This window comes from Heptranchias perlo, chromosome 37 (assembly GCF_035084215.1).
Source record: "Heptranchias perlo isolate sHepPer1 chromosome 37, sHepPer1.hap1, whole genome shotgun sequence".
Classification (NCBI taxonomy): Eukaryota; Metazoa; Chordata; class Chondrichthyes; order Hexanchiformes; family Hexanchidae; genus Heptranchias; species Heptranchias perlo.
Genome location: NC_090361.1, coordinates 6,005,016 through 6,149,194, shown reverse-complemented (window position 1 = coordinate 6,149,194; position 144,179 = coordinate 6,005,016). Strand labels below are relative to the sequence as shown.

Below are 144,179 nucleotides of genomic sequence, written 5' to 3'. Positions count from 1 at the left end.
AAATTCCTCCTCATCTCAGTCTTAAATGACCGACCCCTCATCCTGCGAATATGTCCCCTAGTTCTAGACTCTCCAGCCAGGGGAAACAACCTCTCAGCATCTACCCTGTCAAGCCCCCTCATAAGCTTATATGTTTCAATGAGATCGTCTCTCATCCTTCTAAACTCCAGAGAGTATAGGCCTAGTCTACTCAATCTCTCCTCACAGGACAAACCTCTCATCCCAGGAATCAATCTAGTGAACCTTTGTTGCACTGCCTCTAAGGCAAGTATATCCTTCCTTGGATAAGGAAATCAAAAGATAAATTAGATGAATCACTAGCTAATCTGTGGGGTTTTTTGGTAGTATTGGTTGATTTGATGATGGTAAGTTGGCAGGAATTGGCTTATTTGTATTACCTTTTTATGCAGTTGAATTGATGCCTACATCTAATTTAACCAGTTTTAGGAACATTAGGAATAGGAGTAGGCCATTCAGCCCCTCAAGCCTATCTGCCATTCAATTAGATCATGGCTGATCTGCACCTCAACTCCATTTTCCCGCCTTTGCTCCATATCCCTTGACTTAGCAAGAGGCTGATATTCACCTCCTTTTATGTATTTTTAGTTAAAACACCATGAAAATCTATAGTCTGGCATTTCAGCACCGCCAACAGCAACCAGCCCATTTAAGCACCTTGGACAGCTCAAAGGCCAGCCTCCACCCAACACCATGGACAGCTCTAAGTGTACTCATCACTGAAGGCCAAGGACAGCTCCATCTGTAGTCCCCAATCAACACCATGGACAGCTCCAAGTGCATTCTCCACCCAACACCATAAAACACCTCAGACAGATCCATCTGCAGTCCCGACGCAACACCATGGACAACTCCAAGTTCAGTCTCCCTTCTAATATCATGGACAGCTCCAAGTTCAGTCTCCCTTGCAACACCATGGACAGCTCCAAGTGCAATCCCCGCCCAACACCATGGACAGCTCCAAGTTCAGTCTCCCTTCCAACACCATGAACACCTCTATCTGAAGTCCCTACCAGCCAGGCAACCTCCCCAGATTAACTTGTGGCCCCTGTTTACAGATCTTCGATTGTGAGAGGTGAGCGACTGTGAGAAACGGAACCTCAATTTAATGGCTCATTCAAAGGATGCAGCCTCTGATACTGCAGCAGTCCCTCAGCACTGCTCTGATTCCGTGCTGAAGCCCTTGGAGTGGAGCTTGAACCCACAACCTGACTCAGAAGTGAGTGCTACCATGTGAAATGCTTTGGGACATTTCTGAGAGATGTGAAAACGTGCAAGTCTTAGTCTCTTTTTTTATTCTCCTGCTCATTTTAAGTTGTGGCTGCATTATTTTCCATTGAGCTGTTCTGAGATGCTCAGGGGCACTCTCCAACAGTGTCATTACCAGAGCGGCCTAACTGAGGGATTCCCAGCTAAACATCAACACAATTTGTTGACTTACTTTCCCTTTCTAACATTCATCAGGCATTGCTGTCCTGCACTATGTCCTTGTTGTGTAGTTAAATGCTGTGACCGCCTGGTGGAGCCTTTTTACAAATTTGCAACCAGTTGTCTCCAGTGAAACAGACCAACAGCAGCTTGGTGAGGATTTACATCATTGTGTTGTGTTTCATTTACTAAAGCAGTGGTGAAGCTAACTGCTCCTGGGCTTCTGTAGATTCCGTGCCGTGACAGGTAACTGGGAGGTGAAAGTGTGCCCTTGGGGTGGGGGACCTCACCCTTGCTCTGCTCATTATGGGATGTGGACAGCCCCACCCAGCGGACTGACAGTTCAATTACGATCAGATATCATTGTGGGTACTGAGCTCTATCCTCCCTCTTCACGGGGCAGCACAGTCATGCACTACAATCACATTCCCAACTTTCTCACACTCTCGCCTTTCCTCTCCGGCTGTCCGGGTGCAGCAGCACAGGACCAGCATTCCTCGATATCTCACCCAAGGCTCAGTCTTTATGTGCAATGCTAGACACTGAGAACTGGCAGGAAATTCGTTTGTTGGGGAACATCACAGCCAAAACTAATCCCGTTCTCACCCAATGTTCACGCACAGACACACAAACCCAGACACATACACACAAACATACACACACACAGATAGATACACAAACCCACACACACACATACATATACACATAGACAGACACACAAACCCACACACACGCAGACATACACACACAGACACAAAAACCTCCAGACACACAGACATACACTGAGACACACAGAGAGACATACAGAGATGCACACAGACAGACACGCACACACACACACAGACATATACACATAGACAGACACACAAACCCACACACACACACACACAGACATATACACACACAGAAACAAAAACCTCCAGCCACAGAGACACAGAGAGAGACATATAGAGATGCACACAGACAGACACACACACACGCACACACAGACACAGAGATACACACACAGACACACACACCAGCAGTGATCACTGGAGAGTGATCAGGAGCGGGGCCCATTGACCCTCCTTAGTCTGGGAGGATTGAAACCAGTTGTAGAGCCCATAGTGTCAGTCAGGCTGAGAGTCCTTGACTCAAAAGCAGGTTCTGAAGCTGGGGCCTCCCTGCTGCAGGGCTCAGCACCACAGTAAGGAGTGCATTAACCCACCGAGGCCTTGAATCATTTTTTTTGTTGCACAAACACTCATGTCAGCGGGAGCATGGAATCCCACTCCAAAGTAATTGGAATAATTGTGTATCAGGGATTCCTCGGAGCATTTCTCCCTGTGTGTAAGTGTCTCTAGTCATTACACAGCGGTAGCAGGGCTGTCTCAGGAATAATTTATACTGCAAAGATCATCTTCCAGCATTTCTGCCAGCGTGTGGCAGCTTTCTGACATCCTGCAATGATGGCCTTAATTTTCTGTCACATTCTGCTTGAAATCGAATCCTCAGCCTTCCCCTCCCACCCCAAATCTCTGCTGTCAGTTCCAAAGGACACCGCATTTATGAAGATTCATACAAAAGCATCTTCCAGTTCTGATGAAAGGTCAGCAACCTGAAACGTTAACGGTTTCTCTCTCCGCAGATGCTGCCTGACCCGCTGAGTGTTTCCAGCATTTTCTGTTTTTATTTATGATGATTCATGTTCAGTCTATTGCCACCTCGGGCTTCTAGGCATTACTTTGAAGGTGGAAATCTGTTTAAAGGGACCTCCTTATACATTCTCAGCTCCTGTAAAACCTTACTGTGTCATTGATAGATTTTTGTTAGGCAGGAGTATTATTGGTTACAGAACCAAGGCGGGTAAATTGAGTTAAGATACAGGTCAGCCATGATGTAATTGAATGGCGGAACAAGCTCGAGGGGCTGAATGGCCTCCTCCTGTTCCTATGTCATTGTTATTGTTATTTGCTGTTGCCACTACTTTACTGTCTGCCTTTTGTGTCATTGGTTCTCATCCCTATTTCAGACAGAGCACAATGGGTTTCCCAATGGGGATTCCCCGCTGCCATTGCTTCTTGGAAGAGAAGGATCAATGGAGAGAGGCCAGGCTCGAAAGGTGCAGGGCATATGTACACTTCACACCAGAGTATACAGGCAGAGGTGCTCCTACCTGCATCTGACTGAGGAGCAGTGCCTGCGGAGGCTTTGCGATCTATGCCGCATACTATAAGGAGACTTGCATCATCTCCACCACATGCACTGCTCTGACAGTGGCTGTTAAGGTCACCTTTAACCGCTATGCTGAAGGGTTGTTCCAGGCTGCCTCCGGGGGGGGCCTTGGCAACTTGAGCAAGATCTATTCATGCCAATCTGATGAAGGAGACCTTCTCTTGCCCACCACATCTGGCCATTGTATCAACAACCCTTGCACCACAACTGGGCCATCATCTAAAGACCCTTCCCCAGGCCCACAGCTCCTGTTCATGGCACCTCACTGAAGTCACTTCCTACTCCCACCAGTAACAATGGCTGTCTGTACGTGTAACTGTAGAGCTATGCCTTATTTTAACCAAAGCCCTTATATATGTGCCGATGCCTTCTTACCACCATGCACCCCCATTGGTGCCAATGTATGATGTGGGAGCTCTTCAACCTAATCCAGTGCTTCTCCTATGTGAGGATTGTATTCTGGTGATCTTCATAAATGGGGCAGTGACATCATTGACGGGGCAGTGACATCAGAGATGGGGCAGTGACATCAGAGATGGGCCAGTGACATAATTCATGGGGCAGTGACATAATTCATGGGGCAGTGACATAATTCATGGGGCAGTGACATAATTCATGGGGCAGTGACATAATTCATGGGGCAGTGACATCAGTGATGGGACAGTGACATCAGTGATGGACCACTGACATCATTGCGCTGGTGATCATGTCATCCTGAGCAAGGAAAGTAGAATGTATTATTTATGTTAATGTCACTGCTGCTGGTGTGGGGCAATGTGCCATTAATTATTCATAACAGCTGTTCGCGTGGAGAGGAATGTGGAGCACAATGTTAGTGGATGCCGGAGGAGTACGTGAGGTAGTGTGCATGTGATACTGTCCGTCTTTTTTTATGTCTTAGGGAGTTGCTGCCTTTTTTGAAACTGTTCTAGAGGATCCAGAGCAGCTACTTTTGCACGATCTTTCGTTTCTTTCTGTTGCCTGGCCGCAGACAGACCCGATGGACTGCGAGTGATCTCACCACATTCACGGAGCAGCAGCTTCACCTCTTTGGATTTATATTGTACGCGTCTACTTACACGCGGATCGGCATTTTATTTGCACTTTTATATCCTACGATCTTCTGCTTTTCTTTTAGCCTGCATATAGTGACACCACTATTCCCGGGCAGTATGGAGATGATTGGGTAATTCCCCCATCAATCAGGCCTGGAGACCGCACTGCTGTAAGTGACTGGGATTGATTTGTATTCTGTAACTATCCTCCACTCACTGCATTTTGCCGGAGAAATAATCCTGCTTTTATCGGGAGACTCTGTTTGCTGTAGTTTCGGTCGTGAGTTCGGAGACTCTCAAGTCCTGACCCTGTCTCCAACTCATTGGCCGAGACAGTGGTGTCAATGTTCACCCTGTTCCTTTTAAGCAGGGCACAAGTCCTTCGTCCCAGTAGCTTCCTCTTGTGATTGGAGTACTTGTAATTTATCCATCTCCCCTCCTTTTTGTTTTCCACGATTCTATTAATATGCTTATGTTTCAGTTTTCAGTTTTGAAGAAGGATTTTGTCCAAACATTAACTCGCCTCTTTTCTCTATAGCCTCGGACTGAGCGACATTTTCTGTTTCTGTTTCAGCTTCCTAGTGTTTGCCGGTTTATTTGGGGGTGATATTATAAATCTACTTGTGTAGCATCATTTTTTTTTGTTTGTTCTCAGGATGTGGGCGACGCTGGCAAGGCCGGCATTTATTGCCCACCCTTAGTTGCCCTGAAAAGGTGATGGTGGTGGGCCTTCTCCTTGAACCACTGCTGTCCATGTGGTGATGGTGCTCCCACAATGATGTTAGGTAGGGAATTCCAGGAATCTGAACCTGCACTAGATAGCTATGTCAGGATGGAGGAGACATTGGAGGAGATGGTGTTCCCAGGACATTGCTGCCCATGTCCGTCTCAGTGGGAGAAGTCAGAGGGGAGGTTGATGCTGTTGGAGTAACCTTGTTGAGTTACTGCAGTGCATCCTGTAGATCGCTCATACTGCAGCCAGAGAGGAGAGGGTAGATATTGAGTCTCGTGGCAGGGGTGCCAATCAAGTGAACTGCTCTGTCCTGGATGGTGATGGACTTCCTGAGTGTTGTTGCAGCTGCACCCATCCAGGTGTGTGGTCGGTTTTCCATCATGCTGCTTTTTACACTCTGCACTGAACCAGGATTGGTCTCCGGGCTTGATGGTGATCGAGGAGTGAGGGATGTGCTGGGCCATGAGGTTACAGATTGCGATGGTTTACAATCTTCCCACTGCTGATGGCCCACAGCACCTCATGGATACCCAGTTTTGGGCTGCTAGACCTGTCCTTAGTCTGTTGCACATTACACAATGGAGGTTGTGCTTGATGTGAAGAACTGATGGTCACTTCTACCTGTGCCATCATGGACAGTTCTGCCTGCAGCAGGTAGGTTAATGAGGATGGGGTTAAGTAAGTTACTTCCTCATGTTGGTTCCCTCACTAGGCCAACTTGGTCAGTGGTGGTACTACTGAGCCAACCCTTGGTGGGGGACATTGATCTCCCTTACCCAGAGAACCTTCTGTGACCTTGCTTCCCTCAGAGCTTCCTCCACGTGATGTTCAACATGGAGGAGGACTGATTCATCAGTTGAGGGGAGGTGCAGTAGCTTGTGATCAGCAGGAGGTTTCATTAACCTTGTTTGATCTGAAGCCATGAGACTTCAAGGGGGTCCAGAATCAATGATGAGGACTTAGGACCAATTCCACCTGACTATATCATTGCACCCGCACCTCTGGGGTGTGCATCCAGTGGTGCAGGACATACCCAAGGGATGGTGATGGAGGAGTTTGTGATGCTTTCTACATAGAATTACTTGGAATGTACAGCACAGAAACAGGCCATTCAGCCCAAAAAGTCCATGCCAGCGTTCATGCTCCACTCGAGCCTCCTCCCTAACCTACTTCCCCTCACCCTATCAGCATATCCTTCTATTCCTTTCTCCCACATGTGTTTATCCAGCTTCCCATTAAATGCATCTCTGCTTTTCCCTCAACTACTCCTTGTGGCAGCGAGTTCTACATTCTAACCACTCTCTGAGTAAAGAAGTTTCTTCCAAATTCCCTCTGTATTTATTAGTGACTATCTTATATTTATGGCCTAGTTCTGGTCACCCCCGCAAGTGGAAACATCTTCTCTACGTCTACCCTATCAAACCCTTTCATGATTTTAAAGACCTCTATCAGGTCACCCCTCTGTCTAATCTTTTCTAGAGAAAAGAGCCCCAGCCTGTTCAGTCTTTCCTGATAGATGTTGGCTGATAGATATGATTTTGTGGAACAGCTCTCCCAACTTGGGCACCAGCCCCCAGATGTTGGTGAGGAGGACTTTTGCTGGGTCAACTGAGCTGAGATTCCCTTTATCTTATCCTAATACGATGTCTGGGTCGTTGTCGATAAATCAGTCTGATTTTTGTCTTCTTATTGGACTTTGTAGCCTAATTGGTTGGTAGGTCACCTCAGAATGCATTGCCAACCCAATAGTGTGGGACTGAAGTATGTGTGGGCCAGATAAGGTGGGAGTGATGGGCTCCTTTCCCTAGTGAACCAATTAGGTTTTTGCAACAGTCTGGAAGCTTTCATGGTTATTTTTTTTAACTATAACCAGTATATGGGGTATTAGTGTGAATAAGTTGTTCTTGATACTAATTTTAACTCAGGGCTCTCTTGGTTTATAATTATTTCCTCTGATTCTATTCTGGTTATCTACGAAAGATCGTCTCCACCTCCATTAATATGGTTCGTGAATCACAGGGGTGTAAAATGACACACTCTAAAAGGGCTTAAAATAGTCATCAGACACAGGCTTGTACAGTGCAGTGCATCTGGCATGAAGTGATGGCTAACAGGAAACATAATCGAAGAAACTGACAGCGACTGTCCTCTTAAAGTCAAATATTCTAACTTGGGCTGAACCGCTCTTCCCTTTCCTTATTTATGAAATGGTCTAAATCCATCTCCTCCTGGAAAAATCTGGGAATGGATGGATTCAAAGTAGGAAAATGGAAATGAGGTCAGGGTGAAATATGAATTATTGAAGGAACTATCTGGGAAAGGTGGGGGTGGGGGGTGGATTTGTTGGAGAAATTGTCAAAAGTGAGCATCTTCATTCATCTTAAGAAATCGAAAAGGGCTCCTCTGCTGGCTGCATGTGTAAATGCAGCACCACATGATGGAACTGATCTCATCCAAAACTCTGCTGCCCGCATCCTAACTTGCACCATGTCCCGTTCACCTATCACCCCTGTGCTCGCTGTGCTACTTAAAATTTAAAATTCTCATCCTTGTGTTCAAATCCCACCATGGCCTTGCCCCCTCCCTATCTCTGTAACCTCCTCCAGCCCTACAACCTCTGAGATCTCTGCGCTCCTCCAACTCTGGCCCTTTGTACACCTCCGATTTCCTTCTCTCCACCGTTGGCGGCCGTGCTTTCAGCTGCCTACGCCATAAGCTCTGGAATTCCCTCCCTAAACCTCTCCACCTCTCTCTCCTCCTCTAAGACGCTCCTTAAAATCTACCTCTTTGACCAAGCTTTTGGTCGCCTGTCCTAATATCTCCTTGTGTGGCTCAGCATCAAATTTTGTTTGATAATCGCTCCAGTGAAGCACCTTGGGACGTTTTACTACATTAAAGGCGCTATATAAATGCAAGTTGTTATTTTTATGTAGCCCAGCCAGGTGCTAGCTTCAATCCCTGGTCCGTTCTGAGCTTGCTGATCTCAGTTATGGCAGCAGCAAGGGCACTAGAATGGGCCTCAGCACCCAGGCTAGCGAGGGAAATGGGCAGCCAGGATTCCCACTGCTGGTTGCTGCCCAGTGATCCCAGCCGGAAAGTGCCAGTATATGGATGTCAGGTGGGAACAGGATCGGGCTTGGCTCCGACAGCTCCAAGATGTACGGTGTCAGCTGTGGCTCAGTGGGTAGCACAGTCGCCTCTCAGTCCTGATAGGCCTTGGGTTCAAGCCTCACTGCAGAGACTTGAGCATTAAATCTAGGCCGACACTCCCAGTGCAGTACTGAGGGAGTGCTGCACTGTCAGAGGTGCCGTCTTTCGGATGAGACGTTAAACCGAGACTCCATCTGCCCTCTCAGGTGGACGTAAAAGATCCCATGGCACTATTCGAAGAAGAGCAGGGGAGTTCTCCCCGGTGTCCTGTCCAATATTTGACCCTCAACCAACATCACTAAAACAGATTATCTAGTCATTTATCTCAATGCTGTTTGACCAAATTGGCTGCTGCATTTCCCACATTACAACAGTGACTACACTTCAAAAGTACTTCATTGGCTGCAAAGCACTGCGGGACGTCCTGAGGTTGTGAAAGGTGCTATATAAATGCAATTTTAATGATGAAACTAGTCACTGTCTGGACTCGCAGGGTGTCCATTACCTGAACCCAGCGAGGTGTCGATGTGCTCAGGGGAGGAGAGAGAGAGAGAAAAAAAATCGTAAATTACTTATAAATCCTGGAAGCAATGCCCAGCGTGCAATTGTAGAATGAACCTTTCAATCTGGACTTTGTACGCAAGGTAAAAAGGAGGCTAAAGTCTGACTCGGCTTGTGAGTGTCAGTAACAAATAGCTTGAATGAAACAATAATGAAATTCTTCATTAGCGTTGATCTGTTTCCTTGGCTTGGAGCCATTTGCTGGGAAATGATGTAGATGTATTGATTTTCATTTTCAGCTAGCAATGACTCATGGGCTTGAGCTGAGCCCTGAGTCTGACAAGAATTAACCGTCCTGCAGCCCTTTACAGATGAATATGTTTTTAAGTTGAATTTCCCCCGTCCTTCCTTGTGCTGCCAATTATCAGTCCTCCCCCCCACACTTTCCTCTCCCTCTCCCGAGGGCACCGATTCCTCGCCGGGAGGTGCCCTCCTGGGCACAGGTTGCCCTTCGATTCATCATCCTTCATGACCAAGTCTAGACAGTGAGCGTTGGCAAGCTAGTTGATCCGCTGGGCCATTGTGGCTCAGCCTGATCCTATTCTGACCCTGACGCTCACAGACGGAGCCACCAGATAGTAATCAGGAGCAGGAACGCTGGGAGATTCCCCCTGCACCCCGTCCCTGATGCAGGAATGCAGAAGCCAACTGCAGCATCTCAGTGTAGACTGGAGGTTGTTGGATCCAATCCAGCCTGTATGACTGAGCTGCTCAGGGAGTGAGGAATCTAAGGGAGATTCTTGTCCCACCTGCACTCTTAAACCTCTCACTCTCCGTTCTTGCCACTGTATTTTATCAGTATTACCATGGTCAGTGCTGCTGTGCCTTCATCTCTTCTTCATGAGCTTCAATGTGTCGTCCTACACATTCTTCCTCCTCCCTGAATCATTACTATGTTGAACATAGAAACCGGAGTGGCCCCTTGAGCCCGTTCCGCCATTCAATCAGATCATGGCTGATCGGTACCTCAACTCCATTTACCCACCTTTGACCCATATTGCTTGATACCCTCATCCACAGCATCCACAGCCTTTTGGGGGAGAGAGGTCCAGATTTCTACCACCCTCTTGAAATCAAGATTCATTGCACTTACTCCAACTCATTCTTTCCCAGAATTTTGAGACTATGAAATGCCAAGGAACATAGACACATACCAAGCACTGGGCCACCTGGGGCAAGGTCCCCTGGTCAACTGGATCACCAGAATGACAATAACATTGTATCTGAAGTATCTTGGAAAGTGTAGAAACTCAAAGTTATCATGTTCTTCAATTATCGAGTGAAAGGGAACACAAAATATTAGACTGGAGGGGCTGAATCACTGCCTGCTTGTTACAACCACTGAGGGAAGGGAAAAGTAGTCAGTCAGTAAACAGTCAGCTTTAGATAATTTGGCCCTAACCAAATTTTCACAGTGTCCCTACATACACCTTCAGCAGGCTACTCCACATTTAATCATCTTATCAATTTCTGGAATATTAAAGCTACGGCAATAGTCCTCTTGGAGTGTGCGTTCCGAGCTCAGTTCATCATTTTTTTGGGGTTTGGCCTGTTGTCCTATGATCTGCGTGAGATGCTGTTTTGTTCCTGTGGATGGTGGGATGTCCTGTACTGGGTGAAGGGGTAAGGATTTGGCCAAACCATTGGATGGCCAATGTGGGGGGCAGCAGAATGGAGTAGCACATGCCATTGGTGGGGGACATGTTGTGAGGCATGTTGTTTTCATCCTCTGCCAACTGGTAGCATTTAGTTGCTGTTTTGCCCTTTTTTTTCGTCATCTCCTCCAATGTTTAGCCCTTCCTGATTAAGTTATTGGCTGTTCTTTACCTTCCTTCTTCCTCCCCTCCCCTGAATCCCCCCCCCCCGACCCCCACTTGACCTCCTACCCATGGATGTCCAGTGTCGTTGTAGTCAGTCTGGAGCAGGCCATGTTTTACTAGGCACATTGGTGAAGAGAGTCCTTGGTTTGTCCTATTGCTTTGGGGGGTGTTGTTGCCATTTTTTTTGGGAGGCTCGGATGCAGCTTATATAATGAGGTAATTAATGCCTTATTATTTTTGCTGTTTTTCACCTTCATGGGGTGGGGACGGGGCTAATCTGATAGACATTGACTTTGCGGAACGGAGCTCCATATTCATGCTGCTGACCAGGCCATGATATCACCAGAATCCCATGGGAAGATCCTTAATTATCTCAGTTTCTGGGATGTATCAGGAGTGACATGTCTGCCTGGGGTCAAGATGGCGATTTATGCTGGGTTATGGGCTGACAGACACAGGCACCCCCTGCCACTTCACACAGGTGGCCATTGGTCTTGCATAAGCCTAGACAGTGAGTGTCAGTAGATTATTCGACTGTGGCAGGGTGTCGCAGCTGAGCCTAATCCTGCCCTCCTGTAAACTTTCCAGCGGGGGTCACCGGAAGGGGAGGGTCATCAGGAACAGGAACACGGGCTGATTTGTCTTCTCCTCCTTAGCTCAAGACTTCTTAGTACTGGCCCAACTGAGATCTGCTAACTCAACACAGATTGGGTATGGATTCTGTGGCCGACCTACTCTGTATGGCTGATTGCCCCTCAGTGGTGGCGCATTTACCCACTGATCTATTGGGGAGCAAACCAGACAGTTCTGTTGAACCCCAGTCAGAAGGGGAGCAAAATTTGAGGTACAGTCAGAATATTTTGAAACGATCTCCACCCAGTACTGATGACAGGAACAAGGAGAAATCCAAATAAACCTCAGACATTTAATGTACACATACTGATGGAGTGCTGCACTGTCAGAGGTGCCGTCTTTCGGATGAGATATTCAACTGAGGCCCCGTCTGCCCTCTCAGGTGGGTGTAAAAGATCCCATGGCACTATTCGAAGAAGAGCAGGGGAGTTCTCCCTGACGTCCTGGCCAATATTCATCCCTCAAACAACATCTAAAAACAGATTTTAAAAAATTCATTGATGGGATGTGGGCGTCGCTGGCGAGGCCGGCATTTATTGCCCATCCCTAATTGCCCTTGAGAAGGTGGTGGTGAGCCGCCTTTTTGAACTGCTGCAGTCCATGTGGTGAAGGTTCTCCCTCAGTGCTGTTAGGAAGGGAGTTCCAGGATTTTGACCCAGCGATGATGAAGAAACGGCGATATATTTCCAAGTCGGGATGGTGTGTGACTTGGAGGGGAACGTGCAGGTGGTGGTGTTCCCATGTGCCTGCTGCTCTTGTCCTTCTAGGTGGTAGAGGTTGCGAGTTTGGGAGGTGCTGTCGAAAAAGCCTTGGCGAGTTGCTGCAGTGTATCCTGTGGATGGTACACACTGCAACCACAGTGCGCCGGTGGTGAAGGGAGTGAATGTTTAGGGTGGTGGGTGGGGTGCCAATCAAGCGGGCTGCTTTGTCCTGGATGTGGTCGAGCTTCTTGAGTGTTGTTGGAGCTGCACTCATCCATGCAAGTGGAGAGTATTCCATCACACTCTTGACTTGTACCTTGTAGATGGTGGAAAGGCTTTGGGGAGTCAGGAGGTGAGTTACTCGCCGCAGAATACCCAGCCTCTGACCTGCTCTCGTAGCCACAGTATTTATATGGCTGGTCCAGTTAAGTTTCTGGTCAAAGGTGACCCCCCAGGATGTTGATGGTGGGGGATTCGGCGATGGTAATGCTGTTGAATGTCAAGGGGAGGTGGTTAGACTCTCTCTTGTTGGAGATGGTCATTGCCTGGCACTTGTCTGGCGCAAATGTTACTGGCAAATTATCTGGTCATTATCACATTGCTGTTTGTGGGATCTTGCTGTGTGCGAATTGGTTACCGTGTTTCCTACATTACAACAGTCACTACACTTCATAAGTACTTCATTGGCTGTAAAGTGCTTTGAGACGTCCTGGGGTCGTGAAAGCCGCTATATAAATGCAAGTCTTTCCTTTTTTTAGAAGGTAAGAATACTTAATACTGTGATGTCCTCATTAAAAAGGAATATTTAAGAGGTGAATATAGACAGAGAGACATAGACACATATGCAACCTTTGTAATATGTATACTACCTGATATCCCATGAGTTGGTAACCTCTGATGTGGAGCTGTGATGTTTAGTCTAGCCTGCCCCTTTATGGCTGCTGCTCAGATACTCCCTGTAGGAACGCTGTCTAAGTAGGCAAGCCCGGAGCTCAATTAAAGGCTAATTGCTGCGGGAAGTTTCGGTAAATTGCTGTCTGCGAACCTTCAGTTCCTCCCCTTTGGGAGCCACCAAGTTATCAATCAACAGGAAATGACTGACTCTCTTTCTCCATTTTTATACTTTTTTTAGAAGATTGTTTTGCATCTGTAACACAGTACAACACTTAGAAGTGTGACAGCATGTGCTAGTGGATCTCCCATGGCATTGCTCACATCAAACTAGGTGATTCATTGGGGGCGAAATTCGCCTTGGTCATCAGGACCAAACGGATGAAAGTGCATCGAAAGCCCGTTTAATACCGCGCCCAATTACCTTTAATGAAAACGCCCAAGGCCAATTTCCGCCCCATTGTTTTGTAAGGACAGGAGCTTTATACCATATAATGTGCAACGTATTATTTTGCTAAGGTGGATCTGTAGCCTTTTAAGGCAAATTGATCTAATCGTTGTTAAGTAATCACAACCTCGGGTCACTCGGAGTTCAATCATTGTTAATTGTCAAAGAACTTTGCAAAGTATAATGTGCTTGTCAGATTCAGCTCCATGAGACCCAGCAATAAATTACATTTTTTTTCTGTCTCTTTTTAAAATTGTTTTGTATCTGTAGCAAAGTGTGACAACTAGAGTGTGACATCTGGAACGTAACATCTGGAGTGTGATGTCGGACATGCACTGAAGTACAGCATTAATATATTGTATGGATGGATGTACAACGTATTGATATAAATATCTGGGATGCTCTCAAACACCTAAAAGAGGAGTCTTGGTTTCAGTATTCATTCGGATTTATTGTCTCTTTATTTCTGAGGAGCTTCAATTCGTCATCAGGGCAACCAGCTGGGTGAAATTACTGAGCCCAGCAGTACCAGGGAGATGATACAGCATCCACACAGTCAATCACTGAAACATCCTGGGTTAATAGCTGCACTCCCACTGATGCTAATTTAAGTCCCTCACACTGCTGTTCTTAGTAACTCCTCCCAGCTTGTTCTCTCAGTTATGTCATCGGCGTTTGCCGTTTAACTGAGAATATTCAAACAAACTAAAACACTTGTAAAAACATGTTAAAGTTAATCCCAATGTTCTCTCATAAATGCTGCGATTTGTGCCTTTGAGAATTTAGGTGACTTGTTGATGGATTTGACAGATGGGGTGATAGTTTAGAAAGAACAGTGACAATAGGCGTTGCCCACATTGGAGGCACCCATCAACAACGACTACAACAACTTGCATTTATATATCACCTTTAATGTAGTAAAATGTCCCAAGGCGCTTCACAGGAGCGATTATCAAACAAAATTTGACACTGAGCCACACAAGGAGATATTAGGACAGGTGACCAAAAGCTTGGTCAAAGAGGTAGGTTTGAAGGAGCATCTTAAAGGAGGAGAGAGAGGCAGAGAGATTTAGGGAGGGAATTACGGAGCTTAGGGCCTAGGCGGCTAAAGGAAATCGGGGATGCTCAAGAGGCCAGAATTAGAGGAGCGCAGAGATCTTGGAGGGTTGCAGGGTTGGAGGAGGTTGCTGAAATAGGGAGGGGTGAGGCTGTGGAGGGATTTGATCACAAGGATGAGAATTTTAAAATCGAGGCGTTGCCGGACCTGGAGCCAATATAGGTCAGAAAGCACAGGGGTGATAGGTGAATGGGACTTGGTGTGAGTTAGGATATGGACAGCAGAGTTTTGGTTCAGGCTGTTTCCAGGCAGATTCCAAGGATATCCAGCCAGAGGGCCCAGCCTTGAGGGCTGGACGACAAGGGAAAGTTCCCAAGATGTGGCTCCTCTCAAGGAGACCACACAATTGCCCTCTGCAGCCATGCTCCTGAAAGGATTGAGGAGTTGTCAGATAATGGATGGGTGTTGGTGCCACACAGTTGTTTATTACTCTCTGGACGTTCCCCATGCACGAGTGCCCATTACTATCCTCTGTAGCCTTCAATCCCTCATCTCTTCCGATATTCATTGCAAAAAGGACTGATTATCTAGCCACCATAGCGTCCATTATGTGCTTGACATTCCATTCTCATCCTCACCCCTGCTGTGCTGCAGAACATTTTACACCCATGTGTGTTTTAACCTAACTTCACCCCTGCTCCAGCTCAATTATATAATTCTACATAATGCTAGCTAGCTTATTCTATTTAATAACCTATACGTACCTATCCTTACAACAACTATAGATAATGCTGTTGGCTTCCTGAGGAAGTCTGAAGATCATTCCGACTGCAGATGATGTCATTCGGTCACTGCCTCTCTGGTGAAGTGGAGACGCTGGATACAGATCTCAGTGGACATCCCCAGGTATGATGGCTGTGGTCTGTATACTTGGTTCCTGGGTTATTGGCAAGAGTAAGAAAGAAAGAACTTGCATTTATATAGCATCTTTCACGTCTTCAGGACATCCCAAAGCGCTTTACAGCAAATCAATTTGTTTTGAAGTGTACTCACTGTTGCAATGTAGGAAACGTGGCAGCCAATTTGCACAAAGCAAGATCGAACAAACAGAAATGAGATCAATGACCAGATAATCTGTTTATTTGCAGTGTTGGGTTGAGCGATAAATATTGGCCTGGACACCAGGCGAACTCTTCTGCTTTTCTTCCAATGGTGCCGTGGGATCTTTTGCATCCATCGGAGAGGGCAGACGGGGCCTCGGTTTAACGTCTCAGTAGATAGACAGCACCTCTGACAGTGCAGCACTCCCTGAAGTGTCAGCCTAGATTATGTGCTGAAGTCTCTGGAGTGGGGCTTGAACCCACAACCGCTGACTAAGAGGCAAGAATGCTACCCACTGAGCCAAGGTTGACACTAATACATCAAAACCCCTGAGGTGCCTTTGCCCCTGAAAATGGTGTACCTTCATATACACATCCTCCTCATCCAGGTCATGCAACACTGTTGGAATCCCCAATGGGATTCCCCATCCTTCCACCTAGCTTGGCTGGAAGCAGCAGTGCAGGCAAGCATGATTTGCACAGTGCAGCAGTACAGGCAAGCATGATTTGCACAGTTTCCCCTGTCTGCCAAGGTGAACAAAAGTGGGGCTATGCAAGCGTGCAAGAGATTCAATGCAGGTAGGCAACATCACTCAGCACAAAAGTCACTTAAGTAAAACAGCAGCAAGTCAGCTTCAAGACCAGCTCCGAAGCAGCACCAAGCCATTTTCAAAATGATGAAAAACCCCTCATCCAGCCTCTGAGAATTTACCCTAACCATGTATAATAAATTGGCTACTGTACACTCACAGATTAATAAGCAGAAAATATCTATCTAATATATTAAAAATCTAACATCTGCACACACCTCCTGTGTCAACTTTTTCCATTATAAAGTCCACGTTTATAATATAAACTGCCTATGTAAACTTGTCACTGTAATTACAGCCAGTGGAGGCGCTGTAGCTATTACTTTCTTATATGCTGCACAATACAATGAGTGCATACTCTTCATAATACATATGTGTTATTATTTCTTTATTTATATTTATAGATGTGGGGTTGGGGATCCATCCTAACTGTGTCCAATCCCAACTGCACCTGACCTACAGTTCCAGCAGGGGTCGCTGGGTAATGGTCATGAACACTTTTACATTTGTAAAGGGGGTGCAGGAACAGAGAGACTTGGGGGTGTATGTACACAAATCTTTGAAGGTGGCAGGACAAGTTGAGAAGGCTGTTAAAAAGGCGTACAGGATCCTGGGCTTTATCAATAGAGGCATAGAGTACAAAAGCAAAGATGTTATGCTAAACCTTTAGAAAACACCAGTTAGGTCCCAACTGGAGTATTGTGGCCAATTCTGGGCTCTACACTTTAGGAAGGATGTCAAGGCCTTGGAGAGGGTGCAGAGGAGATTTACTAGAATGGTAGCAGGGATGTGGGACTTCAGTGATGTGGAGAGACTGGGGAAGCTGGGATTGTTCTCCCTAGAGCAGAGAAGGTTAAGGGGATATTTAATAGAGGTGTTCAAAATTATGAAGGGTTTTGATAGAGTAAATAAGGAGAAACTGTTTCCAGTGGCAGAAGGGTCGGTAAGCAGAGGACACAGATTTAAGTCAATTGGCAAAAGAAGCAGAGGCGACATGAGGGAAAAAAATTTAAGCAGCGGATTGTTATGATCTGGAATGCACTGCCTGAGAAGGTGGTGGAAGCACGTTCAATAATAACTTTCAAAAGGGAACTTGAAGAGGAAATATTTACAGGGCTATGGGGAAAGAGCAGGGGAGTGGGACTAATTAGATAGCTCTTTCAAAGAGCTAGCACAGGCACGAAGGGCCGAATGCCCCCCCTGTGCTATATCATTCTATGTAATACAGGAGAACTGAGACCAGTAGCAGCACTACTCTGGATTGAACTTTGAACCTTTATTTTTCTGAGTGGCTTAGCTTCACATCCTAAACCAGTTGAGCCCCAAGGGGCGCCTAGGCGTCTTTCTGTCTGCACTTATGATTAATGCATCTCTCCCTCCCCTATGTGTGCATGCCTGCATTTGCTATGTAGGTGCATCCCTCACACTGTGAAGTATCCCCAGTCCCCTTTTGCAGTGCTGAAATGGTTAATCTCTGTTGTTGAATCGAATTGCCTCTGAAGCAGGGGACGCTCACACACATGCTGATGACCAATGCTTAAAGACCTGGGCATATCTCAAGGTAGGCTCATCTTAACTCCGATTGGCTCCCTCAGTCGGACCAGCTGATAGGTTGTTTTTTTTGCTAGTGCCTTGCTGCATGTGTGTGGATGGAGCTGTGAGCCTTTTCTACAGAAATTCCTGAGTCATGCTTTGTCTGGGCAGTTAGGGGACGATAGTAAATTCAGGCTGATGTTTCCAACTGATTCCTGCAGCAATATATATTTAGATATGTATTGTATCTGGGGAGGTTTCTTGCTGTGTGCAAGCTGAAATGAAACAGCTCCGGTATTTTTTGTCTGCAGTGAATCACTCCCCAGCCAAAAGCTCCCGAGTGTTTGATCATCGAATCAACCCAGGACCCAGACCCTAGGGGACAAGGTATGAGACTCGCCATCTGACACTTGGTCATGCACAGATGCCAAGTGACTCTGAGACCCTCTGGTGTTGGGCTGATGACCTGGTGCTGTGGAGATCGCCTGGCCAGTTACCCATTAATGAACAGATGATCCTGCCTCCGATCCTTTGCGTTTTCTTTTGACTCCAGATTACCGAGCTTTGCTGCTCGCTGTCTGTGTTGGGCTTTTTTTTTTGAGGGGGGGGTGGGGGAGATGCTTAAAAGTTGCTGCTTGGCCGATGATGGGCACTCGATACGTTTCCTAGGACAACAGATGCAGGGCTCCCACCGACGGATTGAGAGCAGCGGACACCTGGGATGAAAGGAGACCCACCTGCCTAGTGGTCGCGATGGATGATTCTGATATTGTGAGGCGTAGGAGGGTCCAGGTGAGTAACCCAGTACAGGGCGAAACTTTTTAAATGCAAAATGAAGTCTGAAATTTAAAAAAGAAACTAATGAAAGGGTTATGATTTTACCATCATTCGAGGGACTGTAGCAATGTTCTGTGGTACAAAGAACCTTTTTAACTGCATTGAAACGTTGACTTAGAGTCATACAGCACAGAAGGAGGCCATTCGGCCCATTGACCCTGTGCCAGCTCTTTGAAAGAGCTATCCAATTAGTCCCATTCCCCTGCTCTTTCTCCATAACCCTGCAAATGTTTTCTTTTTCAGTATTTATCCAATTTCTTTTTGAAAGTTACTATTGAATCTGCTTCCACCACCCCCAGTTGTTTTGCCAATTATCTTAAATCTGTGTCCTCTGGTTACCCACCCCCCCCTGCCAGCAGAAACAGTTTCTCTCCATCTACTCTATCAAAACCCCTCATAATTTTGAACACTTGATGATTGCTTTAAGGAGCAGGCTGAATTTGGGAAAGATTCCAATTCATTAACCCCATTGCTGGCCGGGATAGGGTGAAGGGTTTCGAGTCCCAATACAGTGACCGGACCTATAGTGCTGTGTTTTTTCATTTTAGTTCTGTTTATTAATGAAAACTAATGTAAAGGCAATGTAAGACTAGACGGGATCGGAGAAACGGTAAAGACACCATGTCACCAGTTGCCTCATTGAGCCTCCCTCCGTCCCGTGCAATGATATGGCAAAGTGTCTCAGAAGAGCAGTACCATGGCAACACCGACCCTTTAAAGGTTCTGTTCTGTTCTGCAGTCACAGCAGATGCTCTCTGCAACTCCGTCTTTGGAAATCACCCAAACTAAAGACTGTGGTTCTGAGAGGTTCCTTCCATTGATGAAAGAGGTGTATTTTAAGGCTTTTGTTTCACCAATTTGCAGCCCCCCCTCCCTTCCTGTCCTCAGGCATTGACTCACACTGGACTATGATGCCTTGGGCACTGGTTGCTCTCCGTCTCACCCGTCCAGCTGAGATCATCTAACTCAGCACAGACTGGGGATGACACCTCCTCTGTGTGACTCAGTACCAACAGGGCCCTAAACAATGGATTTTACAATCGAGCGGTAACAGTGACAGGACAGTGTTACTCACAGAATGCTGAATTAAATGGCTTGTGTTTCCAATCCTTTGTAGTCTGTTTAAGAATATTTGAAACTTAAAAATAATCTTGTCCTGCAAAGAAAAGAAAGTAAGACTTGGATTTACATAACGCCTTTCATGACCTCAGGACATCCCAAAGTGCTTTACAGCCAATAAAGTATTTTTAAAGTGTATTCACTGTTGTAATGTAGGAAACACAGTAGCCACAAACAGCAATGTGATAATGGCCAGATAATCTAGTTTTAGGTGTTGGTTGAGGAATAAATATTGGCCAGGACATCTGAAATAATTACCCTGTTCTTTGTTGAAAAGTGCTATGGGGTTTTTTATGCCCGCTCGGTTTAACCTCTATTCCGAAAGACGACACCTCTGACAGTGCAGAGCTCCCTCAGTGCTGCGCTGGAGTGTTAGCCTGGATTTTGTGCTCAAGTCTCTGGAATGGGACTTGAACCTACAACCTTCTGACTCAGATGCGAGACACTGTGTGCATGTTTGTTTTGTGTATTTTTAAACCTCAAATGCCACCATTCTGCAGTCCTGTCTTCCTGACCAAGGGACTTATATCTGAAGTTAGAAAGTTGGCCTGCGATGGCATCAACCCTCAGCTGCTGTTGTTATAACCAAGGCCTCACCACAAGGTGGCAGCATTTCCAGCGAGGGGAGGATCGAACCTCAAGGCGAGGCAATGGAGTAGGAGCCCCGGTACTGGTTACCACCGGAGGGGTGTGACTGAAGGCGCCTTGCTTTGGCATACGGACCCACCGTGTCTTTGGGTGGGTCCGTATGCCAAAGTATAGTCATCAGCTTGAGAACAGAGGGCCTCACAGCCAAGCCTGATCCTGTCCGTATGGACTGACCGGGGACAATGGACCCTTTTAAAGCTACGGTATCTTGAGTTGGCTGGTAGCATGAGTATCTGCCCAAGATTGTAAAGGAGAAGCAGGATGCACAGAGTGAGTCCCATTTAGGAGCAAACTTCTACTAACTAAGCAACAATATTTCAACCTCCCTGTACTTTGAATATAGCCCCATTGACTGTTGTTTCAGCTGGTTGCCAGCCTTCCAGGATTGTCCTGGAGTCTCCAGGAACTGAAAATATTAATCTCCAGGATACTGCGGGGAGCAAACCCGGGAGAAAAATCATAGAGGCATTAAGAACAAAATTTTTTTTTTTTTACAACGCTTGCTTATTTGTTATAAAAATGTTGGAGATGGGAAAGAAAAGGCTGTTTGACTGATAGTCAAGAATCATCCAATCGGGTAATGAAGAGTCTGTTTGCTTTCCAATTGGCTGTGGGAATGCGGTGTGCCGTGAGGTTGTACATGTTGGGCAACCAATAGGGAGAGTGTGGGGGTGGGGCAGTTAGAGGGAGGAGGTCATGTGATGAAAGCTCCAGGAATACATCCAGCCAGAGTTGGCAACTCCTAGTCATGCCGTGTTAAACTGTGAATGTTACTGTATTGTCAGCCTCGGTTTGGGGTCCCGAGGCAAGACTCTGGTCTCGATTGATGGTTTTCCTATTAATAAAAGGAATGTTTCCCCAATTTTCTGCCCTCTCTCTCCTGAAGGTGTTTTGCCAGGCTCCTGATCCACTGGTCCCAGCAGCTCTCTGGTACCTTGCTGTAGTGTCTACTCTTCTGTACCTTGCTGTAGTGTGAGCATGGTGTCAGCACGTTAATTTATCACAGAGGGCATCACAGCCAAGCCTGATCCTGTCCGTATGGACTGACCGGGGACAGTGGACCCTTTTAAAGCCACGGCATCTCGAGTTGGCTGGTCTCAGTTGGGGTGGCAGTGGAGACGGTTGCTTCAACTAAGGTTCCTGCTCTTGATCACCATGTGGTGAATCACGGTAGATAATTGGATAGTTATGGACATTAGGCATAAGGAGAATCCGGCTTGGCTGTCACAACAGTCACTGTAGAGGGTTAATCATGAGCAGTGGCCACTAGGGCATGGTACCTGAGTACATGGTACCTCAGCTTTTAAACTGGACCCCAGCTCGTACAGTGGTATCCCAGCTCGTACTGTGGTATCCCAGCTCGTACAGTGGTGACCCCAGCTCGTACAGTGGTGACCCCAGCTCGTACAGTGGTGACCCCAGCTCGTACAGTGGTGACCCCAGCTCGTACAGTGGTGACCCCAGCTCGTACAGTGGTGACCCCAGCTCGTACAGTGGTGACCCCAGCTCGTACAGTGGTGACCCCAGCTCGTACAGTGGTGACCCCAGCTCGTACAGTGGTGACCCCAGCTCGTACAGTGGTGACCCCAGCTCGTACAGTGGTGACCCCAGCTCGTACAGTGGTGACCCCAGCTCGTACAGTGGTGACCCCAGCTCGTACAGTGGTGACCCCAGCTCGTACAGTGGTGACCCCAGCTCGTACAGTGGTGACCCCAGCTCGTACAGTGGTGACCCCAGCTCGTACAGTGGTGACCCCAGCTCGTACAGTGGTGACCCCAGCTCGTACAGTGGTGACCCCAGCTCGTACAGTGGTGACCCCAGCTCGTACAGTGGTGACCCCAGCTCGTACAGTGGTGACCCCAGCTCGTACAGTGGTGACCCCAGCTCGTACAGTGGTGACCCCAGCTCGTACAGTGGTGACCCCAGCTCGTACAGTGGTGACCCCAGCTCGTACAGTGGTGACCCCAGCTCGTACAGTGGTGACCCCAGCTCGTACAGTGGTGACCCCAGCTCGTACAGTGGTGACCCCAGCTCGTACAGTGGTGACCCCAGCTCGTACAGTGGTGACCCCAGCTCGTACAGTGGTGACCCCAGCTCGTACAGTGGTGACCCCAGCTCGTACAGTGGTGACCCCAGCTCGTACAGTGGTGACCCCAGCTCGTACAGTGGTGACCCCAGCTCGTACAGTGGTGACCCCAGCTCGTACAGTGGTGACCCCAGCTCGTACAGTGGTGACCCCAGCTCGTACAGTGGTGACCCCAGCTCGTACAGTGGTATCCCAGCTCGTACAGTGGTATCCCAGCTCGTACAGTGGTATCCCAGCTCGTACAGTGGTGACCCCAGCTCGTACAGTGGTGACCCCAGCTCGTACAGTGGTGACCCCAGCTCGTACAGTGGTGACCCCAGCTCGTACAGTGGTGACCCCAGCTCGTACAGTGGTGACCCCAGCTCGTACAGTGGTGACCCCAGCTCATACAGTGGTATCCCAGCTCGTACAGTGGTATCCCAGCTTTTAAATTGGACCCCAGCCTGTAGGACTGGATCCCAGTTTCAGTTGATATGCGGGAAAGATATGTAGAAAACTAGTAGAACAAGCCAAACCTCTATGCAGAAATGCTCACACGTATACACACGTTCACACGCATGTTCACACATACACACGTTAACACATATATACACACACATACACAAAGAGCCACAAGGATGGTTGATGTTGAAATTCTAAATTGTCGCACTGGTACTTTTCTGTGGTTGGGGCCGAGGGATACTGTTGAGGCAGAGCAGAGCAGGCTTTACTCTGTATCTAATCATATTGTACTTGATCTAGGAGCGCTTGCTGCTGTCACTTTGTGCCTGAAATAGGAAACTGTTCCACTTCCCAGTGCTGACGTCCCTTACCTTGCTGTGCACAAAAATTCACCCTCCAAAAAGGAATTATTGCCATTTAAGGAACTAACAAGCCCAGAAGCACTAAGTGCACAAGTGACACAGTAACATTCTTGCAGCTGGATGACCATTAACCTGACGACCTTTAACCTAACAGCCTTTAACTTGATGACCATTACTGATGCAAAATACATCATCGTGGCACAAATGATGTCGCACAGTACGTATTGCTAAGGAGCATTGGAAAACTGCCAAGTACAGCACCAATTCCACTTTAAAACCAAGGAAGAGCAATATATTTATTTAAAGAACTTTGCTCCTCAAGTTTCGGCCCAGCTGTGTGGAGTTGCTGGATTTTGCTGATGGGAGTTATTTTAAAACTGATGATGATAATGCATTACCACCAGCGATAGAGTAGGAAAATCTAGGCTGCAGAGGGAGGCACTGACAGGCCAGAAATGGTCATAAAGGAACCAGGAATCTGCGAAGTGCAGTTTTGGCAGGGAATGTCTATTGGTTCAGAATAAAAGCCTCTGAGGGCAGTGTTAGCCTACGTGTGTGGAGCTGTTATTCTGTGTTATTTCACAGCTCTGCTGCCTCCTGCAATTAATAAAATAAGGGCACATTGAAACCGACAGCAGGATCGTTTTTGCAACACACTCTGCGTGACAGGCTGACACCTTGCTCGAGTCCAATATAACGTACGCTTCAGATGTGTCTGAGCAAACTCTGGTACTCACAGGGCTGCAGTGCACTGTGTCTCTGCACATCGACATCAATATGGGCCCACGGTACAGTACAGCCTGCTGTTATGTGAAGGGTTCTTTTTTGCAAGAAAACCGGGAAAGGAGGAAATCTGAAATAAAAAAAAAACTAGAAACACAGAGTTGGGCGACTGGCTGCTGAAAGAGAAAGGTCAGTTGTCGTTTCAACCGGGACTTCGCATCCTGAAACGTGAAGCTGTATTTCTTATGTGGCAGCTGTGGCTCAGTGGGTAGCACTCCCACCTCTGAGTTAGAAGGTTGTGGGTTCATAGTCCCACGCCAGAGACTTGAGCACAAAATCTAGGCTGACACTTCAGTGCTGTACTGTTGGAGGTGCCGTCTTTCGGAGGCGATGTTAAATCCAGGCCCTGTCTCGGGTGGACATAAAAGATCCCATGGCACTATTTCGAAGAAGAACAGGGGTGTTCTCCCTGCTTTCCTGACTGATATTTATCCCTCAACCAACATCATTGAAAAACAGATTATCTAGTTATTACCACATTGCTGTTTGTGGGATCTTGCTGTGCGCAAATTGGCTGCCATGTTTCCTACTTTACAACAGTGACTACACTTCAAAAGTACTTCATTGGCTGTAAAGTGTTTTGGGACGTCCTGAGGTGGTGAAAGGCGCTATATAAATGCAAGTTCTTTCTTAGCCACTGTCCCATTCTGAGTTCAGCTAACTCAACGCCAGCCATCTTGGTTTTAGCAGCTTATTACCACACTGGAGAGCGACTGCAAAAACTTGCAACTCAACGCCTGTGCCCATAACCCTCCCCTGATTGTCCTGGAGTTTCCAGGAATTAAACACCAATCTTCTGGGCACTGCTGCGAGCAAACCAGAAGAAAAAAAATAGGAACATTAAAAGAAATTATGTTCTTTAAATTCTTCAAACACTTTTTTGTTGATTTAGTTATAAAAATATTAGGGATTGGTAAAGAGGCTGTTTGACCGATTCATCCAATCGGGTGACGAAGAATCTGCTCGCTTTCCGATTGGTGGGGGAAGGCAGCGCACCGTGGGGATGGACGTTTCGGGCGACTGATGGGGGTGGTAGGAGGAAGGAGGGTGTGATGAAACCTCCAGGAATATGTCAAACCAGAGTTGGCAACCCTACTTTGTGCTCAAGAGGAGAGCGTTGTGCCAGACGGTGAGGGAAGAAGATTTAGTCATAGTGCAAAATGCTGTCATATGTGACCAGGTCCTGGTACAAGAATCGATGAAGATGTTTAGGTGGGCCAGTCCTGAAGCATTGCCATTGACCTGGAGTGTTCATCCCTCGCACCTCCACTATTCAACTCTGGCAGCTGCCCTCCACAAACAGCGCACCCTTCCCCCGGCTTACTTGGGCAAGGTACTGGAGGGTGACCAGCACCCATACCCCAGCAAGTAGTCTCCAACTTCAGGAGAACATCTGGGACCGGGAGGGAAGTGACAGGAAAAGGAAGGGCAAAAATAGCGGCAATACATTGATTTAAAAATCAATTACATTATCACCGTGAGGCAGAGCTGCTGTAATGAAGCAGGTTATTTGGGGTGAGGGGCATATTGACAGCGATGATGTGTGACACAAGACTACCACAGTAAATCACTGAACCATTCAGCCATGTCAGGGCCCCATGTGACCCCAGCCCACTGGCACTTTCTGAAGTTGGTGCATTCAATGCCTCTTGAGAACGGGAAGTACTGCTATTCTCATCACTCTTTCACTCATTCGTTGTTTGGATTTTATTTTTGGTAAATTTTCTGTTCGGTGACAGTGCTGGGGAACGGAACAGGTTCTATTTTGGACGCCCAGCATCAAAGTATTAACTAGAACAGCACAACACTCCTTTTCAGTCACTTTTTTTCTCTCATTGATGCAGAATCTGGGGGTCTGTCGAGATGATGATGATAAACTTGAGTTATAACAGAATTCTTATTTGCCATTGATTCAGAGATTAGGTGTTGCACTAGTCTGATACCTGGTGAATTTTTATGCATGTAGCTGAGGGCATGTCAACACTAGGGAGTTATGTAGTTTACTGTTGCAGGCACCCGGTCGGTGTCAACATCAAGGACTCCCAGGTTGGGTGTAGTGTAGTTAGGTCTAAAGCTTCTGTAACGGGCCTCAACAATTGAGCATCTCTGCCATTCATTCCACTCATCAGCCATTCTCTGAATGAAATTGTCAATTTGGAGCTAATTAGTGCATAGATAGGGGCAATTTTATACTGGGAGCCCATTTCATGCCTGTGTCAGTTCTGGCTCAATAGATAGCACTCTCACCTCTGCATCAGAAGGTTGTGGGTTCAAGTCCCACTCTAGAGACTTGAGCGCATAACCTAGGCTAACACTTCAGGGCAGTACCGAGGGAGTGCTGCACTGTCGGGTGCAGTCTTCCGGATGAGATGTTAAACCGAGGACCCGTCTGCCCTCTCAAGTGGGCATAAAAGATTCCATGGTACTATTTCAAAGAAGAGCAGGGGAGTTCTCCCTGGTGCCCTGGCTAATATTTATCACTAAAACAGATTATCTGGTTGCCATCACATTGCTGTTTGTGGGACCTTACTATGTGCAAATTGGCTGCCACGTTTCGTACATGACAACAGTGACTACACTTGAAAAATACTTCATTGGCTGTAAAGTGTTTTGGAACGTCCTGAGGTCGTGAAAGGCGCTATATAAATGCAAGTTCTTGCTTTCATTAGGAATTGGATGGTGACCGCCCACCTCATTTCAAGTAGGACCCTGATAATCAGTGGGCAGAGCTAACTTCTGGGTTGAAATCTTGCTGTGTGCAATTAGTGACAAACCCTGTTACTTTAATTACACTGCTTGTTAAGTAATGGACAAAGGAGTTTCACCTGAACCCACTGACACTCTTGTCGCTAATACTGCGCAGGACGATTTCATCCCATTGGACTAGACGGAGAAATGTAATAAAATACCAGATCCTGGAAAGGCCCACACACAAAAACAATGTTTATTCTTAGCTCAAGGTTAAAAAAAGCAAATGTTTTTATTTACCTAAATTGGTAGATTTTTATTATTTTTCGAAGGATATGGTCAGGAGCTCATTAACTCTTGTCAATGTTGCTTCTTGAGACGTCCTCCCAGTTCTTCGTAAAGTGTTCAACCGAATGGGAAGTATTTCACGTATTGTCTTATAACTTTGTCATAACAGCACTTGATTGGTATTTTACAATTAATAATATTGCCACATTTTGATCCAAATATTTCATATATGCACAGATATAAATTATGCACCTAATAATTTTAGACCAGAAGATGTTCTGAAGCATGAGAACCCAGCACTGAAAATCTCTCGTGAGAGTTGCCATGGAAACCGCACATTCCATGGTAGAGAGTGTCTCCTGATTCCTGGAAGTGTTGCTCCTGATTGGTCCGGACTGATATGCCGATTATTAATTGTTTATTATCCGGAGCTGAGGGAAATTTTTCACTTCGAGAGATTCCGGTAGCTGCTTAGATGACCCAGTTGGTAAGATGCCAGCCTGAGGCTGGCTCCTCCAAAATGCAAGGTCCCAGATTTGATCCGCAGTCGATGCTGAGTTAGCTGATTCCAGCCGAGGCTTCAGAAGGAGGGCGCTGCAGTTGACCTCAGCACCCTTGGGTGAGGGGAGGGTTCCTCTCCTAATCCTCATACAGCGAGTGTGCTGGAAAGTCCATGTGCGTGAACCTCGGGTGAGAACAGGACCAGGTTTGGCGGTGATGGCTCTCCATGGTCCCATCAGCTGCCGACACTCATGGTCAAGGATTCTGGGTGCACATCAGAAAGTGCCTCAAGGGATTGAGAGTTGATTGTAATGGGGATTGAGTCTTAGCGCTGTGCTCTCGTGGATGGTCTGGGCGTTGGGCGGTATATCCAGAAATTTCTAAAATGTAAACCAGACACTACAGTGGGTCGTTGTCACGAGGGTCAGCAATGGTTCAGTGGGTAGAACGTCTCGCCTCTGAGTCAGAAGATTGTGGGTTCAAGCCCCACTCCAGAAACTTGAGCACATAATCTAAGCTGACACTCCCAGTGCAGTACTGAGGGAGTGCTGCACAGTTGGAGGTGCCGTCTTTCAGATGAGATGTTAAACCAAGGCTCTCAGGTGGAAGTAAAAGATCCCACAGCACTATTTCAAAGAAGAGCAGGGGAGTTCTGCCCAGTGTCCTGTCCAATATTTATCCCTCACCAACATCACTAAGAAAACAGATTATCTGGTCATTATCACATTGCTGTTTGTGGGACCTTGCTGTGCACAAATTGGCTGCTGTGTTTCCTACATTACAACAGTGACTACAGTTCAAAAGTACTTCACTGGCTGTGAAGTGCTTTGAACGTCCTGAGGGCGTGACAGACGCTATCTAAATGCAAGTTCTTTCTTTTAATTGAGGAAAGGTTTGTCTGTGCTGGGCCTACAGTAGAGCTGGAGGTCAGATCAATGCATCGCGGGGCAGGTTAGAAGGATTGTCTTTAATGTACTGCAGCTTTGTAGCGATGCATTAGGCAGTATTGATTGGATGTTACTCAATTGCTAAAAGACTATTGGCAGCTGGAATTTGAGATAGGATCCACGTTACAAGAGTGCCTGAGGCTGAGCAGATCGACAGTGAGAAGCCGCCTTTTGCTGCTGATCGATTTCGTATTTATCTCAAGATTTTTCTCATTGACATGTTTTCTTTCTAGAACCAGTGTCCGAATCTATAATTAGATTTACTCCTTAGGTTCCTTCAGAAGAATTTCAGGGGAGGGCTATGGGCACAGGTGTTGAATTACAAGTTTTTGCAGTCGCTCTCCAGTATGGTAATAAGCCGTTAAAATCAAGATGGTTGGCATTGTTAGCTGAACTCAGAATGGGACAGTGGTTAAGAAAGAACTTGCATTGATAGCTCCTTTCACCACCTCAGGACGTCCCAAAGCGCTTTACAGCCTCTGAAGTACTTTTGAAATGTAGTCACTGTTGTAATGTAGGAAACGCGGCAGCCAATTTGTGTGCAGCAAGATCCCACAAACAGCAAGGGGATAATGACCAGATCATCTGTTTTTAGTGATGTTGTTTGAGGGATAAATATTGGCCGGGACACCGGGGAGAACGCCCCTGCTCCTCTTCGAAATAGTGACAATGGGATCTTTTACATCCACCTGAGAAGGCAGACGGGGCCTCGCTTTAATGTCTCATCCGAAAGACGGCACTACTATTGGCATCGGTGCCCCTTGGGCAGAGAGCAGGAAGTACCAGCTTGGGTGTCCTCTCCTCGGACCTCTGTCCAGTCACTCAAGTGGATGTCAGGAAGTGGAGAAGATTGGCCTTGCCTGTGAGGCCTGCTAAAGCTCGCTGTTTAGGTGGAATTATGGCCTAGTAGGTGAGGTACCAGAGGGTCAGCCCATTGAACTGTCCCCCAGCAGGAGAGCAACAGAAAAAGGGAGTAATTTGGAAGAAAATTAAATCAATCTTTTTTTTGGGGGGAGGGGGAGGGAGAGATCCGCCCATACGATATGTATTGGCCTGTTGTTAGAGGGACGGGTTGTGGGGGGAAGGGATCCATGCCCATCAAAAATCCCCACAAGATAAGACATGGGGGTGGCAAGTCAACACAGGCACCTCCTGTGCACCTCATCATCCACCTGTCGAGCAGTCAGTGCCCGCCCATCAGGTAGAGTGCGGTGCAATGACACATGGCGGGGGGAAGGGGAGGGTTGTAGGAGGCACAGAAAAGGGAAGAGAGGGAAAGAAAAATAAATCTTTGTAGGGGGGTAAATACTCTTCCCATTTTTCTCCCCTCCTCTCCTGAAGGTGGCGACTCGTGTAGTTTCATGGGTAACAGGTCCTCCCCCATACTTTGCCATTCCTCATGTACGAACGTAGGCAATAAGTGCAGATGAGCTATTTAACTGTGTGGGCATCACTCAGTGTCCACATACTGCAATTGCCAGGGGCTTTGAAGCCAACTGTGGTGTCCCACCACTATGGTCCTGGCTTAGATGTAGGATCAGCTAACTTAGCGCAGAACAGGGAGACTACCCAAGACCTTCATGTCTACAATATAAATGTGGCTTAGTATCAGATCATGCCAACTGAAGAGACTACCATCGGAGAGCTACGTATAACTTTTGGAGCAATTGCTTGTCAACTAAGATCAGGCAAGAGATAGCAGGTAGGCTTTAATGGAGATAAACATAAGGTGGTGCATAATGGAACAGGAAGAGTGTACACAGTTAAAGGATGTCCTTTAGAAAATAGGTGGAGATGGAAAGGGATCTGGCTGTGATTATTGATCATTCGCTGAAAGTTTACAGTCAGTGTGGACCTGTTATCAATAAAGTTAATTAGATACCAGGTTACATCTGAAGGGCATTTAGCTATAAGTCGAAACAAGTCATTGTAACCTTGTATAGTTGACAGATGAGGCTGCGTGTGATGCGCAGTTTTGGGCACCCTATCTTCAAAAAGAGATTGAGAGCTCAAAAAAGAGTGAAAGGATAATTTTCCGACTAAGTCATTGGAAGAGACTGGCACAGCGAAGCTTGTTGTCATTGGAAAAAAAAACGAGGATTGAGGGCAGACATGACCCAGGTCTTAAAATGCTACGGGACATTGATGACGTAGACATCAGCAGGCTATTTGATTGTACGCATAGAACCAGAGGCCACAGGTTTAAAGATGACAATCTCCAAGCAAGTAAAGAGATTAAAGGAACCTTTTTGCCCCCAGCACAGTGGATGTGGGGCAGACTCCAGCAAAAGCAGCGGTGATTAACTGCTCCGAACCGTAAAACTCCTTTCCAGAGGAATAGAATTGAAAAGCAGAGAGGGCATGTTAAACTTGTAAAGGAGCCTGGTTAGACCACACTTGGAGTACTGTGCACAGTCCTGGTCTCCATGCTACAAATAGGATATAGAGGCACTGGAGAAGGTGCAAAAAAAGATTTACAAGGATGATACCAGAATTGAGGGGTTATAACTATCAGGAAAGACTGAACAGACTGGGCTCTTTTCTCTAGAAAATAGAAGGCTGAGGGGTGACCTAATAGAGGTCATTAAAATTATGCAGGGATTCAATAGGGTAGAGTTTGAAGATGTTTCCACTTGTGGGGGAGACCAGAACCAGGGGCCATAAATATAAGATAGTCACTAATAAATTCAGTAAGGATTTCAGGAGAAACGTCTTTACTCAGAGAGTGATAAGAATGTGGAACCTGCTACCACACGGAATAGTTGAGGACAAGTGTGCGGTGTGGGGGCGTGAATTTAACAAGGGACCATTGCTTGTAAATATGTTATGGTGGACGCGACCAGGAGAAAGATTCAGGTGGAGGTGGTTTAGGGTTGCCAACTCTGGTTGGACGTATTCCTGGAGGTTTCATCACATGACCTCTGGCCTTGAACTGAAACGCTCCGCCCCCATACCCAAGCCATTGGTCCATCCTCCAGTTGGAACGGGAACAGACTCTTTGTTACCCAATTGGATTCATCTTGACTGTTAGTGACACAGTCTCTTTTACCCCGTCTCCAATATTTTTACAACTAATAAATAAAATGTTCAAAGAAAATGCAAAAAACACACACTTTTTTGTTAATGCCCCTATGATTTTTCTCCCGTGGTTTTTTTTTGCTTGCAGCAGTCTGCAGGAGATTAGCCTTCAATTCCTGGAGACTGCAGGACAATCCTGGAAGGTTGGCAGCCCTAAGACTGTTAGAGTAATGGGCATTGTGATTAGAACATATGGCAAAAGGTGATGAAGCTTAACAGTCTGTCGCTATCCAGTACGTAATCGCAGTCTTTTACATCCCTTTTAAAATGTTTTGAGACCTCGAGTGCTGTATCTCTGTAACCGGTGATTTTGGCGATCGTTTCTGCTGTTTGTAGGTTTTTTTAAAAAAAAATTCCGCTTTTTCATTTTCCACCCACACTTTTTCTGGTTATTTAAATTCAATAAATTTCGGTTGTCTCATTTCTACAGATCCAGCCATGTGTGATAATACTCAACACAGCAAATAATAGAGGCAGCACTTTAGGGAATTACTCCTATGTAGAGGGAGCTGAGACCTGTAAGAGTGTTAGGGGGCCCGGTGGGCATGCTGTACCATGTACAGGTGCGCTGATAGTAAATCTGATGGTCTGAGTTGCTATTTATATCCATAGAGATAGCGATGTCATATTGCGAAGCTTTTGGGATGGCAGGGGTAAGGTTCTTAGAACAGCCTGAAACTCCGTTAAGGACACAGTCTGTTGCTGTTCAACCATTTGTGTTCATGAAGGGTTTTGATGGAGTAAATAAGGAGAAACTGTTTCCACTGGCAGGAGGGTCGATAACCAGAGGACACAGATTTAAGGTCATTGGCAAAAGAACTAGAGGGGAGATGAGGAGACATTTTTTTTAATGCAGCGTGTTGTTCTGATCTGGAATGCGCTGCCTGAAAGGGCGGTGGAAGCAGATTCAATCGTAACTTTGAAAAGGGAATTGGATATATTCTTGAAAAGGAAAAATTTGCTATGGGGAAAGAGCAGGGGAATGGGACTAATTGAATAGCTTTTTCAAAGAGCCGGCACAGACATGATGGGCCGAATGGCCTCCTGTGTTCTATGATTCTATGTGTACAAGGTCAGAGTGGGAGTGGGATGTGGAATTGAAGTAACAAGCGACAGGGAGCTTGGGGTTGCACTCGCAGACAGAATGAGGTGCGTTTGGTTTGCCCAATGTAGAAAGAGAGCATAAGAACGGGAGCAAGCCATTCAGCCTCTCTAGTCTGCTCCGCCATTCAGTTAGAACACGGCTGATCTGTACCTCAACTTCATTTAGCAGCCTTGGTTCCATAGCCTTCTACACCTTCACCTGACAAAAATCTATCGATCTCAGTCTTGAAAGCTCCAGCATCCCCAGCCTTTTGCGGGAGAGAAGAGTGACACCTGGAATGTTAACTTGTCTATTCTCAGATGCTGACTGACCTGCTGTTGAGTTGCCAGCATGTTCTGTTCTTGTTTTCGTATCATTTTCACATCATATTCATCATTGCCGCCTCCTTCATGTGCGAACCTTGAGCAAAACACTTTGGCTGTGACAACACAGCTTCTTTGAAGAAAAGTTACTTCCTACCTTTTTATTTTAAAAAAACATTGCATTTATATAGCACCTTTCACGACCTCAGGACGTCCCAAAGCGCTTTACAGCCAATAAAGTATTTTTGAAGTATAGTCATTGTTGTAATGTAGGAAACGTGGCAGCCAATCTGCACACAGCAAGCTCCCACAAACAGCAATGTGATTATGACCAGATAATCTGTTTTTAGTGACGTTGGTTGAGGGATAAATATTGCACAGGACACCGGGGAGAACTCCCCTGCTCTTCGAAAAATAGTGCCATGGGATCTTTTACATCCACTCGAGTGGACAGACGGGGCCTTGGTTTAACATCTCATCTGAAAAACAGCACCTCCGACAGTGCAGCGCTCCCTCGGTACTGCACTGGGAGTATCGGCCTAGATTTTGTGCTCAAATCTCCTGGATTGGGGACTTTGAACCTACAACCTTCTGACTCAGAAGCGAGAGTGCTACCAACTAAGCCACAGCTGACTTTAGGGGGAACTTGGAACACCCAAAAGGTGAGGAATAGCATAAAATAAATTTCAGGACTGCAGATAAAAATAAGTAAATATCCTGGTCTCTATATATTGAGGAAATGACGTAAGCCACACTTCTGTTTCAAAACAGCTCAAATGCATTGTACATGCTGTTCATTACACCTTCTTCCTTAGCCATGTGCTTCTTGCTCACACCCTCCCTTAACATTTCCTGTGTCGGCCGCCCATCTCACTGCATCTGTCACAAAGCACGAGATGGAACGTGCCAAAGGTGATGGAATGGATGTGTCTATCACAAAATATGGACTGGATTACGCCTAATGGCACTAACCTATTTCATCAGTTATTTAACCATAGAGGTGATTTGCTGTTAACTAATTTTGGCAAACACAGTCAGCTAGAGCTAATAGATATTAAAATCATACACACTTCTACGGGGATATGGAAACAAACTGTTAGCTCAGTAGTATGGTACATTAAACCAGTCTGCCGACCCCAGAGACAGTATATTGTCTCTGTTACAACAGTGACTACACTTCAAAAAGCACTTCATTGGCTGTAAAGCACTTTGGGAAGTCCTGAGGTCATGAAGAGCGCTCTATAAAATGCAAGTCTTTCTTTCTGTAGGAACGCGATCTTCATTGTGAACTCACAACACGGAGCATCACCACAGGTAGTGTTGGGAAATCTGCAGTGAATGCCTGGTTACATTTAACAGGCCAGTTGCACTACACAGCTTGTAATGTAACTCAACAATTGACTTCTGCCCAGCAGTTTACCTGCACCTCTAGGAAAAGAGAGCCATAATTCAGTCAAATTTATCGCTTTCTAGGAGGGTCCCAGTGGGCACCAGGTGAAGAGTGAGTGTTGAAGATGTAAGAAAGAGAAGGGCATAGTCCATTTACTCTGGGACGTGACCTTCTCTTTGGGGGCAGCAAGTTAGGATTTTGTCCGACGCAGTTATCAATCGTGTTCAGATCCAACGCTGGCTTTGCTGGGGAACACAGCTACACGTCTTTAGAAGAGTTGATTGTTGATGCGTGCTGAATGCCTGGTTTTACAGACTTGGAGATCAGAAATTATTACTCCAATATCCGACGTTCGTGGTGAATCTTAACTTTCTCCCTTTTTCTCTTAATTACAGAAAGATCTGCCTTTAACAAGGAAAGGAAGCACGTGAGTAAAAAGTTTACTGACGTTATTGACAAGGCAAAATATACAGCTGGAAACACACAGCAAAAAAGATGACTTGCATCTGTATAGCACTTTATCACATCATGTCCGAAGGTGCTTCACAGGAGCGTAATTGGACAAAAAATTGACACCGAGCCACATGAGGAGATATTAGGACAGGTGACCAAAAGCTTGGTCAAAGAGATAGGTTTTGAGGAGTACCTGAAAGGAGGAGAGAGAGCCGGAGAGGTTTAGGGAGGGAATTCCAGAGCTTAGGGTCCAGGCAGCTGAAGGCACGGCCGCCAATGGTGGAGCGAAGGAAGTGGGGGACGCACAAGAGGCCAGAATTGGATGTAGAGCATTTTCTATCAGGTGTCACTCAATAGCCATTAGGAGCTGGAGCCCTGGCTGATTCTTACGCCCCTGTAGCTCAAGCGCATTGGTGCCAATTGCAACACTCCAACTGCTGCCCCCGCTCAGATCAGCTAACCCAGTACATGCCGAGAATCAAACACGAGAGCCTGTATGGTCCAGTACTACACCAGGCCGTGCCTTTACCCCACTGGGCCTTGAGGGAGTTTGATGGTGATACCTACTTTTAAAGGGGCACTGTCTTTATGGGGAGGGAGAAGAGGGGAGTAATTTCCAACACACGACAGGGAACCTCCGTGTGACCGCGATCTTTCTGAAATGTATTGGGGGTGTCTGAGCTTCGCCTGCCACCAGAGTCCACTTGATTGACATGGGCAAGCTACGCAATGATGTGTCAGATGGCATCAGCTTATTAGATTGGCAAATCTTCCTTTATTGTTTGCCATGCACTTTTTGCAGAGAACGGTGCCACTTTAAGTCCGATATATATCAAGGACTAAGTGACACACCAAAATAAATGCACATCAATGCGATTTCATAGCATCATACAGCACAGAATGAGGCCATTCGGCCCATCATGCCTGTGCCGGCTCTTTAAAAGAACTATCCAATTAGTCCCACTCCCCTGCTCTTTCCCCATAGCCCTGCAAATTTCTTCTTTACAAGTAAACATCCAATTCATTTTTGAACAACAACAACTTGCATTTATATAGCACCTTTCAATGTAGTAAAACGTCCCAAGGCGCTTCACAGGAGCGATTATCAAACAAAATTTGACACCGAGCCACATAAGGTGATATTAGGACAGGTGACCAAAAGCTTAGTCAAAGAGGTAGGTTTTAAGGAGCATCTTAAAGGAAGTGACAGAGGTAGAGAGGTGGGAACTGAAGTTAAGGTGGAGTAAGTGAGATTTGTTTTAACTGTTACTCTGTATGTTCACACATTATCTGTAAAATATACCAGTTTAATAATTTGTATCTGGTCTCATCTTACTAACGTTAATCACTCTGCTTACTGATAGATTGGAGGAGTGCACTTGAGAGCATGTATGAAGGATACACTATCCAGTTCAGATCAAAAAGGTGTCTTATTGTTGCATCCCTCGGTTACGCTATCGTATAAATTATATATTGGGTAGTATGGGTGAACTCCGGAACATAAGAGACCCAGGGTCCACTTAGGAGAGTGAGCAGCAGCACTGGACCGAGGCAGATCCAAAATGCGTGACAGCGAGTTACAAACCGGGATCTAATTGAGGAGATTGGATGGTTTATATTTAGAGCACTGTGCATAGTTCTGGTCTCCATATTACAAATAGGATAGCGAGGCTCTGGAGAAGATGCAAAATAGGTTTACAAGGATGATACCAGAACTGAGAGGTTATAACTATCAGGAAAGCCTGAACAGGCTGGGGCTCTTTTCTCTAGAAAAGAGAAAGCTGAGGGGTGACCTAATATAAGCCTTTAACATTATGATGGGGTTTGATAGGGTAGATGTAGAGAAGATGTTCCACTTGTGGGAGAGTCCAAAATGAGCGGCCATAAATATAAGTTAGTCACTAATAAATCCAATAGGGAATTCAGGATAAACTTCTTTACCCAGAGAGTGGTTAGAATGTGGAACTCGCTACCACAAGGAGTGGTTGAGGCGAATAGCATAGATGCGTTTAAGGGGAAGCTAGATAAACACATGAGGGAGAAATGAATAGAAGGATATGCTGATAGGGTTAGATGAATTAAAGTGGGAGGAGGCTCATGTGGAGCATAAACACTGGCATGGACCCATTGGGCTGAATGGCCTGTTTCTGTGCTGTAAATTCAATGTAATATCGAATGATTGATAACCAAGAGTCAGTTACAGGCTGGAATCTAATCGAGAGATTCAAATTGTTTACATGTAGATTAATGGATAGCCGGGAGTGAGTTACAGGCCGGAATCTAACTGAGGCAAACAGATGGTTTATATATAGAATTATGGATACCTGGGAGTGAGTTACAGGCAGGAATCTAATGGAGGGGTTTGTGTGAGTTCTATATTAAAGGTGGATACATGGGATTGAGCTATCGGCTAGAATCTAACCGAGGGGCTCAAATGGTTTATAGATATAACAATGGATACTCGGGAATGGGTGACTGCCTTGTAATCTGATCGAGTGGTTCAGGTGACATCACAGACTGCAGTGTGAGTGGCCTATAGCTGGCATCTGAATTTCAGAATTAAATTACAGTTCCAAGACCACACCTGGTGTCTGTCATAGTTCACACTGATTTAATTTTACCGGAAGGGTCGTGTTCTATTCATGGCCGATTGTTATCTTGGCACCAGCTGTCAGTAGAGCCTTTGCACTCCGTATCCTTGATGCGTGCTGACATTCGCACAAGCAGATTATCAGTAGTGATGTCATTACTGCAGCATTATCCTGAGAGTAATTGATACCCAGGGGTGGAGGGAGGGAGGGAGGGAGGGAGGGGGTAACAAAGCTGTAATCTTATACAGGAGTTCGGATGCTGTCATAAAGCACAAGAATGCAACATGACAGATGTGGAGCCAGCATCTGAGATCACAGCTGTGAATTATGGCATAAATTGTGGATGCGGCCATTAGTATAATCTGGTTTTTGTCCTACTGTTTTAGCAGTGCCAGATATTGGCTGCAGAGTCACTCAACAATCAGTCCTTGTGATCCCTGCTAGTTTCTAGTGCGTTAATCTACAGCTGATTACAGTGTAGAATCTGGTAAATTTTGTAAGGCCCAACCCCTGGGTATTTTATTTAGAGGCCCGGTCTCGGCCCTCTCTATATTACTTAAAATTTTTTGTAAGGTGTGCATTCCTGTCTCCAAAGCTTACTTCCTCTTGTCATGATTTTTGGTCACATTTTTCTGTCACACACTATTATAAATTGCTATGTCAACATGTCCAATTCAATTTTGTTGTATCAATTGTCATGACATTATTGCGAGCTTGGGCCTCTAGGTGGCTCGAGAGTAAGTCTCTGAGCCTCTCTCCCACCTTTGCTGCCATCTTGTAAATAAATAAAAACTTACATTTCATCACGGCCTGTGGGCAATTTAGATTGGTATATATGTATTAAGAATGTAGTGACAGGATACAGACGCAAAGCTCTGGCTTAGCTGTCATGCTCAACGTTAGCCAAATCCTTCAGCTCTTGTCCTTCACAATTCAGATATTCGCTGCCCTTCACTCTGAATAAACACCAAACACTCACGGCACAGAGCTCGGATTAGCTACAACACTGAACCAGATCACTCGGGCTCGTTGGGAGAGTCAAGAGAAGAAAAAAAGGACTCGCATTTATATTGCGCCTTTCACAACCTCAGGCCGTCCCAAAGCACTTCACAGCCAATGAAGTACTTTTTGAAGTGTAGTCACTGCTGTAATGTAGGAAACGCGGCAGCCAATCTGCGCACAGCAAGATCCCACAAACAGCAATGAGATAATGACCAGATAATCTATTTTTGATGTTGGCTGAGGGATAACGGAGGCCAGGACTCCGGGGAGAGCTCCCCTGCTCTTTTTCGAAATAGTTCCGTGGGATCTTTTACGCCCACCTGGGAGGGCAGACACCGCCTGGGTTTGACGTCTCATTTTAAAGACGGCACCTCTGGCAGTGCAGCACTCCCTCAGTACTGCAGTGGGAGTGTCAGCCTAGATTATTTGCTCAAGTCTCTGGAGTGGGGCTGGAACCCACAACAATAATAGAAAATTAAAAATTCTGGCTTTTGTTTCAAAATCCAGATCAATGGCAGTACCGCAGATGGAGGAACGAATGTGAAGTAATGTGGTGATCTAGGCTTCTCCAACACCTGGGCTGCAAATTTATAATTGGCCTCATCTTGTGCTGCAGCAAACCCTGACGAGCTGAGCCCATAATAAATGTACAGTCAGTATTGCCTCAAGATGTAATGTTATTGATAAAAGTACATGGAATGTTGTCCTCATTATGGCCCAGGCCCCAGGAGCTGAGCATTCAGCCTGAGATAACAGTGTGCCCTGCACTGAATGTCCTAGAACTGGAACTGCTATTATATCATGTTTAATTGGTAATTCAGGATAAAGATCAGCTTCTCGGAATACAATGGAAAGAGAGCAAAAGAGAAACAGAGAGAGAGAGAGAGAGAGACATGGGGAGAGAGAGAAACAGAAACAGAGTGAGCGAGACACAGAGAGAAACACAGGGAGAATGAGACACAGAGTGAGAGTCAGAGAGCGTGTGAGGGACAGAAACAAAGAAACACAGAGAGAGTGCAAGCTTTTTCCCTCAGATTTTCTCCCCTACTCTCCAGAAAAAGAAAGAAAGAACTTGCATTTATATAGCACCTTTCACAACCTCAGGACGTCCCAAAGCACTTTACAGCCAATGAAGTACTTTTGAAGGGTAGTCACTGTTGTAATGTAGGAAACGCGGCAGCCAATTTGCAAACAGAAGGTCCCAGCTCTTGCTGGGGTACCAGTTCCACGGGGAGGGAGGGGGCGGAGAGGCCATTCTTCAGATTCCAGCTTGGACCATGAGGAGGTTTAACAGCCAGGCCCCATCTGTCCTTACCTGCTGTCCACACGCATGGACCTTCCGATCAGGATCGGACAACGAGCTGGTCATCTTCCCCTTCCTAGTCCAGGGCCACTGAGGTCAATTGTAGCCTGTACTGCTAGCCTGGCTGAGAACAGCCGACTCAGCACAGACTAGAGATTGAATCTGTGTAGACTCACCAGGGATCATTTAAGTATAGAACGAGCTGGCTTCTAAATAGACACCAGGGCCTTGATTTTCATGGAGGGGAGGTGGGGGGGGGGGTATGAACGCTCCACCTTCAGGTAAACCTCCTCTGGGATCGATGAGATCGACAGGGCCTCCACGTCCCTGGCCTTGCCTGGTTCGTCACCCGCTAACGAGCTCCCCCCCCCACCCCGGACACTGCTCCCCACCCCCCCTCCCCCCCCCCGGGCCTCAGGTTAAAATTGCAGATCGGGTCCTGATGACATCATCGGGCCCCCGCTCTCCATATTTAAAGTGGGACCCTGCGGATGTCCCACTCGCCTGCTCAAAAGACACGTCGGGAAGGCAGCGGGATCAGAGGGTGTAAGCGACTTGCCTTATTTTAACTGGCCCTCTTTCCCCCCCCCGCCACCGCCCCCGCCCGGTTTCCGCCAGTTAAAATCGGGGCCCTGAGGTTTTCTGGCTTATCACATCAAACGGATGTCGTGGAATTGCGGAATATACCCTGATCCGTTGATATTTTCAGAAGATAATGACTTCCAAAAATATTAATCAATAAACTAGGCGACCAGGATAACCGAATAGATGAATAAATAATTCATCCCAGACGACCAGACCCTGTGGCCACAATGCTCTGGGCAACATCAATGTCCTCACATATATAAATTTGGAAGCTTAAAATAAAGGTCATTTTAAATTATTGATTTGCCCCCAGCATGAAAATCGAAAAGCAGATCCATTTTAACATGAACGAGCCAGGGTCCACTTCTAGGAATCTCAGAGGTGGTTTTAAACGGAGGACATTGATTATTATAAAGGCACGGATACTGGGGGAAGGGGGGCGTGCCGGTAATCTCTTAAAGGGGCAAAGTAAATGTTAGGGAAGAATTTCAATTCTCTTCCCTCCCTCCCCACTCCACTCTCTCCTGAAAATATTGACTGATGCTGGGCAGGGGTTTACTGGTCACTCTGACCTCTATCAGTTGAACATTCTTTGGCTGCCGGTCCGGCAATGCCTCGATTTAAAAAAAAAATTCTCATCCTTGTTTTCAGATCTCTCCGTGGTCTCGCCCCCCCCTCCCTACCTCTGTTACCTCCTCCAGCCCGACAACCCTCCCAGATCTCTGCGCTCCTCAATTCTGGCCTCTTGCGAATCCCCGATTTTCATCGCTCCGCCATTGGCGGCCGTGCCTTCAGCTGCCTTGGACGTAAGCTCTGGAATTCACTCCCTAAACCTCTCTGTCTCTCTCTCTCTCCTACTTTAAGACGCTCTTCAAACCCTCTTTGACCACCTGTCCTAATATCTCTCTGTGGCTTGGTGTCAAATTTTGTTTGATGACCGCTCCTGTGAAGCGCCTTGGGACATTTTACTGTGTTAAAGGCGCTATAGAAAATACAATTTGTTATTGTTGTGAGCCTCACTAGTGAATGTTGGAAGGCTGTCCGACACTGAAGGAACATCACAGCCAAGCCTGCTCAGCCCCTCGTTTGATGGCCACATGTGCACTCTCGAGGCAGGCCACGGAATCTTACAGCACAGAAGGAGGCCAGCTCTTTGAAAGAACGATCCAATTAGTCCCACTTCCCTGCTCTTTCCCTATAGCCTTGCACATTTTTCCTTTTCAAGTATATGTCCAATTCCCTTTTGAAAGTTACCATTGAATCTGCTTCCCACCACCTTTCAGGCAATGAATTCCAGATCGTAACAACTTGGTGCGTTACAAAATTTCTCCTCATCTCTCCCCTGGTTCTTTTGCCAATTCTCTTAAATCTGTGTCCTCTGGTTACTGACCCTCCTGCCAGTGGAAAAAGTTTACTCTACCAAACCTCTCATCATTTTGAACACTTTGGTTAAATCTCCCCTTAACCTTCTCTGCTCTAAGGAGAACAATCCCAGCTTCTCCAGTCTCTCCAAATAACTGGCCCCTCATCCTATAGACATGATGTAGACAGAGCTAAGCGATCCCACAAACAACGAATCGGATCAAAGCTCTGCAGTCCTGCCACATCCAGTCGTGAATGGTGGTGGACAATTAAACAACTAACGGGAGGAGGAGGCTCCGTGAACATCCCCATCTTCAATGATGGCGGAGCCCAGCACGTGAATGCAAAAGACAAGGCTGAAGCGTTTGCAACCATCTTCAGTCAGAAGTGCCGAGTGGATGATCCATCTCGGCCTCCTCCCAATATCCCCACCATCATAGAAGCCAGTCTTCAGCCAATTCGATTCACTCCACGTGATATCGAGAAACGGCTGAGTGCACTGGATACAGCAAAGGCTATGGGCCCCGACAACATCCCAGCTGTAGTGCTGAAGACTTGCGCTCCAGAATTAGCCGTGCCTTTAGCCAAGTTGTTCCAGTACAGCTACAAAACTGGCATCTACCCGACAAAGTGGAAAATTGCCCAGGTATGTCCTGTCCACAAAGAGCAGGACAAATCCAATCCGGCCAATTACTGCCCCATCAGTCTACACTCAATCATCAGCAAAGTGATAGAAGGTGTCATCGACAGTGCTATCAAGCGGCACTTACTCACCAATAACCTGCTCAGTTTGGGTTCCGCCAGAACCACTCGGCTCCAGACTTCATTACAGCCTTGGTCCAAACATGGACGAAAGAGCTGAATTCCAGAGGTGAGGTGAGAGTGACTGCCCTTGACATCAAGGCAGCATTTGACCGAGTGTGGCATTAAGGAGCCCTAGTAAAATTGAAGTTCATGGGAGTCAGGGGAAAAACTCTCCAGTGGCTGGAGTCATACCTAGCGCAAAGGAAGATGGTAGTGGTTGTTGGAGGCCAATCATCTCAGCCCCAGGACATTGCTGCAGGAGTTTGTCAGGGCAGTGTCCTAGGCCCAACCATCTTCAGCTGCTTCATCAATGACCTTCCCTCCATCATAAGGTCAGAAATGGGGATGTTCGCTGATGTTTGCACAGTGTTCAGTTCTGTTCGCAACCCCTCAGATAATGAAGCAGTCTGTGCCTGCATGCAGCAAGACCTGGACAACATCCAGGCTTGGGCTGATAAGTGGCAAGTAACATTCGCGCCAGACAACTGCCGGGCAATGACCATCTCCAACAAGAGAGAGTCTAACCATCTCCCCTTGACATTCAACGGCATTACCATCGCCAAATCCCCCACCATCAACATCCTGGGGGTCACCATTGACCAGAAACTTAACTGGACCAGCCACATAAATACTATGGCTACAAGAGCAGGTCAGAGGCTGGGTATTCTGCGGCGAGTGACTCACCTCCTGACTCCCCAAAGCCTTTCCACCATCTACAAGGCACAAGTCAGGAGTGTGATGGAATACTCTCCACTTGCTTGGATGAGTGCAGCTCCAACAACAATCGAAGCTCGAAACCATCCAGGAGCCCACTTGATCAGCACCCCATCCACCACCCTAAACATTCACTCCCTTCACCACCGGCGCACTGTGGCTGCAGTGTGTACCATCCACAGGATGCACTGCAGTAACTCGCCAAGACTTCTTCGACAGCACCTCCCAAACCTGCGACCTCTACCACCTAGAAGGTCAAGGGCAGCAGGCACATGGGAACAACACCACCTGCACGTTCCCCTCCAAGTTACACACCATCCCGACTTGGAAATATATCGCCGTTCCTTCATCGCCACTGAGTCAAAATCCTGGAACTCCCTTCCTAACAGCACTGTGGGAGAACCTTCACCACACGGACTGCAGCGGTTCAAGAAGGCAACTCACCACCACCTTCTCGAGGGCAATTAGGGATGGGTAATAGTTGGCCTTGCCAGCGACACCCGCATCCCATGAATGAATTTTTAAAAAAAAATCCCTGGTACCATTCTAGTAACACTCCTCTGCACCTTCTTCAAGGTCTTGAGATCCTTCCTAAAGTGTAGTGCCCAGAATTGGACACAGTGCTCCAACTCAGGCCTAACCAGATGACCATCAGAAGGAGGAACCCTGGCCGATTGTTCTCCCTCCCTAGCCCAGTGTTGTTGATGCCAAATGTAGCTCCAACTGTTACTGTGGCTGACCTCAATTAACCCAACTCTGGCCTCTTGCTCATCCCCCACTTCCTTCGTCCCCACCATTGGCAGCTGTGCCTTCAGCCGTCTAGGCCCTAAGCTCTGGAATTCCCTCCCTAAACCTCTCTGCTGCTCCCTCCTCCTCTAAGAGGCTGCTTAAAACCTACTTCTTTGACCAAGCACCTGTCCTAATATCTCCTTCTTTGGCTAGGTGTCAAATTTTGTCTGATTTATGCTCCTGTGAAGCACCTTGGGACGTTTTGCTGTATTAAAGGTGCCATATAAATGCAAGTTTTTGTTGTACAGATCAGGACTGTGTGGCTTGGTGTACGGAACATTCAGGACAAGAGGGCAGGGTTGTGAAGGGTTAATTGTAAGTGCGATCAACAAGAACAACCAGTGCCAGGGTGGGTGGCTGAGGAGAGCTCTTCCCCTGTGCTTAACTTTTCCATTGGGGTGCAGAAATGCCAAATCTCTTTTCCAGGGTGGGTGGGGGACACATTTCTTACCATACACGGAGAGGGCAGTGACTGTGACACCTCAGTGATGGTGAGAGGTCGGCAGATAGTTCTGTACGTAAACATTTTAAAATCATTTCATTTTTGCATTTTTCATCTTTTTTCTCCTGCTGTGCCTTTTATTGTCTGTCTCACTTTTCCCGTGTTTCCTTTTCATTCGCTGTCTTTCTCTCTTCCCCCTCTCGGATTCCCCTTTTATTATTTTGGCATTTTTAAAGATCTTTTTCTCTTTTACTCTTTCATATATTTTGTATGTATGTCTCTGCCTCTATCTTTCAGTTTGTCTGCCTCTTTCTAAGTCTGTCTGTCTATCACTATCTCTTTCTGTCTGTTTCCCTGACTCTGTTTCTCTCTGGCTCTGGGTCTGTCTTTCTCTGACTCTAACTCATTTTAGCTTTGTCACTCTCTAGTTCTGTCTCTCTTTGTCCCTGGCCCAGGCTTCAGGGGCTGAATAGCCTGCACCTGTTCCTCTCTCTATTCCTCTGACTCCATCTCCCTCTCTCCCTTTGTCTCTCTCTGACTCTTTGTTCCTGTCTCTCTCACTGTCTGACTCTGTCACTGTGTCTCTCTGACTATCTCGCGCGCTCTCTCTCTGTCATTCTTTCTACGTTCCCATCTCCCTGTCTCTGTTTCTCTTTGTTTCTCTCTCTCTCTCTCTCTCTTTCTGACTATCTCTCTGACCACCTCTCTCAATCCATATGTCTCTCTCTGACTGCTTCTCTCTGACACTATCCCTCCCTGACCATCTCTGCCTGACTCTGCTCTCTGTCTCTCTGTCCCTGTCCCTATCTTTTTCTCTGTCTGTCTGTCCCTGACTCTCCCCCTCACTGTCTCTCTCTCTCTCTTTATCTCTTCTGACTCTCCCTCTCTGTCCTTAACCCGCGAATGCGCTCTCTCTCTCGCTCTCTCTCCCTCCTGTTTTTCTCTCTCACTCTCTGTCCCTATTTCTGTCTGTGTGTGTCTCTCTCTCTCTCTCTCCTCACTCTTTGTCTCTCTCTCTCCCTGTTCCTCTCCCGCTTTCATTTTTCTGGCTTTTCTTTCTAATCTTTTCCTCTCATCTTCTTTTATTTTGTGTTTTTTAATCACTCTGAGTCCCTGGAGACTCAGTCTGGAGTTCCCCGGCTGAAATCAGAAGGCTGAGCTGGCAGGATAAATAGCCGAACCGCTCTATGAATGGACACCAGCTTCCCCCTGAACACTTACACATGCCAAGAGGAAGCGTGTGACTGACTTATGATCTCTAATAAGCTCCGGTGCAGATTCTTGATGAAGCACAAACAGAGGAAGTCAGGTTCTTCCAATCTCGGACTGCTGGTGGCAATAGATTCACACACGCGTACAACACAAAACACACAGAGCATCCTCCCCTCGCCAGGTCGGTGGAATAATCTGCCAAACCCATCGAGGGAATTAGTACAGCTTTTTTTCTCGGTGGTTAGACGGTGCAGTAGATCGACTAACGCCACCATCACAATGCCAGCTCTGCGGGATCATGTCTGATTCCCTTTGGACAGTACTGTCTAATTTTTCTATGCCATATTTCCTTGACAGCAGCATGTTCCGACGTTCGAAAAGGTAACTGAGAGCCTGCCGCTCCGTTTAACAAAGAAAGAAAGGGAAAGATTCTTGTGTGGTTAGGAAACGAGAGAGGCTGTAGGGGCAGGGGAGGGGGTGAGGGGGAGGGGGAGGGGGGGAAACAAGCCTCTCTGTGCACACAGCATGTTTGCTTGCTTTTGGTCGGCGATGTAAATAGGGTGGGGTTGTAAAAGATGGATGTTGGGGGAATGGGCTGTGGTTAATGCACAGATGTTGAGGTAAAGGAGGGATTAAATCCCTCCCACCGTTGCTGTAAAGATGCTGGGTTGTTATAAAAGCAGCAATGCATGCAGCCATAAAGCACTCAGTGTTCTAAGTGGTTCACCTTGGCAAGACAGTAAAAGGTGCCAGAGGTCTGTGTTTTGTGCTGCAAAGAATCGAGGGATTGCGAGATCGTGGCTATAATTGTGAAGTTAAACAGCACTGCCTAGAACTGTAATCGCTGGAGGGTGTGACTGTTGTTGGGATGGAAGAAAAGCTCAGTAATAAAATGCTGAGATGGATTCTATTGTTCAAATTGGACCCCCCTTTGAGTGTTGAGTCCCTTCTGTTGTCCACAGCTTTATTGATGCTACATGCATGCAAATTCACGCACGCAAATACAAGCACACAGGCAGACATACACACATGCATGGACACATGTACATATACACGTGCAGACACACACACAGACAAATACGCATGCACACAAATACATACACAGACAAATACACAGACATATATACACGCTGACACATATACACTGACATACACACACACTGACACACACACACACAGAGAAAGACACACACATACAGACACATACATACACACAGAGACCAATAAACACACATACACACAAACATTCACACAGACATATAGACATACACATACAAACATGTGTGGACACACAAAAAAAACAACACACACACACACACACACACACCCCTCCCAGGAGGGATTGCAATCACCTCATTTCAGGCTTGTCTTTGTGTTTTTGCAATCAGTAATCTGGAGTTTATATCCCGTGATTGTGTTCCCATTGAGCACTGAATGACCTTCATGGCTGGAAACATTTCCGTTTTTCCTTTCACATAAGGTCTGATAGAATCGAGTTTTCCCTTAAATGCATAGTCCTTGACCTTTAGGAAAACTCCTTGGATTTGCCAACTAATCAGGTGTGGGGGAGGGGGAAAGTCTGTGGGGATTAAGACAGCCCAAAAAATCCCGGTTAAAATGCAGATTGTATCCGAGATTATTAATGAAAAGGCTGAAACAAACATCCTTAACTTCAGGTATTTGCTGAATCAATCCAAACACTGCCTAGAAAGGTGTTGAATGTGGAATTTATCCCATTCACAGAGAGTAAAGGGGATGAGTGACTGAGGCAGAACTGGTAAAACAAATGATTTGGCACAGCACCAATCCCGCACATTTCGAAACTTATCACATGTAAACATCTCGCTGCCTGCGTACCACCAATTTGCATCAGGCAGTGAAAATGATGGTTTCTGAACGAACCTCAGTAACAAATCACTTGGCTCAGGCACGAGGGTGGGGTAAACGACTGCCCCACAACAAATCCCATACGCATCTGATTAACACAGAACATTATTCTCCTGTCACAAGTGTGAGATCAAACAAGAGCATGTTCAATCTTATTTAATAGTAGCTTGGAATGTTAAATGTAGGACGGACTTTAATACCATCATCGTTACGAGTACGAGATACCATCACTCTTACACGTGTGAGGTGTACAAAATTATGAGGGGCACAGATAGGATGGATACTAAGGAGCTTTTTCCCTTCGTTGAGGGTTCTATAACAAGGGGACATAGTTTCAAGGTAAAAGGCGGGAGGTTTAGAGGGGATTTGAGAAAGAACTTTTTCACCCAGAGGGTGGTTGGAGTCTGGAACTCACTGCCTGAAAGGGTTGTGGAGGCAGGAACCCTCACAACATTTAAGAAGCATTTGGATGAGCACTTGAAATGCCATAGCATACAAGGCTACGGACCAAATGCTGGAATATGGGATTAGAGGAGACAGGGCTTGATGGCCGGCGCGGACACGATGGGCCGAAGGGCCTCTATCCGTGCTGTATAACTCTATGACTCTATGACCGTCCCTGTTACATGTACGATGTACTTTAAAACTGTCCCTGTTTAAAACCGTCATTGTTACATGTACGATGTACCTTAATACCTATCTTAAGTGAACCATTACTTGTCTTTCTTCAGAAGATTTTTATCTGCTATTTTGGAAATCCTGTTAGTTTAAAGTTATAAATTCCAGTCTGATGGATTTCCAACCCCTTCACCCCACTCCCTTCCCGCCATACAGAATTTTACTGCTTTCCCTCAAATTAGTTTCAGTTCCTAACAGTGAATTTTTGACATTTGTTTGACATGATCACAAACTCCATTACCTGGGGGCAGTGACTCACAGTCAGGAGAGGGAAGGTGAACAGACATTTAATTACTTCACAGCAGGTGGCAAATCTATGGAACAAACCCACGTAGATATGAAATGAAGGATGGAGAAAGAGCATTTGACGCATAAAACCCGCACACACCATTTACTGACCATCAGTGCACCGTCTCCTGGGAGAGGCAAAAAGATGCAGACAAAAACCTGAGGTCAGTTTTGAAAAATTCCTACGACAGTCAAGCAAATTTCTAGGAGAATGCCGTATCCTCTAAGTTTCACTATTCCCAGATACCCTGCAATTTACCCCCTATAACTTCAAATGCCCTTCTCTCAGGAACTTGCCCAGCTTCTGTTTGAAGGACCACACAGCTGTGGCTCATTGAGTAGCACTCTCACATCTGTGTCACAAGGTTCTGGGTTCCAGCCCCACTCTAGAGAATTGAGCATATAATCCAGGCTGACACTCCCAATGCAGTACTGAGGGAGTGCTGCACTGTCGGAGGTGCCGCCTTTCGGATGAGACATTAAACCGAGGCCCCGTCTGCCTTCAAGTGGACATAAAAGATCCCACGGCACTAATTCAAAGAAGAGCAGGGGAGTTTCTCCCTGGTATCCTGGCTAATATATATCCCTCAACCAAAACCTAAAAACAGATTATCTGGTCATTATCACATTGCTGATTCCTACATTACAACAGTGACATTTCAAAAGTACTTTGTTGGCTGTAAAGCGCTTTGGGATGTCCTGAGGTCATGAAAGGCGCTATATAAATGCAAGTCTGAATATTGAAGATGAACAGTGTCAGCAAATTCAAGAGGGCACTGAATAGTTTTTGAATAAGTGATTGAGGGGTATGGGAGACAGAGTACAGTATTACTCTGGTACCATATTAACTCTGGGAATAACCAGAGGGATTTTGATCCTCTGCATCCTGTGAAAATGGAACTACTTAGTTTGCGTTTATTGATCAAGTTATAGGGTCAGATACAGGATGGGGGGAAGGGGGAGGTATGACGACTTCGCCTCCAGGCCAGAACTGTCGGGAGGGGTATCATGGGTCAGAAGAAGCCCAGGTGGGTAAGTTTTATAACTTAATTTTAGAGGCAGGAGTGCTCCTCCGGGCCTCACGGGGAAGTCTTGGGCCTCCCTCGCCCCCCTTCACCGATCGCACCCCCAACCCCCTCACCACTTACCTGACTGCTGGGGACCATTCCCGCGGCTGCCTAGGCCCTAAGCTCACTAATGTCCTTTAGGGGAGGAAACCTGTCGCGGAGAGTTCAAGAACATAGATTTAAGCTGATTGGCGGTAGGATTAGAGGGGACATGAGGATAAACATTTTTACCCAGAGGGTGGTGGGTGTATAGAATTCGCTGCCCGAATTGGTGGTAGAGGCAGGGACCCTCAACTCTTTTAAAAAGTACCTGGACCTGCACCTAAAGTGCTGTAAGCTGCAGGGCTACAGACCGGGTGCTGGAAGGTGGTATTAGAATGGGCACCTGGTTGTTCTTCGAGCCAGTGCGGACATGATGGGCCGAATGGCCCCCTTCTGTGCTGTATCTTTTCTATGGTTCTTACCCGGTCTGGGCCTATATGTGACTCCAGTTCCACACCAACATGGCCTCTGAAGTGGCCTAGCAAGCCACTCAGTTGTATCAAACTGCTCACCTTCACCACACCGTCTGCAGCGGTTCAAGAAGAAGGCCCACCACCGCCTTCTCAAGGGGAAGCTACAAATGGGCAATAAATTTAGTCCGACTCCCACCCGAACCCAGCCAGATCCACTGCCAGGGGTCTGGCCTGACAATAACAACAACAATTTGCATTTAATATAATGCCTTTCACTCTACCCCAGAGGGCTGTCGATGCTCAGTCATAGAGTATATTCAAGGCTGAGATCGCTAGATTTTTGGAATCTATGGGAATCAAGGGATTATGGGAATCGGGTGGGAAAGTGGAGTTGAGATCGAAGATCAGCCATGATCTTATTGAATGGTGGAGCAGGCTCGAGGGGCCATATGGCCTACTCCAGCTCCTATTTCTTATGTTCTTAACGTAGTAAAACGTCCCAAGGCACTTCACAGGAGCGATTATCAAACAAAATTTGTCACCGAGCCACATAAGGCGATAATAGGACAGGTGACCAAAAGCTTAGTCAAAGAGGCAGGTTTTAAGGAGCATCTTAAAGGAGGAGAGAGAAGCGGTGAGATTTAGGGAGGGAATTCCAGAGCTTAGGGCCCAGAGCTTAGGACCTTGCCACCTCCGTTGTTTCCCTGGGTAACCCTGGACTCATGCCCCATTCCTGCCCGTCTGTTAAAATCAAGGACCTGGTATCTGTAAAAGTGACCATGAAGCTGTCTGGTTGTCATAAAAACCCATCTGGTTCACTAACGTCCTTTAGGGGAGGAAACTTGCCGTCCTTACCCGGTCTGGGCCTATATGTGACTCCAGTCCCACACCAACATGGTTGACTCTTAACTGCCCTCTGAAGTGGCCTAGCAAGTCATTCAGTTGTATCAAACTGCTCACCTTCACCACACCGTCTGCAGCGGTTCAGGAAGAAGGCCCACCACCATCTTCTCGAGGGGCAACTACGGATGGGCAATAAATGCCGGCCTTGTCAGCGACACCCAGGTCCTGAGGATGAATTTTAAAAAAAAAACATGGGTGTTGCCGTTTTTTTTTTAACAAGTCCTAGAGTTTAACCGGTTCTGACAGGATAGTAATGAAGTTAGCGTTTTCAAGGACAAATTTGAGGGAGGACGCACCAAGCCTCTGAAGCTTTCAACATAGCTGTGTCCTTCTGAGGTCAGAGCGGAACTGCTGGACTGGGCGAGCTCGTCATCCAATGCAAGTTACACAGGGATCGGCCGCTGGGGAAACTCTGCGGAAGCAGCCAATCCTAAAATGTGTTTTTTTTGAGGAGATTGCTGTTTATTTTATTTTTAATCCTCTTTCGCTGCCTCATAATCCCTTCACTGGCTGTTCTGCTTCAGTTGAAACCCTAAAGGCTTCAGACTTCTCCCAACGACTGTGTAACCTAGATATTACCGTTTCCCATATGAGCAGACAAAATACATAACACGGCACCTGTGAGATTGCTCTGTCTGCCTGCCATTTTAGCACAGATTGCAACCCCTTCATTTTTATTTTAAATGGGTTGGTGTCCCACCGAGATGGAAGATATTGGAATGTCATATGAATACGTTAAGCGTTTGTTCACTAATGCTGTGAACTTTAACTCCTGGACTTTTATCTACTGATGGATGCAGGACTAGGATTGGCCTGGAGTCTCCAGGAATCGAAGATTAGTCTCCCGGACCCCTTTTGCGAGCAAAACACCCGGGACAAAAATCACCGGGGGCGTTAAAAAAAAAAAACGAACAATTGCGTTTTCTTTGAATGCTTTCATTTATTTGTTATAAAAATATTGGCGATGGAGGGGGAAGGGGGGAAAGGGCTGTTTGACTGACAGTCAAGATTAATCCAATTGGGTAACAGAGAGTCTGTTCGATTGGTCGTGGGAAGGCAGTGCCTCCTATACATGGTTCCATGTGCAGTGGTGGTGGAAGGGGTGGTTAGTGAGTCCAGTCAAGCAGCCAATGACCACACGTACGTGAGTAATGACAGGATCCGTGGTGATGCCCCTGCAGTGGAATAGCCTGCTGCCAGTCACTGTCTAGACTCTCGTATGAAGCAGCAAGGTGGTAGCATCCATGGAACTGTAGCTCACCACCCTCAGGACAGATTTGGGGTGCGGGGGGGGGGGAATACGACAGAATTGATTTTCTGTAAAATTAGCAACAGAAGTGGTGGAAAATGTGAGAGATGTTCAGAAATTACTTCCTGTATTTTACACCTTTTGTATTCTGGGATTCGTCTGAGCAAATGTTCTGTGTCGCTTGTTTTCCGAAATGCTCTGTCAGTGTTTCCGGGGTTAACATCAGCATTCAGAGAACGCTGGGCCTGACCAAAACACGCTGTGCGTTTGTCGTCAGCTTGTCTGTGCTCAGCGCTGTTTAGCGATTTGGCTCTTGTCTCCAGAGCTTACGTTGGGTTAATGTTCGACCTCCTTTGCCTTTTTGTCACACTAGGTCAAACTAATACCATCTGTAACCCTTAGCTTCTGCCCTCCGCTGATAGACAGGAGCAGCCTGCATCTCTGTACTCTGCACGCAGTCTTGAGGCTCTGCAGTGAAACCAGGGCTGCAGGACCTGACCTGCAGTGTTTCTTGAAGTGCCTCACTGTCTGGGTAAAGTGACAAAGTGACCTTAACCCCCAGTGCAGTACTGAGGGAGTGCTGCACTGTCGGAAATGTCGTCTTTCGGATGAGACATTAAACCGAGGCCCCATCTGCCCTCTCAGGTGGAAGTGAACAATCCCATGGTACTATTTCAGAAAAGAGCAGGGGAGTTCTCCCAGATGTGCTGGCCAATATTTATCCCTCTACCAACATCACTAAAACAGATTATCTGGTCGTTATCACATCGCTGTTTGTAGGACCTTGCTGTGCGCAAATTGGTTGCCGCATTTCCCTACATTACAACAGTGACTACACTTTTTAAAAGTACTTTATTGGCTGTAAAGCACTTTGGGACGTCCTGAGGTTGGGAAAGGAGCTATATAAATGCAAGTTTGTTCTTTTTAGGAGTGCCCTCCGTGGATGGAGATTGAGGCAGGTTTTATCAGCATTGCAATGTCTACTGAAAAATCAATTTAGTGATGTTGGTTAAGTGATAAATATTGGCCAGGAGAGCTCCCCTGCTCTTCTTTGAAATGGTGTCACGGAATCTTTTACAATTACGATACAAAGCTAGGTGGGAAAGTAAGCCGTGAGGAGGAGACAAAGAGTCTGCAATGCGATGTAGACAGGTTAAGTGAGTGGGCAAGAAGGAGTATCATGTGGGGAGATGTGAGGTTATTCACTTTGGTAGGAAGAATAGAAAAGCAGAATATTTTTTAAATGGTGAGAAACTATTAAGTGTTGGTGTTCAGAGAGACTGCGGTGTCCTCGTACAAAAAACACAAAAAGTTAGCATGCAGGTACAGCAGGCAATTAGGAAAGCAATTGGCATGTTGGCCTTTATTGCAAGGGGGTTGGAGTACAGGAGTAAGGAAGTCTTACTACAGTTGTACAGGGTGTTGGTGAGACCTCACCTGGAGTACTGTGTGCAGTTTTGGTCTCCTTATCTAAGGAAGGATATATTTGCCTTATAGGTGGTGCAATGAAGGTTCACTAGATTAATTCCTGGGATGAGAGGGTTGTCCTATGAAGAGAGGTTGATTAGAATGGGCCTATACTCTCTGGAGTTTAGAAGAATGAGAGGTGATATCATTGAAACATATAAGATTATGAGGGGGCTTGGCAGGGTAGATGCTGAGAGATTGTTTCTCCTGGCTGGAGAGTCTAGGATTAGGGGGCATAATCACAGGGTCAGCCATTCAAGACTGAGATGAGGAGGAATTTCTTCACGCAGAGGGTTGTGAATCTTTGGAATTCTCTACCCCAGAGGGATGTGGATGCTGAGTCATTGAGTATATTCAAGACTGAGATTGATAGATTTTTGGCCTCTAAGGGAATCAACGGATATGGGGATTGGGCGGAAAAGTGGAGTTGAGGTCAAAGATCAGCCATGATCTGATTGAATGGTGGAGCAGCCTCGAGGGGCCGTATGGCCTACTTCTGCTCCTATTTCTTATGTTCTTATGTAACGAAATTGTATTCAGTACGAACTAATTTTGTTAAATCATTCCTGTCTGTGGCAGAAAGCCTCAAAACTATTTTGCAAATATCATTATTGATTGGCACCCCATCCACCACCTTAAATGCCCACTCCTTCCACCACTGGCCCACCGTGGCTGCAGTGTCTACTATCTACAGGATGTACTGCAGCAACTCGCCAAGGCTTCTTTGACAGCAACGCCCAAACCCACGACCTTCACCACCTAGAAAGACAAGGGCAGCAGGTACATGGGAACGCCACCATCTCCAAGTTCCCCTCCGAGTCACACACCATCCCGACTTGAACGTATATCGGCCGTTCCTTCATCGTTGCTGGTCCAAAATTCTGGAACTCCCTCCCTAACTGTGGGAGAACCTTCACCACATGGACAGCAGCGGTTCAAGAAGAAGGCCCACCACCATCTTCTCAAGGGCAACTAGGAATGGGCTGTCACTCTCGCTCTCTCTCTCGCTTACTCTCTCACACTCCCTGTCACACTCTATCTTACATTCTCTCATTGTTTACACCCAAAGTGTTCACATTCATTCTCCCTGCAGCTTTGACTCTCTTTGATTTGCTCCTTTTGCGAAGGTGCTGATTCTGCTCTTTATTTCCAGCATGTTCAGATTTACAGTTTGTTTCTAGCAGAAAATCATTCAGCATTAAACAGCTTAAATTAATATTAATATTATATCTTGCTCAAATTGTTACAGCCATTGAGGCGAGGGATGTCATTGCTAGGGAATGGGATCTGTTTCCATAGAGTTCAGAAGTCAGAGGTGAGGAGAGGCGGAGTAAAGCTCCCTTTGCTCTGCCCTGATAATGTGCCTTTACTCCAAGCACATCTGCCACCAGAGCCTCAGGCACATCTGGGCTGTGGCAGAGGGGGGGAGGGGAGGGGAGGGGAAGGGGGCATTTCCATTTCCCACGCCAACTCTGAAAGACTGGACAGGCTGGGGCTGTTTTCTCTATAAAAGAACTGAGGGGTGACCTGATAGAGGTCTTTAAAATTATGAAGGGGTTCGATAGGGTAGTCCAAAACTAGAGGCCATAAATATAAGATAGTCACTAATAAATCCAATACGGAATTCAGGAGAAACTTCTTCACCCAGAGAATGGTGAAAATGTGAAACTCACTACAAGGAATAGTTGAGGTGAACAGCATAGATGCATTTAATGGGAAGCTAGATAAACACATGAGGGTGAAAGGAATAGAAGGATATGCTGATAGGGTGAGATGATGAGGGGTGAGACTAGGCTCGTGTGGAGCATAAACAATGGCATAGACCATTAGGGCTGAATGACCTGTTTCTGTGCTGTAAATTCTATGTAATTCTACGTAAAACTCCTCCTACTCCATGTACCTGATCTGGTTCCCTGTGTTCCATACTCGGCCTGTTCACACTGCGGCCAAGTTCGGAGACCTGGGAACAGCGAGCCACGCACGCGTGCAGATCGCCCAAGGACCACGTCACGGTGCGCGCCGAGCTCTCCTCCCCCCGATGTCAGGGATCGTCTCTACAGGGCCAGTGGTATGAAAACATCCGGACCACTGCCCTCCACAAGCAGGCTGAGAGCTCGGCCCTTGACAACCAGAACATAGTGCAACCCAACGGCAAGTACCTAGGGAAGCAGTGTTCCCGGTCTCCGGAAGCAGGGCTGTAATACGTGGAATGCCTTAGTGGGATTTGTGCCAAGTTATCATAGAATCGTACAGCACAGAAGAAGCCCTGTCGGCCTATCGTGCCTGAGCCAGCTCTTTGAAAGAGCTATCCAGTTAGCCCCACTCCTCCACTTTTTCCCCATAGCCCTGCAAATGTTTCCTTTTCAAGTATTTATCCAATTCCCTTTTGAAAGTTGCTTTTGAATCTGCTTCCACCGCCCTTTCAGGCAGCGCATTCCAGATCATGACAACTTGCTGCGTAAAAAAAAATTCTCCCCATCTCCCCTCTGGTTCTTTTGCCAATTATCTTAAATCTGTGTCCTCTGGTTACTGACCCTCCTGCCAGTGAAAACAATTTCTCCTCATTTACTCTATCAAAACCCCTCATGATTTGGAACACCCCTATCAAATCTCCCCTTAACCTTCTCTGCTCTAAGGTGAAAAACCCCAGCTCCTCCAATCTCTCTACATACCTGAAGTCCCTCGTTCCTGGTACCATTCTGGTAAATCTCCTCTGTCTCTATCCCCCCCTTCCCCCCCACCACCAAGGCCTTGACTCCCTTATGCGTAGTTTTTGCACTGTAGGTCCAGGCCTATGAGGAGCCTGGCTCAACACTGTCCTCCAATTCATTTCACTCTTCCAGCCACCGGTCACAGAGATCGTCGTCCATCAGCCTGAGCAGAAGCCAGGTCCCAGTGGTGATACTGTCCCTGGCTCCCAGTCCAGCAATGCCTCGATTTAATTTTAAAAAAAATTCTCATCCTTGTTTTCAAATCCCTCCTTGGCCTCGCCCCCCTCCCTATCTCTGTAACCTCCTCCAACCCTCCGAGATCTCTGCGCTCCTCCAATTCTGGTCCCTTGCGCATCCCCGATTTCCTTCGCTCCGCTGTTGGCGGCCGTGCCTTCAACTGCCTAGGCCCTAAGCCCTGTAATTCCCTCCCTGAACCTCTCCACCTCTCTCTGCTCCTTTAAGATGCTCCTTAAAACCTACTTCTTTGACCAAGCTTTTGGTCACCTGTCCTAATATCTCCTTATGTGGCTTGGAGTCAAATTTTGTCTGCTGACGCTCATGTGAAGCGCCTTGGAATGTTTTACTATGTTAAAGGCGCTATATAAATGCAAGTTGTTGTTACCGCACAGACCCCGAAAAGCGTAACTGACTTTAATGATGATAGGTAGCTGTGCATATTTAACGAACAGGCTACTTACTATACATAGAAGATTTGCTCTCCCATGTCATTTCTAACCAGCAACCTGATTTAAAAACTGGTCCTTCGAGAAGACACTAAATGTCTCCATCTCATTTTCATGCGGCTCAGGGCAGCCATAGGACTTGATAAAGTCTCAAACGCACCAAGTCGAATATATTTGTCTTTGATTTCAACGAAAATCAAATCACCCATGGGTTGAAATCTGAGAGAACGAGATAGAGAGTGAAAGATGTGAAAGTGTGTCTGACAGTCAGATTGTGTCTGGAGGCCCTCGATATGTGGTGTCCTTTAATTTCCTGTCAGGTCCTGAACATTTTATATATATTTTTTTCACAGCACAATGATTCAATCTCTTGTTTTGGGGTGGGAAGAAAAAGATAATTACACAATGGTATTTACTGCCGTGGCTCAGTGGGTACCACACTTGTCCTCCTGAGTTAGAAGGTTGTGGGTTCAAGTCCCACTTCAGAGACTTCAGCACAAAATCTAGACTAACACTCCAATGCAGTACTGAGGGAGTGCTGCACTGTCGAAGGTGCCGTCTTTCAGATGAGACGTTAAACCGAGGCCCCATCTGCCCCCTCGGGTGGACGTAAAAGATCCCATGGCACTATTTCGAAGAAGAGCAGGGGAGTTTTCCCCGCTGTCCTGGCCAATATTTATCCCTCAGCCAACATCGCTAAACATTATTACCTCATTGCTGTTTGTGGGATCTTGCTGTGCGCAAATTGGCTGCTGTGTTTTTCTACATTACAACAGTGACTACACCTCAAAAGTTCCTCATTGGCTGTAAAGCGCTTTGGGACGTCCTGAGCTCGTGAAAAGCGCTACATAAATGCAAGTCTTTCTTTCCTTTTAAATGTAGGCGTTCTTTGGGAGGAGGAAATAGTTGGGAAGATTTTGGAATGAACATGTGAGAGAGAAGCGGAGAGAGACACGTAAAGAATTAGAGAGTGAATGAAGCAGAGAGAGACACTCAAAGAATTAGAAAATGAATGAAGCAGAGAGAGGGAGACAGAAAGAATTAGAGAGTGAATGAAGCAGGGAAAGGGAGACAGAAATAATTACAGAGTGAGAGTTGCAGAGCGAGGGGGATCGAAGGAATTAGAGAGCGTGAAGAGCAGGCAGTTACAGGAAGAGAGACACTTTTTTGTTTAACTCTTGTCTGTAGGCAGAGCCTACTCTGGTTCTTGTGAACAAGACCTCTGGGCTTCCCTGCTGGGTGAGTTAGCAAATGTATTGTGCGGTCTGATCGGGAGCCAATCAGAGCAGGAAGGCCCCAGGCTTTAATCAAAGGGCGGTGAGCCACTTGACTGATCTCAGCAGGGACAACAGTGGGATGCTACGGTTTTTCTCAGTGTCTCTCAGCTGGGGAGAGGAAAAGTCATCCCGAGATCCCGCTTCTGATTATTATGCAGTGACTCTTACTAGAAAGTGCCTGTGTACAAACATTGAATGAAGATAGAAACAAGCCCAATTGTGATGCCTTCTGTGGGTGACTGACCAGTCACCTTCCTGAAAATCACAAAGCATCGGTCTGTGCACAAACCTAACGAATTTACAGCACAGAAACAGGCCATTCGGCCCAACTGGTCAATGCCGGTGTTTATGCTCCACATGAGCCTACTCACTCCCTACTTCTTCTCACCCTATGAGCATTTCCTTCTATTCCTTTCTCCCTCATGTACATATCCAAGGAGTCTTACAACACCAGGTTATAGTCCAACAGCTTTATTTAAAATCACCAAGCTTTCGGAGGCTTCCTCCTTCACCTGACGAAGGAGGAAGCCTCCGAAAGCTTGTGATTTTAAATAAAGCTGTTGGACTATAACCTGGTGTTGTAAGACTCCTTACATTTGTCCACCCCAGTCCATCACCGGCATCTCCACATCATGTACGTGTCCAGCTTCCCCTTAAATGCATCTATTCTATTTGCCTCAACTACTCCATGTAACGAGTTCCACATTCTCACCACTCTCTGGGTAAAGAGGTTTCTCCTAAATTCCCTATTGGATTTATCAGTGACTATCTTATATTTATGGCCTCTAGTTTTGGACTCCCCCCACAATTGGAAACATCTTTTCTACGTCCACCGTATCGAACCCCTTCATAATTTTAAAGGCCTGTATTAGGCCACCCCTCAGCCTTCTCTTTACTACAGAAAAGAGCCCCAGCATGTTCAGTCTTTCTTGATAGGCATAACCTCTCAGTTCTGGTATCATCCTTGTATGTCTTTTTTGCACCTTCTCCATTGCCTCTATATCCTTCCTGGTCTGTTTGGTCCATGCCTGACCGGTTGGCCAAATTTGCTTCTGTGAAGCGTCTTGGGACATTTTTACTACGTTAAAGGCACTATATAAATGCAAGTTGTTGTTTTTTGGAGAAATAAAATGGTGCTTCTTCTGAATTGAAGATTCTAGGTGAAGGCTGCAGATTGAGAGGACAGTGCAGCACGCTGTACCTGGGGTTATTACCTACTTAAAGGCAGGGGCTATTCAGAGCATCAACTCTTTCCCCCCCCCCCGCTCGTGTGGATGGGAGCCTGATATGTATCGTGTGCAGCAATGAGGATAATTTCTGTTTAAATAGAGACTGCCATCCTTTCACTGAGTGCACTTAGCTGTAGTTTAATGGCCTCATTGTCACCTTTTCAAATGCTTAGTTGTCGTGTAAATGGCCGGGATTAGAGGGCGGCAACAATCTTGTGAATTGCTAGCACTTCACCGAGTGTTTGTAAACAGAAACTACGTTTATATTGCAGAAGTGCTTCCGCTTGTGTTTCAGCTGCTGGCCCTGTTTATAATGTGGGGTCGAATTTATGGCAACTGCCCATTAGAGTTTGCCAACTCTGGTCAAGTCCCACTCCAGAGACTTGAGCACAAAATCTAGGCTGACACTCCCAGTGCAGTACTGAGAGTCTGAGGTGCCGTCTTTCGAATGAGACGTTAATCCGAGGCCCTGTCTGCCCTTTCAGGTGGATGTAAAAGATCCCATGGCACTATTTGAAGAAGAGCAGGGGAGTTCTCCCTGGTGTTCTGGCCAATATATATCCCCCAACCAACATTACTAAAATAGATTATCAGATCATTATCACATTGCTGTTTGCGGGACCTTCCTGTGCACAAATTGGCTGCTGTATTTCCTACATTACAACAGTGACTACACTTCAAAAGTTCCTCATTGGTTTTTTTGTTTTGCTATTTGGGACGTTCTGCGGGAGTGAAAGGCACTATATAAATACAATTCATTCATTCATTCTTACTTTCTTTCTTATCTCCCGCTCTCTCTAACACAGTGTGACTCAGAGGGGAACTTGGAGGTGATGGTGTTCTCATGCACCTGCTGTTCTTGTCCTTTTAGGGTGGTGGAGGTCGCGGGTTTGGGAGGAGCTGTCGATTTAACCTTCTCTGTTCTAATGAAAAGATCCCACTGTTTTTCCTCGTAACGAAAGCCTCTCGCGACTGAAAATCTTTTGGATTTTTTCAATGTCGACAGCTCTGGAAGTGAAGCGGAAATTTCTGGCAACTTTCAAGTCTGATTAAAGCAGCAACACACTTCACAGATGAGTTAACAGCAAGACTTACATGAGGCCAGATGTTTGTTACCTTGCAAGGGGCTCTCAGAGCTTCAGAACTGAATGGATGTAGTAGGCCTCTCGCTGAGGGAGATACATGAGGTTAATGTGTTCCAGCAGTGGGTCAGGGAGTCAGCGGAGAGTGGAGCTAGATTTAGAAGGAGGATGTGGCAGAGCTGGCCATCTCGTTAACTGGATGTTTTATACTGATTGAGGCTGTGGAGTGAAGCATCATCCTGATTTACCCAACTTCTTGCCAATGAGCTGTTGATCTCATCTTAGGATGTTTCTGTGTGCTCTCAGCTCTTCTTTCGCTGCTGAAGATTGGTTCGGACGAAATAACTCGGGAACACATAAGCCAAATGTTCACAGTGACTTCCCTTACTTGAGGGCTACGATGTGTGCAAGTGGGGCCCCCCGCTGGGAGGTCCAGTCCCTTTCTCAAGCCCGAAGGTGGTCAAATTGTTCCTGCAAAAGTTTTAGTAATGCCCTCTTTACACAGGGAACCAAAGGAGGCAGCAAATGGGGTCTTTGGTTGGTGGGGGGGGAGGGGGCTGATGGTAGGACCTGCACATTCCCCACCCCAGTTGACTGGTGGGCACCAGCACTCCCAAACAGCATGGGGCATGCGAACACCCGAGATACACCAGTGGGGGTTTGGGAGCCCGCTGGCTTCATGAACAATGAGTTGGCCCCCCCGACTGACCCTGTACAATCCTGCCAGCAGCCCAGGGTAAATGCTGGGATTGCAACCCACAGATTCTTGGCCCCCTGAGTGCCTGTCTCGGGCGCAGTGTCCCATTTCCCCAGTACTAACATTCCTCACCGTAACGAGCACTAAACTTGCCTTCTCAGGGTAATTAGTGTTGGGCAATAAATGTAGCCCTGGCCACATCCCCAGAACAAATTAAAAATATACTCCCTCCAAAAGCAATAAAGGATTGGTGGGTTTTTGATTGACAGTCGGGGTGGCAAAGGGTCGCAGCTGATATTTAATGACCTGCTTTCCGAGTTAATTCTCTTTAATAAACCCGTCGAGCTCGAAGGTGTTCATGACACAGTGCTGTGATAATCATTATCCAGTAGATGTTCATTTGTCTTCTTGAAGAAAGAGAGTGACAAAGGTTATTATTTGCTGTGTGCTGGGGAGGCTTGTTTGTTCTGTTGAATGTTCTTCAGTCTCTTGAAGATGTTTAGAGATGTTCACTGAGATTCTAATTAGCTGAGTAACACTAAGGGTAGATATTACACTCTGAAGTTAGGAGAAAGGCTTACAGTTTGGTGATATATGATTAAGATGACATCTTTGTCTGGCCGAAGAAGCGTTCATAATTACTGGGTCTTTTGTCCCTATTTTGGGAGAGCGATTTCTGTGTGACTCTGGATCGGGAGCCATGTCTGGTCTGTGGATGTGCTGAGCACCCCTGTATAATACAGAGACCCAGAGTTCACACCGGAGAGCACTTCCCCAGATTTATCTTACCCGGAGGCGCCTTAACCCAGCGACAGATCTGTACACCCACATTTTTGTTGGTTACTTGGTTTTGTTGGTTCTGTTGGACGTTGGGGCTTCCAGCCAACGATGGACACATTGTAATGTAAAACTTCCCTTTAGAAGTAGCTGGACTCCCCTGCTGGAGGCTGAGATAGATAGACTTTTGTTGGGTAAGGGGTATCAAGGGATAGGGAGCTAAGGTAGGTAAATGGAGTTGGGGTACAGATCAGCCATGATCTAATTGAAAGGCAGAGCAGGCTCGAGGGGCTGAATGGCCTCCTCCTGTTCCTAGTCACCTGGCCTGGATGTGCCTATCCCTGACTGTACCCTGGCAGTAATGGTTATGGTCTTGCTGTGTTTTTTTTTTGCAGTTGTCGAACCAGCAACCGGAAAAGCCTGATTCTGACGAGCACGTCACCAACTCTTCCACGACCTCATTCGCCGCTTCCAGGTCACCTAGGTAAGGCAGGAGGCTCCGTACTGCTCGCCCTTCACCACAGAGGTGGGGGGATCCAGTGACACTGAGTGATGTGAGAAATTTCAGCCTGTAGCCACGGAATGTCCTCAAACTATCAGTGACCCTAGTTCTCATCACAGTTGCTCCCATCAGCTTGATTGTTACGTCTTCAGGAGGTCACAGCTGGCTTGTTATATACATGTCACTAATAAATCCAATAGGAAATGCAGGAGAAACTTCTTTACCCAGAGAGTGGTTAGAATGTGGAACTCGCTCCCACAGGGAGTAGCTGGGCCGAATAGCACAGCTGCATTTAAGGGGAAGTCAGATAAACACATGAGGAAGAAAGGAATAGAAGGTTATATTGATAGGGTGAGATGAGGTAGAGTGGGAGGAGGCTCGAGTGGAGCATAAACACCGGCATAGTCCAGGGGCCAAATGGCCTGTTTCTGTCCTGTAAACTCTATGTAATTGTATGTCCGACTGGACTGAAGGAGCCTTACACTGGGCTGGGATGTACAGGTTGCTTTCTCTTGCAGACTTTGAGAAGCAACTTGAGTTTAGATTTTAGAAACAGAATTTACCTGAAAATAATCTCAATTCACACAAATTTTGAGGAGCCTGGTGCAAATGCCTGTTCTGCTTTAAAGCATTTTGAAATAACACGAGGAAACATGAAAAGAGAAATGACCATTTGGCCTATTAAGTCTGGTCCTTCCATAAACCTTATTGTGAACTCTACTCCGATCATTTAATCTCATGAGGGGAAAATTCTGCATAAAATATCCTTGAAGATAATTAATCCAAATTCCAGTATTTCACCCAGCCCGACATCTCCACTACTTAGTGCTGAAACAGAACACTAGCACCAAAACAAATGCTACTCCTCTTGCTCTGCCCTCATCTGTTAAGTCAGTCTTGCTCTGCACACATTATCAGCTATGTTTGCCCAAATAATTTTACAGACAGAATAATTTTATAGAAAGAGACAAAGAAAAAGTAAAAAAAAAATTAATGTCCAACAACAATTAAAATCTGAAGGAATGAGACACCAAACTTGTAAAAGTTAATTTTGGGTGCCAGAGAGGTTGTTTGGCAGTAATTAAGATTTACCACACCGTTAAAAGGGTACTTAGACTTGAAATGACTTGACTTAACTTTTTTTTGGCGAGTTTAGTCCGTATCTATCAGGTAAGTACAGGAACTTCGCTCCGGGGAGCCAGACAGCGAGATGCCATTTTCACGCAGCTTTTGGAGGAGCATCGCATCTCAGCCAGCAGCTTCCGGATTTCCACGTTTAATGGCACATGTGCGGTCGCCAGAAGTTACTGTCCGATTTGCGCATGAGTAACGATGAGCGCTGTTAGCCTCACTGTTATTTTTACAGCAGAATCCAGCCCATTATGTCCCCATGTTCTTGATTCTCCCACCAGAGGAAATAGTTTCTCTGCATCTATCCTATCGAATCCTTTTAACATTTTAAACACCTCGATCAGATCCCCCCATCAATCTTCTATACTGAAGGGAATACAACCCAGGTTTATGCAACCTGTCCTCATAATTTAACCCTCTAAACCCTGGTACCATTCTGGTGAATCTGCGCTGCATCCCCACCAAGGCCAATGTATCCTTCCTGAGGTGTGGTGCCAAAATCTGGACGCGGTTCTCCAGATGGGGTCTGACCAAGGCTCTGTACAACTGAAGCATTAATTCCTCCCCTTTGTATTCCAGCCCCCATGAGATAAAGGCCAGCATTCCATTGGCCTTTTTGATTGCTTTTTGTACCTGTGCACTAGCTTTAAATGATTTGCGTACTTGACTCCCAAATCTCTTTGCTCCTCTACAGTTGCTAGTTTCTCACCTTTTAGAAAATACACTGATTTATCGTTCTTGGGTCCAAAGTGGGTGACTTCACACTTGCCCACGTTGGACTCCATTTGCTGTAGATTTGCCCACTCACTTAAATGTTTCTACAAATAATATAATTTTATCTACTCGTGGCTTTTGGTGAAGCAGCAGGGATAGTGGGAACCAAGAATTGGAGCCCATATAGAATCATAGAATGATACAGCACAGAAGGAGGCCATTCAGCCCATCGTGCCTGTGCCAGCTCTTTGAAAGAGCTATCCGATTAGTCCCGCTCCCCTGCTCTTTCCCCATAGCCCTGCAAATTTTTCCCCTTCAAGTATTTATCCAATTCCCTTTTGAAATTTATTATTGAATCTGCTTCCACCGCCATTTCAGGCAGTGCATTCCAGATTATAACAACTCGCTGAGTAAAAAAAAAAAATTCTCCTCATCTCCCCTCTGGTTGTTTTGCCAATTGCCTTAAATCTGTGTCCTCTGATTGCCAGTGTAATATTTCAGTACCGACCTTGGAAACTGTGCATCGAAGGCAGCCCATGATTAGGAGAGGTAATTGTTTGAAAGTCAACTGCCAAGTAATTTATTTCATTTCTTCCAACTTTCTCACCTTAATTCCTGAAGGCAGCAACTCGTGCTGTTATGGGTTAAATAGGCCCTTGGTACCTTTCCCCAGTGATCATTCTTCATGCGTAAACCTGGACAGTGAGCATCATCAGGTTACTCAGTTGTGGAGAGCATCACTGACAGACCTCATCTTGTCCTCGGCCCATGTTCATACGGGTTACCGTCAGTCAGCCCTGGTTCTGTGGTAGCCCTTCAAATCCTCCACGGCTGCCCGGACGTCTTAAAAAATGGGCCCTACGGATTTAGCAATGGCCCAGACTAGCACATGGATTGGGAGCAAGCCGTCCCACCGCTGAATTTGACAGCAATGCACCCATTTAACACCTGAAAAACGGGCGATACGCATCCCTCTTTCTGCCCCGATGTTTCGTTGTGTAGACATTCTGTCAGTGAAGTAATAAAGCAGTAACATTAAGTTTGAAGATTTACGTTCAGGGAAAGCTCCAGTTTACCTCTCCTGTGCTTTGTTCCTTTGTTCAGGCAGCAGTCCCTTGGACAGTCCGCGGACCTTCTCTCCCAATGCCCCGGCTCACTTTTCATTCGTGACCTCTCGAAGGTAAGGGTGGTTTTTACTCCCAAGGGGTGAACGTTCAATTGTTTCCCTCAGGTATGGACAAGGAGACAAGAACAACAACTCGCATTTATATAGCGCCTTTAACATAGTGAAAATGTCCCAAGGCGCTTCACAGGAACGTTATCAATCAAAATTTGACACCGAGCCACATAAGGAGATATTAGGACAGGAAAGTGGTAGGCTTTAAGGAGCGTCTTAAAGGAGGAGAGAGATGTAGAGAGGTTTCCGGCAGGAATTCCACAGCTTAGGGCCTAGGCAGCTGAAGGCACGGCCGCCAATGGTGGAGCGATGAAAATCGGGGAAGTGCAAGAATTGGAGGAGTGCAGAGATCTCAGAGGGTTGTAGGGCTGGTGAAGGTTACAGAGAGAGGGAAGGGCCAGGCCATGGAGTGATTTGAAAACAAGGATGAGAATTTTACAGTCGAGGCATTGTTGGACCAGGAGCCAATGTAGGTCAGCGAGCACATGGGATGATGGGTGAAAGGGACTTGGTGCGAGTCAGTATACGGGCAGCGGACTTTTGGATGAGCTCAAGGTTTACAGAGGGTGCAAGGTTGGAAGCCGGCCAGGAGAGCATTGGAATAGTCGAGTCTGGAGGTAACAAAGGCATGGATGACAAAACAGTTGGATTGAATGGTGACTCATGGCACTCAGTTCATTCATCATCTTCTGAAAAGTCTATAAATTTCCAAAATTAGAGGTCACAAATATAAAATAGTCACTAAGAAATCCAATAGGAAATTCAGGACAAACCTCTTTACCCAGGGAGTGGTTAGAATGTGGAACTTGCTACTACAAGGTGTAGTTGAGGCGAATAGCATAGATGCATTTAAGGGGAAGCTAAATAAACACTTGAGGGAGAAAGTAATAGAAGCCTAGAGGAGTATAGAACATGCAGGGGTGAAATTAAAAAGGAAATTAGGAAAGCTAAGAGAGGGCATGAAAAAATACTGGCAAGTAAAATTAAGAAAAACCCAAAAATGTTTTATAAATACATAAAGAGCAAGAGGATAACTAAGGAAAGAGTAGGGCCTATTAGAGACCAAAAAGGTAACCTATGGGTGGAGGCGGAAGATGTAGGTATGGTTCTTAATGAATACTTTGCTTTTGTCTTCACAAAGGAGGGCGACGATGCAGAGATTGTAGTTAAGGTGGAGGAGTGTGAAATATTGGATGGGATAAACATGGTGAGAGAGGAAGTATTACGACATTTAGCATCTTTGAAAGTAGATAAATCGCCAGGCCTGGATGAAATGTATCACAGGCTGTTAAAAGAAGCAAGGGAGGAAATAGCGGAGGCTCTGACCATCATTTTCCAATCTTCCCTGGCTACAGGCGTGGGTGACTGCTAACGTTGTACCGTTGTTTAAAAGGGGAGAAAAGGATAGACCGAGTAATTACAGGCCAGTCAGCCTAACCACGGTGGTGGGCAAATTATTGGAATCAATTCTGAGGGACAGTATAAACCATCATTTAGAAAGGCACGGATGAATCAAGAACAGTCAAAATGGATTTGTTATGGGAAGGTCGTGTCTGACTAACTTGATTGAATTTTTTGAGGAGGTAACAAGGGGGGTCGATGAGGGTAGTGCGTTTAATGTAGTCTACATGGATTTTAGCAAGGCTTTTGACATGGTCCCACATGGCAAGACTAGTCAAGAAAGTAAAAGCCCATGGGATCCAAGAGAAAGTGGCTAGTTGGATCCAAAATTGACTCAGTGGCAGGAAGCAAAGGGTAATGGTCGACGGGTGTTTTTGTGACTAGAAGAATGTTTCCAGTGGGGTTCCACAGGGCTCAGTACTAGGCCCCTTGCTTTTTGTGGTACATATTAATGATTTAGACTTAAATGTAGGGGGCATGACAAGGAGGTTTGCAGATGATACAAAAATTTTGGCCGTGTGGTTGACAGTGAGGAGGAAAGCTGTAGACTGCAGGAAGATATCAATGGACTGGCCAGGTGGGCAGAAAAGTGGCAAATGGAATTCAATCCAGAGAAGTGTGAGGTAATGCATTTGGGGAGGGCAAACAAGGCAAGGGAGTACACAATAAATGGGAGGATACTGAGAGGTGTAGAGGAAGAGAAGGACTTGGAGTGCATGTCCACAGATCCCTGAAGGTTAGCAGGACAGGTAGATAGGTGGTTAAGAAGGCATATGGGATACTTTCCTTTATTAGCCGAGGCATAGAATATAAGAGCAGGGAGGTTATGCTAGAATTGTATAAAACGCTAATTGAGCCACAGCTTGAGTACTGCGTACAGTTCTGGTCACCACATTACAGGAAAGATGTAATTGCACAAGAGAGGGTACAGAGGAGATTTACGAGGATGTTGCCAGGAGTGGAGAATTTTAGCTATGTGGAACGATTGGATAGGCTGGGGTTGTTTTCTTTGGATCAGAGTAGGCTGAGGGGTGACTTAATTGAGGTGTATAAAATTATGAGGGGCCTAGATAATGAATAGGAAGGACCTATTTCCCTTAGCAGAGGTCAATAACCAGGGGGCATAGATTTAAAGTAATTGGTAGAAGGATTAGAGGGGAGCTGAGGAAACATTTTTTCACCCAGAGGGTGGTGGGATCTGGAGTTCACTGTCTGAAAAGGTGATAGAGGCAGAAACTCTCATCACATTTTAAAAAGTACTTGGATGTGCACCTGAAGTGCCGTGACCTACAAGGCTGCGGACCAAGTGCTGGAAAGTGGGATTAGGCTGGGTAGCTCTTTTTCGACCGGCACAGACAAGATGGGCCGAATGGCCTCCTCCTGTGCTGTAAATTTTTCTATGTTTCTATGCTATGTTGATAGGGTTAGATGAAGAGGAGTGGGAGAAGACTTGTGTGGAGCATAAACACCTGCATGGACCAGTTGGGCCGAATGGCCTGTTCCTGTGCTTTGTAATTCTTTGTAATATTGGGTCATGAGGAGGGGGGGAGGGAGTCTGTCACGGATGGTTCTAGAGACTGAGAAGAAGTCCTGCAGTTGTGAACAAAGTACTTTGTCGCTCAGTCTGCTGCCTTTTAGTGGCTGGGCCAGTGAGAGAGTTCTGGTCACTAGTAACCGAGCAGAACAAATTGAGAAAATGGATAAGGTAAAATCCTGAAGGAAAAGATTGTGGAAAAGCAGGAAAAAAAATGATGACTGGGAAACCCCAAGCCTCTAAATCTAGGATTGTCCTGGGATTGTCCCACTTGCCTCGTGTCTTGAATCAGTTCACTTGTGGCTCAGGTTATGCTGTCATCAAATCCAATATTTTCCGAAAATAGGGGGGAAATGAGAAAGAGATTTGGATGGTCTCAGGATGATGCAGTTTGCCACTTTTCCACGGGCACCTCTTGCCAGTCGATGGAATAGTGTTTGAGTTTGACTGTGGTAAAGTCCATGGCATAGACCGTGTGCCCTTGCCTCTGACTGGGCAAGGAAGCAATTAGAAGCGAAAGAAATGCGGTCAAATTCCTCCTTTTGATTTTTTTTTTACTGAACAGATTGGCGTGAGTACAAATTGCCTACTGCATATTGGTACTCATGTTGTACTGCGGCACTCAGGGGTTAATGACGAACCGTCTTTTCGCAAAAATATCCGACGTGACAGAATTAATAAAATATGGAGCACCGAGTTATGTTTGTGAGCGATTGGGGAACTTAAATGTAGGACATTTGGTCTCAAGGAGCCAATTACATTAAACCTCAATATCCGACAGTTAACAGATTGATCCTGATCAGTGGAGAGGTGGCTATATCTGTACTTGTGAACACTGTACGTGTGTGTGTCGGGAGAGAGTAAGTGTGAATAGGTGATTGAAGATGTGTGTACGTGTGTTAATGTGAGGGTGGTGTAGATGAGCACTGTGGAAGTGAGACTGAACTGCAGGGTAGTGCCAGTGAGCTATATTTGGTGTTTAACGCTCAAATGATTGACAAGAAAGAAAGAACTTGCATTTATATAGCACCTTTCATGACCTCAGGACATCCCAAAGTGCTTTACAGCCAATGAAGTACTTTTAAAATGTAGTCACTGTTGTAATGTAGGAAATGCGGCAGCCAATTTGCGCACAGCAAGATCCCACAAACAGCAATGTGATAATGACCAGTTTTTGAGGTGTTGATTGAGGTGTTGTCCAGGACACCAGGGAGAACTCCCCTGCTCCTCTTCGAAATAGTGCTGTGGGATCTTTTACGTCCACCTGAGAGGGGAGACGTGGCCTCGGTTTAACGAAAGGCGGCACCTCCCTCAGTACTGACACTGGGAGCGTCGGCCGAGAATTTGTGCTCAAGTCCCTGAACCCACAACATGTGTGGATTATTTTTTTTTTGCAAAATTATAAGAGTTTGTTTTAATTTAACACTTGGCTTGAAAGGCGATTGCATTTAGCTGGCTGAGAAGTGAGTATTTCGTTAACTCCCTCTCCACGTCCGCTATAAACCGACAGGCCGTCCACATTTCCACCTCTGTGAGGGTGGGTCTCCTCACCGCAGTACGGCTGTAAGGACCTCATCAGCTCGAGTACCTTGCCCCAGCGGGTAATTCTGCATGTGCGATTCTAGAATGTGAGTGCGGACTATTCCACCAGGGGAGTTTCTCATTCAACCCTCAAATGCCATCCGCACCTGTGCATTATCCAGCAGGGGGATCTGGATAGTGATGAAACAGCAGGCACCATGGCTCGTTTCCCAACCCCACCGCCCCCTTCTCCAACCCAAGGACACTGAGGCCAAAATGTAGGGCCCCAGTTGTCAGCCTGTCTGAGATTAGTAGCTTCAGGAGAGGAGAAAAGCAGAGGGAAAGAAAATTGTCCAGCAATATTTACACAGGGAACTGTGTGGTGATTTACCTCAGAAACGCAGCCTGTATCAAGGTGCACTTGTGGGATCATCAGTATTTTTACTCGGTGCCTTTTCCACTCTAGCTTCTCAATCTGTTGTTGTTTTAACCTGTTTCTTTCCTTGCAGCCATGGTCATCGCACTGACAGGTAACTCCAGCCTGTGTTGTTGGGTGTGTTTGGCCTGATGCTGTGCTCAGGCCTGTGAATTGGTTCAAGTTGGTCGCCATCTTAGAACATGTGGTCAATTGGTTCTTTCAGTTGATGGTGTCATGTGACCAGCCTTCCCTCCGTTTTTTCTTTTGTGTGTGTGCTGCATGTTAATTTTCGATGTACTGCGTTTTCAAGATTAACGAATCGGCAACCAAACCAACACCGTATCACAAATGAAGGATGAAAGAAAATAACTTGCATTTATATAGAGCCTTTCAAGACCTCAGGACGTCCCAATTAAGTACTTTTTAATGTGTAGTCACTATTGTAATGTAGGAAACGTGGCAGCCAATTTGTGCACAGCAAGGTCCCACAAACAATGTGATAATGACCAGATAATCTGTTTTGTTGATGTTGGTTGAGGGATAAATATTGGCCAGGACAAGAGGGAGAACTCCCCTGCTCTGCTTCAAAGCCCCAAGTACCTTGGGATCTTTTACATTCATCTGAGAGGGCAGACAGGGCCTTGGTTTAACGTCTCATCCGAAAGGCGGCACCTCCGACAGTGCAGCACTCCCTCAGTACTGGCATTGGGAGCGTCAGCCTGGATTTTGTGCTCAAGTCTCTGGAGTGGGTCTTGGAACCCACAACCTTCTGACTCGGAGGCGAGAGTGCTGCCCACTGAGCCACGGCTGACACATGAATGAGGACAGTGGGCGAGAGAACAGGATCAAGCGTAGCTGCGATGCCCCCAAATGGCAACCAGTGCCAGGGGAGGGGGGGGGGGGTGAAGTACTTCAGGACCCCAAACAAAAAGCAACTTGATTTAAATTTCCCCGCCCCCCCCCCCCCCCGAAATCTAGCTGTTTCCAGACACGGGGGTATCAGATCTCTGTCGGAATTCCATGCCGTGTTTTTACAGTGGCTGGATTGTGTTGCTGATTTGCTTTTCTTCCCAACGTTTAGAGATGTAGCCCTTCCATTCCCACAAGGTTAAGAATTCCTCCACTTAACTGTGTGCAGCAACTGTGTAATGGCGTTGGTGAAGATCTCCTATTTCTAGTGAAGTCGCAAACACGTTCAAAAAAGATTTTCCGTTCCGTTAGTAATGACAAATAAGCAAACCTTTCAGCGACGCACTGAAGAGGTTGCAGACAGTGACCAGAGGAATTCTTACCCCATGATACTGACTTTGTTTTTTGGGACCGTGTCCTTTTAAATGTTGAAATTCAGCCTCTTTTTGACCAAACATTGAATTCATTTCCTTTTTCAATTAGAGAGGTTGTGACTCCGTGTCCCTCGTGAAGTTAAAAGAATAAATTAGCATAATTTAGTGCGTTAATATGTGAAAATTCTTCAATTTGAAGTCACAAGACAAAAAATAATTAAAGGGCTAATGGTCTATTATTTAAAGGGGAATACAGTTTTCCACATGTTCATGGATGCACTTTGTCACATCCCCGGAATAAACTGGAAGCCATAATCTCACTGGAGATTCTCACTGGATGTTCCCAGAGGCTTTAAAGGAACATGTCGGGTTTGAAGATTTTACTCGCCTCGAACAAAAGATTAAAAATATATCCCCCCCCCTACACTTCAGTTCGAGTGCGAAAGGAGGCTACTGCACTACCTCAGAACACAGCCAGTGACCAGCAGACCTTCAGAGTAAAAAAAACATTTAACAGCATTTCCCGAAAGTGCGGTTAAATTGGGATTAACAGATCTTCTGCTTTTAAGTTTATTGATCCTCGCAAAAAGAGGGATTCGGCCAGACTGGAAGCAGGTGATCGAATAGCTATCAATAAGGTTTAGCAGCTAAAAGGGTTAAAGGGCCCGACTGCTTTTAGGCAAAGAAGGGATCACACGTGCTGGTTTCTTAAAATGCCTCCTGTTGTGTTTCCAGGGCAGATGGACGTCGATGGTCCCTCGCCTCCCTGCCATCCTCAGGATATGGGACCAACACGCCCAGCTCTACTGTGTCGGTATGTGCTATGTCTTTCCGTTTAACTGTTGAACTTCAAAGGGAGGAACGTTCATTTAGAACCAACCGTGTTCGCTGCCATTACTATGGTGTTCTCTGTAGCCGAGGTCCTTTTATACAGGGCTTTCACTCTCAACAACAACAACAACTTGCATTTATATAGCGCCTTTAATGTCTAAAACGTCCCAACACGCTTCACAGGAGCCTTATCAGACAAAATTGACACCGAGACACATAAGGAGATATTAGGACAGCTGTCAAAGGGGTAGGTTTTTTTTAAGGATGGTCTTAAAGGAGGAGAGAGAGGTGGAGAGGCGGAGAGGTTTGGGGAGGGAATTCCGGAGCATAGGGCCTCGGTAGCTGAAGGTAGGGCCGCCAATGGTGGAGCGATGAAAATTGGGGATGCGCAAGAGGCCAGAATTGGAGGAGCCGCAGAGATCTTGGAGGGTTGTAGGGCTGGAGGAGGTTACAGAGATAGGGAGGGGGCGAGGCCATGAATGCTGGGATAGCTCAGGCTCCATGGCGTCTCTTGTCTTCTCTCAGTGTTGTTGACCGGAGGTCACTGGTTACGGTTATTGGCTTAGTACAAAGAGGAGAAGATTCAATTCTCTCTTAACTCTCAATTCGCTTTATTCACGCCGTCGATCATATACATATAGCTTATACGTCTGGTTAGATATAGACATGCAGTTTGCACCAGGTTATACAGTTTTATACCCAATCTAGGATCTAAACGCTATACGTCTGGTTAGATATAGACATGCAGTTTGCACCAGGTTATACAGTTTTATACCCAAACTAAGATCTAAACGCACACCCAATAGGTTTCTCTGACACTCCCTGAGTGGTCACAGAATATAAAGGATAATACCTGAAAAGGAGATCTGACGCTGGCCAGGCGTTCCGTTCTCTCTCTCTTTCGACATCGTCTCTACGTCCCTGACGTAGGTTCTTCCACTTCTGCGATGGTTGGTCTCCGGAGTCTTCGCTCTGGCTCCACGCCCCAGATTCTTCATTCTTATTCCGAATCTTATCTCTTCAAGCTGTGCTGTCTCTCTCTCCCATTGGTTTAGGCTTGCTCGCCTAGTCTGTGTCTTCTCCTCATTGGCTCTGTCCCAAGGACTTAGGTAGCATTACCTCATTACTCCTTTTCTAAATAAGGACTTGTGTCTTATCACATCTCCTTCGTCTTTCACAAAAACTTAGCTAATTCAAACCGGTTCCAGCCAGCTCAGGCCAGCGACTGAACTCAGGTTACTTCAGTTCAAAAGTTGCTTTTGCCTGTGTGTCAGCAGTTTGGAATAAACTCAGTAATTTCTGCAGCCCCTGGCCAACAGTGTCCAGTAGGAGTTTGTGATCTGCTGAATGCAGGAATTGGCCAGCCGGATTACCCACTTGGCTGGAAATAATATCTGGCACAGAAAGAGCTCCAGGAAAGGAGAGGAGAGAAAATATAGTAAAGTAGAGGCCCGCCTCGCCCTCAAAAAAAGGATATTTCTCAGTTTTGATTGAGAACTAGCAAATCTCCCGAGGCATTGCTCATAGCATGCTCCTTTATTAAACACAGGAGCGTTATATTGTGACGTCTGCAGTGTGACGTCTGTGTGTGTGTGTGTGTGTGTGTGTGTGTGTATACATCACATTAAAATGGTGCATCAGTACATGATGGACATTATATTGCAGATGTCACATTTCAGATGCAAGACGACCTTAAAAAGAAAAAAAAAGCCAGTTACTTAATACTGGAACTTCTGACTTGGAGCTGAAACTAACGAGCACTTTACAATTAATCCCTGACCAAACAATAACTAAACTCGAGTGACCTAAGCCCTGGTGAATCTGTGCTGCACCCCCTCCAAGGCCAATATATCCTTCCTGAGGTGCGGTGCCCAGAACTGAACACAGTTCTCCAGATGGGGTCTGACCAAGGCTCTATACAACTGAAGCATTAATTCCTCCCCTTTGTATTCCAGCCCCCTTGAGATAAAGGCCAACATTCCATTAGCCTTTTTGATTGCCATTTGTACCCGTCTACTAGCTTTAAATGATTTTTGTACTTGGACACCCAAATTTCTTTGCTCCTCCACAGTTCCTAGTTTCTCACCATTTTAGAAAATACTCTGAATGATACCAGGGCTTAGAGGGTTAATTTATGAGGCCTGGTTGCATAAACCTGGCTTTGTATTCCCTTGAGTGTAGAAGATTGAGGAGTAATCTGATCGAGGTGTTTAAAATGTTAAAAGGATTGGATAGATACAGAGAAACTATTAGTGGAGGAATCAAGAACAAGGGGGCAAAATCTCAAAATTTAGGAGGGAAATCAGGAAGCACTTTTTCCACACAAAGAGTGGTAGAAATCGGGAATTCTCTTCCCCAAGAGGCAGTAGATACTGGAGGACTATTGGAGATTTCGAGGCTGAGATCAATAGATTTTTGTTAGGTAAGGGGATCAAGGGATATAGAGAAAGACGGGTAGATGAAGTTAAGATACAGATCAGCCGTGATCTAATTGAATGGCGGAACAGGCTCAAGGGGCTGAATGGCCTCTTCCTGCTCCTATAATGGACGGGGGAGCATAGAAGTGTGAAACCCGGTGACATCATTCAGGCTTACACATGAAGGACAACCAATGAGTGAAATGCCAAAGGAGGCTTAGGGCCTGTGTAATTATATATCAGCAAGAGTTAGCACCTCGGGGGGTGGGGGGGGGAGAGGACATACGTTTTGCTAACTCTAGGTCGCTGGAGAGCGGCTTATCTCCTCTCACGCGTGTTTTTTTTTCACTTTGAAACCTTGCAGTCCTCGTGTTCGTCACAGGAAAAGCTTCACCAGCTGCCCTTCCAGCCCACGGTGGATGAGCTGCATTTCCTGTCCAAGCACTTTGGCAGCACCGAGAGTATCACGGACGATGATGGGGGCCGTCGCTCACCAGCAGTGCGTCCGCGCTCTCGGAGCCTCAGGTCAGTACCCGTGCTCTCTTCCACCATTTTGGATTCTCTGGTGGGGGGCGTCATTTTGATGATGAGTGTAAAACGGGCAATATCGATCAGTCGCCCCTCAAACGTCCCTCAGTGGAAATGAAAATCGGGAGAGACATATAAAAAAGAAACAGATCGAAAGCAGTTGCATTTATATAGCGCCTTTCATGCCCCCAGGACGTCCCAAAGCACTTTACAACCAATAAGTATTTTGAAGTGTAGTCACTGCAGCCAATTTGCACACAGCAAGCTCCCACAAACAGCGATGTGATAATGACCAAATAATCTGTTTTAGGCATTGGTTGAGGGATAAATATTGGTCAGGACACTGGGGAGAACTCTCCTGGTCTTCTTCAAAATAATGCCATGGGATCTTTTGACCTGAGAGGGCAGAAGGGGCTTAAGTCTCTGGAGTGGGACTTGATCCCATGACCTTCTGACTCAGAGGAGAGAGTGCTCCCACTGAGCCAGGGCTGACACATACAAGCCTGTTGTAAAATAGAGAAAGAGCGTGAAAGGTAGGCTCTTTAGGATAAGGCTGCAGAGATTTTGATGTTCCTGTGCTTTCCACTGTTGCATGTAGGTACATTGAATCCCAGGACAGAGACTGTAAACTGGGAACAATATGTTCAGATGCTCTGGGCCAACAGGACAAGAGGGCAGAGGTTGAGGTAGTGAATGGCCAATTTAGGATATACATCAGGAAATTTTTATTTACACAGAGGGTGATCCCTTTTAAATGATGTTCTGGTCTCTGACTCATGATAATGACCCTCTGTGTGAATTAATTCCCCCCTACTTTGTTTTTCTTGTGATAATACTGAGTCCGATGGCCCCCTTATTATTATCGAATCGCCAACCAGTGCAAACAGTCTTTCACTATTTAACCCCTCGAGGCAGTCAGATGCAGAACCTTCAGGAGGATGAAAGAAGACGCCTCTGAATTCAGTGCCAGAGGTGGCTCTTATCAATGGGACCTAGACTAACTTGTGGCATTTGATCTGTTGCAGCCCTGGCCGCTCTCCTTCCTGCTATGACAACGAGATAGTGATGATGAACCATGTCTACAAGGAAAGGTTCCCAAAGGTAAGGATTGCTATGGGCTGAGTTTGGGTCCATTTTACCTACTATGTAAATAAGAGTGCTCAATGAGACCTGGGACTGTCACTTTCCCTTTGATTACAATATTGCACCAGTGATAATATGTTATGTACAACTTGGCCATGAGCGTTAGGTCTGATGTGACTCAGGAAGGATATATTGGCCTTGGAGGGGGTGCAGCACAGTCACCAGAATGATACCGGGGCTAAAGGGGTTAAATTATGAGGACAGGTTGCATAGACTAGGCTTGTATTCCCTCAAGTGTAGAAGAGTAAGGGGTGATCTAATTGAGGTGTTTAACATGATTAAAGGATTTGATAGGGTAGATAGAGAGAAACAATTTCCTCTGGTGGGAGAGTCCGGAACAATGGGAATAGTCTTAAAATTAGAGCTAGGCCGTTCAGGGATGATGTCAGAAAGCTCTTCTTCACACAAAGGGGAGTGGAAATCCAGAACTCTCTCTCCCAAAAAGCTGTGGATGCTGGGGGGTCAATTGAAAATTTCAAAACTGAGATTGATAGATTTTTGTTAGGCAAGGGTATTAAGGGTTACGGAACCAAGGCAGATAAATGGAAATAAGGTACGGATGATCTAACTGATGGCAGAACAGGCTTGAGGGGCTGAATGGCCCACTCCTGTTCCTATTTGCTGGGAATAAATTATCAGCTTTCGATACAAAGCTTGAAGCAATTTGCCCCTATATATTACAGACTGACTGTATTATCGTTTAGCAATCACTTAGCATTGCCATCGTATAAATTTGCAGTCACAATTATTTTTCCTTCAGTGTGGACGCCAGTAAAGGTGCAGAGCACAGTCACGGGGGTCACTAAAGTACCAGCCGCCAGCAATGAGCAAACTCAGAATGGAATAAAACCATTCCCAAACTCCATGTGGATCTCCTGTTAGGGCTCAGATGACAATTATAAACTAAACTGTTGCCTCGTGGTATGAGAATACTATGTCTACATGCTCTCAGGTACCAATAGTTCTATTACAAACAGTGGTGCTTTAGATTTGATAGACTCCTTTCACTTGCTTTGTGGATGCTAGGATAACCCTAAGGGCATTCCATTCCTTTCCTTCCCTCCCTGGACGGCAAGAGAAGGGGAGGAAATAGAGCTGAAAATAAGCTCTAGAACAACCCCCGAGCCAGGGAACATTCCAGAAGCACATGGAGCAGCAGCTTTTGCCACGGGCCACAGATGAAGGTGGAGTTGGAATAGGGACTGCTAGCTGCATGATGGAGAAATGTGCCACCCGTGCAGCTAGGGGTCGGACTCCTGAGGCACATGGTTGGGGCGGAGTACAGTGATTATTTTTATTCTGCGTCTAACCACACTATACCCGACCTTGGAGGGCTTAATGCCTGCAGCAGGTCCCCGAAATGGAACTCATCCATTCCCCAATTCTCACCCGGGTTCACACAAGAAGATTCACACAAGAAAATGCCAATTTAAAGAAAATTCACTTATGTATACATATTCACATGAAGGAACACCCGATAATTAATGGAACTAAATATAATCTGATTGCAGGACTGAGACTCTCAATGCAAAATGCTCGGGCTTCAGTGTTACAGTTTATGACGGCTTTCGATGCCTTGCAGTTATTCATGTGAAGGTATCCAATATCTGCGATGATGTGAGAAGGTGAATCCACCGATGTAATCATATTTATTCTCTTGCCAAACTGATGAGGCTGTTCATCGGAGCTGACTGTATTTTAATCTGAAATTATTGGTGTGAATTCTGTGATTCCCTCGTCGCCAGACTCCGTGGCTTCACTAGTACAAGTGACCGATGGGACTTGATACCTGCCTCAAATAATAAACATCAATCTTTTGGGGAAAAAAGCCCTTTTGTTCACTTACATCACTTGCTACTAAAGGGTTCATTTATTTTCATTCTCGCTGCGGTCGCTGTTCCTTGCCAAATAGTGAGAGAGGTTTGGTGCATCTTGTTATGGTATTTTGACACCGTGAAACACTTTGATGCAGCTGCAAAAATACCACAACAGGACATGCTGTTTAATGGTTTAAAGGGAATGGCTTCTCCACTGCAAATCCTTGCATGTTAAATTCTTAACCTTGGCCAATCAGGGAAGTGCCGCACAGTGGTGAGTTACTGCCCTTTGGGGGAGAGAGGCAAATTCTGGACGGACACGTTACTCTCTCGCTCTGAGATAGCGGCTAACATTCCCACAGTAAGCTTTTAACTTCTGAGACAATTCAATTCCTCTTTAAAGGGAGGTAAATCTTGCATGCAATTCCTTCTGTAGGCCACTGCGCAGATGGTGGAGAGGTTACAGGAATTCTTCACGGTCAATGCTCCGGAGAACGTGCTTCCGTTGGCCGACGGAGTCCTCAGCTTCATTCACCACCAGATCATCGAGATGTCCAGAGACTGCCTCGATAAATCGCATGAGGGGCTCATCACGTCTCGGTACTTCTACGAGCTGCAGGAGAACCTGGAGAAGCTGCTGCAGGACGTGAGTCAGTGCGCGAGTCGCTAAACATGGGGGAATCTACTGTCAAACCTCTCCTTTTCGAGGCACAAGTTGCACAGCGAGCAGAGTGTCTACTGACTGTGTCAGCCAATGGGTTGGGGGCGGGGTGGGACATAAGGCAGGACTCACAGCAAACCGTCGACTTTACAGAAAACAAAGTCTATTTACTCAGCAAACAGAGTCTGTTTGAACAGCGCACTACAGCAAACAGTCTACAGTGTCTATTTAAACAGAGTCTCTACGAGCTATAGCAAACAGAACTCAAGACTGAAACTGCAGCAACGTCTCCCGATAAAAGCGGGATTATTTCTCCAGAAAAAAGCAGTGAGTGGAGGATAGTTATATAATACAAATTATGTACGTACAATCAATCCCAGTCATTTACAGCAGCAATCTCCTGGCATGATTGACGGGGAAATTAACTAATTATTGAATAACATGGAATTTTCAGCACAAAAACAGGCCACTCAGCCCAACTGGTCTATGCCGGTGTTTATGCTCCAACGAGCCTCCTCCACCTTACTTCATCTCACCCTATCAACATACCCTTCTATTCCTTTCTCCCTCATGTACTTATCTAGCTTCCCCTTAAATGCATCTATGCTATTCACCTCAACTACTCCAGGTGATAGTGAGTTCCACATTCTAACCACTCTCTGGGTAAAGAAGTTTCTCCTGAATTCCTTATTGGATTTATAAGTGACTATCTTGTATTTATGGTCCCTACTTTTGGACTCCCCACAAGTGAAAACATCCACTCTACACTTACCCTATCGAACCCCTTCATAATTTTAAAGACCTCTATCAGTTGACCTCTCAGTCTTCTCTTTTCCAGAGAATTCTGGCTGGGAATAGTGTTGTCATTATATGCAGCGCATAGCGAGAGGGCATTTTTTGCTAAAGTTGCAAATCACTTATTGAAGTAGTCCAAGAAAGGACGTTAGTGCTTGGAAATGTTTGCACCCCAAAGGCATTCCTGCATCTATTTACTTTTTCACTAACATACTCATTTACTGTAGAGCTCTACGGAGCAACCTGAAAAATGAGGGAGGACTTAATCCAGCTTTTTAACTGAGAAGCATCGATGAAGTAAATGTAAGCAGGCAATTTGACCGAGTGCAGAATTAGAGGGCACAGGTTTAAAATTAATAAGCCACAAGAGACTAGAGGTTAGAAGCATCTCCAAACAAACTCATAAACCACAAACCGCGCACATCACAAACACACACACACACACACACACACACTGGATGTGGAGCAGACTCTCAGCAAAAACAGTTGAGATCATTCACTCTTTTAAAAAGGAGCTGGATAAATATATGACTGGGATTGGGATTGGGATTGGGATGACTGGTGGTGATGATAGGGATAGGTGTAGTCTAAGATTATCACATACCCTATAAAGAGCAAAGAAAGATTTGTATTTCTTTAACATCTTATCACATAGAACCACAGAAAAGATACAGCACAGAAAGGGACCATTCGGCCCATCGTGTCCGCGCCTTTCAGAAATGAGCCATAGGACTTTTATGCACAATAAATTACTTTGAAGTAAAGTAACCGTTGTTTTGTAGGTAAACACAACAGCCATTTAGCTCACAGCAAGATTCAACAAACAGCAATGAGATGCCCAGTTCATATGTTTTTTGAGAATTGTTGAACAGGACACTGACTGATATCCCTACTCTGCCTTGAACAGTGCTATGGGATCTTTAACAACTTGTTTGAAGGATGGTCCCTCCAAGAATGAGGCACTCTCTCAATATCACATTTAAACGTCATCCTAGATTATTAATTCAGTCCCAGAGTGGGGCTCGAACCCATAACTTGACTCGGGCGAGAGTGCCACTAACCGAGCCAAGCTGACACAATGGTTCTTGTGCTGCTGGAGTGGGATGGGCGAAATGGAATGTCTGAGGGACATCAGGGAGGGATAATAGTATGGATCAGCCAAGATCTAATTGAATGGCAGAGCAGGCCCGAGGGGCTGAATGGCCTACTCATGTTCCTATGTGGATGTGGCATTGATAATTAATCTTCCATTTGTTTAATAACCTTTGGTGATCAGGGAGTATTTATACAGAATTTTCCATCAGGAAAGTAAATGATAAAGTCCATTGCAGGGTAGATTGTGCTTGGTCTGGTCTGTGGAATGAGTTAAATGGCCCTGTTTTGTTTCATGTTTCGATTTAAAGTATTAATAATCTTTTTAGAAACTGGATGTGGGAGTGATGAGGAGGCAAGTCCTTTAGTACATTCACTGAGTTCCTGATTTTAGTCATATTCTATAACGAAGCATCAGAGGACAGTTGTCTGCACAGCGAGGGACAAGCTGATGAGTAGAGACTGTCACTCATACAATTCCTGTCATCTAGCCAAAAGCAACATTGGCTCTATCATGAGAACAGAATGCCGGGGGCGCATGATAACTTTTAAGAAAAAAACTTCTAAAGAAATGCATGCCCAATATTCACGACACATCTCTCGTTGCCAGCACCTTTTGATTCAAAGTATCCTCACTGCCTTGTGTGATTCGCCTCCCGATACCTTTTCCCCCTGTGGGGAAGTACTCAGGCTGTGCTCAGGGCCTTCCTACAGCCAGGAAGCTAGATCACGCAGGCTGACCTGTCATGTGTCAACTCCATGCAAAAGGTATTGATATTTACAGTCCCGATCGCGTGTGTAGCTTAAAAAAAACACACATGGTGATCCAACGGACATTGTCAACGTGTAAAAGACCATTAGTGGGACGTAGAACACTGTTCTTTCACCTGTGAGATACGACTTTAAATCCATCCCAGACTGACGGGCTGAGAGTCTCGGCTGGCTGTAAGGGCCCTATGTGATATGAGTTTGGGACAGTCTCCATCCAGTTCCGAGAGCCCAGCAGCAGCAGCAACAACGCACAACAATATATAAATATATAATACCTTGAATGTAGAAAAATGAATGAGGAGAAAATAAATAAAAGGGATAAAAGAATGAATGCTGGGCTATGGCAAAGTTAGGAGAGGCGACTGAAAGCTTGGTCAAAAAGATGGGTTTTGAGAAGCTTTTTGAAGGTGTAGGGAGACGGAGGAGTGTAGGGAGTTCCACAGATTAGGGTCAATGTGGTTGAAGGCCCCATCGTTGATTGCGGGGGGGGGGGGGGGTTCAGGGGTCAAACAGAGGGGGTGATGCAAAAAAATGCCAGAGACAGAGGATGAAGACTGTCATTAAATTGACAGTCTTACTCAAGAAGGCTGCAGGATGGGTGATATGGGAGATGGAAATGCCTCTCTGGTGCAGGAACTGCATCGTTGGTGCAGAACTGGCAGGGGGGTTTTCAATGGTTGTCAGGCATAAACACGTTTTTGGAGACTGAAGCACATCTACAAAGTAGATGGAACTTTACTCTGCAGCTGGCTGCAATATAGCTGACCTGAGAGTGCTCGATGTTGACACAAAGAAACTGAAATGGACTTCCCAGCGCCAAAATGCCCTTTCCAAAATAATGAGAAGAACAACAAACTTCCACCAAAATGGTAAAGAATATGAAATAACTTTAATATCCATCTTACCAATTCACTCTTTTTGAAAATTTTTGCTGATCAGTCAGTGCCGGTAATGTCATTGGGTGAACTGACTGGGGTGGGGGATGTGGTCGTGACAGTGCCAAGGAGCTGAATTAATCTCAGTCATTACTCCAGGGGGCTCTTGTTGTTTCGGTTGTGTTCATTCATCTCCCTCGTCCTCGCAGGGATCGGTGTATCACAGGTCAGTTCTGTTACAGTCTCAAGCAACATCTCTGACTCCCTCTAGGCACACGAGCGGTCCGAGAGTTCGGAGGTCGCCTTTGTGACGCAGCTGGTGAAGAAGCTCCTGATCGTCATTGCACGGCCTGCACGTTTACTGGAGTGCCTGGTGAGCCATTTTGTTCCATACAGAACCAACAAGAATCTTTCTGTTCCCAACGATATTATACCCAGTGATTCAAATATCATCTTCAAGCACCTCATCAAAATGGAGCCTTTGACTTTGCACTGAGTTGGCTCTGCGGACGTCTGCCTGCAATCATGTGATCCACAGCCAACCTAGGTCATGTAGCTCGCATGTAGATCACGTGTAAATCACAAATACGTCACATGTAAGATTTTTCTTGTAGATTTTTTAGCACACGTGTCACCTGTAAATAGTGACTGGCAATCTCTAAGAGGATGCCCATTTTACTGAGTGTTTTGCCAATCTGGCTGCCTGCTGCGTTCAGTTAGTTCAAGCTTTACAACAACAACTTGCATTTATACAGCGCCTTTAACATGGTAAAACATCCCAAGGAGCGATTATCAAACAGAATTTGACACTGAGCCCCATAAGGAGATATTGGGACAGGTGACCAAAAGCTTGGTCATAGGGGTAGGTTTTAAGCAGCCTCTTAAAGGAGGCAAGAGAGGGGGAGAAGGGCTGAGGTTTCGGGCGGGAATTCCAGAGCTTAGGGCCTCGGCAGCTGACGGCACGGCCACCAATGGTGGAGCGAAGGAAGTGAGGGATGCACAAGAAACCAGAGGGAGATTTAGGCCTTTCTACATGGCTTTCTGTGTTCAAACTTCAAATCACTTCAGTGTCCAGAAGTTGGATTCTTTGCCTCTTGCTTTAGTGAAGCAAAAATGTCTTCATATTTGAGTGTTAGGAGATAAGAGGGTTTCTGCTTCTCCATTGTTACTGCCTATCTCCGGATCTCAGGGAGTGTACGGAGTGGGGAGATTTTCACTCTTGTGACCTCTTGATGTTTCCAATATCATCAAAAATAAGCCTCTACCCCCACCACCCCCCCATCACCGAAACAAAGGATGTAATAACATGCAGACCCAGTGGGGAAATGACTGAACTAGAACTTGGGGCAATGGAATACTGTCCACACTATGCCTCAACCTTACTGCAGATATCAGTTGGGGATGTTAGTCCTGCACATTGGTCTATATTTCTGAATGGACAAAGTAAAGCTTGAGAGACTGGACTGAGTAGGATGCTGTGTTTGAGAGTGTGTTACACGCAAAATCTTACACACGTGAACAGCAGTTCTAAATGCAGGCACGGCCCTATGATGGCCGATAGAATCGTAGAATGATACAGCACAGGAGGAGGCCATTCGTCCCATCGTGCCTGTGCTGGCTCTTTGAAAGAGCTATCCAATTAGTCCCACTCCCCTGTTCTTGCCCCCCCCTAACCCTGCAAAATGAATTCAAATTCTCAAACTGCCGTGATGGGATTCAAACTCGCATTCTCTGGGTTATTAGTCCAGTAACATAACCACTACACTACCGTACTCCCTGATTTACATTCAGCTCAATTTAATTGAATAACAGGGCAGACAGCTTTCCCTGCAGAAAGAACCCATCCATATCCATTTACAAAGTCTGGCATCGGCAAATGAGTTTCAAACAAGACCCCCCCCCACCACCAGCTGCCTGCCTCAGTAATGAGCCTCCAAACGCAGACGGCTTGAAAATCAACGATCCATAAAACAACAAGCCCAACCTGACATAGTCATCACATTCATAATTTACTGGTTCACAGATGATCTCACAGCTGGGGTACGAGCGCGGGTACAAGCCCATTCCTGGCAGGGGACTGCAGCCTGGTGCTGGGAAATACTGTGCTGGGAATGAACGGCTTCATTACCTTGCGGAAAGAAATTGTCTCTATTTTAGGTTATTAACTCAAGGCACTGTCGACCTAACAGTCTCCCGTCTCTCGCCCCCACACAGAACTCAGCCATTTTGATTTTGAGACTGACACGTCAGTGTGTCTGGCTTCGATAGTGCGATCGTTCGTGTGAAGATACAAGTGAAGCCCGGTCATTCCAGCTACGCTTGTGTATTGCGCACTCAAGCGTGAAATGTAGCTGATGCCGCGGAGCAAAAGGCAGCACTAATTCACACTTAGGTTATTGCTCACACTTACAGGGGCCTCAAGGAAAGCTGTTGAAGGAAATGTCATTGGAGGGCAACCAGGAAATGTCCCTTTAAGGCTTGGGGCTGAGGTGCATTGTTACCCCATGCTTGAACCTAACCCGAGAGTGATGCTGATTGTAGTTGGGAAATCTTCCGTTAATCATCTCTGACATACCTGAGCTTGGTGAGCACAGCTATTCAAGGGTTAAATAAATCCATATTTTTAAAATTCACTCTCGGGATTTGCGCATCGCTGGTAAGGCTGACATTTATTGCCAATTCCTAGTCGCCCTGAGGGACCACCTTGAACCGCTGGCAGGAGTTTGATACAACTGAGTGGCTCGCTAGACCTTTTCAGAGGGCAGCTAAAGATTCAACCACGTTGGTGTGGGACTGGAGTCACATATAGGCCCACACTGGGTAAAGACGCCAGGTTTGCTTCCCTAAAGGACATTAATGAACCATTTGGGGTTTTACGACAGCTTTGTGGTCACTTTTACCCTCAAAGATAATAAAAGTCTCTGTGGGGAAGAACCCTGGGCCGGGAGTTTCCTCAGAGCTGCTCCGACACTCTGCCGCCGTAACTTCATCAGAAGTGCAACGTAAACCACACTTATGCGCGTAAACATTGGTGGAGCGGGAGCAGCTCGAAGGAAATTCCCAGTCTAGGTGATTGATTTAGTTTAGCTCCCTATGTTGCACAGATGCTGCATTAAATTCACTCAAATTTTCCCCCCACCCCCACCTTCATCCAGGAGTTTAATCCAGAAGAATTTTACCATCTACTGGAAGCTGCTGAAGACCATGCGAAGGAGGGTCATGGAGTTAAAATCGACATCCCACGCTACATCATCAGCCAGCTGGGACTCACCCGGGATCCGCTGGAGGGTAGGAACGAACACTCTGCTTTCTTTTTTTAGTCTGGCTTGTCTTTTACAGGTTGAATATTGGTCACTGTGTAATATTACCAACCTCCGGCACTTCAAAATCAGGAAATAGTTACCGAACAAATCAGAAATCATGAGAAAACTTACGACATTTAAATCTCGAGAGGGATACTGAAAGGCTGTCGTTTTTTTTTTAAGTCTAAGCATCTTTGATAAGAGGGGTTTAGATAGAGTAAATAGGGAGAAAATGTTTCCACTGGCAGGAGGGTCGGTAACCAGAGGACACAGATTTAAGATAATTGGCAAAAGAGCCAAAGGGGAGAGGAGAAGAATTTTTTATGCAGCGAGTTGTTATGATCTGGGTGGTGGAAGCAGATTCAATAATAACTTTCAAAAGGGAATTGGATAAATACTTGAAGGGGAAAAATTTGCAGGGCTATGCGGAAAGAGTGGGGGAATGGGACTAATTGAATAGCTCTTTCAAAGAGCCAGCACAGGCATGCTGGGCCGAATGGCCTCCACCTGTGCTGTATGATTCTATGATTCTATCTCTGACTCTCACCAGAGCATGATTCCACTGGTGCCAGTGGCCTTTCCTCACGTGTGAGCTCGCACACTGGAGCGCAGAGATCGTGAGGCTCTGCTGGCAACGTGGATCTTCGCTAGATGTGAGGGGAAGGGCGCACAGTGTTCTGGTCATATCTCCAACCCGACCTTGTGTCTACCGAGGCTCCAGACCGGCAGCACAGCCTCGCGTTCCCTGCCCCCTGAGCGTCGGCAGACTATTCGACTGGAGGCGGCGCCATGGTTAAGCCATGCCCTATGCTCACCCGACCTCCGCAAATGCGCATTTTCCCGCAGAAATCACTAGAGCACGATCAAGGGCGGGAGATCTGGCTGATGTTTTCTTTCCCCTCCCCAGCCCAGGAGAATTGAAGTCAATTGTACTGAGGGGAAAAAATAACTTTAAACATTAGGAGACTTTTTTTTTTCTAAAGAAAATTAGTTGAGGTAATTATGGTGAAGAATTGGATCATTTATCAAAATAGCCATATCTGATTGGTTGTTAAGTGAGCCCTAAGTGAGCACGATAGCATATTCTAACCAATCAGCTCAAATTTTAGAGTACCACATATTATCTTAAAGGGACAGTGACTTGGAGCACTCACTAACAACTGTAGTCAAATGACACAGGTGAGGTGATTGGAAGTCGACTCAGACTGATTAATGCACTCAGTTATCACCTTAAGTCTGCTTTCCATATCTCTGTTCTATTCCAGTGTATGGGCTCAGCCTCCACACACCACAACTGCAGTAACACTGTGTTAGGAAGTCACGTTTTTAACTCCTGGCCCGTGAAAGAGGCCTGTTGAACCTGAAATGTTAAGTTACATGTTCTTGTGTTCTTGAAAGCAGAAATGGCCCATCTGGACACCTACGACAGTGGAAGCCTCAACACCCAGGAGTTAGATGACTTGATAGATGTGAGTCACTTCAGCCACAGTTATATTTATGTTTCCTCTTCTACATTTGTCTTTAATTGACGCAAAGGTCTTTAATCTTGCCTTCTCCTTCAACTGGGAAGGTGGCCTGAGCTGAGGTATATGGCTCTGTATCCACACTGTCACATATGCTTGCCATGTGACCAGATGGTTAATGCCACTCGTCCAGGGTTGAGTGCCTTGTTTGTATGTATGGTCCCATCTGACCTCCTGCCAGTCTTACCAGAACTTTACGTGTGTAGTTGGTGGACTTGAGTCTCAGATGACCGCGTCCCTCAGGCCCCTCGATTACTGGGCTGTGAGGCGATTGCCTTAACCGCAATGCTGTTGAACTGATTGTGTGTAAGGTACTATCATATACCCCCAGCAACTTTTTACAGTAAGACTCAGGAGGTTGATCAGAATAATCCCTTGGTGCCCCAGTGGTTTCGTATCCTTGGGACCTGAGTTCAAATCCAACCTGACAGACAAAGGTCTCTTCTTTACAATGAACTAGATGAAGCAGTGCGCTAGAACACCTGTTCTCGCACCACTGGGGCCTTCGTTGCAATTCAGTCTTGGTGGGGATAACAGGTCTACCTCTTCCCCTGTAAAGTATTAGAGGATTCATGTAATCTATTAGGAAGCTGACCATCAGCTTTTGCAACCTGGGTATCAAACCATATGGTTGCGATAAAGTTCTGTCTCACTCTGTCTCTGTGTCATCTCTCTTTGTCTAACTCTCTACCTGTTTGTTTCTTTCCCTCCCTCTCTCTGTTTGTTTACATCTCTGTTTTGCTATCTCTCTTCCTCTCTGTATCTTCCTCCCTGCTTGTCTCTCGGTCTCTCACTCTGTATTGTGTTCTTTCCCTCTCTCTTGCTACCTCTCTTCCTCTCTGTATCTTCCTCCCTGCTTGTTTCTTGGTCACTTGCTTTGTATTGCGATTTTTCCCTCTCGCTGTCTCTCTCTCTGCCTTTCTCTTTCTCTCTCACCATAGTGTCTTAGAAGGTCCTTTTTTCACCTCTGCTCCCTGTGTGCAAGTGTACTCCAGACTATATTGGATGAAAGACTGTTTAAGGTCCTAAGTATTGAACAGTCTCAACACATTTTCCAGTTGAAGGGAGTCCATAGCAGAAAACAGTCATCTGTTCAGAGTAGTTACAAGGATGGCTGATGTTGAAAATGGAAATGTCACACAAATTTAATAGAAGTGAACTTTTAAATTCAGCATGAAGGGACTTGAGTCAGTCTGGAGGGGAGATGGTGCTGAACCTGACCAGGGAGCACTTGATACAAAGAAGAAAACGAATCTACTCCTGGGACTGGTGTCCAGTCTTCAGTATAGATTTAAAGTTCAAAAAGTATTTTTTTAATGCTGGCTGCAGATTTTCCCTTTCCATCAGACTCCAAGATTCAAAGTTTAATTTGTTCCTAAACCTAATGCAGTATGTGGACAGGGTGTGCTTTGCTGGAACATACTACTGAAAATAACCTGGGATTCTATAAGGTCATAGATCTTGCAGCAACTTACAGAGTAGGAGTGAGAAGGCTGGTCACACACTCATTATACTCCTTCACCCCTAAAGTTACACAGCAGGTTACAGAGTAGAGGTGACTCCATGGCTTTGTCACCTCCAGACTCGACAGTTCCAAAGCTCTCCTGGCCGGCCTCCCATCCTCAACCCTCCATAAACTTTAGCTCATCCAAAACTGCTACTTGAATTCTATCCTGCATCAAGTCCTGCTCACCCACATGTGACCGGTTAATGCCTCAAATTGAACATTCTCATTCTCGTGTTTCACTCTGTTGATGGCCCTGCTCCAGCTCTACCACTTTCCCAAACTCTCCATTCCTCCGACTCTGGCCTCTTGTGCATCCCCCCCCCGCTTCCCTTCGCCCCACCATTGGTGGCCGTGCCTTCAGCTGTCTGGGTCCCATGCTCCTCTACCCCTCCATTTCCCTCTCCTCCCTTAAGACCTTCCTTAAAACCCATAGGTTTCAGCAAGGTTTTGGTCACCCCTCTTAAAACCTCTTTCTTTGGCTCAATGTCCAATTTTTTTGATTACGCCTCTGTGAAGCACCTTTTTTGCTATGTTAAAAGTACAAGTTGTTGTTGTTGAAAATCACATTCTAAACTACGTGTTGGTTTGTGCCAGGGCCGTGGTCCGGCTGGTAAGCCAACAAAAGCACCATCTGAAGAGGACTTTGACACCATTAAGCTAATAAGCAATGGGGCATATGGGTAAGTGGGAGTAAAGATACTTTATTCATTTGCTATCGAATGGTGTGAATGTTACTTTATTATAGCTAGCTACTCAGGAAAGATCTTATAATCATGTAATAAATAAGTGATTATAGAGATTGGGTGATGATGCACTGTATCCCATGACTTCCTGCCTCCAACCTCCCCGCCCAGTCAAACAGCCTTTCTTCTCATCTCAAATGTTTTCATAACTAATAAACAAAACTGTTCATTTGAAAAAAAAAACAAAAGTGAAAAGAAAACATAAGTGTTCATTGGGAAAAAAAAATACACAATTTTTTTTTAATGCTGGGTTGCTGGCAGCAGTGTCCAGGAGATTAATCTTTAATTTCTGAAGACTCCAGGGCAACCCTGGAGGGTTGGCAACCCTATATTGGAGACTGAATCCAGCTCAGACAGATGGGATGAAAGACTGGAGGAAGAAGCACTGACAGTGTATTAGCATGCTGTCCTCTTACATAAGGGAGTTGGTTTGTATGTAGTTGAAACAGATGGTCTAAAAGTCTTCTCTTTGATGACTTGAGGGTTATAATTTGTATTCTGAGTGGATGGAGCCCAATGTTATCCCTGAAATCAAGATGCAATAATGGAAAGGAATGGGAATACTATTGTACACATGGATTCACGGATCCTTTGCCAAGTCGTACACAAGCCAGGTGATTGAGCTGCAGACTGAGATGAATAAGAATTGGTCAATAATCAGCACCACTGAGAACCTCTGTAGACAAGCACCATAGGAACATAGGAACAGGAGGAGGCCATTCAGCCCCTCAAGCCGGTTCTGCCATTCAGTTAGATCATGGCTGATCTGTACCTGAACTCCATTTATCCACCTTTGCTCCATATCCAAAATCTATCGATCTCAGTTTTGAAAACTCCAATTGACCCTCAGCATCCACAGCCTTTGCGGGAGCAAGTTCCAAATTTCCACTACCCTTTGTGTGGAAAAAGTGCTTCCTGATTTTATTCCTAAATGGCCCAGTTGGGACACTCTGTATTGGGCCAAACCAGTTCTTTGGCTGTAGCGAGCGGACAGGGCACAATCGCTGGCGGGAAAAGGGTTGTGGCATTTTGGTTTTAATAAAAGCTTCAACAGACACAAAGGTAAACGATTATACTCACATTAGAAATTGTTATTTTAAATGAATAGGTCTTTGTTTTGTTCCAGTGCTGTTTACTTGGTGAGGCACAGAGAGACAAGGCAGCGATTTGCCATGAAGAAGATAAACAAACAGAACCTGATTCTCCGAAACCAGATTCAACAAGCCTTTGTGGAGCGCGATATCCTCACCTTTGCAGAGAATCCGTTTGTTGTCGGTATGTTTTGCTCCTTTGAGACTAGGCGGCACCTCTGCATGGTAATGGAGTACGTTGAAGGTGAGTTATTAGAGTGCAAACCCATCATCGCATCCCTAATATTTGGAATCACTGCAGTGCTCTGAAGGGGAAGATGAGTAGGGGAGAAGAAACACTGAAATAAGTTTCTAACAATTGTAATATTAATAAATGGATGAATACTTTCCACGAGAGTGAGAACATTACACATAAGAAAACCTGCAATCACTTAAGTAACATGTGGCTGCTGTGGTGGGGGATGTGGGTGCAGGTTTCTCTGGATGTATGAGCTAAGATGGGCTGAATGGCCTTCCTCATCTTGGGATCATGTGACTAATGGGTCCGTGTACAGAGTGCCGTCCAGGTCCAACACTGGCCACACAATTGCATTGTGTGCTGAGTTGGAATTGGTTCACGATCCCATCGACCCATTGATATGCAATGTACTAATGGTAATCAATCACAAGGTAAAGGTGGTGTCAGCAGATGGTGATGTCCTTAGCTTTCCTTGGTGCCTTCAGTCAAACATAAGCATACTCTTTATGTTGGCGCTATTTCGAAGAACAACAGGAGAGTTCTCCCCGGTTTCCTGGCCAATATTTATCCCTCAACCAACATCACTAAAAGAGATGATCTGTGTCGTTATCACATTGCTGTTTGTGGGAGCTTGCTGTGTGCAAATTGGCTGCTGCGTTTCCTCCATAACAAGAGTGACTGCACTTCAAAAGTACTTCAGTGGCTGTAAAGCTCTTTGGGACGTCCTGAAGTCGTGAAAGTTGCTTTATAAATACAAGTTCTCCCTTTTTTTTCATGAGCCAGTTACATTTTAGAATGTAAATGAATTGTGATTCAATAGAAAATACAGTTTCAGTTAGGTTTATACTTCCCAGGATTAAGTTGCTTAACAATCTAGAAATGCTTATATTTCCACAATCTGCTGTACACAGGAAGACAGAGGTGACTGATATCTGCCACAAACCAAAAAAAAAATAATTGATTGGTTTAGTGACATATTTGTTGACATCATGTTGTGGTGCAAATGGCCCCATGATAAATGTATGTAAATAGGGCATTGGACCTTACTAAAACCAGGAGCTTTGTTCTTCAGATCAGTCCAAACTAGAAATTAACTCCCCCCATCCCAGGCACTTTGTAAGCGAAATCTTAACAGATTATGGAAGAAGTAAGAATTCTACTGTGAACTTACACAATTGAGCAGTTTATGTCATTATTGTGAGGCACTGGCAGTTTGAAATGCAAAGTTACTGAATATTGATAGGCCAACTTACTTGTTACCACTCAGAATCCCGCCTTCGTGGCTTTTTAATGCAAAGTTGTGGTACATTCTGTAAGTGCAGAAATTCTCAGTTGTCGCACCAAATCATTTCTTCTGCTGTTCGGATGGTGTTAAATACTGGGTCTATGCCATAGAAACAGGGGTAGGCCATTCAGCCCCTCGAGCCTGTTCCGCCATTCAGTTGATCTGAATATTAACTCCATCCACCCTCCTTGGTTCTGTATCCCTTAATACCCTTACCTAACAAAAATCTATCAATCTCAGTTTTGAAATTTTCAATTGACCCCCAGCCTCAACAGCTTTTTGGGGGAGAGAGTTCCAGATTTCCACTCCCCTTTGTGTGAAGAAGTACTTCCTGACATCACCTCTGAACAGCCAAGCTCTAATTTTAAGGTTTTGCCCCCTTTGTTCTGGACTCTTCCACACCAAAGAAATTAGTTTCTCTCTATCTACCCGATCAACTTCTTTGATCATCTCAAACACCTCAATTAGATCATCCCTTAATCTTCTATACTCATGGGAATACAAGCCAAGTCTATGCAACCTGTCCTCATAATTTAACCCTTTTACCATTTCACTTGTTGCAGGGGGGGACTGCGCGACCTTGCTGAAGAACATTGGGGCATTACCAGTGGACCTGGCCCAGATGTATTTTGCAGAAACCGTCCTGGCTCTGGAATATCTACACAATTATGGCATTGTCCATCGAGACCTAAAACCAGACAAGTAAGTTAGAGTCACCTTTTCCTGTCACAGTGAAGTCCACTTTAACGCTAACATTATCTAGATATTGTTTGAAATGGATGGGGCAAGAATCTAATGGAAGATATTCCGTTTGTATGACGGGGCATCACTCCCCACCCAGTGCAGTTTTCAATGGGTTGTCCAGAACTTTCTAAAATATAAAGCAAACACTAATGGGTTAAAATCACGCTGCACAATACTAGTAACAAGGATATTAACATCTTCAAATCACATTTCTTTGTTCGTTAAGATAACAGCAGAGAATTTTATACAATCTTGTTAGCATTTGTTACTAACAATACAGTGCAATTTCACCCCACACAAGTCTGGTCTTAAAAACACTGCTCCATTTTTCCCGCTTACTTCTGTGCTTTAAGATGTGAAGCCGTTAGTTACTCAAGCTGCTCAGGTTTTCAATTCATTTTTACTGGCAGCAAAGCAAGCATAGGCACTTAGGATGTGATCTGATTTCCCCAAGTTACCCCCTCCCCAGCCCTTTTCCTCCCCCCCTCCCCAGCCCCTTTCCTTCCCCCACGTTCCCCCCCTCCCAAGCCCCTTTCTTCCTCCCCATATTTCCCCTCCCTAGCCTTTTTCCTCCCCTCATGTTCCCCCCTCCCCAGACTTTTTTCTCCCCCCCCAGCCTCTTTCATTCCCCTCCCCCCATTCCCCCTCCCCAGCCCCTTTCATCCTCCATGTTCACCCCGTTTTGCAGGGCTATGGGGAGTGGGATTAATTGGGTAGCTCTTTCAAAGAGCCAGCTCAGGCACGATGGGCCATATGGCCTCCTTCTGTGCTGTAAGATTCTATGATAGGTCAGGCACACTGCTTACTTGCGGGCTGCTGGCAGTGGAGGCACCGGGGACCGGCCAAGAGTGACGCTTTTCTCTGGTGCCTGAAGACTCCACACTTCCCCAGCAGGAGACAAGCAGAACCGGACTTGAGCTCGCATTCGTCTCCTGTCCGGTGGCCTTGAGCATTAATGCAATGACATGATCTACATCAGTGCATAACAGCGACGACCCAGAACCACAAATGATACTCAGTTGGAAGGTTTACATTTTTATTGAGTGCTCCCTTGTAGTTTGAATTGTCCGTACAGATTCAGCTCCGTTACACTGTTGTGCTCTGTAACTGCTCCAATCCAGTTATTTTAATTATATCATCAGCACCGTTAGACCAGATATTAGCAGACAAGCTCTTAATACATTCTCATGCCATTCCTCTATCCACTATTGTAATTTATAAATGATTTAACACCTCCATTTAAATAGTGGTAAGAGGAATGTTATAAGAACACTTTTCATCCGCTAATATCACTAATGGTCATTTCTAGGCTATAATATTTAAATATTTAAACAAAATACAGAAATGGGTAGGGAAAAAATCAGCAAGATGTTAATGTATGTTCTTTATAACAGGTTTTTCTAAATGAGGCACTGACTGGTAACAGTGTTTTAAAACGATATCTTGAAGTGTTTCTCAAATCAAACACTTATTGTCTTGGACCGCATCCCAGTCTATCAGCTGCACACTGAATCTAAGGGTCTTTTATCATCATTCATAGAACAAATAAGCATCAAGAACATTGCACAATTATACCCTTGAGCTCTGATTAAAGCATTAATTGTTTACCAAGAAATGGCGATGACTTAGGATTATGCTTGGGTTGGTATTTCTTTGAACTGCAGAAGTATAAATGATCAGTTTATATATGGTTGCATTCAATTGGAGTAAAAAGAGCAGGATAGGCTGAACAAAAGCATATGTTGCACCAAAGTAATTCAGTTTCTCCAACATGCCCCTGTCTGTGAGCGTTTGACTGTATTGAGTGGGCTAAGCAGCAATGATCCTTTGGGGCGTTGGCTTTGGTGAGACAAACCAATCAGTGTAACCAATTACAGACCTCCTTCTGTTTCAGGGAACCAAGGTCGTTCTGGTGTTGGATTCTCAGCATTTAGCCTGAAGCAGAAATTAAAATCTGAATTTTCATCACCAGTGTCACTGATGATTACAAAGAGAAACAATTGGAGAATATTTTAAACTTTGACACAGCAGGAGTGAAAAGGCCCCACTGGAATTCCATGCAAAAAAAGAATGAATGGGAATGAGCTTAATCCCTCAGAATTCTGAGCATTGAATGGGAAATATGTGGTCCTCTGGAATTCTATGCTGGGAGTAAATGGGGCTGTTTTGGTTCATTGGAATTACATATAATGGGAGTAAAAGGGAGATGCTTCAGATCCTTGAAATTCTGCAATGGGAATAAATGGGTTGGGGTTTAGTCCATTGGCCTTTTATACCTTGATCATGCATATGTTTTGAAGCAGGCTATGGGTAGGGTTCCCAACCCTCCAGGATTGTCCTAGAGTCTCCAGGAATTAAAGATTAATCTCCTGGACACTGCAACGCAGGAGAATAATCATCGAGGCATTAAAAAAAAATTGTGGGTTTTTCCCATTTTCTTTGACCACTTTCGTTTATTCGTTATAAAAATTGTGGAGATAGAGGGGAGGTTGGAGGCGGGAGGTCATGTGATAAAACCTCCAGGAATACGTCCAACTGGAGTTGGCAGCCCTAGCCATGGACCCATTGAATACTACAGGACACAAGTTATTGCTGCCCATCAGTATTTTCATGGTATTGAACGAGATGAACGGAACAGACTTGTTGGTTTCAAGAGCTTTTCATATTCCTAAAAATCCTTATGAACTGCCAACATGTTCAACTCATGACATGGCCTCCATGAGCCACTGATAGCTCAGTCACTCATGGATATGCGGTCAATCTACTTGTTGGATTCGCTCCATTTTGTTAAGAATTGTGTTCTGCTAAATAGCTGACTTGCCCTGTTGGTTCTTGCTTTACAGTCTCTTGATAACATCAATGGGTCACATCAAACTAACAGACTTCGGGCTCTCAAAAATCGGTCTAATGAGTCTCACCACAAATCTATATGAGGGCCACATTGAAAAGGATGCCAGGGAATTCCTTGATAAACAGGTCGGAACACTAAATGTTTGCTTTTATTTCTTTGCCTGAATCAAAGTGAGGGATCTTAGTGTTGCAGAATTAAAGATGTTTTCTACTTAGAGCATGCCCAGCTCAGTACCAGCATGGCCACATGCAAAGTAGAACCCCCTTTAGTCAGCACCAACAACCTCTTTCATTAATCTTAATTTCAGAAGAGAGTATATGTGTAAAATCTCCTACTTCTTACAAAGCCTATTCCTGTGACCTCTCTGAAGGAGATCATAGTTTGATGTGAATTTGTCCCAAACTGTGGGAGACTTTGTGCTAGGAACTGGGTTGTGATTGTGCAAATCCATTTGAACAAGGACCTTTGCAGCCATCGTTGAATTACACAGAATTTACAACACAGAAACAGGCCATTCGGCCCAACAGGTCTACGCCGGTGTATATGCTCCACACGAGCCTCCTCTCACCCTACTTCATCTAACCCTATCAGCATATCCTTCTATTCCTTTCTCCCTCATGTACTTATCTAGGATCCCTTTAAATGCATCTATGCTATTCACCTCAACTACTCCATGTGGTAGCAAGTTCCGCATTCCAACCACTCTCTGGATAGAGGTTTCTCCTGAATTCCTTATTGGATTTATTAGTGACTATGTTATGTTTATGACAGTGAAAGAGGAGACTTTCATTGGACCAGATTCAAACCTAATCATTCTGGTGAATCTGTGCTACGCCCCCTCCAAGGCCAATATATCCTTCCTGAGGTGTGGTGCCCAGAATTGAATGCAGCATTCCAGATGCAGTCTAACCAGAGCTTTATGCAACTGTAGCGTAACTTACATAAGAACATAAGAAATAGGAGCAGGAGGAGGCCAATCGGCCCCTCGAGCCTGCTCCGCCATTCAATAAGATCATGGCTGATCTGATCCTAACCTCAAATCTAAATTCATGTCCAATTTCCTGCCCGCTCCCCGTAACCCCTAATTCCCTTTACTTCTAGGAAACTGTCTATTTCTGTTTTAAATTTATTTAATGATGTAGCTTCCACAGCTTCCTGGGGCAGCAAATTCCACAGACTTCTACCCTTTTGTGTTCCAGCCCCCTTGAGATAAAGGCTAACATTCCATTAGCCTTTTAAATTATTTTCTGTACCTGTACACTAGTTTTTAGTGATTTCTGTACATGGATCCCTAAATCTCTCTGCTCCTCCACAGTTCCCAGCTTCTCACCATTTAGAAAATATTCTGATCTATCTTTCTTAGGTCCAAAGTGGATGGTCTCCCACGTCTCCCACGTGGCACATTGAACTCCATCTGCTAATACTGCTTAGAAGCTTGGGGACTACTGAGAATTAATGCTTATTAGGCAAACAATAAGCCTGGTAGCCTGGAAAAAACTTTCAATTGTATTGTTTGTCTACTAAGGGTAGTTACAACAAGTTGCATTTATATAGCACTTTTAACGTAGAAAACCATCTCAAGGCACTTCACAGAGGTATGAGAAAAATGAACGGCAAGCCAAAGAAGGAGAGATTAGGCGGGATAACCAAAAGCTTGACCAATTAAATAAGGAGGGTATTAAAGGAGGAGAGTGAGGTGGAGAGGCAGAGGGTTTTGGGGAAGGAATTGCGGAGAATGGGACCTAGTGGCTGAAAGCACAGCTGCCAATGGTGGGGTGGGGAGAGGGGGGCAGGGGATGCACAAGAAGTGTAGAGTGGCTTTCTGCACATTATTCTAACATTGACTGTTTGCTGCAGGTGTGTGGAACCCCGGAGTACATTGCCCCTGAGGTAATCCTGCGACAGGGATACGGAAAGCCGGTTGACTGGTGGGCCATGGGCATTATACTGTATGAGTTCCTGGTGGGCTGCGTTCCCTTCTTTGGTGACACTCCTGAGGAATTGTTTGGTCAAGTCATCAGTGGTAGGTTTGGAATCCAGTCAGATAGTGTGACCCACTTGGAGTTTGTGTCCATGCTACATTGTACGCTCTAAGGGCAGGGATCTTCAAACTGTGGTCATAGACAACAAGTGACCAGTGAGCCCGGGCAGTCTGGCTGTTGAAGTCCAGGCAACTCAATTCTAATTGTGCCCATTTCTCATTTGGTTTGTCTTATTTGAATTTTGTGGGCCGGGAGCTTTGAAAAGGACTGCTCTTAGCATGGTTGCCTCATTGACGGATAAGTCCTAAATCAGAACACCAAGATTTCTTAATATCCAGGGCTTGAGTTATATGCAAATTAAAGGGAACATGGATCTAAATTTTATAATTGGCCCCTGAAGACAAAAACATTTGGACTCCTCTGCTCTGAGGTGAAGAAACAAAATGCCTGTCCATAAGTTAGTTAAATGTTCTAAATCCCAACTATCCAGGTTCTGGTTATTTTAAAGTTTTGAAGAGGAGTCATCAGGCCTTGCCGGTAATTAGGCCATGCCGGCAACTAGGCCATGCCATTAGCTCCAATAGAGGATTAGAATTTCAAACAGCAGATGAGACTGAGTCCTGGTCTTGACTCCGATTCCCACCTGGGTTTGTTAATTTGACTTGATCATCTGAGGAAAAATGACGAGAGAGAGAGAAAGGAACACCTCCCTGTTCATCTAAGCAGCCTTCTGGCAGAGTGTCGTTAATGTGGATGTCTGTGAATTGGAACTGTCCTACACTCTTGGCTGAGGAGGGGGGCAAAATCTGTTGGAGACTTCCCCCGCCTTCTTCACAGAGGTCCTCTTGTGCTATAATTTATTGATTAATTGTTATGTTCTTCATATTAATTTGCATTAATCTTTTGATGTTATAAGTAAGCCTACACTCTATTCCCATGATATTAGGTACAAAAATCAAAAAAGTGACTTTTAACTCGTTGTTTCCACATATCATAGGCCTATATTTAAGGCTGCATTTGAGTATCAGATTTTTTGGACTTGTGTCGGTTGTTTTTGAAGCTGTTTCTACTTTCCTATATTGACGTTCATGTGGCTACCCGTTCCCAATAAACTCATTCCTAAATTTATTATAACAGCTAAAGCCCAGTTAAGGTGATGTTGTCAGCAAGGCTTGAGGGGTAATTATGTCAGACTCCATTGCACACCTTGCTGACTGTCTTGGTAGACAACTTAGTGTCATGGTACTGGCCATTTGAAGGGGAATCCTGCCATGTTTCAAAAAGAAATTGGTGCCTTCCAGTAGCTAACTCACAAATCAAAGCTTCTGATGACTCCTACAGCTGATTGGTAGGACACATTGAACACCACTGAGAGGTCCTCCTTTCTTGAGTAAATTCTGGGAAGGAGGAGACCTCTATAGTTGTACTAAATAATGTTCCACAGAAACCTGGATCATTAGTAAAGTTGATAATTGTGGTCCAAACCAAAGTTTTTGAAAGGGACAACTGCTGAATGGGAATTAGAGCGGCAGCATTTTATTGAACGAGAGGCTGCAAGTGGGATTTGAGCAAAATAGCCAACAATGTTTTAATCAAAAGTAATAATAAAAAGGCCATTTCCAGTTCCTTCTGCTGAAAGTCGTGTTTTGTTTACAGATGACATTATGTGGCCTGACGGTGAAGAGGCTCTCCCAGCTGATGCTCAACACCTCATTTCCAGTCTCCTGCAGCCAAACCCATTGGACAGGCTCGGGACAGGTAGGAAGCTCCACCCTGGGTGGGATTGTTGTATTGGGCAGCACCTTTCCTCTCTGCCATTATTCTTCTGCCGTCAAGTCTGTCGTTAGCCTTAGAATTTGAGGTTAGAAATGACAACGGCCGCTATTCTTGTACAAACGCCTAACTTGCCCATTCCAAATTGCTCTTTGCATTATTTTAATGTAAGAAAGAACTTAGAAAAGAACTTACATTTATAAAGCGCCTTTCACGACCTCAGGCTTTACAGCCAATGAAGTACTTTTGAAGTATAGTCACTGTTGTGATGTAGGAAGGCTTTTACCCTGATGTATATTGAAATATTTGTCCGTTTAAAAAAAATTTGAAGAGATGGGGCTACGTACTGTTGATTCACCACTGGTACATGGGCACCCTGACCTCATATTGCTAATAACACTGAAAATTCAACACATTTTAAAACATGATTAAAAACCCTTTTATTCTATAATGAAGGCAACCCTTGTTGCCAGGACATAAACCCAAACTTCTAACAAATTAGGCATCAATTCTCAGGGAGTGTTGATATGTTAGTAAAATGTCTATCCTATTATGTTCTTTTTAGATCTTCCAAAAAAAACTTTTCTTGGCAATTTTTTTGTGTTCAACAAGGACGAGGCTGTCAGTCCCATTCCCATTTCAGGGACCCAAGCACTCCCAGTTCAGGTACTACATTGCCAGGTGCAGAGTAAAGCTCCCTCTACTTCCTAATGTTGCCTTCTTTGGCTCATTGTTGATTTTTGCCTGGTTACGCTTCTGTGAAGCGCCTTGGGACTTTTTTCTAGGTTAAAGGCACCATATAAATACAAGTTGTTGTTGTTGTTACTACTACTCAGCTCCAGCCATCCTTATGGCCTCTCTGAGTGAGGCCATTTATTCCTACTGTATGCAATGCCAATGTATGAGACCTGTAGCCATTTAAACCCATGTATACAATGCTAATATACCAGACCCCTCCCATTTGCTCCCATTCTATACAATGTTACTGTACTGTACCCTTCTTATTTATTCTCATATACCAGAGCCCTTCCAATTTTCTCCCATTATGTACCACAATACCAATGTATCAGACCCTTTTCAATTCACTCCTGTTATATACAAAGTTGATGTACCGCACCCTTCCCATCCATTCCCTCTGAATACAATGCCAATGTCCCACACTCCTTCCAATTAATTCCCATTGTATAAATACCAATGTACCAAAGTGGCAAAGTACTTGCCATTCATTCCATTTGTACACAACACCAATGGACCAAACTATGTCTCATTCACTCCCATTCCATGCAATCACCATGTACAAAATCTCTTCCATTCGCTGTTGTTGTTTTATACCATGCTAATGGGTTAAACCCTTCCATTCCCTCCATTACAGGCAGTTCCATTCACTGTTCACTTTAATTTCATGAAATTCCTGATCCAAGCATAACATATTTGGCAATTGTCCGCTTTGTAATGCTCATCACTTTAAATCAGGTCAATCCGCTGCCAAATTTCATAGATGGGCTCAGCACAATATTGAAATCTAATCACTTTTGTTAACAATATAGATTTTGTTAAGTGCGTCCTGTTCAGACTGAATTGCTGAGATATCATTAAACAGGTTGAGGTGCAAAGAAGTTCAAATTGGCAATTTTTATGTTAATGGGAATTGAGATGGAAGCATAATCCTGACTCGAGCAGTTCAGGGTCTCAGCAAAATCAGTGGCACATTTATCTGGCAGTGTCTATTATCTCAATGAGCTAAAAGCTGTTTGATGTTTGATGTTTGATGGAGAAATGCTAGACTCCGGGAGGGTTAGAGCTGTCCTTTTGAAGTTGTTAGTGACCTCATAATCGACAAACTGAATAGCAAAAACCATTTATGTTTGTGACCTCAATAAACAAGTGGCGGTTTGCGCTCAAATATGAAGCCAAAGGCCTGATTGAAAACCCTTGCCACATATAAGATTCCATACATATATAGAAAGCACTGTAGGCTATAGGGCTGATTTTCCAAATCAACGGAGAGTGTGGATTTATAAAATCGGCCCTAATATCCCCTATTTAGACCACACATGTAAGCTGGGAACTTTGTAAATATTTTTTCTTTTTCTTTACATGAGACAGAATTATTCAGCTGCCACTTCGAATTTGCAACTGAAGTTCTCCCTCAGACTAATGGGGTTTGTAACAGATTTGGATACAACTAATTCAAGCCATGAGCATAGAGTCATAGAGTCATAGAAGTTTACAACATGGAAACAGGCCCTTCAGCCCAACATGTCCATGTCGCCCAGTTTATACCACTAAGCTAGTCCCAATTGCCTGCACTTGGCCCATATCCCTCTATACCCATCTTACCCATGTAACTGTCCAAATGCTTTTTAAAAGACAAAATTGTACCCGCCTCTACTACTGCCTCTGGCAGCTCGTTCCAGACACTCACCACCCTTTGAGTGAAAAAATTGCCCCTCTGGACCCTTTTGTATCTCTCCCCTCTCACCTTAAATCTATGACCCCTCGTTATAGACTCCCCTACCTTTGGGAAAAGATTTTGACTATTTACCTTATCTATGCCCCTCATTATTTTATAGACTTCTATAAGATCACCCCTTAACCTCCTACTCTCCAGGGAAAAAAGTCCCAGTCTATCTAACCTCTCCCTATAAGTCAAACCATCAAGTCCCGGTAGCATCCTAGTAAATCTTTTCTGCACTCTTTCTAGTTTAATAATATCCTTTCTATAATAGGGTGACCAGAACTGTACACAGTATTCCAAGTGTGGCCTTACTAATGTCTTGTACAACTTCAACAAAACATCCCAACTCCTGTATTCAATTTTCTGACCAATGAAACCAAGCATGCTGAATGCCTTCTTCACCATCCTATCCACCTGTGACTCCACTTTCAAAGAGCTATGAACCTGTACTCCTAGATCTCTTTGTTCTATAACTCTCCCCAACGCCCTACCATTAACGGAGTAGGTCCTGGCCCGATTCGATCTCCCAAAATGCATCACCTCACATTTATCTAAATTAAACTCCATCTGCCATTCATCGGCCCACTGGCCCAATTTATCAAGATCCCGTTGCAATCCTAGATAACCTTCTTCACTGTCCACGATGCCACCAATCTTGGTGTCATCTGCAAACTTACTAACCATGCCTCCTAAATTCTCATCCAAATCATTAATATAAATAACAAATAACAGCGGACCCAGCACCGATCCCTGAGGCACACCGCTGGTCACAGGCCTCCAGTTTGAAAAACAACCCTCTACAACCACTCTCTGTCTTCTGTCATCAAGCCAATTTTGTATCCAATTGGCTACCTCACCTTGGATCCCGTGAGATTTAACCTTATGTAGCAACCTACCATGCGGTACCTTGTCAAAGGTTTTGCTAAAGTCCATGTAGACCACGTCTACTGCACAGCCCTCATCTATCTTCTTGGTTACCCCTTCAAAAAACTCAATCAAATTCGTGAGACATGATTTTCCTCTCACAAAACCATGCTGACTGTTCCTAATCAGTCCCTGCCTCTCCAAATGCCTGTAGATCCTGTCTCTCAGAATACCCTCTAACAACTTACCCACTACAGATGTCAGGCTCACCGGTCTGTAGTTCCCAGGCTTTTCCCTGCCGCCCTTCTTAAACAAAGGCACAACATTTGCTACCCTCCAATCTTCAGGCACCTCACCTGTAGCTGTCGATGATTCAAAAATCTCTGCTAGGGGACCCACAATTTCCTCCCTAACCTCCCATAACGTCCTGGGATACATTTCATCAGGTCCCGAAGATTTATCTACCTTGATGCGCGTTAAGACGTCCAGCACCTCCCTCTCTGTAATATGTACACTCCTCAAGACATCACTATTTATTTCCCCAAGTTCCCTAACATCCATGCCTTTCTCAACCGTAAATACCGATGTGAAATATTCATTCAGGATCTCACCCATCTCTTGTGGTTCCGCACATAGATGACCTTGTTGATCCTTAAGAGGCCCTACTCTCTTCCTAGTTACTCTTTTGCCCTTTATGTATTTGTAGAAGCTCTTTGGATTCTCCTTTGCCTTATCTGCCAAAGCAATCTCATGTCCCCTTTTTGCCCTCCTGATTTCTCTCTTAACTCTACTCCGGCAATCTCTATACTCTTCAAGGGATCCACTTGATCCCAGCTGTCTATGCATGTCATATGCCTCCTTCTTCTTTTTGACTAGGGCCTCAATCTCCCGAGTCATCCAAGGTTCCCTACTTCTACCAGCCTTGCCCTTCACTTTATAAGGAATGTGCTTACCCTGAACCCTGGTTAACACACTTTTGAAAGCCTCCCACTTACCAGACGTCCCTTTGCCTGCCAACAGACTCTCCCAATCAACTTCTGAAAGTTCCTGTCTAATACCATCAAAATTGGCCTTTCCCCAATTTAGAATTTTAACTTTTGGGCCAGACCTATCATTCTCCATAGCTATCTTAAAACTAATGGAATTATGATCACTGGTCCCAAAGTGATCCCTCACTAACACTTCTGTCACCTGCCCTTCCTTATTTCCCAAGAGGAGGTCAAGTTTTGCCCCCTCTCTAGTCGGGCCATCCACATACTGAATGAGAAATTCCTCCTGAATACACTCAACAAATTTCTCTCCATCCAAGCCCCTAATGCTATGGCTGTCCCAGTCAATGTTGGGAAAGCTAAAGTCCCCTACTATTACCACCCTATTTTTCTTGCAGCTGTCTGTAATCTCCTTACATATTTGCTCCTCAATTTCCCGTTGACTATTTGGGGGTCTGTAGTACAATCCTATCAAAGTGATCTCTCCCTTCTTATTTTTCAGTTCTACCCATATAGATTCAGTGGGCGAACCCTCAGATATATCCCCTCTCACTACTGCCGTGATGTTCTCCCTAATCAAGAACGCAACTCCCCCTCCTCTCTTACCTCCTGCTCTATCTTTCCTATTGCATCTGTACCCTGGAACATTGAGCTGCCAGTCCTGCCCCTCCCTTAGCCATGTTTCAGTAATAGCTATAACATCCCAGTCCCATGTACCCATCCATGCCCTGAGTTCATCTGCCTTGCCCATCAGACTTCTTGCATTGAAATAAATGCAGTTTAATCTAGACTTCCCTTGGTCTTTGCCCTGCTTTCTCAGACCATCTGTCCGGTCATGTTTTGTACACTCTCCCTTACTGCCTTTTGTTTCTGTCACCACTTTACTTCCCACTGACTTCCTACATCGGTTCCCATCCCCCTGCCACATTAGTTTAAACCCTCCCCAACAGCACTAGCAAACACTAGCATGAATTTTTTTAGCTCCATGATGTTATATGCAAACATAATCAGTACCAGTTATCCATGGGAGAGGACAGTTGGAGCTCCTCTGGGACCTGCGCCGTGTTTGGGTAGAACATGTGTTTGCACCCGCGCTTTTCCACATGGTGATCTCGGATGTGCAACCAGAGTGAGACACCAGGGTGGCCTGGTGCGCCCTAGGGTTGCCAACTCTGGTTGGACATATTCCTGGAGGTGTCATCACAGGACCTCCTGCCTCCAACCGCCCCGCCCCCACACTCCCGCCATTGGTCGCCCAACATGTCCATCCTCACAGCGCACCGCCTTCCCCCACCAATCAGAACTCGAATAGACTCTTCATTACCCGATTGGATGATTCTTGACTGTCAATCAAGCAGTGTTTTTTCCATCTCAGATATTTTTATTACTAATAAACAAAGTGTTCAAAGAATTTTTTTTTTTGCAAACAGACAAGTTTTTATTGCCCACTCCCCAATGATTTTTCCTCCCGGGTTTTGCTCGCAGCAGTGACCTGGAAATTAATCTTTAAAGCGTGGAGACTCCAGGGCATTCCTGGAGCATTGGCAACCCTAGTGCACCCTCACAATTAAAGAGAGGAGAAAATTGATATGATGGCCAACTAAAGAGCTCCATTGGAACAGGCCTGTAAGTTGGCTGACCAAGGATGGCAGAGGGAGACACCTTAGGAAAGTCAAGGGGAAGGAGAGAAAGTAATAAAACAAGGTACAAAAAAATAATTCACCATTGGTCACAGCATGGTAAAGAAACACGTGCTTTGATCTTCAGCTATAGGTGTGGGAGTGTATTTTTTTATATTGAGAAACCCAAGTGAAAGCCCATAATTAAGGACTCCCAAGTTTAGAAAGCGCCAAATAGAAAACTAAGTAAGTCAGGAAGTAATAGTTATGTGATGCCAAGCCTGGGTTTTAAAAGCCGATTGATTGAGAGCAGAGAGAGGTAAGGAGTTCCAGTTTTGAGGTCCTGAATTTGAACAGGAGACGGCGCAAGACTATGGAGTTCATTCTCCTCCTGTGGAAATAACCTTTCGTTATTTACATCTCAGCACTTTACAAATGGGAGGAAATTACCCACGGGCAAGAATAATGCAATTTCCTGAGGGTTTATGAATATCGGCATTCCTGCCATTTTACACATCATGAAAGATAGAACTTGCATTTATATAGCGCCTTTCATGACCTCAGGATGTCCCAAAGAACTTTACAGCCAATGAAGTACTTCTGAACTGTAGTCACTGTTGCATTGTGGGTGACGCAGCAGCCAATTTGCGTAGAGCAAGGTCCCACAAACAGCGATGTGATAATTACCAGATAATCTGTTTTAGTGATTTTGATTGAGGGATAAATATTGGCCAGGACACCAGGGAGAACTCCTCTGCTCTCTATCGAATAGTGTCATGGGATCAGCGTACACAACAGAATTTTTGCTCCAGCCTACTCATGGTGTGTTCAACATTAATTCTGGTTGAAGCATGCGTTCTGTTGTATTTGCATTTAACTGGTATTCTAGGTTTTTCAAGGGACTCATCAGCTAGGGTTGAAGATGGTAGGCCTGGTCTTTTAGGGACCATCCAGGCTCCCTGTTCTTTCAAATCATTCTGGTGCTGTGGAACGTCTCGCAATTGGTGCTCCCAGGATAGTAGACATTGTCTTGCATGATTAGGTTCCTAAGGCCAATACCACCTGGACATTTCAAATCTCGTGTTTTCCTAATCCCAATTCTCTTTTCTCTCTGTAGGAGGCACATATGAAGTTAAGCAACACGGTTTCTTCAAAGACCTGGACTGGACCAGTTTGCTGCGCCAGAAGGCAGAATTCATTCCACACCTGGAGTCAGAAGAGGACACCAGTTACTTTGACAGCAAGTGCTTTTCTACTGAGCAAGGCCTTTAGTTGGGGAAGGATTGGGGGGGGGGAGTTATGAGAATGGGTAATTTAAAGTTACAAATGCAATGTATATGATGCATTTTATTGTATCAATGCAACAGACAAGAAGTTTTAAATAATTTGCATGCTCATTGCTCAAGTGGAGTAAAGTTGTACTGTATGTGTGCGGGATGTGTCATGTCTTTCACTGGTCAAGACTACAAGCACAGTGAACATGTTAGTGCTAAAGCCACATAAAGTGGAGCTCTGGTTATATCACTGTTCTATCACCTACATTGTTTATTCCATCCCTTTGCTTAAGTAGGGATACAGGAGCTGCCCCGATGGCTCAGTTGGTTACAGTGTGGTGCTGGACTACTCAAAGCAGAAAGGCCCCAGGTTCTAAACGCGGCTTGTGTTGAACTAACTGATCTCAACTAGGTGGGGGAGGGAGGCAAAATTGGCCTTGCCACCCCCTGAATGAGGGAGAGAAACAAAAGTCAGGTCAGTTCCCATTCCCAATTGATATCCACCTACCTTTGTTGGAAAGTGGACATGCGTGTGTGGACATTGGGTCTAGATCTGGATTGCCTATGATGCTCTTCATGGTGGAACAGCTTGCCACCAATTACTAGCTCATGTATTAAAAACGGCAACTTGAGCGAGGTACCAGAAAGCGGCCAGTAATCATGAACGTGAACCCGCGAGGGGAAAATGTGTGGAGAAAAAAAGAAAGATATTGGGTCGAGACTGATGCTGAGTGGGATGGGCTGCACGTCATTTTTTTCATTAGTGATATCCTGCTTTCTCGGGTTCTCTGCCACAAATTGTTCCCTGGCTGAGAGAGCCAACTGGTAGCCCACTCCCAGCCCAGTGCCACATGTACCAGGAGTTGGATATCCTTCATCTCCACTCAGCTCCTCCCCTTGATGAGATTGGGAATTGGCTTTTCGGGGAACTATAATTATGAGCCTGTCTTCTGACTGCTCTGTGTGTTATTGTGCCAACACACCAATTCATTCCGGCTCTCTCACTTACAGAAAACCCAAAAAAAGACCCTTTCCAATTTTCTACCCTCCTCACCATGTACTTATGGTAATTATCATAAGAACCGGGGGGAGATGAGGAGAATAATTTTTACGCAGCAAGTTGTTATGACCTGGAACGCACTGCCGTAAAGGATGGTGGAGGCAGGACCACTAGCAGACGGTGGGACGGGTTGGAGGCTGTGTACGTTGATTGTGTGCTCCACCGAGTACATGGTCTCAGCCTCGCTGCTTGGAGGTGTAGAGCAGTGGAGAGGTCTCTTCCCATGTCGGCAAGGAGGTTCGGAGGAAGATCCACTCTTAGAGACCGCCTAGCATCTGGCAGCACTGGAGGCAGTCTGGGGGAGTAGGTCGCCATTGGCAGCATTGTAGTCTGGGGAAAGAAAGAAAACGACTTGCATTTATATAGCGCCTTTCACCACCTCAGGACGCCCCAAAGTGCTTTACAGCCAATGAAGTACTTTTGAAGCGTAGTCACTGTTGTAATGTAGGAAACGCGGCAGCCAATTTGCGCACAGCAAGATCCCACAAACAGCAATAATGATAATGACCACAATGTTTTAGTGATGTTGGTTGAGGGATAAATATTGACCAGGACACCGGGGAGAACTCCCCTGCTTTTCTTTGAAATAGCGCCAAGGGATCTTCTACGTCCCCTTGAGAGGGCAGGTTTAACATCTCATCTGAAAGACGGCACCTTCAACAGTGCAGCACTCCCTGAGGGCTGTATTGGAGTGTGAGTCCTAGATTATGTACTCAAGTCTCTGGAGCAGGACTTGAACCCATGACTTTCTGACTCATAGGCAAGAGTGCTACCAACTGAGCCACGGTTAACACGCAATCACCACAGCCAGGGAGAGCACTGGGCAATGGGGAGAGGGAATGGTGGGATTTCACTCCCTCACTATGAATCTGAAATGGTGCCGGTTTCTCTCTTGGCAGCTCGCACTGATCGCTATCACCACGTCAATTCCTACGATGAGGATGACACCAATGAGGATGAACCAGTGGAGATCCGACAGTTCTCCTCCTGCTCGCCCCGATTTATTAAGGTACCTCAGAGAACGCAATCCCTTTTCTCTTCCCTGATCGGTGTTGTGACGAGGATTTCAATACAGTGTAACGCTGGGTGTGTGAATGTTCCATACTTTGCGCAGAATGCCCAGCGGTACAGTTACAGAGCCCGGCCTTACCGATCAGGGTAGCACCTGACAGGCAAGACTTGGCGGCCTCCTGGAGCTGCTCCTCTCTTTAATTTTAATGAAGGTACAATTTCAGACTGCACAGCAATCGGTAACTTTCCAACCCTGGGAAAACATGCAACTGGCAACGTATGTAGACCACCGTTCCTGTCAAAGAGGTCACCGGACCTCCTGCAGAAGGAAAGAGACTTAAAATGGCAGGTCCTTGTAAAGGCCAAAAGTTCGAGAAAGTGTTAATACTGTAAAATGTATATTTCTGATTTTTTTTTCGCAACAGGAATACTTTGAACAAGAAATACTCCCCTAGACTCTCCTTTTAAACAAGCTCAAAAGAATCAATGACATTGCAGTTGTACAAGCTCCATTAGAAAGAGAAGGCTCTATAAGGCTGAATACATTCTCCTCATTTTATCCTTCCTACATTTTCTTCCTTTCTTATTCCACTGCTGTCCTCAATAGAGTTTAGAGAGCAGGCAGTGACACCTCCTGGCCTTCAGTATTACTGCAGCACCAAGTGAAGGGAAAACAACCCAGCTGATTCTCACACCCATAACATGGAATAAGAACATAAGAAATAGGAGCAGGAGTAGGCCCCACGGCCCCTCGAGCCTGCTCCGCCATTCAGTAAGATCATGGCTGATCTTCTACCTCAACTCCACTTTCCCGCCTGATCCCCATATCCCTTGATTCCCTTAGTGTGCAAATATCCATCAATCTCAGTCTTGAATATACTCGACGACTGAGCATCCGCAGCCCTCTGGGGTAGAGAATTCCAAAGATTCACAACTCTCTGAGTGAAGAAATTTTTCCTCATTTCGGTACTAGGTGGCCGACCCCTTATCCTGAGACTATGCCCCCCTAGTTCTGGACTCTCCAGCCAGAAGAAACAGCCTCTCAGCATCTACCCTGTTAAGCCCTCTAAGAATTTTATACATATCAATGAGATCACCTCTCAATCTTCTAAACGCCAGAGAATATAGCCCATTCTACTCAATCTCTCCTCACAGGACAATCCTCTCATCCCAGGAATCAATCCAGTGAACCTTCGTTGCACCCTATCTAAGGCAAGTATATCTGTCCTTAGGTAAGGAGACTAAAACAGTACACAGTACTCCAGGTGAGGTCTCACCAAAGCCCTATACAATTGCAGTAAGACCTCCTTTCTCTTATACTCCAGCCCCTTGCAATAAAGGCTAACATACCATATGCCTTCCTAATTGCTTGCTGTACCTGCATATTAACTTTCTGTGATTCATGTAGAAGGACACCCAACTCCCCCTGAATACCAACATTTCTTAGTCTCTCACCTTTAAAAAAATATTTTGCTTTTCTAGTCTTCCTACCAAAGTGTATAATTTCACATTTCCTCACATTATACTCCGTCTGCCACCTTCTCACCCACTCACTTAACCTGTCTCTTTCCCTTTGCAACCTCTTTGCATCCTCCTCACAGCTTAATTATAGGAACAATATTCCACTTCAGCATTCCCTGCATGGACTCGCGCTAGCTCTTTGGGAAATTGCGCACCAGCAGCTCTCCATAAATTTGAACTCATCCAAAACTCTTGTATCCTAACTCGCACCATTCACCCATCACCCCTGTGCTCACTGACCAACATTGTCTCCCGGTCCGGCAATGCCTCGATTTTAAAATTCTTATCTTGTTTTCAAATCCCTCCATGGCCTCGCCCCTCCTTATCTCTGTAATCTCCTCTAGCCCTACAACCTTCCGAGATCTCTGCGATTCTGGCCTCTTGCGCATCCCCGATTTCCTAGGTCCTAAGCCTGGAATTCCCTCCCTAAACCTCTCTGCCTCTCTACCTCTCTCCCCTCCTTTAAATCGCTCCTTAACACCCACCTCTTTGACCAAGCTTTTGATCACTTGTCCTAATATCTCCTCGGTGTCAAATTTTATTTGATAACGCTCCTGTGAAGTGCCTTGGGATGTTTTACTATGTTAAAGGCGCTGTATAAATGGAAGTTGTTGTGATATTCCAACCATTGAATTTAATTGTCAGAAAATAAGATACTAGGGATGCACAATTTCCCAATATGCTTTCCTGGTGGACCCAGACACACGCCAGGATGAAAATCTCCCCTAGTAGCTTTAGAATCTCCTTTCTCCCCTCCAGTTTCCTTCCCCCTCTTTCCCCCGATGGTGTTGGGGTACAATTGACTGAGTGCCACCTGCCCTCCCGTACCTCACCATTCTGCACGTGTGGCCTGAGGCAGTGAGTGTCGGCCCCCTGGTTACTGTGCTAACACTGGTTGTGATGTGTGCAGGTTTACAGCAGCATGGAGCGCCTCACGCAGCACGATGACCAGAAAGCCCCAGTGGTCACCCGACGCAACCTAAACAAGCATAAGGAGGAGAAAGGTGAGAAGATGGAGGGGCTGAGTTCCATCAGCACCAGGGACAAGAGCTGGAGGACGAGCTCGCCAGAGATGTAAGTAGTTCAACGACATTGCTCCCTTCAAGGTTCCTCTCTTCTATCGAAACACCAAGTATACTCTCCCAAACAAGCTTGCTCCTTCATTAATCCTTGTCAAAAGACTTATCTCCGTGACCAAATCCCTCATTGGCCTCGCCCCTCGCTACCTGTGTAACCTCCTTTATTTCAGATTTCCAGCACTCCCCCCCAGTATTTTGCCTTGGTTTTAAAATGGAATATTGGATGAGTTAGGATATTGTGGGCGAGTTTGGAAGATGGGTCGGTGTGGGAGGATGGGGGTAGGGTGGTAGGGGGCAGGTGGTTTCCACGCTGCCATGGAGGGGTGGTGGGGCTCACGTTTTCTCTGATCTACGCCACTTTCAGGAAGCGCCTGTCGGCGTCCGAGTCCTCGTACGGCGAGAGCGACTCTAGCCCGCCGCTCACTGTGCGCCGCAGGTTCTCCGCGCTCATGGACACCCACAAGTTCGCCACGCCCCTGGAGGATGATGCGGGGGTGACGCACAAACATCAGGGGGTGCAGACAATGGCGCCCCACCAGGATCAGGCCAGCCAGTCGGAGCCACGACGGAAAGACACGGAAGCACACGGTGCAGTCACTGCGGGAACTGCCGGCAGCAGTCCGACATTCCCAGGTGTGTGGCGCATGCTCTCTAACGGATAAGTAGTGTGATGGTTGATGCAAAAATAAATAAACACTTGCTTGCCTTCCTGCTAAACCTTTTCGATCTCGTTCCAGCCGACAGGCCAGTGAAGTTAAGCGAGTCGCTGTGCAGTGTTTCCAAGGAAACCGATTCCTCTTCGACAAAGGCAACGAGTGACCTGGCCGTCCGCAGAGCTCGTCATCAGCAACTGTCCGGGGACTGCGCGGACAAACGTCCCTCCCGGCCAGTGAACAAGGTCATCAAGTCAGCTTCAGCCACCGCCCTCTCAGTCATGATCCCTACAGGTATGGAACGGGAAACAACCGAAGCATCACTGCACAATAGCGCGGGGCCTTCGGAATCATTCTGGGATGTATCCTTCTGTGCTGTACCGTACTATGATACTATAAGAGCAGGGGAGTTGGACTAATTGGATAGCTCTTCCATAGAGCCGGCACAGGCATGATGGGCCAAATGGCCGCCTTCTGTGCTATACCATACTATGATATTAGGGATCTCACCGAGCCCCTAGGGAACATTCTAGGATGTATTAGGGATATCATGGGATGGAATAAGCAGAAGTTTTGGATTTCGTGTCCTTTAAAGAGTTGGACCCCAGGCTGTAAGTGAAACTAATTTAGTGCTTACTTCATTATTTAAGATTTTATTTTATTCCTGTGATTTTCTCAAGAAGCAATCAAAGAAATTATTTTTTTTGAGAATATTTTTTCTTAATATTTCCTTATGGCTGGGTGGATAAAGGTGCTGGGTTTTGTACTGACCCATGAGGACCAGGAAGGTTCCAGATTCATTGAGTTAATCTTAGCCTGGGCACAGTAGAGGTGCTGCGATCGGTATTACCACGTCTGGGTTAGTGAGGGGGGGAAAAATATCTGTGGGGGTTCCCCCCTTCAGATTGCTATCAAGTGACTGCTGGAAAGTGCTCATGTATGAGCATCGGATGAACATTGGATCAGGCCCCCACGGTTAAATAGCCAGTATTCATTGTCTAGTCTGGCAGAAATCTCAGAAGCGGCGGCGGAAACCAGGCAGTCAGTGGAATGGCACCTGAACCCACTTCCCGCCTGAAGTCAGGACGTGGACAATCGAGTCCTTCGTGCCGTTCACAGTTGTGAAGGTTCTCCCCTGATACACTCGTTCTTAGCACTGATGTCATATACCTCTCAGTCAATCCCACTGTCTCTTTTTTTTTGTATATCCAGTAGAGCAACATACCAGTTCTCCTCTCGCGAGCCCTATGTCTCCGAGGTCACTGTCGTCCAATCCCTCGTCACGGGATTCCTCGCCCAGCCGCGACTTCTCGCCAACGGTCACGAGCCTGAAGTCCCCGATCACCATCCACCGGTCAGGGAAGAAGTACGGCTTCACGCTCCGGGCCATCCGGGTGTACATGGGGGACAGCGACGTGTACAGTGTCCACCACATGGTCTGGGTGAGTACACATCTAGCAGACTGCCCACAGCTCAAGAGGGAGCAGCTTTCTCGTCTGTCCAGTGCGTTGCTATCTCTCTCAGGAGAAGGTGAAGTTGGCATCAAATCCAATCGCATTCTGTTCCTGCCATTAATTGGGGCAGGGGCCATCAGAGAGGGTTCAAATATAGTACATTGACGTCTTGCTACATGGGGAAAACTTGCCTTTTCAAGGTGAACTTTCTTTTATACCTCAAATGTTATCTTCGTGCACCTTCATTTTTGAATCCCATTTTGAGGAATTTGTCCCATTTTCTGATACCTTTGTATTGTTTAAGCGAAACAAGGTAAACGTTCCTGTCCAGCATAGTTGCAGAACCCTATTCTCATTGCATTGAATATTATAGAGAGGAAATGTTCAACAGTAGGCATAGAAATGTGAATGGATATTCCACTGGCTACACCAGAGTCAGGTAAGCCCTTTGGGCCCCTTTTCCCAGGAAGCCACTGCCCACAGTTCCCGTGAATCTCCCAATTCCCTTCCCTATCTCTGGGATAGTCAGACCAGCCAAAGTAAGGGAGCATGGGGACCATACCAATGTGTAGAAGCCTCCCTCCAAGCTCTCAGACCCCATAACACTGCTCCTGCCCCATAGCAAGGTGGAGTCTCTCTCTCATTGACAGCTTTCCACAGAGGAATCCCAGCCTTTGCTTTTGGACGGCTGGGATTCCCCTGCAACTGCGGAATTGTGAAATGTCCTTTTAATGTGTATATCTAACACAATTGTTCCGGGTTCTAATCAACTCGTGAGGTTCAGCTCGACACATAACTTTATTAATCAAAGTCCACGTAAATTCAGTTAGTCACAACATTAATGGACAGTTAACAAGAGTCTATTGGACCTATTCTAATACAAGCAGCAATTAAATGGTAGACTACAGACTTTACACACTTGGGACACTTGGCTGGGTTGGATGCTGTCTCCCGATGTCGATCTCTACTGAAAAAGGAAAAACAATTGCAGGGCTATGGGGAAAGAACAGGGGGAGTGTGATTAATTGGATAGCTCAGGCACCGGCATGATGGGCCGAATGGCCTCCTTCTGTGCTCTTATGATCCTATGAACTAACACAATTGTATATGTTCCTGCAAACTACTGTACGAGCACAATGTATCATGATCGAATGCTCAATAAGCATCTTCAAAATCCAAAAACAACAGGAAAATCAGCTAATGCCGCTATTGTGGACTGTCTCTGAGTGGCACGATGCTTTTAACTTTCCCTTTCCCCGTTGCAGCACGTAGAAGAGGGAGGACCCGCCAATGAAGCTGGGCTTTGCGCTGGTGACCTTATAACTCATGTTAATGGAGAGCCTGTCCATGGGCTGGTCCATACAGAAGTTGTGGAACTCATACTGAAGGTAGTGTGCAGTGTTAATACACAATAGTGAATTTTTGAGTAACTCGCCGTCAAAATTAACCTAGTCGCACAGGCAGTTCCATGCCATGAAGCCAATATTTCTTCAATTCAATAATTGGTCTGTGACCGCAGTCTGTTTCACAAGAACGTTTAAAATTATGAAGGGGTTTAATAAGGTAGACGTAGAGAAGATGTTTCCACTTGTGGGGGGAGACCAAAACTAGGGGCCATAAATATAAGATAGTCACCAATAAATCCAATAGGGAATTCAGGAGAAACTTCTTTACCCAAAAAGTGGTTAGAATGTGGAACTTGCTACTACAGGGAGTAGTTGAGGCGAATAGCAGAGATGCATTTAAGGGGAAGCTAGATAAGTACATGAGGGGGAAAGGAATAGAAGGAAATGGTGTTAGGGTTGTATGAAGAGGGGTGAAAGGAGGCTCGTGTGAAGCATAAACGCCGGCATAGACCAGTTGGACCGAATGGCCTGTTTCTGTGCTATAAATTCTGTGTAATTGTATATATTTTATAATTAACACCCTTTACCCTGTGCTGTACTCAATTCCTGCTAGTCAGGTTGTGCAGCACATTTCTCCTGAATTTCAGTGCATTCCAATCTGATGGGAAAAATTCCCCCCACTCTCCTCCTTGCTGGAAACGTATGTGAAATGAACCCAGTTCATAATGGGTGTTGTCCCACGGCATTCAACTTTCTAGGATTGGCACTAATTGGCAACCTCATTCAATCAGCCCCATTTAGAAAGGCTGTAAAGGAAAATAATTAAAAAATGAGAGACTTTGCTCCAGAAAAAAAGTTTATTCCTGTTCAGTTTATTGTACTTTGAGGCCAAGCTGACTTTAGGACAGGCCGCTGCCTGGGCCTTGAATCTGTCCCAATCTCTTTGATTGATACATATGGCTCCATAGAGAGGCCACAACATGGTGGGATGTGGGTTCACCCTCTCCAACTCCCATGTGATGAGCTTTCCGATTCCTGCCGTGTATTCCCGGGAATGCAGCGAGTGGAAAGTGCCTTGCTCGCCCATACAGTGAGTGACTCCCAGACCACCTCTGAAACCCCGCCCCCCACCACCCCAAAGCACAGTTATAACATGGCACTGGCAGGGGGCCGGGAGCAGGAACGGTTTATGGTATGGAGCAACTTCAGAACTGGAGAGATTTCTGCTTCTTAATGTTCCTTCTTTGTCCAGTGACTAAAACTGATCATCAGCTCTTTAAACTCACTATTTGTGAAGAGCTTTTGCATTGAAACTGATGTTTGCCTTTAACTCGCCCTGTCCTTTCTACAGAGTGGAAACAAAGTGACTGTAACCACCACACCATTTGAGAACACGTCCATCAAGATTGGACCAGCCAGGAGATCCAGCTACAAAGCCAAAATGGCAAGAAGGAATAAGAAAACCACAGGAAAGGATGGACAGGAGAGGTAAGGGAATGGACTGGTGCTGAAAAGTACCATTCCAGTAGATCACACACTGGGACATTCTTAACAGAGTACCTCAATACTGATGCAGTTAATGATTCAGTTGGCATATAAAGATCTGCAGTGTTCTTACAATATAGCTGATCAGATCAGAACCTGACATTTAATAAAGAGCAGAACTTGCATTTATGTAGCACCTCATCACCATGGAAATGTCTCAAAGTGCTTCACATATAATTAATTAATTTGAAGCACAGTGACAGTTGTTATGTAAGCAATGTAATGGTGAGTTTTGTATCCTTGACCTGTTTACTGTATTTGTGATATGATGTGCTGTCAAAGAGATAACGGTAAAGAACTATGATGGTACCATATGCCACCTCCCCCTCACGATCCCAAATTCCTCCTTTGCTGCTGTTGTTGTGAACTGGTCCATACTGTAATCAGTGGGATGGATATTTGTGGATTGATGGTCGTTTAATTAACTCTTAATGATCCAGATGTTTACCCCCCCCCCCCCTCCCTCTGCAGTAGTAAGAAGCGGAGCTCCTTATTTCGAAAGATAACCAAACAGTCTAACCTGCTGCACACCAGCCGCAGCCTCTCATCCTTGAACCGCTCGCTCTCATCCAGCGACAGCCTGCCTGGGTCGCCTACGCATAGTCTCTCTGCTCGGTCACCTACACAGACCTACAGACCAACACCCGACTCTGGCTATTTAGGTATTACTACTCGATGTAGCTGTTTCAACAGAATGCAATTGGAGGGAGTCACCGTGTAATAAACCCTTTAAGACAAAGAGGGATCTACAAGCAATGTATTTACACTTTCAGTTTGGGAGTTTTTAAAACCCTTTCAGGGTGAGACAACAACTTGCGTTTATATAGCGCCCTTAACGTAGTAAAACGTCCCAAGGCGCTTCACGGGAGCGTTATCAAACAAAATTTGACACCAAACCACATAAAGAGATATTAGGAAAGGTGCGAGGTAGGTTTTAAGGAGCGTCTTAAAGGAGGAGGGAGAGGCGGAGAGATTTAGGGAGGGAATTCCAGAGCTTAGAGCTTAGGGCCTAGGCAGCTGAAGGCACGGCCGCCAATGGTGGAACGATTAAAATCGGGGATGCGCAAGAGGCCAGAATTGGAAGAGGGTGGAGATCTCGGAGGGTTGTCGGGCTGGAGGAGGTTACAGAGACAGAAAATGTGTATCTCATTTTTTGAGCGAATACGAGCTGATCTCCCGTGGTGTTGCTTAAGGGCAATCTGGTGTCTGAGCACAGCTGTGTACAAGAGAATGGCATGAAAAACGGGTGCATTCCCACTGCAACTCCTGCAGTCTAAATAATACATTGTGAGGTCAATTAGATGGAGCATAGCATTACATAAAATTTGCAGCATTGAAACAAGCTATTCGACCCAACTGGTCTATGCCGGTGTTTATGCCTGCTCCCACCCCTCTTCATCTAACCCTATCAGCATAACCTTCTATTCCTTTGTCCCTCTTGTGTTTATCTAGCTTGCCCTTAAATGGAAGCTATGGTAAGGGGAAATCTATTTAAAATCTATATGTCTATATGTGGAATTTAATATATTTATCTTTTTTTCTCCACAGGAGGAGGTGGCAACTCATCTCAAAGTAGCTCCCCCGGCTCTAGTGTACCCAATTCCCCAGCCACCCCACACCACATCAGGCCCAGCAGCCTTCACGGGCTGTCCCCAAAGCTTCAACGCCAATACAGATCAGCACGGTGCAAGTCAGCAGGGAACATCCCACTGTCCCCTCTCGCTCACACTCCGTCACCAACTCACCCTTCCCCTCAGCATCCTTCCTTCCCTCTACCCGCCCACACTGTGGGAAGTTCAAACACTACCCAGACATTCCCCATCAAGTTGCACTCGTCACCTCCGGTCGTCAGGCCGAGACCCAAGAGTGCAGAGCCGCCGAGGTCCCCTTTACTTAAGAGGGTGCAGTCCGCTGAAAAACTATCTGTCCCGCTTTCTTCCGAGAAGAAGCTAGCAATCCGCAAGCATAGCCTGGAGGCATCCCATTCTGATTTTCGGAAGGATGGCCTACATAGTGATACTAGTCTACAGAGTCTAATGGAATCGGATGGAGAAGTCCTGGGATCAAAGGTCGATGGCAGTGAAGTGGGGACCTTCAGACAGATGGCGGTAAGGAAACTGGGTAGACAGGAGTCTCCGCTAAACATTGATAGAGATATATTTTCTACCATCAGGCAAGAAAGGGGAGAAGGACTTGACCCTGTACAGGAACTAGAAGTTAAGATAAGTGATCATGAGGAAAAGCCAATGGAAGGGGCCATATTAAACCAAGAAGAAACAAAGAAAACCTGTTCCGCAATGGCCTCTCACCGTAGCTCTGGTGGGACAAATGACATTTCTAAAAATGGGGCTGAAGACCAAGGAAAAAATTCTTCAGTTTATTCATCATTGAAGGAATCTAGTGGAAAGACTGTTCCATCAAAGCCGCAGATTTCTGAGCCTTCTTCAGAAAGAGTAGCAGACAAAAAATCAGTGTCCTCAGCTCAAAGTTTAGATAAGGATGCACCATGTGGTACCACGGGTGAAAAAAATGGTGTACCTTCTTCCTCTGTTCCAAAAACACACAACAGGTGTACTGGATTATCGCAAATCTTAAGACCCGATACTTTGCCAACGCCTTCTGAAGTGAAAGTATCTCCAGTACCCGTATCAACCAGCCTTAATGTCAATGTCATGCGGTCAGTCCAAATAGACTGTGTTTCAAAACCTCCAGCGAAAATACATCCTGAGGAGCCCAAGAAGACAAGTTCCATTGATCCGCCAGACAGGAGACACCAAGGAGTGCAAACTGAGCCGTTGGGAACTGGCTCCCGGAGCCAGAATGGTGTATGCAAACTAAAGCCAGACAATGGCACCGTGAAATTGCCAAGTCAAAGGTCAGAGCAAAGAGATGCATCTCCAGTGATTGGATCTCATCCGGGACCTAGGGAAAAGGGGAAAACAGCTGAAATTCCTGCCAATCTGGAACCGACAAAACCTGCAGGAAGCGGTGACGGAAAAGATGCCCACAAGAAGGGAATGGTATGCGAGACCAAAGATAACTTTGAAGAACCATGCAAAACTGAGAAGAAGGTCTACCTTCATGAGATTCTGCCTCAGGATTGCCTCCTTTATCCAACTAAAAGACCTGATGCTGTAGATAAAAGTGCCCCGATTAACTGTTACAAAGGAGCATTTGAAACATCTTCAGAGGGTAAAGGAGTCTTGGAGGTCACAACAAAGAAGCCTCCCACCGCTACACCATGCGGACCTGGGCAAGGGTCTTCAACAATAGTGTCATCAGGTACAGACAAGCCAGGTTTTGTCAACCATTTAGCCACAGCGGCAAAGAATGTACTAGGGCCAGTGAAAATGGCAATCCCTGTGACACCTGCAACAATGGAAAGACGGAAGGCAGGGGACAACGCAAAGACACTTGCTGAGCAACAAGGGAACTCCACAACCCTGTCGGGACCGCTCACTAAGCCGGTATCCAAAGCAACTTCACACGACATAGCCAGTGTGGCTCTTCTTGAAAAGAAAGAGATAAGCCATCAGAAACTTTAATAAGTGCTTTGTGCTCTGACCTGCAAATAACAGGATGAGTGAAGCGGTGAGAAACCATTTATAAATCAGACTGTTCATGACACGAGTCAAACCATGCAACCGGGGAAAAAAAAGCTTAAGAATCTCAGATTCTGATTGCAAAGGTGCTCATTCAGTTGAAAACAAAAATTGCAAAGGTTTAAATATTTCAAAAGAATGTGAAAGGTGTAAAAAAAACCTAGTGTTTCAGCATCATGTGACTGCATGTTTGTGTACAAAATATACTGGCTAAGTGCATTACATGCTTAACTGCTTCTACATGTGGATACGTCATATACTTAAATATTCTGAAGTGCTCTTGTAAATGGGTTAGTAAATTATTGAAGTTGTGTGATCTGGCTGCGGATCTGCGTTAACCCTTGTCAACACCTTGCATTCTGAGAACGTATTCTGAATTTCAGAATCAGCACTGCACAGGATCTCACAAGGACCCAAGCATCTATTACTGGCTGTAGATTAGGAATTCTAATGTGCTTTAAGCAGCTCTTGCCCTCTCGTTCAACATAGAAGCTTTGTTTTCATACACTATTGCTGTATTATGGCATTCTCTGGTCCGGTTTTGATGGATATTTTTGTTGCCTGACTTACTGACTGTTCAGAGCTGGAGGTGTCTGTTTAGATGATTACTCCCAGTTACTTCTGAATGACCAGGGCCCCACAGTATATAGGAAACAACTCACCCTTTAAGAAAACCGTGTGATGGGAATTTCTTTGCTCAGCTCTGGGTCCGTGTGAAATCGTACATCACCTTTTAGATGCTGAGAGAAGGTAACTCAGTGCAACTCCCAGTGCTATCAGACATTCTGATTCCTTTCAAGCGAGCCTAATGAAACTGTTACTTTGCGAGAAAGAGATACTCGGGCCAATTCCTCTGGTGCTGTGGAGGTACCATATTCTCAGAATGGATTTAGCCATCTCAGCTCGGTTTAATTGGCCACCGTATTTGAAAATTTCAATTTGCCAAAAATTTGCATGGTGCCAGCGTTTGATATCAATGGTAAATGGGAGCAGGTCAGGTGCTGTTTCCACATTGGTCCTCAAAACATTTAATTGCTGCTCAGCTATAATTTTGTTTGTTTGGCGCAATGGATTTTACGTGGGGTTAGCAACATGCTACATGACCATCAAAACATCACAGTCTGTTGGTACAGTGAAATCTACCTGCTGTAACGTCACTTTGGAATGAGTTGGGAGAACACTCGTCCATACAGACCGCATCAAACTGACGTAGTGGGATGTAGCAAAGAGGGTCCACAAGGCCTGGGGCTAAATACCAACCTGCAGTCTTTCTAAACGCCTTCTTAGTTACATATTAGGTGATGAATTGTTCCTAACGATGTATTTCCATCACTAGACTGAGCATTGTGCTTAAGTTAACCTTGTATATAAAAGCTGGTGTGGTACTGTAATGATAGGATGGTTGTAGACCTCAGGTAAGAGGAGTGGACCTCACTGAAATGTTAATTTGCACCAGAGTTGCATTGTAGCAGTAGACACTACAAGTAGCAAATAGTTGAATTGTTGCAAACAAATTCTACTGTGCCTTTCGATGAGTGCAGCCAATTTCTAGTCTTTTTATTTTGCGCTAGATTCAACAGTAACTTTCAAAAAGGAATTGGATAAATACTTGAAGGGAAGAAAATTGCAGGGCTATGGGGAAAGAGCAGGGGAGTGGGACTAATTGGATGGCTCTTTCACAGGCATGAATGGCCGAATAGCCTCCTTCTGTGCCATAAGATTCTAGTTAATCTAGTGACAGGCTGATGGCCAGTGTGATGGTGCTGTTTATAACCCTGGGTCAGATGAAATGATAGAAGTCCATCAATTGGAAGCCTGGTTACTGGAATGTCTCCGAACTCTACCAGGACAATTTTGAGTCAGCATGAAGCTCGGGAAGAGTAGGCCTCTAACCAACTGCAAAAGGCAAATTGGGAGGCTGGCAAATAAGTCAGGCTTTCTTACCAAGGTTTATTTATATATTGCAGATAATGGCCTGGTAATTTGAGAAATAGTCAGCCATCCTTTATTGTTCAGTGTCAGTTCAAATGACCTATCCCGCCCAAGCATTTCCCCAGCTTTCACTGTGGGCCTGTGATTTCATCCAGCTCCCAGCTCATTTACACAATCCGCACTGGACACAAATAATGCGCTGAGAAGCAATGTAAAGGCTAGTTAGTGGGGTTTGTAGCCAGAGGATATCACAGGATTGCAGTGCACCATAGGGGAAACACTTGAGTCTTCCTGACAGAATGTTGTCATCACCGCACACTTCTGTTTTTTTTTGAGGAGAATACTTTCTCTTTTAAAGTATTTCTCCTATTTCTCTTTCCCGGGTACCTCTCTCTTTCTCTCTGCACAGCACACAGTTCCAGAGCAGGCCAGTGTTGTCCTGCTCATCAGGCCAAACCATTAAGAAATCAGTTGCTAGCTTGGGCGAGACAGCGGCCAGGGGTGACACCCCATCTGATTTGCCGACTCTGTCTGTGCAGAAGTGCCCAGTTTCCAGTCAGCATCCACCCCAGAACAGAGGAGTCAGGGACACAAACCTGTGTCTCACAAATCCGTGGCAGAATACATTGAAATTTCTGTCTACGGAGGCCACCAAAGCTCTTCGTGTTTAAAAGAGCTTTTATTCATTCTCAGGATGTGGGCATCGCTGGCAAGGCCAGCCTTTATTGCCCATCTTGAACCGCTGCAGTCCGCCTGGTGAAGGCCCACTGTTTTACTGTGGAGCTGGGAGGAGCACTCCTGCTCCTCCTGGCTTCATGATGAGGTAAGTAACGCACGTACGGCACATACTGCAGTCATTCGCAGTCCAATTTGGCGAAGGGACCTGAACTAGGCCCCCCCAATTTACATATGCAATGAGCCTAACACCACCTTTAAGGTGCGTGCTCTGGACGCCTACGGAGCAGCCCTAACCAATATGGTGGGTGGCGCACTTCCATAACGGAATGGGCGCGCGCAGATTGGACCCTTAGGTGCCCGTTTTATGCCTGTAAAACAGGTGCAGCACCATCGAATTTCTAGGCCACTGCATTTTAATGACATGTTACCGCAGAAGAAATGGCCAATACTTGTAGCTGGATGAGGACACATATAATCAGCAAGAGTTCTAACACAAAAAAACAATTCTACCTAGTAGATTGCTATTAGTATTGTGAATATATTTTATGCTATAACCTGCGCTTTAATGAAAAATGTTACTTTTCTTATTTGACGGTTTAGGGTAGAAATTCTAATCGGCAAACTTCACATTTGAAAGCTTAAGTGCGGGTACTACATTCCGGTGTGTGCTTTCTTTCCACACGCACGAACCCATTTACCTGTGTAAGAATAACGCACAGGAATGTAGCAAAAGCACATTAAGGTTTCGGAGCTGAAGTTTGCCATTTCTGCCCCTTTGTCTTAGCTCCAGGGACTTCCTCGCTCGTTTTCTTTTTTGTCTCTTGACACTAGCAAGTTTAACTGAAAAGTTCAGCTTGGGAACCAGGTGTTTGAATTGTGTGGAAGAGTTTGTGATGATTTCTAAGCTTGTTTTGTTTTTGCTAAGCTGTTTTACCACGCACCATGTGGTTTTGTCCATTCAGAGATATGCAAAAGCAGACCCCGGAGCTGATGTGTTAGGTTAGGTGGCTTGGGGGGTGGGTGGCTTGGGGGGTGGGAGTTCGTCTTACATGGTAAGGCTAAGCGGACAATAGTACTGGAAGCCTGTGGCCAGTGGGGTACCACAGGGATCGGTGCTGGGTCCCTTGCTGTTTGTGGTCTACGTTAATGACTTGGATATGAATGTAAAAGGTATGATCAGTAAGTTCGCTGATGATACAAAGATTGGTAGGGTGGTAAATAGCGAGGAGAATAGCCTCAGTCTGCAGGACGATATAGATGGGTTGGTCAGATGGGCGGAACAGTGGCAAATGGAATTTAACCCGGAAAAGTGCGAGGTGATGCACTTTGGAGGGACTAACAAGGCAGGGGAATACACAATGAATGGGAGGACCCTAGGCAAGACAGAGGGTCAGAGGGATCTTGGTGTGCAAGTTCACAGATCCCTGAAGGCGGCGGAACAGGTAGATAAGGTGGTAAAGAAGGCATATGGGATACTTGCCTTTATTAGCCGAGGCATAGAATATAAGAGCAAGGAGGTTATGATGGAGCTGTATAAAACACTGGTTAGGCCACAGCTGGAGTACTGTGTGCAGTTCTGGTCGCCACACTACAGGAAGGATGTGATCGCTTTGGAGAGGGTACAGAGGAGATTCACCAGGATGTTACCAGGGCTGGAGCGCTTCAGCTATGAAGAGAGACTGGGAAGATTGGGTTTGTTTTCCTTGGAGCAGAGGAGGCTGAGGGGGGACATGATTGAGGTGTACAAAATTATGAGGGGCACAGATAGGATGGATACTAAGGAGCTTTTTCCCTTCGTTGAGGGTTCTATAACAAGGGGACATAGATTCAAGGTAAAAGGCGGGAGGTTTAGAGGGGATTTTAGAAAGAACTTTTTCACCCAGAGGGTGGTTGGAGTCTGGAACTCACTGTCTGAAAGGGTTGTGGAGGCAGGAACCCTCACAACATTCAAGAAGCATTTGGATGAGCACTTGAAATGCCATAGCATACAAGGCTACGGACCAAATGCTGGAATATGGGATTAGAGTAGACAGGGCTGATGGCCGGCGCGGACACGATGGGCCGAAGGGCCTCTATCCGTGCTGTATAACTCTATGACTCTATGAGTACGTCAGCAGTCAGTTTTCCCCACAGCTAGAATTGACTTCAATGGAAAAGAAAATCAGACAGAGTGTAAACCAGGTTGCCAATTCGCCATCCTCTGTTTTGGCCTTTATGCCATTGTGTGGTATTTGGAGATAAGCTAAAATATAAGTTTGTTATGTGCTTTCTCCAGAAGAAAGTGCCCATTAAAATGCCAAGGATTTAGCTCCAAACAGAATCATCTGACTCGTGCCCAGCTGTGTAGTGGAGAATATGCGGAAATGACAGGCAGGAAAAGACCAGCTGGTCCATCAAGCCTGCCCCACACTCCATGATACCTGGAGCGTCATAACTGGACACTTCTACCCCCCTCCCCCTCCTCCTTCCCCCAACAGCCATGTAATAATCTGGGAGAGGCAAAAAAAATACCCAGGGCCAAAAAGGGAAAATAAATCTGGAAAACTTTTCTCTCCCACCCCTCTCACCCGATCGAAACCAATCCAGGAGTCCAGGAGAAACTTCTTTACCCAGAAAGTGGTGCTAATGTGGAACTTGCTACCACATGGAGTAGTTGAGGCGAATAGCACAGATGCATTTAAGAAGAAGCTAGATAAGTACATGAGGGAGAAAGGAATAGAAGGATATGCTGATAGGGTGAGGGGAAGTAGGAAGGGAGGAGGCTCGTGTGGAGCATGAACACTGGCACAGACTAGCTGGGCCGAATGGCCTGTTCCTGTGCTGTACATTCGATGGAATGTAGAAGTGCAGCTGGAACTTTGCTGTGTTTCCCCTATCTCCACCCTTATGAGGGGCACTTTGCTTCCTTTCTGCTCTGCCTATGTTCACAGGAATACTGGTTTCCCAGGTAGGATCCAGCATCCGGAAAGGACTGTACCTCCTTCTAGATGCCGGGCAGTATTTTTGCAGTTAAGGACGGGCAGACACTTGGGATCAGAATGGTCACATCTCGCATTATACCCACAGCGAAAAGCGAGAGGGAAATGCATTCTCATCCACTATGTCCATTTGAGCATTGCTGCTACATTACAGGATGAACAAGTGGGGCGGGGCTTGCAATTTTTATTTGTTGTACGAGAGCTTGAAGAGCACAACTTGATAGAAGTGGCCAATTTTAATATGGGGGAGGGGGGGGTGGGGGAGGAGGCAGACCGCAGTATCTTCAGACACATTTCTTTACACCCCCAGTCCTGATCTTATCCCTCTGAAACATCTCCTCGACACCCCCACCAACCCACTTACGACCATAGTTCAAATCGATTATCAGCAGCTCCTCGTGATTTCAACGGCATCATCTCAAACAGATCAAAAGCAAAATACTGCGGATGCTGGAAATCTGAAATGAAAACAGAAAATGCTGGAATTACTCAGCAGGTCAGGCCAGCGTCTGTGGAAAGACAAACAGAGTTAACGTTTCAGGTCAATGACCTTTCATCAGGTCACCAACCTGAAATGTTAACTGTCTCTCTCTCTCCACAGATGCTGCCTGACCTGCTGAGTAATTCCAGCAATTTCTGTTCTTAACTTAAGCAGAAACTACAGTAAATGATTTATTTTTTAAAAAATCCTCTCAAGTATTGGTAACCTGCCCACCATATCGGCCATGCTTGCACCAGTTTTTGCAGTGTTCTCTAAAGATTATTGGGGGCAGGGGCTTGCTTGTCAGCTCTGTAAACAACTGAACGCACCTCAGGATGTTATGAGTTTCCGTCAAACATTTTCATCCAGTTTGGCACTGAGAATCTGCACCTCAAGCCCTGCAAATTAGTGGTGTCATCCAATACAACCTGTTCCACTGCTGCCTGTGATTTCAGTTCAGTCTCCATGTTGCCTGAAAGATTCACCTGTATCGTGTACTTTGTTTTGTCTCTATGCAAAGCTGAACATTCTCGCCTGATGCTCTGGTGTGATTTCCCCCCCACCCCCACCTCTTGTATGTTATTTTTTTAAAGTGACGATAATTATGAATTGAACACAAAATGTTGTTGTCTTTAATGACATTCCTGGATGTGTTAGTGCAACATGTCTGCACTGTTTAACTGTGATACTGTAGGTTTACAAAAGGTACTGTTTTTTTTTGACGGAGAATAGTAAATTATTGCTGTTTAATATATATGTAAGTGTTGTGTCCACCATTTCAGTCAATCTAAAGCTCTGTGCATTCTGGAGAGTGGGTGTGAGGAAAATTATTAATAACCTAAAACTGCAAGATTTTAAAACATTTTTGTTGGCAATAAGGCATCAAATCATTCACCACTGAGCTGCTCCTGCTATCTACCTGTCCATCACTGTGTCTGTAACAGTGCTGAATAACTTAAATATTAGAGAGTTAGCGTTGAAACTTACCTCGGTATAGGGCATGTGAGGTAGGCCAGGTTTATCTGATGGTTTCCGGTCATTCTTCACGTGTAAATAGAAAGTAAAATCTTTAATTATACCTTTCACTGCATGGTGTAGCAACAGCAGCACTTTTTAGAGCTGAGAGTGTGTGACGGAGAGAATGTGGACCACAAGGGGGAGCATTTTGATCAGGATCTGTTTAAATGGACAGGAATGAACAGTGAATAAACCACTGGCTCTCCCAACACTCCAGGCACAGCAAGTATGCTGATACTGTGCATTAGAATTCACAATCAGTCAATTCGATGATCAAATCTCACTGAGGAATCTTTGGTGATGTTTCAGTGACTGGACATACAACATGACAAAAATGCAGCGACACTGGCAGAAAGTTGCGACAGTACACATGGTGATCTGGGGTACATTTGTAAAAAAAAAGTTGGCACGAGTCTAAAGTGGGGAAATTTGCTTTATAGCCACACCGATTTTTGTCACTAAATTTGCGAATGAAGGAAAATACACCTCCCAATTGATTGACCAATTAAGATATCTCTGCAATTTATTTATTTATTTTCAAGATTAGACCCATATTGTTGAGAAGGGTTCTAATGGCTACAGTGAGAAAATTGAATGTTATTTATTTATTTACTGAATAGGAGACTGGAAGCCCTTGTGTTTTCATCTTTAATCCTTAGACCAAAACTCTTTATCCCCTCACCCTGCCCCAAGTGTGAGACTCCTGCAGTCAGCACGCATCAGCCTCTCCTACTTGCTGGGAAGGTTACAGCTTTGAGCAGAAAGATTGCTGAAAATTCGTGTCAGTGCAAATTTCTGAAATCGAGTTGCACTGTTCAAAGCGCCCAAAATCATCTCCGTGACTGAGAGTCGGTCACGTGGTCTGCGGGCGGCAGCTTGTTACTCTGGCTGTGTGGGTGACGTGCCAGCTCTTGTCGGCTGGACGCTGTGCTAGTCATGTAAGTTATGTAGGATGGGGAGAAGCTGGAGAGTCTGGAGACAGGACAGAGGGGTAGAGTGTGAGCAGCAAGGTGCGGCAGAGACGAGTGCATGAAGGAAGTTTTAAAAAGAAAGAGTTTGCACGTCCCAAAGCACTTCGCAGCTGATGAATTACTTTCACGCTGTGGCAAAAGCAGCAAAAGGAAGGGGCAGTAACAAAAAGATCACAAAAGTGAATTGCTAAAGGTTCGGCACCCCCCCACCACTGAATTTCCCTCTTGTCCTAGGCTGAAACCTGACAGCTTTATTATTCAGGTGCCTGTGTAATCCTGTAGTCTAGTGATACCATAGAATAAGCAAGTTCACATAGTCCGAAAGATCCTGGCTATGGGGTGAGTTTAAAGCTGGAATTTCATCCTCCATTTCTGTGTGAATGTCTTAATGGATCAGTGGTACATTTTGATTTCTTGTCCCCTTCACTGTGTCTTCTTTTCCTTTTGACTGGTTTCTTATTTTTTTTTTGATTCTATTTAATTAATTTAGGCTAACTTTTGAGAAAAAAACAGTTCCTATAGTTTTCAAACAAAAACAGAAAGACATGCCCAGCAGGTCGATCAGCATCTGAGAGGGAAAGATGGGGCAATTGTTCTGTGGGAACTTTCATCAGAAATGTTAACTTCGCGGGACAGGCTTGGGCTCTTCAATGTTGAAAGGAGGCAACTGAGAGGGGACTTACAGAGGTATATAAGATAGAAAATGGTAACAATAAATCTGGGCTACTATGGGGCTATAATGACCTTGGGCACTGCATGCACATGCACACGGGTGAGCTGACTTTGCACAATAATGCAGCCCATTAGTACCTTTTAAGTATTGCTCACCTGATTCATTCGGAGCACCGAATTTACAGGGACAGGATTTTCCCAGCAGCTCACAAAGGGCCGCTGGCACTTTACCTGGAGCATATTTGGTCACCTGGTGGGGGGGGGGGGGGAGAAAAATACTCTCATTTACTGTGGCCCTTTCCTGGAAGCGCCCATTTCCAATGATGCACTTCTCGGGTGCACCATTCACATGATGGGAAGCAGACTCTATTTACAATGTAAATGGGGCCTTGCGCCCAACTGATACACAGGCTCCTAGTGCCCTAGCTGCTTCCCACCAGCACTCGGTGCATCAGGCACCAAGTAGGCTTCAGGCCTCTGCCAACAGTAATACTGCAATCCAGCGCCCAAAGCGTGACAGTTTTTTGGGCACCGCATATCTTGTCGATGACCCCATTGTCAAATTAAATCAGGGCCCATAGGTTCAAACTAGCAAAAGGCACATTTATGACTGATTTCATTAAGTACTTCTTCACACAAAGAGTGAAGTAAAGTAGTGGAGATGAAATTTTTCAAATCATTTGAGAGGCATTTGAATGCAGCAATAGTGGACTGCAGATTTCTCTGGTTGGATAAACTTGGGTGTATCAAATGGCATTCTTCATCTGTATTATCTTGTTATCTTTTAATTGCAGATGCTGCTCGAACTGCTGTGTTTTTTTTTACAACATATTTTGTTTTATTTCAGATTTCCAGCATTCAGTTTCTCTTTTTACCTCAACTTTAAAAGAGAATTAAGATCCCACAAGTGGTTAAGTTAAGCAGCTTTGAAAATGTAAACAATCCCTGTAAAAGCCAACTGACCTAAAATTCAACGCAATGTATTCTATACAAAATGCCAACGGGTTGATGTTTGGTCCCTATTTACTATTACGTTATATCGTATTGCTTCCTAAAATTAATATTCCTCTGTGGAAGGCTTTTCCAGAATAGCTGTATAGTGGTACTGAGATTATAGCAACAGCTTTTGTGATGTAGGCAGACTTACATTGTAATGTTTGTGTGCGTGTAAGACCTACTGCTCACAGTGAGGCCTGAATACTTGCTAAGTATACTATATAACATGCACATCATTCACCTTGCTAAGTGAAGATGTCACATGCAGTCATTTGACGTTGCACGGCAAATAATTTGCGATTGGCTCCACCTTTGATTTTTGTTTATGACTGGTGCCCGGAAAAAGAGTAAAAATCTCTTCAGTTTTCACTGCTTCTGGTGGGAGAATGGTGTAAAATTTAACGTTAACTTTTTGTTCCTTGTCTTGTTTGTGAACAGTGGTCCATGCGACAACATCGACCACATCAGCTACCGCTAACTTTTAAAAATATTTTTATCTCATCCTTCATCAAAACTAAAATTAAATGTTGAAACACCAGTCATTGCCCAGTCTAGCACTGAGCCACACAGAGCAGATGGTCTCATGCTCATCCCCAGTGTATGCTGTTAGCTGATCTCCATTCCGATGGCAAAATAGATAGTTCTCACAACAGGGCTCAGTGCCTCTTGACCACAGAAGGGAAATTCAGCCGAGGGGGGGTCCACTCCTGATCACTATCCAGTGACCCCCTGCTAAAGTGTGAATGTTGAGTGAGGACAGGACTGAATGCTTTCTGAACGATGCCCCCCATAGTCAAATGCCCCACTGACAATCACTACCCAGGCCCATGTGATAAATAGACACTTGTGAAACTGCACCCTATAAGAGTGGAAACAGAGAAAGACACTTTAAATGTTTGCAGCAAATACAACAGTGAGAATTTGCCCAAATCTCCAACATGATGGTGAATGAGCAACTACCCAAAGGTCACTAATGGTCCTTTAATCTAACACCCCACTAAATTTGACGGGCAATGGGCGAATTATTGTGAAAGCTGCTGATCACTGCGGAGTGAACAGTTAGTCAATAAGTAGCTTAGCACGTGTAAAATAAATCTGTGTAGCTTCAGAAACCTTTGACTAATAATCCTCCAGATCAAGGGGAAGGAAAGTGTAAGAGGAACACTTTCAATAGAATCTACTAGCCCCTAGACTTTCCCCCTTTGAAGTCCAAGAAACAGTATCCTCTACAACACTTGTATATATTAGCAACGCAGTGATGCATAGGTGGATGGATGTTGGATGTGCCACTTTGGGCCAAAAGAGAAATAAAACCCTAAAGGGAATGTTTTTGTCTGTTCACTAATGTTAGCAAAACTAGATATGACCATAAAACAACAAACACCACTTTATACTCCTAATTTTCCACTAAAATTAGTGGACAGAGGAAAATATACCCCTAAAGAAACTAATAAGTTATACAGACACCCAGCACGTGTCTCCAGTTTAAAATAATGCGACTTGAAGTGATGCAAAATAAATGGATCAGCTGTTTTATAAATGTCCAGTGTGTGTTAGAACTGATTTGTATATATTGAGTCGTCTTTACAGAGTAATGTTTAAAGTAAATGAAACTTGTCGAGGCCTGTAGGCCAGGTACCTTCACACTGTTTAACAGTGGATATTGCAGGGCAGCTGTATGTAATATTTATACATTTCATTTTCTTATTGCCTTAAATTTATTTCCTCACTGCTTCTGTATTTCACTGATTGTGTGAAAAAAATTAAAATTAATTTTAAAAAATTGAGCTGCGTTGGGGTTATGGTCATTTATCTTCAACTTTACAAAAAAAAAGGAGGAAGTATTAGTGTCTCTGGACCCTGTTGAAAAATGTAAGGTACAACTTGAGGCACTATACTATAGAGAAACACGATAAATTAAATAAAGATTTATTGCCCCATCTTCCACTGTAACTCATTCTATACACAAAGGGGTGAATTGTTACATTTACCATCTCCCCCCCCCCCGCCCTGGGTGGTAACTGATTGGCCGCCCGTTTTGCACATTGCCCAATTCTTGTTTCCAATCACTTCAAAGGAAACCACAATTGGGTGGGAAGCAAAATGGGCGGCCAGTCAGCTACCACCCGGGGGACAAAGTCAGCATTCACCCCAAAGAGTGATCAACATTTAATCGTGGAGGCAAAAAAGCATGGAATAATTTAAAAGCAGCTGGATGCTGTAATGGAAGACTTTCTGCATGAAATGAGCTAAGATGGGCTCAATGGCCTTCCTCACCTAGCTCTATCTTGTGAACGCAACTTCAGTTTTTATATAAGTTTATATAAAAGAAAAAGGAAAGAACTTGCATTTATATAGCGACCGTCATGACCTCAGGACTTCATTGGCTGTAAAACGTCTTGGGAAGTACGTTTTGAAGTGTAATCACTGTTGTAATGTAGGAAACGTGGCAGCCAATTTGCGCACAGCAAGCTCCCACAAACTGCAATGTGATAATGGCCAGATCAACTGTTTATTAATGAGTGTAAATAACGGTTAAGCAAACACAGCAGCCAATTTGCACACAGCAAGGTCCCAGAAACAGGAGTGAAATAAATGTTGGCAGGACACATGGAGAATCATAGAATCGTAGAAAGGTTACAGCATGGAAGGAGGCCATTTGGCCCATCGAATCCATGCCGACTCTATGTCAGAGCAATCCAGCTAGTCCTACTCCCCCACCCTATCCCTGTAGCCCTGCAAATTTTTTACTTTCAAGTACTTATCCAGTTCCCTTTTGAAGGCCATGATTGAATCTGCCTCCACCACCCCCTCAGGCAGTGCATTCCAGATCCTAACCACTCGCTGTGTAAAAAAGTTTTTCCTCATATCACCTTTGGTTCTTTTGCCAATCACCTTAAATCTGTGTCTTCTGGTTCTTGACCCTTCTGCCAATGGGAACAGTTTCTCTCTATCTACTCTGTCTAGACTCTTCATGATTTTGAACACCTCTATCAAATCTCCTCGTAACCGTCTCTGTTCCAAGGAGAACAACCCCAGCTTCTCCAGTCTATCCATGTAATCAAAGTCCCTCATCCCTGTAATCATTCTAGTAAATATCTTCTGCACCCTCTCCAAGGTCTTCACATCTTTCCTAAAGTGCGGTGCCCAGAACTGGACACAATACTCCAGTTGTGGCCTAACCAGTGTTTTATAAAGGTTCTTCATGACTTCCTTACTTTTGTACTTAATGCCTCTATTTATAAAGCCCAGGAGCCCTTATGCTTTTTTAGCTGCTTTCTCAACCTGCCCTGCCACCCTCAACGATTTGTGCACATACACCCCCAGATCTCTCTGTTCCTTTTAGAATTGTGCCCTCTAGCTTATATTGCCTCTCCTCGTTCTTCCTACCAAAATGTATCACTTCACATTTTTTCTGCGTTAAATTTCATCTTCTCCATCTGAGAACTCTCCAGCTTTTCTTTAATAGTGCCATGGGATCTCTCATGTCCACCCAAGCTGGCAGATGGGGGCCTCAGTTTAATGCCTCACCTGAAATCGAGAACCTCCGGTAATGCAGCACTCCCGCAATACTGCATTGAAGTGATGTGCTCAAGTTCTGGAGTAGGCCTCTGAAACCACAACCTTCTGACTCAGAAACTAGGAGTGCTATCACTGAGCCAAGCTGACACTTTAGCCAAGAAAGGTTCAATAATCAATAAAAGATATATAGCAATGTCAGCTACATCACAAATGCAACATTTTTGAGAGAGAAAATGGCAGTGTGTGTGCAGCCTTCACTTCCTATATTACACAGAGGATGGTGAATGGAATTCATCATTGGAAAGAAATTGAGTTCCAATGTCATGGTGTATAATCATTCATGTCACTCAGAACTGCCTATGTACGCCTGCAAACAATGTATTTTTATTATAAAAGGCAAAAAAGTCCATATATTATGAAATAGTGCTCGATGTTGGGAGAAGATTGCAGAAAAGATGTTACAAGAAAGATGGTATAGAGGAGATTTACGAGGATTTTAGCAATGAGAAATTTTTTCACCCAGAGGATGGTGGGGGTCTGGAACTCACTGCCTGAAAGGGTGGTAGAGGCAGAAACCCTCAACTCATTTAAAAAGTATCTGGATGGGCACTTGAAGCGCTGTAACCTACAGGGCTACAGATCAAGTGCTGGAAAGTGGGATTAAGCTGGCTAGCTCTTTCTCGGCCAGCAAGGACACGATGAGCTGAATGGCCTCCTTCTGTGTGCCGTAACTTTCTATGATTCTGTAAGTAATCCAATCTCAGAGTTTATTTTATAACATTACATAAGTCCCTTGACTAGATTACAGTCTTGTGATCCATTCTCTCCCATCCAGTGAGATAAAAAGAAAAAAAAATGTTGGAAATTTGAAATAGAAACAGAAATGCAAAGCAGCTTAATCTGTAGCTGAAAGAGATGAACACTCTGTGTGTACCTTTTAATCTGAACGCTCCTATCAACTGTTAGCTATCTAATACATTCCAGTCAAAACCTTCAGCATTTTACAATGACATTTTGGATTTTATCAATCTGGAAGCCTTGTACAGAGGTTATACAACTATACATACTTAAGAAAAGACATACTTGCTCTCGAGGCAGTACAAAGAAGGTTCACTCGGTTAATCCTGGGGATGAGGGGGCAGACATATGAGGAGAGGTTGAGTAGATTGGGACTCTACTCATTGGAGTTCAGAAGAATGAGAGGCGATCTTATTGAAACATATAAAATTGTGAAGGGGCTTGATCGGGTGGATGCGGTAAGGATGTTCCCAAGGATGGGTGAAACTAGAACTAGGGGGCATAATCTTAGAATAAGGGGCTGCTCTTTCAAAACTGAGATGAGGAGAAACTTCTTCACTCAGAGGGTGGTAGGTCTGTGGAATTTGCTGCCCCAGGAAGCTGTGGAAGCTACATCATTAAATAAATTTAAAACAGAAATAGACAGTTTCCTAGAAGTAAAGGGAATTAGGGGTTACGGGGAGCGGGCAGGAAATTGGACATGAAGTTAGATTTGAGGTTAGGATCAGATCAGCCATGATCTTATTGAATGGCGGAGCAGGCTCGAGGGGCCGATTGGTCTACTCCTGCTCCTATTTCTTATGTTCTTAGTTAGCACTGAAATATGGATTCAGTTCCAACACTGACATTTCCCAATGTGTTTCCTAGAAAGAGCTAGGTCTGAGTTTTAGTTGTTTCCAATATTGTAAATAGGTTAAACAAATGTCCACAGCCTATATGCTAAACTTCATCAGCTAGGTTTATTCACACACATTGCTTTAATCTGCCATTTTCCCCAAAATGTCAATTAACCAGTGCAGCATTAGGATAAAGGGGGATGATTTTCATCTGCCTACCAACCCATTTTACAGAGTGAACGATGCAGTAACCAGATGAAAATCTTTTTCATAAATACCCGACAGTCGTTCACTTGCAGGCCTCAATGTGGGCAGGCAGCTCTCCTGCCTGTGACAGGTGGGGGGGCCTCATTAAAATATTTAAAACGAGGTCTGAAGATAACACAATAGAAAGCCATATCATAGTCCTACAAACAGCAGTGAGATAATGACCAGACAATCTGTTTTGGTGATGATGGTTGCAGGCAAAATGTTGGCCAGGACACCAGTCCTGCTCTTCTTCAAATAGCGACATTAATCTTTTACGCCCACCTAAGAGGACAGTTTAATTCATCTGAAAGATGGCAGCTTTGACAGTGCAGCACTCCCTCAGTACTGCACTGAAATATCAGCCTAGATAACATAGTCAAATCTCTGGCTTGAACCCACAACCTTCTGACTCAGAAGCCAAGAGTGCTACCCACTGAACCAAGACTCACACTGTCACCTCATTATGTGCCTCATTATTTTTCTGCATCCTGAGGAACGTGGAGCACAATGAAGTCAAAATTAACAATAATTATTTTTCTGCATTATTACTTCATTCAATAGAGTTTGAAGCCCTTGTATTCCTATTTCACTTTTTATACTCAATTGTAAGAATTCTGCTTTAAAATCATGTAGAATTTGTGCTATATTTCAATGCCCATAGTTACATGAAATTTTGTAATAGCCAAACTTGCTAAGTTTGTTGATTAGTTAATTTGGTGTTTTAGAAACAAATCCACTGGATGAGTCGATATAATAGGCGAAGTTTTGTTGAAGAGATGAGGCAAAATAATTGGAATGTGTTGACAAAAATGGGAAATAATTAAAATTTGTTGACAACAATGGCTGCTTCTAAACATGTTGACTAATTGCTAAATGAATCAACAGATTTTGCTTGCAGCAACATTTTAGCTGATTACTTTTTGGTTTCACGTATTAGATGTCAGGAGATTGTAATAGATAATAGCCCAAGATTTATTGAACTAATCTGTTAATACCAACAAGTGCTGACAACAGGCAAACAGGCTAACACATCAACTTTTTGACTAAATGTCGTTATGTTTACCTACGCGCTTGCACTTTAAAGTAATTCATCGCATCTGAAAGGCTTTGAGTCATTTCCAAGATGACATAATTTAAATGTTCTTTAGTCAATTAAGGAACCAACATTAATACTAACTAGAAAATGGGATTGATAAAATTAGATGGATAATCCATTCCATTTCATTTGACTTTTTTCTCTGTGAGACCACTGCACTTTTGTTATGATTCTACCTCATGATTCTGTGGAACATTTTGTTTATTGCCTGTTTTATGTGTACCTATAGTGATGAAATCTTTACCTAATGTACTCCATCTCCAATTGCAGATAAGTACATCCTAATGCACCAGTGTGACAATTCCATATCCCACACTAGCAATCCCTTAACGAGATAGCCAATGTCAGATAAATTCTGGGCAGTCTTGTTCTGTGGGCCCACTAGCAACTGGGCTAAGACTGCCCATGTTGAATTCACTTCAGGCCTAGGATTGTCCTAGGGTTTCCAGAAATTGAAGATTAACCTCCGGGGCACCGTTGCAGGCAACCAGGAGACAAATCACAGGGACATTAAATAAAATTGTGTGTTTTTTTCATTTTCGTTGAACATTTTCATTTATTAGTTATAAAAATATTGGAGATAGAAGGAAAAAGGCTGTTTCATACAATTGATTGAATATTTACTCTTTGAGCACTCAATGATCCCGGCAGTTATAAAAATAGATATTTTTTCTATTATCAAAAAGCAGTAAAATTTTCATCTGGTAATTTTCTCTGAATGAGTCCCATCCTTTGGTACATGTGTCTGAACTTAAAGTGACACTCTCTTGGAGAGGACAAACTCAGCATTATTTTCATCATGATGAAATTGTGCAGAAGCAAGATGATAATGTTTTTCATTACTTTGATGATTTCTCAACGTTAAAGACACCATCATGTCATGTATTTGTAAACAGAAGGAAAAGCATTTCCATCACTTTGCAGGGGTGACAATCCACTTTAACCTTTTTTAACATTTTAAAATTCAGGGCATCCCACAGCTGCACACGTTCTCTCAACCAAGAGGGTGGAGGCCATGTGCATCCACTTCACTGTCTATGTTGCTTGGTAACTGGTCATCAATAGATGCACAAAGGAAACAACTCAAGCATTTTATTGCCACTTCTTACTCCTACAGCCTCTATTGCACAATTATTGGCCGATAATTGGGAAATGGACATTTTAAAAGTACTGGAAAAACTTAATATTAATGAGTCCTCTCAGGCTGATAACAAAGAACAACTCAGCCTAACTTGACATTTGTATTAATGAGGTTGGCTCCAATTAATTACTTTATTATATAAGTTCTAATAAAGCCTTTTATGTTAGTATTGTGTTACTAAGAATGTAGCACCAATGTAATGTTAATGTAATATGTTTGCTATATTCACTAATATAATGCAGGCTCCGTAATGTTTCAGAAAGGGCCATATCAGAGAATGCAATCTAATTTTACACAAAGACCTTAAATACAATGGAGTGTCCCAGAGAGGTTATAGAAAGACAGGAAGATGAATTTCTCTCCCTGCTCTATTCACAACCTGAATGAAAGCAATTTCATTACACACAATAATTGAAATAATTCAAAATTTGACACTGAGCCACATAAGAAAATATTAGAACAGGTGACCAAAAGCTTGGCTAAAGAGGTAGGTTTTAAGGAGCGTTTTAAAGGAAAGAGAGGCGGAGAAGAGGAGAGGTTTAGGGAGAGAATTCCAGAGCTTAGAACCTAGGCAGCTGAAGACAGTTGGTGTTCAATATAATTCAAGGCTAACATTCTTTAAAGAGGTACCGTCTTCATTAAAAAGTGTGTGCCAAAATCTTACTTCATTTGTTTACAAACACTAGAAGTGATGACATAAATACTTTAGAAATGCATTATCATATCATTTACACATCAGTGCGTCAGAAATGATGCACAGCACTTTCGCTAGTCTAAACAAAAGTGGTTTGCTCAGCAATGGATACTTTGCCATTTTAATTCTGCAATGACTTCAGATCAAAAATTTTTTCACTAAAATGCTTTTAGAATTTATTCAGAAAAAGAAAGTAGCACCAATAAAGAAAGTGCAGCATATTTCTATTTAATTTTAAGCTCTAAAAATGTACAGAAAATCAGTGTATGCACACTGTTCTGAGTTTGAAATTAACCAAACTGAGAACAGCACCCTCTAAATGAGATTGTGGGTGCAAGGCTAGTGGATCAATGATGGCATTTCAACACACATTCATGCTTATGGTACTCTGCACCCTCAAGTTGGAGCCTGATATTATATTCATCTGGTTTGAGGTTTTGTTTTGAACCTAGCTTCGACCTTATTGAGCCCAGTAAGAACTTGCAGTCCGAGGAGCTGGCCAATAGTCTACACTGATCACAAATTTTGGCTGTCGTAGCCCTCTCGCCTCTGAATCAGGAAGTCACAGGTTCAAGTTCCACTCTAGAGACTTGAGTGCATAATCTAGGCTGACACTTCAGTGCAGTAGTGAGGGAGTGCTGAGACACTTGGTTTATTGTCTCATCTTTCAGATGAGTCACTAAACCAAGACCCCGTCTACTGTCTCAAGTGGACATAAAAGATCCCATGGCATTATATGAAGAAGAGCAGGGTTGTCCTGACCAATATTTGTCCCCCAAGCAACATCACTAACACAGATTACCTGGTCGTTATCACATTGCTGTTTCTGGGATCTTGCTGTGCACAACTTGGCTGCTACATTAAAACAGTGACTATACTTCAAAAGTACTTCATTGGCTGTAAAGTGCTTTGAGATGTCCTGAGGTCGTGAAAGGTGCAAATTCTTTTTTCTTTTATAATCTTGGGAACTTAACCCACTACCTACAGTGAGAATAGTTGTCAATTTATCTTGACATCTCATATCTCTGTACCTTTCTCTACAGTTTCCAGGACCACTTCAAATGTAAATCATTATTATGGGCTTTTACATCTGGGTGCAGCTGAAGTCAATTGTAACAAGGACAAATGCTTCCCAAAACACATTTGAGTGGTCGCTAAGAGCACAAAACATCTGGAGATTTTTCAGTAAGGTTAGCAATAGGCAAACCCAGAACTTTTCCATACTTCAATTCATGTTCCAACAGCCCTGGTTTAGTGGATATTCGATCTATGGCTCCTCTCCGGTTATGGCATAAGCACAGAAGTTTGGTTTAAGCACAAGAGTCTTTTGAGGTTCTTTCTTGGTACATTTGCAATCTCTCTCACACAACAGGTGCCCATTATGTCTAGAGCATTTAGGCATTATTCCAAAGATTTTGTGACAATGTTTAAGTGTCCATCTCCAGCTAATTAACTTCATTATAAGAAAGAGATATCCTTTCTGAAGTTTCCCAATTATTTCCATTCTGTTCACCATTTTCCTCTTTACAGTCTTGTGCAGACAGTAGGGCCCATTTACCCATCTATTTACTTACCATCACTGTCAGTACATTATTAAAATTGTGCATGGCCAATTCATGCAGATAACAGGAGAAAGTAGCAACTATGTGCATATTTGTTAAATAAGAAAAATGGTAACTTTACACATAATGTAACGTGCAAAGAAATGGGTAACTTGAGACCTTGGTGATGGAATAGATTGCTCGATAGTGCTGTGTGATACAACTTTAAGATCAGCACAGGAGAGAAATAAGGTGCATCCTTTGTACCAGAATGAAGCTCACTGGTTTACAGTGTCTGAATAATTCAAAATTAGTTTTAATTATGTGGCATTCTGAGTCAGGACATCAAAGGTTGGGTGGGATTTATATGTAATGTGACTCCTCCTCCCCTACATTTATTTCTAAAGAGTTTATACTCTTCCAGTGTCGTCTCCCATTTGTGCTCCTACCCCCGTGCCAGGAATCTGGGAGAATGTTTTTCCCCCAGGGCAGAGAACGCGGGTCATGGATTTTGAAGTAGGTTAACTCTCAAAGAATGAAGTTAGTAGGATCAGCATTGTCTGGGAGCAGCAGTGGACAATAGAGTTGCTGCTCTCGGAGAGCCAGTGCTCGGTGTTCCCGCTGCTCTGGGAGAGCCAGTGCTCGGTGTTCCTGCTGCTCTGGGAGGGCCAGTGCTCGGTGTTCCCGCTGCTCTGGGAGGGCCAGTGCTCGGTGTTCCCGCTGCTCTGGGAGGGCCAGTGCTCGGTGTTCCCGCTGCTCTGGGAGGGCCAGTGCTCGGTGTTCCCGCTGCTCTGGGAGAGCCAGTGCTCGGTGTTCCCGCTGCTCTGGGAGAGCCAGTGCTCGGTGTTCCCGCTGCTCTGGGAGAGCCAGTGGTCGGTGTTCCCGCTGTTCTGGGAAAGCCAGTGGTCGGTGTTCCCGCTGCTCTGGGAGAGCCAGTGGTTGGTGTTCCTGCTGCTCTGGGAGAGCCAGTGGTCGGTGTTCCTGCTGCTCTGGGAGGGCCAGTGCTCGGTGTTCCCGCTGCTCTGGGAGAGCCAGTGCTCGGTGTTCCCGCTGCTCTGGGAGAGCCAGTGCTCGGTGTTCCCGCTGCTCTGGGAGAGCCAGTGGTCGGTGTTCCCGCTGTTCTGGGAAAGCCAGTGGTCGGTGTTCCCGCTGCTCTGGGAGAGCCAGTGGTTGGTGTTCCTGCTGCTCTGGGAGAGCCAGTGGTCGGTGTTCCTGCTGCTCTGGAAGAGCCAGTGGTCAGTGTTCTTTCTGGTCTAGGAGAGCCAGTGGTCAGTGTTCTTTCTGGTCTAGGAGAGCCAGTGGTCAGTGTTCTTTCTGGTCTAGGAGAGCCAGTGGTCAGTGTTCTTTCTGGTCTAGGAGAGCCAGTGGTCGGTGTTCTGCTGCTCTGAGAGAGCCAGTGGTCGGTGTTCTTTCTGGTCTAGGAGAACCAGTGGTCGGTGTTCCTGCTGCTCTGAGAGAGCCAGTGGTCGGTGTTCCCGCTGCTCTGGGAGAGCCAGTGGTCGGTGTTCCTGCTGCTCTGGGAGAGCCAGTGGTCGGTGTTCCTGCTGCTCTGGGAGAGCCAGTGGTCAGAGCTGTGCAGTGAGGAGGGGCCTGGGGGTGGAGCAGAGGGGGAAGCCTGGGGGTGGTGGTTAGCTGGGGAGGGATGTTGGGCAGGGCGGGGGGGGGGGGGGGGAGCACGGGGCCGATTTTAAAGCACTGACGGGACGGTGTGTGCGAGAGGTTACACCGGGCCCGGGCCTGAAGGCCGCACCGTCCCCTGGAGGCGGCGCTTTAATGTTCGCCGACTTTAAACTCCCGCTTAAAGCGGGCAGGAGGCTAATTTCCATCTAAAAGGCGTGGCGCCATGACGTAATCGGACCCCCAACGTGCTCTTAGTGAAGATTTGCCTGGTGTTGAACCCCGGGGAGTGGCCAGGAGAGGTAAGTAAAACATTGTTAGTCTTTGGGAAGTTTCCTTTGGGCATCAGGTGGAGTTGGAGACCTCCCCTGGGCCCTGGAGGGATCCTTGAGCCTCCCCCTTGCCCCAGCCCTCCCTACTTGGGTTGCCAACCCTTCCCGGGAGTCTCCCGGAATGGAGCGTGGGTCTCTCGAGCGCTGCTGCTCGCAGCCCGGGAGATCTCCGCGCAATAAATTTCCTGCCACAGTATTCCCCCCTCCCCTCGCTCCGCTTCCGCAATGTCACCGCCTCTCTCCGCTATGGGGGTCTGGGGTAATTGGGGCTCATGTGGGGTGGGGAGAGGGATTGGGGGGTCTGGGGGAATTAGGGCTCAGGTGGGGTGGGGAGAGTGAATGGGGGTCTGGGGAGAGAGAATGGGGGTCTGGGGGAATTGAGGCTCACACGTGGGGGGGGGGAGAGTGAATGGGGGTCTGGGGGAATTGAGGCTCACACGTGGGGGGGGGGGGGGGAGAGTGAATGGGGGTCTGGGGAGAGAGAATGGGGGTCTGGGGGAATTGAGGCTCACACGTGGGGCGGGGGGGGGAGAGTGAATGGGGGTCTGGGGGAATTGGGGCTCACACGTGGGGGAAGAGTGAATGGGAGTCTGGGGGAATTGGGGTTTGCGTAGGGGAGAGTGAATGGGGGTCTGGGGGAATTAGGGCTCAGGCGGGGTGGGGAGAGAGAATGGGGGTCTGGGGAGAGTGACTGGAGGTCTGGGGAAATTGGGGCTCAGACATGGGGGAGAGAGGGACTTGGAGAAAGGGGGTCTGGGGTAATTGGGGCTCATGCGGGGGGAGAGGGAATAGAGGTCTGGGGGATTTGGGGCTCAGACGGTGGGGGGGGGGGGGAAGAGAGACTAGGAATGGTGTGTGGTGGGGACGAGCATTTTCTGCAGAGTCGGGAGCAGCAGCAACGTGGTGCATGGGAGCGGCACTGAGAGAGGAGCAGCCAGTAAAGGGGTGTGAGGAACAAGCGGATGGAGACTGAGGATTCTCTGGAAGAACCAAGGGGGAAGGGAGAAGGAAGGTTCTTGAATTGAGGGCTGTTAGACCATGGGATGCTTCACTTCAAATGGTCATTGAGGTCGAGACTGGAAAGGGAATGGGATAAATATTTGAAAAGGAGAAATTTAAAAGGATCTGGGGCAATGGGGTTACAGGAGAGAATGCCAGCACGGGGCCAAATGGCCTCCTCCTGTGCTGCAATATCTATCATTCTGTGAAAATTTTTCTCCATTGAGTCCAAGCCCAGGGAGTGGTTTAGAAATGTTGGTGCTGAGCAGAGTTGTGGACGATGTGCCCTGTGAGAAGTGCCCCAAACACTGAGTCCACTACCTTTTGTGCGATCTCTCGGTTTGGTTCAAGTCAGTCTGAGACGGCCGGTTTTGATGTGTAAAGTCCAAACACAGATCAGCTCTGACTGAGACTCCCAGTTCAGAGTTGTCACCATCACATGGACCTGAGTCCAAGGAGATAGGAGAGAGATACAACAACAATTGCATTTGCCACGTGATTGGATGTCACGTGGTTAGAATGTCGTATCAGACCTCCAGAAATGCCTCCAACCAGAGTTGGCAACCTGACTCCCTGCACTGGCATCTTTATGGAAACCCCCACCCCAAGCACTTAAACGCCATGGACCGTTTCCTTGGTTCCCCAGCGGTGGCTGCCTCCTACCCCAATTCCCGCTCACCCCCCCACCCCCCGGCAACCTTGATATCATTCCCACCAGCTTAAAGTGGAAGACCGATTTCAGATATTAAAACGAGGCCTGGTGGTTAAAATCAGCTGGGCCATACGAGCTTCTAGATTCTGGATGCACCCCCTCCCCTGCCACACACTGATCCCGTCCCCCAGTTAAATCAACCCTCTGCGTGGCAAAAGCTGCAGGTGATAGGAGGGAATGGGAGCAGAGTGGGACCAAGAGGCAGCCAAAGGGAGGGCTGCAAGGGAGCTCGGGCCCAAATCAGCAGCCAATACGCACATTTTGACAGACATGGAAAACTTAGACTTACATGGATGAGGCAGAAAGCAATATCCGCATTGCTGGGACTATCCTTTGAGTGGGGGCTTGATGAGTGAAGTATCAGTTAGGGTGTAAGAGTCCAATTCTGTTTTAATGGTTGAAGAACAACTGATCTGATGATCCAGGACTGGATCTTCCTTTGAAGTTCGAGTGATTAGAGTCCGGAGGCTGTTCTAGCAGTTGTGGCCTGGGAGTCAGCAGTGTGAGGCCATCAAGCAGTCAAACTGGTCAGTGGTCTGAAGCCACTGTTTGTGGTCAGTGGTCCACAATTTCCAGGC

General features: G+C 45.5%; 1 protein-coding gene across 1 annotated transcript; it reads left to right on the top strand.

Moving 5' to 3' along the window:
- The first annotated feature begins 46,062 nt into the window (after positions 1-46,062).
- Positions 46,063-120,379, top strand: LOC137304279 (microtubule-associated serine/threonine-protein kinase 1-like). The gene is made up of 27 exons (XM_067972831.1): positions 46,063-46,145; positions 62,610-62,698; positions 65,666-65,741; positions 70,704-70,724; positions 72,631-72,709; positions 75,508-75,668; positions 76,697-76,772; positions 79,068-79,277; positions 83,097-83,198; positions 85,981-86,113; positions 87,529-87,596; positions 89,752-89,837; positions 91,027-91,235; positions 93,078-93,216; positions 96,102-96,234; positions 97,967-98,132; positions 99,748-99,849; positions 106,912-107,034; positions 109,028-109,137; positions 111,571-111,734; positions 112,104-112,372; positions 112,477-112,686; positions 113,605-113,834; positions 115,112-115,234; positions 116,544-116,680; positions 117,209-117,399; positions 118,286-120,379. Exons 1-27 carry the CDS (start codon positions 46,063-46,065, stop codon positions 120,280-120,282), a joined length of 5,487 nt encoding a protein of 1,828 aa, XP_067828932.1. The 3' UTR covers positions 120,283-120,379.
- Positions 120,380-144,179: the final 23,800 nt, after the last annotated feature.

Coding starts and splice junctions, on each gene's coding strand:
- LOC137304279 (XM_067972831.1), top strand. CDS start 46,063: ATGTCTGATTCCCTTTGGACAGTACTGTCTAATTTTTCTATGCCATAT. Junction 46,146..62,609: donor ATGTTCCGACGTTCGAAAAG/GTAACTGAGAGC, acceptor TTTTTTTTGCAG/TTGTCGAACCAGCAACCGGA. Junction 111,735..112,103: donor AGGACGAGCTCGCCAGAGAT/GTAAGTAGTTCA, acceptor CGCCACTTTCAG/GAAGCGCCTGTCGGCGTCCG.